This window comes from Corvus kubaryi, unplaced genomic scaffold (assembly GCF_017639235.1).
Source record: "Corvus kubaryi isolate FWS band 111438036 unplaced genomic scaffold, C.kubaryi_AGA036_p1.0 37398, whole genome shotgun sequence".
In the NCBI taxonomy this organism is placed as follows: domain Eukaryota; kingdom Metazoa; phylum Chordata; class Aves; order Passeriformes; family Corvidae; genus Corvus; species Corvus kubaryi.
The window spans coordinates 49497088-49626871 of NW_024581137.1; the positions used below are offsets into that span (position 1 = coordinate 49497088).

The 129784-nt window shown below is 37.9% G+C and overlaps 2 protein-coding genes and 1 long non-coding RNA gene across 6 annotated transcripts; 2 read left to right on the forward strand and 1 right to left on the reverse strand.

The window, feature by feature from the left end:
* Positions 1-576: 576 nt before the first annotated feature.
* Positions 577-29793, reverse strand: DYNC2I1 (dynein 2 intermediate chain 1). Its single transcript, XM_042043561.1, has 24 exons — positions 29523-29793; positions 26859-26912; positions 25594-26023; positions 25015-25067; positions 24081-24407; positions 22393-22451; positions 21082-21139; positions 19467-19544; positions 18078-18273; positions 16352-16454; positions 13473-13602; positions 12822-12933; positions 12358-12452; positions 11909-12035; positions 10858-11030; positions 10145-10307; positions 8697-8810; positions 7568-7629; positions 5569-5620; positions 4366-4426; positions 4019-4115; positions 3680-3811; positions 3161-3384; positions 577-2589 (listed from the first exon to the last, which is right to left on the reverse strand). The coding sequence occupies exons 1-24, from the start codon at positions 29775-29777 to the stop codon at positions 2418-2420; spliced, it is 3327 nt and encodes a 1108-aa protein (XP_041899495.1). The 5' UTR covers positions 29778-29793; the 3' UTR covers positions 577-2417.
* Positions 23786-29514, forward strand: LOC121671591. Of its 2 annotated transcripts, none has more exons than XR_006018550.1 (3): positions 23786-24046; positions 27079-27129; positions 29307-29514. It is a non-coding gene; the product is annotated as an uncharacterized LOC121671591 (long non-coding RNA). The 2 variants fall into 2 exon arrangements; XR_006018551.1 differs by lacking the exon at positions 29307-29514 and adding an exon at positions 27278-28170.
* An 8120-nt stretch (positions 29794-37913) lies between the features above and the next one.
* On the forward strand, positions 37914-120757 carry ESYT2 (extended synaptotagmin 2). Of its 3 annotated transcripts, XM_042042759.1 has the most exons (24): positions 37914-38399; positions 68759-68800; positions 69389-69523; positions 71313-71389; positions 77495-77567; positions 78384-78473; positions 89432-89487; positions 94289-94409; positions 95023-95199; positions 95614-95696; positions 96941-96989; positions 97637-97726; positions 98250-98345; positions 101191-101292; positions 105802-105864; positions 107754-107828; positions 109771-109857; positions 110604-110753; positions 111783-112171; positions 114287-114385; positions 114918-115049; positions 116414-116519; positions 117441-117490; positions 117612-120757. In XM_042042759.1, the coding sequence occupies exons 1-24, from the start codon at positions 38046-38048 to the stop codon at positions 117655-117657; spliced, it is 2742 nt and encodes a 913-aa protein (XP_041898693.1). In that variant the 5' UTR covers positions 37914-38045; the 3' UTR covers positions 117658-120757. The 3 variants fall into 3 exon arrangements, with proteins under 3 accessions (XP_041898693.1, XP_041898694.1, XP_041898696.1); XM_042042760.1 differs by lacking the exon at positions 101191-101292; XM_042042762.1 differs by lacking the exons at positions 101191-101292; positions 105802-105864.
* The last annotated feature ends 9027 nt before the right edge of the window (positions 120758-129784 follow it).

Consider the following 129784-nt stretch of genomic DNA (forward strand, 5'->3'; position numbering starts at 1 on the left):
AATGGTCTCTATTATGTGGATAGTTAATTTCAACTACAGTTCATACTATCATGAAAATGTATTTCAAAATTGCCCACAGGCGGGCAAAAAATATGTTTATTGGGTCTGGTTGAAATGTTTCGTGATGGCAATGTTTATATCCTACATAAAGATCATGCAACAGAATGTGTGTGCATATGAACACATAACACAGGTACCAGTAAAAATTATATGGATATGAAAATACAGCGAACTTTTTTTCATAAGAGTCTCATTCCTAATTAATCATGTTACCTTCTTATGAATAAAATCCAATACCCTTATAGAACTTGACAATCATTAGAAGTAGCTGATGGAAAATTAAACATTTTGTTTGAAACAATTTCTTAAATCTTTATGTATGGAATTGCCTGCAAATACTTACCCCTTTTCTGATATATGCTCCAAAAATGGTCATATCAAAATGTCCAACTGCTAAGACTGCATGGCCTGCACTCTAATGACCTGCATTTACCCATTGAGAGAACATGCACAAAAAGGAGCAACTTCCACACACTTTTTTCTCACATTCTTGTAACAACAACTGTCAGCCCAGGATGCTTTCATTATAACTTATATTTTTACATTAGTTTCCAGTTCAAGAGAGAAAAATCCTTTAGGCAAGAAGCATTGGCCCAATGCAGGAATTGACTCTCCAGGCAGTACAAGCATAAAATAATAGAATATTTGGACATTTGAATTCAAGGATACCTAACAACAGCTGCTCAAAAGTAGTGACAGGTACTTCTGTGCAAAGCCTGACACGATTTTTTCCTTTTTGCATATTGAAAAGGCCCACCACAACTGCACACAGCACAAGGCAGGAAACCCCCAAACATCTCGTTACAGTTGCCATGTACAGAACTGGGTACAGCAGAGAAAATTAAGAATGGGAAGTCCTGAAAGTGATGGAACTATAATAGATTTCTTTCAGAATACTACTATAATCGATCTTCAAGTGTGGGGATGGAGCGGTGGAGTGTGTGGAGTGTGTATCTCTCACTTTGGGATGGAAAGAGTGAGAGACTTGGGGTGGTTTGTTTACTATGGGTGTCAATAGAGATGCTCTGCTACCTTACTGGAAAAAATGCCTTGCCCTTTCTTCTTTATCTGCATTACTAAAGCTATTCTAATTTAACCTGTAGGGTATACGATTGTCAGCAATGAAGATAAGGAGGGTCACTTGTGTTTATGGACATTAAAAAAAGCCCACAGCTAACCAAGGAACTAGGATTGCAAAAATGTTATATGAAATATTATTTTCTCCAACAGTTCTTTGGGCTCTCCTTATTTGTGCAATGGACAACAACAGACTCACTGCTGAAGCGATGGATGTTGTTCTTGTAAGGCACTCATTTTTTACTGCTGTGACTTGGCACCATCATGTGGTCGCTTTGAGTTTTCTCAATTTAAGTAACAATTTAAATAGAAAAACGTTTGCAATTAATTAATTTGAATTTACAAAATATTTTGATCTATTTTAGAAGGAGACAGTACATATATATACATCTGTTCACTAAATACTGAATACATTGTCTTCCAATTGTCCTTGTCTTCACCGAATCAGAGCTTGTTTAATCAATGAGGTTTTATTCATGTTCTTTAAGCCAGGTTTTGTTACGTTACAAAAGACATTTTCAGTGCATCATCTGGGTCCAAACCTTACCAAGAGAGTACAAAAATCAGTACCATATTATAGACAGCTGTCCTCTTCCTCACTACAAGAGCTTTGGAAATTATATGCAGAATTAAACAGGTAAGTATGTTCTGGTTTACATCAGAAATCCCAAAGGATTTAGAATTTCAGTAAATCTCCCAGGCATACTGTTCACATAGTTCGATCCAAACCGGGAGTGTACATGTCAGAACCTGAGTTAGTCAGGTATTCCCTTTGCAGTTTCAGGGTCAAAATCAGAAGATAGAGATGTGTGATGTTAATTTTTGTTTTGATATGTTTGCATAAGGTCTTTAGGTAGACACATGAAAGTTTTACCAAGAATTAATGTTTAAGAGCCCCAAAGGTGGAAACCTCCCCACATCCAGGTTGTACAAAAATACAACTTCATGTTTGTCAAAGAATTGCTGTGATTTCCTTCAGACTGGATTAATGAGAATCAGCAGCGCAATTTATAGGAATGTATTCTCGCTATTTTTAAAAAATATATGTACATCTAGAGTACTTTCAATAATGAAACACAACCATCATATTTTTGAGTACAATAATGGTAAATTTGATTCTGTTATTTTTATGATAAAATATATTGTTTCAATTGAAATATTGTATTGATAGTCTTTAAAATATATACAAGTTATATGCAAATACAAAATTACATTACAAACCTTTTAATTTAAGTCAAAAATAAACTACACATTTTGCAATAAATTGTACAACCCTGTTTCTAAAAAGACTGCAATAAAATAGAATGCAGTTTGTCAGATTCCTCAGGCTGAGGTAATGCCCACTTCTTCTTTACATACTGAATGTCTATCTGTCCAGATTCCTTGGCCAGCACGATGCCTAACAATCCATTTGCTTTTTCTGGCTCTCCCAGCAGAGCCATAGTTACAACCCTGAAATCAGAAGAACAGGGGAGTGTTCTTTAATTGAGGCAAAATAAATAGAAATTGGTGCTTTTTTGTATGTAACCAAACAAACATGTTTGTATCAGGTTACTTATAGTCAACTAAACTATTCTTCTTTTCTGCTCAAGTGCCAGCATGTTTTTTAGCTTTTCACAAGTTGCAAACATTTAATGTAAATATAACATGCAATTCTTCCCCCATTCATTTCATCATCAACTTCTAATCATGGTTGAAAATTATTTCAAGCTTGTAAAAATGAACAATGTTTGATGGCATTTTCCAGTACAGTGTAACAAATTTAAAAATTGTAATACTTTCTCCAAAAGCTAGCAGTGTGTTGCTACAGTTTACAAGGATACAAGGAAAACTTTCAGTTTGAGGGATATTCATCAAGGCTAACTTTTGCCTAGGGAAGACAGCCAAAATTTAGCTCGCTGTAGTTTGTTTCCACACCTTTGGTAGTTCACAAAATAGAAAAGCAAATTCTAATGACCATTTAAAGTCAAGTAAAAAACCCCACACAACAATATTAATATTTTGTTAAAAAGAGAGCACTTACTTCTCTGATGGGATAGTCTGCTTTGCCACAGGCAACAAATCATTTTCCAGAAGATCCCAAATGTAAATATTGGATGATGCATCCAGGGCAAAGAACACAGCAGGTCTTGTCAAAGCCCACTGCAGGGCAATAATTGGCTGGCCCTTTGTGCTGTCATTCCACTGCATGAGGGGGTACTCTGATGTCATCTGGTGTAATCTAATACTTCCATCTGAACAGCCAACCTATGCCATAGTAAAAAAAAAAAATACCTTCAGGAACAAAACAAACTAAGCAAGATATAAAAAGTGGTGTTTAGGTACACGGCTTACTGGTGGACTTGGCAGTGATGGTTTAAGGGTGGGACTTGATGATCTTGGGGGTCTTTTCCTAACCTAAATGATTCTATGATTCTATGATCTTTTTTGTCATCCTTCATTGGCAGATTGGAATCAGTGAGGTAAATCAACTACCACATCTAGTTTAAATACATCAAGCAAGTGCTTAAAAAATGAAACTTCTATTAAAATGTTTTCATACCAAAAAAAGTGGCTTTCCAAAAGGGAAGAAATCAATTGCAGTGATGCTTATTGATCTCAGTCTGCTCTCCTGAGGCCTGAATAGCCTTGGAACAACTTTTAAATCATGTCTTGTACCATGGCCTACCAGACCCTATGAACAATATAAAGAAAATTAATTAAACAAAAGTTGCATTATTGGTATAACAGGAAAAAGTTAAATAATTCACAGAGCTGCTACTTCAAAAGATGCTTACTAGCTAACAAATTTTAATAGCTAACAGATATTAATAATAGGCTCAAATTATAAATTTTAAAAACAAAAATTCAACAACAGGATGAATTCCAGCATGCTACTCACAATGTTTGTTCCAACAATGAAGTGATTGGGATTAGAAGACAGGAATTTAATAGTCAGTGTCTGCAGCATTCTCTGGCTAATATCCTTTGGGAAAAGGCTGAGGAAAATGGCAAAGGCAAAAGATGACACTAACACAGGAAATTGTCTCCTAAAGCTGTGCAAGTTCACACAGAAACTCTTGATCTAAAATGTCTATGTCTAGATCTATGAAGAAACGTGTATTAAAAACCCCCCACAAACAGAAAATAATGTTAAATGTATCTTATGTAACAGCAAATTAGTAAAGTACAGGAAAAATAAGCTTTGTGAGATACATATGTAAAATTGAAATGTCCCAGTTTTCTTACCTGTTATTCAATTCCACAGTAGAGCTATGTACTAACTTCACTTTCCCTCCAGGAACTAAACCTAAAATTATACAAAATTATTATTTGAACTGATTTAAGCACTTTGCATTAAGAAAAGTGCAATAAATAAATCGTAAGGTAATATGCTTCAGAATTCAAATCTGAAGAGCCACAATCTTTGACAGAAATAGAAACATAGTTTCTTTTTTTAAACATGTTTCTTTTTCAGCACTTTGTAAGACCCAATTCTAGCAATGGTTAAAAATGCACATTTATGTTACTTGGATCCTTGACAATGTATTATAGTAATGAGATACTGCAATAATGCACCATAAAGTTGGTCTGTGTTACTTGCTAGTAGAGAACAACATAAATTCAAATCCTTCAAAGACAAGAATTTTTTGAAGAGGAAAAAATATTTTACTGCTGGTTGCAATAGAACTGTATCAACACATGACCATAACTTTAAAATGTACCTCTCCACAGACATAATACCCAGCTTCAACAGCTTAATATAGCCTGACATTGCACGAGCTTACAGAAACTGATCAAAAATTCTAGTTTGCTAGCATTGCTTCATTGTTTATTGATGTATTTTCAAATGTACAAGGATTTTAGTCACAGCCTTTTCCAGTTAGGTAAGCATGTAAGTGTAAATTTGTTTAAAGAACAAAGAATGTAATTTTCTTCATTTGCATAACTCAAAAAGGGTGGAATGGACTTAGTTCTTCCATTTGTTCACAGAAAATTTTTCTCACACTAAATTAAGTATCTCACCTACAAAAGACCTTTCAGGACAATTCTCAGAATGGAGACACAAGCAACAACAAAAGCATTATAACAGGTCTGCTTAAAACTAGAGTACAAAAAGGAGGACCAAAGACATAGAATTCCATATTCTTCGAAAAAAAAGCTGTTGACAACACAAAAAACTGCTTTGACATTATAAGAAATGTGGCTGTCTAGTGGCAATTACCAATACAAAATTAGCAGATGAGATTTAGATAGCGGTGAAAATGATTCTCATTATACCTAAACAACAACCTCAAACATCAGCTATGAACTATTCAGAATTAATCTTTTTCTCAATAATTTTGCCTTCTTCTAAACTACTTCTTGGCATCAGTGACTCTTCCTTTCTCTTTTCACTTCATAGGCTCAAAACTGGAGCATTTTATTCTACCTCTAATGTACAGTACTCACCTAAGTCAGTTTGTGACCCAGCTAGATCCACTTTTTGTAATTCAACAACTACCTGAAAGGTCAATATTTAACACTAATAAGCAATCAATATGCATCAGACTTCGAAGTTTTTTAAGCAGTTGTAATAGTAATTAATATAATAGAAACAGCAATAACTCTAAAGGACTGTTTGGAGAGACAGGTTTAACATTACAGGTAGATTCTCTCTTCCCTGTCAATGTCTGCAATTCTAAAAATAGCTTCACATGCATGCTGGATGTTGCCTGATGGAAAGCAGAATATGGAAAGCTACATTCTACACTTAATTGCTAGTTGGCATCTTGTTGGTCTGGTCAGTCACAAAAAACCTCTCACTAAACAAGGAATTGTAACACATTCCCTGTGCTTTCCACTACACATGAAATAAAAAGGGTAGATCAGTTGGCTTGAATCTGTTACTACTAAAGTGTTGGGGTTTTAGGAGCTCTCTTGGGTTTTTTTTCTGTTAAAGGAATTTTCCCCATTCGTGTTGCTAGGGGAGCAAATGGCTGGGTACTTCAGAAAAACAAAAGAGCTGGCCATGAGGTGGGGCGCATCTGGCTACTCTTGTTTCACGTGGGTGTGTGGGCAGTCGGTCTCAGCATTTGGACAGAGAGAGAGGCTGCTTTCTTTGGCTGCTTTTCCTTCTGCTGGAGAAACCCCAGGATCCCCAGCCCGCCTTCCCTGCCGTGCTCAGAGCCGGGCCGTGGCCATCCTGCCCCGCTGCCGCTTCGAGCCTTCGTTACGCTGTAGCCGTGCTCGCCCTGCCTGCCCAGACCTCCCGGCGGTTCCCTGTTTGGATACACCTCATCTGCCACCCGGGATTTGTGCTCGTCCCTGCCGCTCCAGCCTGCTGTTCCCGAGGGTCCGGCCGGACACCGGGATCGGCTGCCCAGGGGTTTGTGAAGCCTTTGTCCCATCCCTTCCCGGGATCCCAGGGCACCGGTGCCGCGTGCTCCCCGCGCTCGCTCCGGAGCGCCCCCTGCAGCCGCGGGGGAACCATCGCACCTGCCCTGCTCACCGGGAGCCGCCAGCGCCCCTGCCGGCTGCGAGCGGAACTGCACCCGAGGGGAAAGGGCCCGACAGCCGAGAAGGCTGGGACTGGGTTTGTGATTGTTTGCTGTTACTGCCATGGTTATTGCTGTTTGTTTGACTGGTTATACACACATAGATACATAATAGTAAAGAACTGTTATTCCTATTTCCCACATCTTTGCCTAAAAGCCCCTTGATTTCAAAATTATAATAACTAGGAGGGAAGGGGGCTTGCATCTGCCATTCTAAGGGGGGCTCCTGCCTTCCTTAGCAGACACCTGTCTTTCAAACCAAGACATAAAGTTACTAAAGTAATTAAAGTTAAGGCTTTAAGGAACTTGATTACTGGCACAGAGGTGAAATACTTTTATGCCTTATCATTCACAGGTTCAGCAGCTGGGCCAAAGCTGCATCAGGAAAAAAGCCACTGAAAACATGTGACAGAAAAGTTGTCAGGACAGTAATTAAGGGCAGCAGGCCTGGTGCTTTCCTGACCATCATATTTTAGGCAACGAAATTTTATTCTCTGATTTTCACTTTTTATCTCTTGAATATTTGTTTGATATAAATTATGAATTTAATTCCTCCCCTACATTCAGTACAGTCTTTGACACCACTGTGATTCTGAAATAAAGTAGGTGGGTGAAAGAGGACTGAGAACGATTAATCAACTAATAGAAATATGTGAACATATTTTTATGAAGCAAAACTACTGATTGCCTTTTTTCATGAATTCATGTACCTGTTAATACTTTTGCCTAAAGATAACATTAGGGAGTCAGATCAAAACTTTAGAGTAGAATTCCAACAGAATGGTTAGTGTTGCTGTACTTTTCAGGGAGGCAGTTCTCATAAGAAATTCTGAATTTGTTATATTGTTAAATTGTTATATTTGAAGTATTTTATTACACATTATACTCTCTCTTTTCATACATGTATTACTCACCCACATATTGAGGATTCCATTTTCATCCATTGAAGCTATCTGAAATGGAGGGCCTGACATTTCTAAGGAAGGAATGGCAACAATTTATATTCATACACTGACCTTGCTCCTGAACAGTATCAAAGGATTTGAAACATTTCCTACATGAATACACTCTCTGAAACTTCTACAGTCCTCTCAGCTGCATAAAAAGGCAAAGTGCCCTAATTCTACTGAAGGGGAAAAAAGGCATGAAACTTTCTTTATTGACAGCGTGGTCAAGGCTTCCTAGAGAGGTGGACAATGCTCCAAGCCTGTCAGTGTTTAGGAGGTGTTTGGACAATGCCCTTAACAACCTGTTTTAACTTGGTCAGCCCTGAATTGATCAGGCAGTTGGACTGGATGATCCTTGTACATCCCTTCCAACTCAAACAGTCTCTTCTATATCTCTATTTCCAGTATGTGCAGTTTGTCCTACCAGAAAAGCAGATGATCTCTGTCTGCATCTTTTTTAAACGTCTGGGTTCTGCATGGACTTTGGAAGGGAACATAAAGTGAAACAAATGAAATCTTGTAAAACCTGCAATATGCAGCACATTTCTTCAAACCACTGTGGATTTCAAAGTACAAATCTGCAATGGAAGTGATAATGTCTTCCCTAGCACACTGTCTGAGAATTTGAGGATGTGAGGATTAGAGTTTCTTTGCAAAGGTTGGTCATAAGAAAAACCAGGCAAAAGGCACAGGAAAACCACCAGTTTCAAATCACAGCCATACATTTCAAGTGCTTTCAGATATAAGCAAGTTGCTCCACTGACTCAGACAGGGATTTTTTTGGATATTAGAGAAGCACTAAGACTCTTTCAAAGGCAGTTTTTGAGTGATGACTTTTTTTATCATGGAAATATTGCCTGGAAAACAGACATTGTAACAAGCACGCACCCACATCTGACATGATGCTGCACTGAATGCACATTACATAAAAATGAGAGCAGAAAAAAAACATGAATGTTGTATGCAATTGATACTATAAACAACTAAAGATGCCGACTGGGATTATAAACTGGAGTTTGGCTATGATGTATCTGTTTCACTAGATAACTAAAGAAATACTCAGATGTATTGGTTCTTAGAAGAGCAGCTTACATACCTTCCTGATAAGAGAGGCTTGAGAGCCCATAACTGTGGTCACTGCTGACAGAAGTTGAGACAGGTTCCACTGCCAGTATAGGAGAGGTGTGGTTTACTGAGTTCAGAATGCCATCTGTAAATAAGAATAATGAAAGTTAAACATAGTATTTTCCACAAAAAAACAACAACAAAACCTTAATCACTTTTCAGTTTATGGGAGAATGATGATTTCAAAGAAAGAATGGTAAATAATGAACTTTGCACAAGTCTCAAATACAATACTGCAAACTGTTTCCTAAATTAACAAAATACTACTAGATAAATCAGTATTTCAGTATTTCTATTCAATTCTCATTTTCCAAATGACTGATGCACCATTTATGCCACTGTACCAGACATTTCATTAAAATCTGCCACTTCAGGGTTACCATGGAAAGAATTATGATTATTTCAAGCTCCATAAACAACAGGCGTAATCACTGTTTACTATAAAAGAAGACAAAATCGAAGAAAAATTACTCTTAGTAGAAAGTATCCTGAAAAATCCTGAAACAAAGTATTCACCACAAGAAAATATATATTGACCCTTTAATAGCATTTTAAGGCAAATGTGTGTTTAGTGTAATTTCAATGTGCGTTCTTTGTCAGATACTCATGTTTTCTGGACTTGCCCTGTGCACAGAACTTAATCTCACTTAAGACTGAAGGCATTAAAGCTTCCTAAGTGTCCAGCATTAAACCTGCCTGCTTACATAAGAAACTAAATGAAACTGTACACATACATTTGACTTCCAGTGTACAACACAAGACCAAGCATCTTTGATCTATTAAGAAAATAAAAAGTCTTTCTACCACCAATTACTGTTTACTTTTACATGGCTGCTACAATTAGAAACACTTGTGAAGAAAAGAGGATTTTGTGAATGCGTGTAGTGGCGTGTTTCAGAAAAATAATAGTACCACAGCCAAAGTTAAATCAGAAAATCATAGAATGGTTTGAATTGGAAGGAATCTTAAAGATCATCCTGATCCTACTCCCTGCCATGGGCAGGGACACCTTCCACTACGCCAGGTTTCTCAGAGCCCCATCCAGCCTGGCCTTGAACACTTGCAGGGATGGGGCACCCACAGCTTCTCTGGACAACCTGTGCCAGAGCCTCACCACCCTCACAGGAAAAAATGCCTTCCTAATAACTAACCTAAGCCTACCCTCCTTCAGATTATGGTCATTTCCCCTTGTCCTATCACTACATGGACCTGTGAAATCATAGCACCTGCACACATACACAAAAAGGGAAAAACACATAAAGAACGAGTTGTTTTGAAATAATAAAATTCTTTACAAAATTATTGCTATATGTTATTCTCCGCTCTAGGATATCTTGCATGAACATTACAGAAACATCAACACTTAGGTGACAATTTCACTGTGCACAAAATGACTAACCAGGATGCACAGATACTCACCCGTGGAAAATGTGGGAACTCTAAATGCCCATTCAGTTTCACTGATCATCATACAAGGGTGCATTCTCGAGTCCTCTCGAAGATCCCACACCAACAACGAACCGTCTACTGTTCCAGCAAAAACTAATGTTGCTTTACTGGGACTAAAGCAGCAACATATCACCTGTTAAACAGCAAAAACATACAGGGTTGGTATTATGATAAAGGTCAATGATTTGATGAGCCTGAAATAAGTTTGTGAGCATGTAAACCCAGAAAGCAGAGATTACATGTGTTTATGGCAATCTATTTTAAAAGGGAAGGAGGATACAAGACTTTCAGTAGGCCTTCCCTTTTCAAAACAATTGTTGTGTAATCTACATCTGCTGCCACAAAGCTGAAGGGGGGTCACTCAACTGTACGAGAATGATGTGTAGAGAGAAGTCCTAACCACATCTGAACCAGATGTTTTACTTGCATTTACTCTTCAACCATGAAATAGAGTCAAAATTAAACAATCAAAACAACCAATGAAACACCATGATCATCACTACAATCTAGTTCTGGAGCACAAAATAGAATGAGAATAGTGCTTTGTTCACCAGACAATGTGTTTCTCAAAAGATATAAGATGGCATATTTTGCAGGACAAAAAAAGGACCCCAAGTAAAAATAAAATCTTCAAATAAAGTCTTTTAATTGATGGGCAAATATACAATGTTATTAAAACATACCTCTGAATCACATATTAAAACTTTCTGAGGACTGGAGGGCTGCCAGATGTTCCAAACACATATGAGGCTCTTTCTGCTCAGCAAACCAACACCTGCCTTTTCAGGTAATCCATGAACAGAAAGTAGTGCCTGCCTCTGAACTTGAGAGACATATAAGCAGGGTATTTTTCGGTCTAAACCATTAAAAAAAACGTCAAGAAAGAAAAGCAATAAGTGAAAAAGCAAACTCACTGCAGATGGAAAAGCATATTTAGCTGCTATAGCAACAAACAAAGAAACTAAGATGTAATTATGAAGAATATTTCTATTAACACTGTGTTGCTTTTGAAGCTGTACAATAAAAAAGGAGGGACTAAAGAATGCATCCAAAATATTAGAAGTAGAAAGCAAAAAGGAAGAGAGCCAGGAAATTAATAGAATAATTATTCTGGGCATAAGCAAGCCAATCTGATCTGATGTCAGTATATATACTGAAAATTAAACTGAGTCTCAAACAGGAAACAGCACAGGCCAGGCTTTTTTTGTTTCATCTCATGTGTTCATGTTAGATGACATAGGGTTCTGTTATAATGGGCCTTCCTTACATAATTACAGATGCTCTATTTTTCACTTTTCATCTGAACAGCTACTGTTTATATGGAGAAGATACAATTGCTTTTCAAATATATCAGGCTACAGTGTTCCTGTTCAATAACCTGCCTTTATTTGTAACTTTGGCCCTACTGCATAAAGAGCCCAAACAAAATTACACCTGTTGGGATGGCCCTTCAACAATAGGGACAAGAAATTACACACATGATGTTAATTGCTGGCTTTTCTAGTTGGAATAGATGGAATATATTTCTTGTAAGATGCTCTGACGTTCCCTATGTGAAATCAATCTGCACAGAGTTCCAGCAAAATTAGTGCAATTAAAAGAAAAGTGACATTTACATCATCTGTATATCCTGATATGTGCTATTTGCACAGTAATGACAAAGAACATGGTAGTTTGCATAAGAAAGAAGAGTTCACTCTGTACACTAAAAGGTATAGAATAAAGTTCCCTTACCATGGAGGAATGGCTGGTTAGTATTTAACTGGAAACAGCTATCACTAATAGACAGACTGGTTTGTCGAGATCTTAGTTTCCTGGGTTGTGTTGCAACTTGATCTTCCTCTAGCAAAACAGCAATCACCTTTCAAACATAATTACATTTATAGAAATAAAAGGGTCATCTTATCTTTCAGCTTTGCTATTTGTAGCTTTCTAAAGTTATGTGGATTAATTTCATAAACCTTTATCAACTGTCTTCCTAATTTTGTAACTTTGCAAATACAGCTTTACAGACATAAAAGTTGCACAGCTCTGATTCCATTCCTTTGCAGAGAGATTATTCCCTTTGATAATGAGTATTATTTAAGTAATTTATTTAAATCAGTCAGAACAAGAACTGTAAGTGATCTCTATTGTATACTTATGCACATAGCTCATAAGGGATATTAAGGATATAAGTGTACCTGGCAAGCAGACCGGAGAAAATTTGTTAATCTTTGAGAATCAATTTTAGGTGTTGGAGCTCCATTCACTGATGTATCCTGGTTGCTTATGGGACCTGTGAAAAACAGAAACTAAACGTGAAGCTTCAAAAGGGAATCAGTTAAGAAAAGTATAAGGACAATTTAATTTTTAAGCAAGAGGAGAGTGGCAGGAATCAACTTATCTTCAGCAGAAATAACAGCACTGAAGAACAAGATCTGTTGGAGACTCATTTTTGCTGCCAACGGAAACATCAAGCCAGAAGGAAAAACTATTTCTGCCATTTGTTTTTCATAGCCTCCACATGAGGATTCAGAGTGCCTATGTCAGCTTGCTATCAATGCAGCCTGCCACTCTATAGATTCTCACAAGTAATGGATACCAAAGAGAAAGTTTACATGACATGCACTCATCCACAAGTGAATAAGACTAAAATCTTCTTCACCTCCAGACACAAGAGCACTTTCTCCTGGATGCTGTGTCCATTTCTCCGATGTCTCAACTTCCTCAGTCTGAATGTCTCTATCAAGATTGTCCTCGTTACACTGAACATATGCCTAAAGTAGAAAGATAAAAGTGATCATCAGTATATGGGTTACACAACTAAAAATGACAGCACATAACTCAATAGAACTTAGTAATTTTAAAACTGAAATTTGAAGCTCAAACTTTTCTGTTTGTGAATTCAGACCTGAGCAAACTGACACACTGTCACTATTTTGTGCATGTACATTTTACCACATTTCACACCACAGTGCTAAATAAATAATATTGCAAAAATACAGAATGTCTTCCATGATGTGTAAACACCAAACCCAGCATATCTGAGGACAGTGGGCCACAGACAGACAGAAAGCCTTTTGAAAATGGGGAAGGAAAATGAGAGTCCTCTTCTAATACAGAAAGGAAATGGCCTGTCTGGCCAAAAGTTTCGAGATCATTGCTTTATAGTAATTGAGGTTTAGGGATGAATATTATTAATTTATTACTTTATGTCCTGGTAGCTTTAGCAACTTTATTTTTTAAGGAAGATTATTTTCCAGAAGGAGGATCAGCACTTTGAGGATTTAAATGTTACTGTGTATTTGTTACGCACCTGCTTAGTGTTCATTTTACCAAAATTCCTGATATACATGTCGTACTCATTGACAGGGGGCAAATCCAGTAATGAAAAACTAACTGAGAAATCCAGGTCAATTAGTGGCAGAAGTTCTGAACTCCGTTTTCTTTAGGATGAATTACAAGAGAGAAACACAAAAATGGTTAAGACCAAGCATTTGGTATTCCTAAGGAATGACAACCTGATGTTGTATAGTACCAGAGATCTAACAATCCTTTAAAATATGTGAATTGAAGTTGTGCCAACATTAATTAGCAGATAAAAATATATCAATAGAAGTACATACAATACTGTTATGAGGTCTCATTTAATGTTATGCTGAGATAATGATCATATTTGAAAATGCAACACTAATTGCAAATGGCAAACTTAACATGGTTTTTTACAAAAGCCAAACTATCAAAATCTCAGCAGATCATCTTGCCTAAGTATTCCAAAGCTGTTCTGTGAGGTGACAGATGAATGTCTTTTTCTTCTGTAGTTAGGACAGTGGATAATTCTCCTAAATTCATTTTATTAACTCACATCACTCCTATGTGTACATGCTTTATAAAGACCTTCTGTAATGTCCTAGCTTTGTTAGACATATGCAATAGACTGAACTTGTACCTCTTTACATCACTAAGGAAACAAACAACATTAGCAGCAATCCTAAAATATATTTTAAATATATACTTTTAATTAATTTACTGCAGATTCATAACCTGTGGACACGGATGCTGACCTCTTGGCCTAACACGAGGCCTCAAAAAAAAATCATCATTTACTGGACAATTGGACTTGGTCTAAACTGTATGGAAATTAGTACTCTAGATAGAGGAAGATGTGCATTTTTCCACTTGGATTTTTTGTCTGGAGTAAGATTAGCGTATTGTACAGGATTTGAGATAGTTGAGTCTCTTTGTCCTATGAAATGCCAAATCTTTCTAAATTCCCCTGTTGGAATGATAAAACGTGACTCAACTGTCTTATCCCTCTTCCCTCAATTCTTTTATTTTCTGCCTACCTTAATTTTTTTCATTTTTGCTCACAAATAAATCTATATTTTGATTCTTAATTGGAAAACTAGTCTACCTGCATATACTGCATCTTACTTCGTCAACTAAGAAACTGTGATATTACTTATTACCATCAGCTACAAAGAGATTCTTATCATTCCACTTGTATGGATGTGTGGATAATGAAAAGACTGACAGTTTTTGTCACAATTCACACAACTATCTATCTGCTTTAATGCCATAAAGCTGTTAAGATATTTCATTTTAAGAGTGAACTGCTTGAATTACATAGAGATGTCTGCTTACAAGTCAATTCCAGGCTCTTGCTCTAGTGCAGTCTTTGACAATGAGACAATTTTTGCAGTCTCCCTTTCTCTCTCTTGCGCTTGCCGGCTTTTTTAATGGACTTAAAAGTGATATATAAATACAAACCAGATACAATTATGGATCTGTAGCAATTCCACAATAAACAGTCTTGCAGACGCATACCCTAGTTATGGCTTCTTCTCAGAAAGATGGTATTTGAAAAAGGAAAAGACTAGAGCAACAAGAGCTCAAATTTCATCAGTATTTTAAGGTGAATTTTTCTTTATGCATAAGGACAATTTCTGCATCTCCTTTTTGCTACTTGATGAGATCTATTGCATAGTCTTACCCACATTTTATTTTAACTTGTGCTTCCTAATATATCACCTCTTCACAAACACCGGCATAGATTGCTGAGATCTAACTCAAACATATGAAAGTTGCTTACTAGCTACAAACCTTAATGGTGCATGGAGACAGATCCTTAAAATAAACTAATAAGTTTATATTTATAATTTACAACTCCCAAGTCCCACAACTCATTTATGGGATGCTTTCAGTCTATTTACTGGTAGTAATGCATTATCACAGCATTAAATTCCACAACCCCTTTCTCTTTCCATGAAAATACTTGTTATCTTCACAGGCTGTGTATGTTGTTAGCAAGCACACAGAGTTATAAACATAGTCATAATCAGTCATGGTACATAATCAGCAGAGGCTGACAAATATTTCAGAAGGCAATTCTTCAGAGATGCCTTCCTGAGTTTCTTAATGTGTCTCCACTGTCTAGAGGGGAAACCTAGACAATGAACTTGTGTAAAAATTTGAGCATAAAATTTTTAGGCAATGTGAGTTAAATATCTTAGACAGTAAAATCTCCCTTATGTAAAGATTAGCCACTGATGTGCAGCCATGAAACAGTGGAATCTACTATTAACAACAACATTTAATAATCTTGCTTTATGCATCCAGCATTGTAACAAAGAACTGGAGATACATACAGTGCTTCAGACAAATCTGGAGGTTCCACAAAAAGCAGGCATCAATTTATTTCTTTAAAATACCGAGATGTCTTAGGTATCTCAAATCTAGATCAATTTTAGATCAGTAGTAACATATTTTTACAGTAATTGGTGTTATCTCTGAAAGGGAACGTGCTATTTTGGCAACTACATGCACCATATATTCTTGATTATTTCAAAAAAGTCCTGCAGAGACCTGATGGTAACTAAAAGGCTTGCTCTTTAGTACTTTAACTCAATATCTAATTAAGTGACTGAAGCATTATACAAAGAAATTACAATCCTGGCAACTCATTCTGTAATAAAATAATGCACATAAACTGATATATAGATAAATTTCTCTTATAAAATGACATGTAGCAATACCTGTAAATTATATTTACTTAAGAATTAATTACTGCTAGTTACCAAAACATTTGATTCCATAAGGCTCAAGTTTCTAAACTTCACATATTTCAAGTATAATGAAAACTACATCTCACATAGTGAACTGCCATTTTGTGTGGATTATTTAAAATACACTTACTTCTGCTTACTGGCCATACTTCGGCTGCTTTGTCTTTGGCTTGCCATTTGGAAATCCATGAATATTCCACAAAAAGAGCTTCTGACAGAAGAATCTTGCCTTTCTGTGATATTGTAAAACATAGAGTTACAGTTCACACTTAAAAGCACATGAAAATGTTAAGCAGTAAGTCAAAAAAGCAGATTTGTTATAACACAGCTACTAAAAGTTACTGGCTCACATGTTACACAAAACGCCCTATCACCATTTTAATTACAATGAGTTTAACTTCAGTAATGGGCCAGCATATGGCCCTTATAATGGTTCTTTATCAATCAATCAACTCAAAATGACTGATGATTGTAATTTTTACTTTAGAAGACTATGATGCACTAAGTGCCTCTTTCTTTCTCTTGCCATCAGCAGGTCACTTGTCCCCCTGTGTATAATAAAACGCTCTATGATCAATTCTAAAAATTGTATTAAAGTCACACAGACTTCACCATGTGCACACTACACCTCTGAGTAAGAACTCATCTCTACAGGTAGTGGAGAACCTCATCAACACAGGCTTAACTAATGTCCTTGGATGAAGAAGGAAAGCATTGAAAACTGTTCCTTAAAAAGCCACAGTTAAGAGACCAATTACAACAACTGATGTCACGTCTATCTTACCCCTTTTCTGGCTAGGCTGTAGCTAATTGACCTTAAGAACCAACTTCCAGTCAGGACTAATGGTGCTCCACTTCCTCAAAGGATAACTGCCTTTTTAGACAATACTTGTAAAATGCTTTTAAACTTATAAAAATAATTACCAGACTGATCAACCACCATTTTAGGCACACGAGATCAAAAGTTCATCAAAAAAAGAACACACTGTGTAATTAAGAATAAAGCAACAAGTGCTACAATTTTGAAATTTAAAAATCTTTATTGATTCTGTATTGTTCACTAGAAAAATAATAATTGCATAAACTTCTGCAAAAAGAAATTTACATTACAGTATACTGGTTCTGACTGCAATGACCATTAAGTGAAAATCTATTAACTGAATCAGAGACTCTTCTACGCTAGAAAAGATCTTTAAGAGATGCTGTAAAGACTTACTGAAATTCCACGCTATTCTTCCATGACTGTACTAACTTTATATAAACCAGACTAAAAATATATTAAATATTCTTTTGCACAACGATTCTAGATGGCTGCTCACTTCAGTGCAGGCTGCAAAGAAGAACCACAACTGCAGTTACATAAGTAGCTCTGGCACTCACAGGTATCAGATCAACTGAATGCCAGACAACATTTCAGAAAGAGCCTGCATTTAAAAGTGACTAAGTGCTATATATTTGAGTAGTATTGATATTTCTCTTGCCTTCCCTCCCAGAACAGTTGCTTCAAATTTGCTTAAAAGAAAAAGGTGAATTTAATGCCAGCAGAAGTCCCAAACTGTTCCAGCACTCCTCAAGTTTTCAAAATCCAGACTCTCATATGCTCCTCTTACCCAAAATAAGATGTATTAAATGTCAGTCTGTTCATTTTTGTATTTCACATTTTAAATGATTAGTAATGTCTATGAATCATTTAGTAATGTGGACGTTACAGTGCTTACCCACAAACCTACATGACTCATCCAGAGGACCAGATTTTGGCCTTTAGGCAGACTTCTAGAAAAGGTGGACTGCTGACTTGTAAGTTGTATGTGTTATTCACACATTTAATAAAAAACCACTGGTATCTAATCACATACCCATGACTAGTTCCTTTCTTCCATTTTCCAGTTTCTTCGGCAATGGAGTAAAAATTCTATCATTTTCTGCAGTAATTGCTCTTTGAATTTCTTCAATTTCTGATGTTCTGGAAAATGGAATCTCTCTCTGCTTTTCTCCTGCATCTCTTTCTTCACTGCTTTTGTCTTCATCATCTTCAAAATCATCTTCATAGTCCTTTGAAAGTAACAAACTTTCAATACTTAGTAAACAGGGACTATAGATACCTTTTTCAAGAACTTTTACAGAAATTATAAAACAGTGCCAAAGTAAAAACCTCATACAGATGGCTATAAATCCTCTGAATAAAAAGCACTCTAAAATAACTGATGGAGAGAAAATGGCATCTCTTGATTGTGCAGTAATTTTAATCATGAGAAGATAATCTCATTGTTGTTCTACAGTGCCCAAAATAGTTTTTTAATTTAATGTCCTAAAGTAGATACTATATGTTTCGGTGAATTATGTGTTCTTTAAAAAGATAAAATAACAGTGTTCAGTGGCATAAATGCTTCAGGGATGTATAAAGTTGCTTATTTGGCAGTTTTAATTCAAGCTGTCCTTTAATGGCAGGCTCACATTTACTGAACTACCACACTCCCTGTCCATGCCTAAGGGTCAAACTTTAATAAATTCACTAAACTAAGACAATCCATGTCATGATAAAATAATCACCTAACACACATGATATGAATAAGTCTTAAATATGCTTATTTCTCTTCACTGAGTGGCAAAGGGCCACTACAATGACCAGGTCAACAGTGGAAATCATCACTCCTGACATGAGTGGAGATGAATTCTACCCTCACTGAACAAAGATGATTCTAGTTCAGCTCACAATGAAAGCACATCCAATGCACTCTTGTATCCTAATAACTTTAAAGGAGACAAAAGAGAGCTATAAAACAGGGAGTTCAATTAAACAAATTAGTGAAGTGAATGCTGTGTGTCTATACCTTTTTCCTATGATATTTTTGCAATGATAAACAAACAGGCTTTTAAAAGTTTTTTTATCTGAAATTATTAGCTATGATTATTTAATCATTTTTCACAGAAAGTCATTTAAGTAATTGAAATTGAAAGTCATTTAAGTAATTGAAATCCAGAAAGGTAGAGAAAGACTTTTGTGAACACTTCAACTCAAAACCAAAAGTTCCCAACCTCTGATGAAAACTAACTAAATACGTAGCAGAGAGTTTCTACATAACATTTTAATTACTCACTGTCTACTGTTAGACAAGTTAAGGTCACAGTCACCAAAAAAATAAATAAAAACCATGTAACATCCTGTTTATTTCTATGAACAAAGTTATTCTCTATTTTGATGCTTAAGAATTACTTCAGACAGACAACTGTATACTTTCACTTACTTCAAAGTCATCTTCATAATCTGGTGAAAAATCATCAAGTCCTGTGTCTGGATTAGATATGTGTGCATCTTTCATTTCCTAAATGAGAAAAATAAATGAAGCTGTTAAATAATCTTACCAAAAAAATCTCTTACCTGCCAAATCTTAGAATAAAATAGATTTGTTGTTCTCAGCTATTTCTACATTTTCAAGCAAATATACAGCATATAGTTTATACAGGTAAATAAAAATGTATTATCAAGTGATAATTACTGAAACCAATAGTACAGGAAGAAAACCAGAACTCAACCTTATCTTGGGAACACCAACTATTTTTCTACCAGTATTTTTACTGGAAAAGACATAAAACCAGCTGTGTTGCCTATCATTTCAGTGATGGTGTAACAACAAAATAAGACTGCTCTACCCTTTTGAGGACTAGACAAAATTATCCCTAACCTACATTACACTGGGGGACTCAATCTGCTAATAAAATATTGCAAAGGTTGAAACCAAGGAAGTTGTCATAAATAAATGGCATTATTTTAATCAAATTAAAAATTTAGAGAAAGGAAATTTTTTTGAAGTTATTGCTGGGATATCGTAAGTCTTATTCCATGTAAAAAGAGGATTCAATGTTAGCAAAATTATTTACATATAAAAATTATCTTATTATCCTGTTGTATCCACGTCTCTGCTTTCCTGGTTTCAACATTTGTACTATTTTATTAACAGATTGAGTCCCCCAGTATAACTTAGGTTGTGAGAAATTTCTCTAATTTGTTCTGCCTGCAAGGTCGCAGGTACTCAGCAGTGACTAATTCATGTAGTATAATTCACAGAATTTTTTAAAAAATCCTTATTACTATTAGTCAGACACCTTTAGTAATACATTCACAACGATGAGTCGTTATTAGCTATCAGGCTACTTTGGCATCTTTATTACCTTACTATGATCACCTCAGAAAATGCCTACAGAGCTGTCAGCTTTATTAATAACACAAATGTTTACAACCTTGCATCTGTTACACATGCAGTTTTTACACACTAAAAACCTCCACCTGTCAGTAGTTGTGTGGGTTCCTACTTTAAAGAATTTATAGAGAAAATATATATATTGTCAATGCAAAGCAGGATTACGAAGTCATGCTGGAATACCTGGAAGGCATTTGGAGCAACAAATACACCAAAAAAATCAACAGCATAAAATGCAAAACCCTGGAATTTGATTTAATTCTCCCTGTTGAGTCAGGTCTTAAGCAGGGATTTCACCCTCCTAGGTTGCCTCCTACTGCCAATGAAGACAGAGAAGATAATGGAAACAGAAACCAAATATAAAAGGACTGAATTGCCTATTTCTCTCCACAAACTACAAACGAAATTTAGGTCCTCACCACAGACAATTCACACTTAAAGATGAGCTGAATCAAACAGTTGAAAATATCACAAAACTTTTGAAAATTTTTATGGTAGAGTTTGGCCGTATCTGCACAGACTGTTGCAAATAAACCCAAGTCTATACAACTTCAGCATCAGGCTGAAAATTTGGCTCTATCTGCACCTGTCCATTTAAAAACAGAAAAATAACTTAAATAATTTCAAAATTTTAAAATAATTTTCTCTTCCTTAGTTTTACCTCTTGTCTTGTGTCTGTCTCCTCTTTTTCAACGAGTTTTCCTTTATCTTTTACAGTCCTATACAAAAAGAGAACGGTTTTATTGGTTAACTTGTAAAAAAGCAGTTCCGCTTCAGTTTTGTTTTCTGGGGATTTTGTTTTGTTTTAGAAAAAAAAAAACAACCTTTTTTCCTGAAAAGGAAAAAACAGTTGGAAATTTCCAATTAACTGAAATATTTCTACAAGTATTTTTATAGATCTCTATGATACAAAAGGGTAACGAAACAACCAAGTGATTAACCAGCAAAAAATTCAGAAACTTTGTCCAAATTTAACACCTCTAATTGCATCAAAAGTCAAGAAATAGTAGTGAGGAAAAAAAATTATTAAACCCACACATTTATTACTTGTATTAATATCCACAGCAAACCAGAGATCAAGATCAGGTTGGTGCAATATGCTCAAAAGCTATAAATCAAAGACTGATTTCAAACCTGTTTTTTCATTCAGAGGTCTTATTCATGAGGACAATACAATCAGAGTCAGAGAGCAGGAGCAAATGAACAACAAGCTGTGCTCCTTAATAATCTATTTGATTATTTTATAAATAGAAAGTATCAGACCTCAAGAAGAAAATATTTTTACTTCTTAATTGAGTATTTGTATATACTGCCATTGGGACTAATAAACATACGACAAGGCAACAATAAAAATTAAAATTTGGCTGGATCCTGCTGTAACAAATCAAGAATGATTCAACATTAACAGTGCTTGAAGCTGAACCAGGGTTTCAGAACATCCCACTGAACCATACTGCCTTCCCTGCCATTCAGGAATGGCTGAACACTCTTCCCCAGCTATGCACAAACAGTGACTCAGCCACAACCTCAGCAGCAACAGCTTCAAAACATTGCCTGCATATTCAGCACTGCTGACACAGCATAAGAGAGTCCTGTGTAGTTCATCATGTAACTTACATGTGTCCACATGACTGCATAGTGAATTTCCAGGTAGCAAAATACAGCATTTCTGTCTCCCAAACTAAGTGCCCAGATTAATATATATGTAAGTTTACAAGGACTGCAAAATATCTCTTGCTATTAGGTGTAGAAAAATAATTAGTGGAATACAAATATATACATTTTTATCTGAATCACTTTAGAGGCAACACACAGACTTTTTTTTTTAATTGCTATTGTATTGGGCCTATGAAAAAAAAATTATATTAACCCCAGATATGTGAGATTAAGAATTTATGCTTATTGGTTTGGTGGTGACTGAATATTAGTAGACACCATCTAGTACATAATTATTTCAAATCTCTGAATTTACCTTACAAGCTGATGGCTCATTTCTTCTTGAATTCTCTCATTCTTTTTGTATTCACTGTTCTGTAAAAGAAGTCGCAATATTCATGAGTCAGAAATGCAGGGAGGAAATATGTGTATGAACCTGTATTAGTAGTACTGCTATCAAACAGTAAGAAAGATTACTAATGAGTTGTTCAATTACAGACTATTTTTTATTTCAGTCATTGCTTGTAGGATGTTCTGAAAAACTGACAGGGGCTATGGTCTGACCTTGGAAGGCTGTGGCCAGCCTGTTCCAAAGAAAGAGATTTTAACAGTATGTACTGCAACAACTCACACAAACTGGACCCAGGGACAGACAACAGTCTCAGGCATTTTTAATTCCCAAGAGAGGGACTTGACTCTTAAATTCCGTGTTATGATCATTTGCCTAAGTTTGAAAATGTATTCAATAGGTTAAGATAAAGGTATTTGTCTCTATCCATGAACTTCAGAAAACAGGGACAGAAGCATCAGAGTGTGTGTTCTCTACCTGAGTAAATTTCCAAGGAAGTCAAACCTTGAGCAAGCCCTGATAGACTCCTCTTGTCTGCTGCAGAAAGTCAGTTACAGGAATCACTCATGGAGGGCCCCTACACTGAAGATGACTGGTATTTTCACTAGAAAATATAGTTCTGAAATTTTATTTATATTGTACATCTTCACTCTTTAGGCAGCAGAAGAAACTACCCTAGACCATCTCAACTGTTGTGTGTTCCATACCACATTGGATTTCAGAGCTACATATTACTAGATATTCCCTCTCCCATTCTTGTGGAATGAACACTTAGAAAAATCAGTAAAAAATGACAAAGTTTTGATTAAGTCTCTAGAATATAACATCATGCTCCATATTAGAAACATAAGAGATATTTTGTGGGTTCAGAAATAGAGGCAAACCCCACAAATATAAAGGGTCTATATTCACATACCTACTTACGAGCTGGACAGCTGTGTTCCCTTCATAGACAACATAAAAGTAGCTTCTATTAAAATCGTACTTTTTCCTATAAAGGCAGCCAATAAAATTTAATGGACCTCAAGCCTTATGACAAAGTGTTTGTAAAAATTTCAGAAGTCATAGCAAGAAAGAATTTTATGAATAAAAGAGATTTCTAACATTTAGGCAATTTTTTCGTTTAAGTTTTACAGAAGGAATCAATTCTGAATTAGCATACTTAAATGCAGATGTAGTGTTTTCTTCCACCACTTCAGCCTCAAATTTCAGAAAATGTTTCCTCTAAATTCTAGTATTTTTATCATTCCTAGCTTTAGCGGGGGGGTTCCGAGTGCTGGGGAGACCGGCCAGAGCCACGACACGAACACCGATAGGATTTGAGCATCGTGCTCCCTTTATTGTTCACTTACACCAACTTATACCTACTTTACAAAGATTCACGCCCTATTCCCACGGGACAGCCTCTAAGCGGCGGGGGAGCCGACCAGTGTGTAACTTTGCCCAAGGCTGTTCAAGGCTGCCGGCTGCCAGGTGTCTTGGCAAGCCTGTCTGCAGCCTGAGGCCCCTTCAGGGCTTCTTCCGCAGCAGCCCGGGGTTGCCCAGAGTCTCCTGGGAGATCATATGCCCCTGTTCCACAAGGCATCCCTCTACACGTAGCAACAATGTATCAATGATTGAAGTAAGCGATACGGTAATGTTTTAACAAAACTTACCCTTAGATCATGCTTCTTTCTTTCATTTTCGCTACTTTTTAGAATCTTATTAGCTTCTGCGGCTGGCCCTTCTCTGTCTCCATGGGAAGATTTTTCTTTAGACCTCCTTGATTTATGTTTTTCTTCCTCCTCTTTTCCATAATGTTTATGACTTTTCTCTTTAGAAAGCCTCTCTTTTTCTGTCCCAACAGAAAGTTCTTTTTTTTCTCTGTGTCTTCTTTCTCTCTCTTTATCCAACTCTTGATGTTTCTGTAACTTGTGTACACGTTCACCTTCTTCAACTTTGTAGGCTAAAACTTTCTCAGCTTTCTTTCTTACATCACTATCCTGCAAAGAGGAAAATAATATTAAAGGGTTAAAAAGTTCTCCAAGACTGTTTTATCTTCACAAATCGATCAGTTTTTTACCTTTAAAATGATTGAATTGTAAGCACTTAATCTTTCTGTCACATGGATCTTCCAGCCATTTTTTCTTTATTTCCTATGATAACAAGTTTCAAATTATAACTGCACTTGAGATTCTGGTATTTCTTCTGTGATACTGCACACTTTGCTACAGAAAATTCTTTGGATTAGATGTTCTTCACACAAAAATTTAATTCTTGTTTAGTAGGTGGTCTAAAGCAGGATGTACACTATGAACTACCCTTGTAATAAAGGCATAAATAGCAGATGGAAACATTTGATGTAGCTGTACAAAAATGAAGCACTGTTTGCTATGAAAATTTTATTTCATGTTTACTTAAAAAAAAAAAAGAATTAAATATGTCCTGAGATACGTAGCTGAGATACCTTTTTTTTGTGTTTTGAACACTTGTCAGCACCTTACTACCTATGCATCTCTTGGATTTCTTGGGAGTTGCAGTCTGATCCATTATTCTACAATTTTATCTTACTCAGTTATGGAAACACTTCACTAATTTCCTTTCCTTTACCTTCTGTGCTTTATGTCTTCTTTCTCGCTCTTCAGTTCTTGCTTTCTCCTCCTCTAGAAAACAGATGTATAAATTAGGGAACAAATTTTATAGTACTCAAACTCTGTATAATTAATTCTAGCATCTAGAAAACAGTATTTTAGCAGCATATTTTCTCCAACATAAGAGCTTTCTAAAAAGGAATTCTCTTGAAATTCTCTCTCCAAAGCTGGTTACTCCTTCTTCTCTCCTAACGAATCCATCCAGTCTTGTTTGTGTAATGGTAAGAGTAATGACACATGCTACTGAATTCAGTTATCACCCTGCAAGTGAATGGACCACTCAGTAGACAATGTCTAGGCACTGATCAACAAAACCAGTGGCATCCATCCTCTCTTCAGAGGAAGGGAAACAAGCAACAATTTTTTTTAAAGCATCAAAATAAAAGTAGGTTACCACAACATTCCATAACGACACACATGCCAGCAGGTACTCACACCTGCCTGTTTTATCCTCTCTGCACAGATGGGTGTGCTTTCAGAGTATTCCTATCTAAATATCAAATATTTCCAAGTACAGCAACAACCCAAAGTTACTTACCCAAGCGATGCCTGATTTCTCTTCTTCTGTGATGTTCTGTATCTCTTTCTTCAAATGATTTCAGATTATTTTGTGGATCTATTTGCTTTATCTCATATGTCTTGTATTTTTTGTCTCGTTCTCTACCACTCTCCTTGTCTTTATGTTTTAGTACACTGTGTCTCTCCTCCTCCAAATGTGACTCTTGAACCTTATCTTTGTGTCCCTCCCGGTCTCCTCTTTGGTATTCTTTTTCCCTTTCTCTCTCTCTCCTTTTATCCCTGTCCCTTTCACTGGATTTAAACCTCTCTCTCTCTCTTGTTCTTTCCTTGCTCTTCTCTCTGTCTTTGTGTTCATGTCTGTTAGGGTCTGTATCATGAACAGTCCTATCTCTCTGCAGTTTCTTTTCTCTGTGTTTTTGGTCTTCATTTTGACTATCTGCTAGTGATGCCTGAAACAAAATAAAAAAATCTATCATTGTAATTCAGCAATCTATTTTGATAAGAGTATATTCATGTGAAAAAAAATATTGCTGGATTACTAAATGTGTATTTAATTTCCCAAACCCTATTAAAATGCTGATAGGCTTAATTTGTAAATAGTAACATTATGTCTGTGCTTATTGTAAAAAGAATTAATAAATGGAATAGTAAGATACACAATATAAAACAGGTTTTAAAAAATACAACACAAACCTAATATGAATATCAGTTATATAACTGACTGGAGCCTGAATGCCTATTTGACCAGGGGATAATGTAATTAACCAGTTTAAAAACACATGACAAACATGATAGATGATGAAAATAAATAAAATAGGTAATATACATTGTAGGAAAGTGAATAAGTATACATAAAGCATAGCTGTCACTTGTATTTGGGTGGCCAGAAAATCAGACCCCATTCACTGCTGTGTGATTACTGTAGCAATGTATTATTTCCATTTACCGAATTTAGAAATTACTAGAGTAATCTTATATGACTCATGCAGCTGGAAACAGCTGAGTGGACCAGCCTCTGGATAACCTTGGACTGGTGAGATTCCAGAACAGTCAGTTGCGACAAGGAACTCAGCAGCTACACATTAAAGCTCCGTACCATTTGTATTCAATGACGCAGATTTGAAGTGTCTGGTGCACCAGAAAGTGTTAAAGAGCTACTACAGATCCCACAAAGCAGAGTGGCTTGTAGAACAAACAGTCAATTCTTTATGCTTAAACCACCAATAAATTCTAGTGCTGTAAGGTAACTTAACATCAAGACTAGCAGAAATAAAATAAAACCACCTTAAGATGTTTCCTAAGTTCCTCTGCTTTCCAAGTATCTTCTTTGGTTCTTCTCTAGAACACAAAATGCAGAAGAGACTGAGTAACCAATTTGCAGAGAGAAGTAAATCATTTAACAATCAATCATATTTCTAAGGAAAGGATCAAGGTACACATGGCAAGTATCTCTGAAAGAATAATGCAAACAGCAATTTGATTTAGCTCTAACATCTATTTACAGTAAACTTCATCTGACTGGACCTGGAAGAAGCCTGAAGCTCAGAATACATGTGTAAATTGACCGCACGTTAAATATTTGTATGTAACACTGAAGGTAAAAAGCAAAAAGATAATGAAACTAATCAAAGTACACATGATGATTGTTTCACTAAAGTGCTCCCTAGTAAAATAGGTTATATTTCTTCTATTTTCATTTGCAGAGCTCCTGCACTTGGCTGCTTGATTGCTGTTAAAAAGACTAAATAAAAAAAATCCTATTGTTTGAGATCATTAAGGGAAAGGAGGAATTTTAATCCATTAAGTATTTTAACTAGTTCATTGGAGGATGACGACTATATCCAAAGTGATGTGATCAGGCTACCCTTATTTAGACTTGGCAAAAGCTACTAAAGATTAACAAAATAATCACTGGTAAATATTGTAATGATGAGTTGCACTGGTGGAAGAAAATAAACATATGGTGCCCATTTTTTTTTTTGTTGTTAATTATTTATATGGAAGCAGTATTTTAACAGTATATATATATTTTAAACTACTCTACATGAAAAAAGTCTTGTGTTTTCAAACTTCAATTTTTTAGAAGATTATAGTGGGCTGGTAAATTTCATCTAAAGTCAAGGAGAAATCCCAAGAAGGCAGCATTTGTAACAAAAAGAAAGTGCCCTTTAAGTTTTATTTTCTTCTAATACTTTAAAAATGCAAAAAACCAAAGCATGCATATATTTGCTACTGCAGAAAGTCAGATGAGAAAGTAAAAACAAAGCTGATAATTTTCTTAAGTCAAGCTTTAACAAAGCCTAAGAAATTCAACAGAACTTGTGTGAATGTAACCTGGAAGAAAGGATATGGATGGGAAGAGAGCAGAATGCTGTATTATAGTCTCAAACAATAACCTACTTAAAATCCCTAATATATGATCACGTTTTGGTTTTAGACAATATTTATGTATGCATCAGCAAACAAAGAAAGAATGCTAATGATGCTAAGAGCATAAAATCAGCATAACCAACAGAACACCAGATAAGGCAGTTTCAGGTTTATTTCAAAGCTGAGGCAAAAAGCATGCAGTAAACATTCATATGTGATTCTCTGGCACCCCATAATATGAATCTGCCAGTTTTCTGCAGTCTGCAGTTTTTACCTCCCCACCACAACCAGAACCTGTTATTTTGTGTATGATGATTTTCCACTTAAATCTCTGCTTTTTCAGGAGTATAATAAACAAACAGGAGATATTTTATAAAGGTCTTAATAACATTGAGACCACTGTCCCTCTGCAGCTAAATGTTCATATAAAAGTGTTTAAAACAAACTTTAAAAGGATTTATAGAACTTTCTCACCTGTCTGCTAATTTAGACTACTTATATACTCATTTAAATCCAGATTAAGATTAGTTACTTAAATGACACTGGAGTTTAACTTAATTCATCCACCTGAGAGCATTCAGCTCACATGAAATGACACAGAGTTACTGAACCCAAAAAGTGCTATGAAAAACTTTACCATTTAAGAATCTGTCCTTTAATCTAAAGAAAAAGCAGTCAGTGGAACAAATCTTGTTCCTATAGATAAACTTTGAAAGAGATCAGCACGGGCTTCTTCCCTCACAACTAGAAAGATAAGAAGTTTCCAGAACATACTGTTTTTAAGTAACATAAGAATTCAGTTAAATACAATTCTAAAGAAAAAGAAAAAAAAGAACAGTAAGACAAAATTCTGTCCTTAATTTTTAAGCCAGAGCAAAGTACTTTATTTTTTACATGTAAACATTTATCTTTCTTATTTCCAATATGAGTTGCCAATGTGAGAGCCCACCAATAGGTAGGAGCACGACTGATAGAACAGAGGCAGCAAAAGGGGGGTTCCTCAGTGTGGCTGTTCCTGCCACTGCCTCCGGCTCTTTGGCACTCACAGCGTCACACCTGAAAACTTTTAGATCAAAGTTTAACTTTCCCATCACAACTCACTAGCTCACTGATTTGGCACTTCTACTTTTTCAAGTGAAAATATCACACAGTAATTGATGTTAGCATGCGCATGTGGTTTTGCTTCCTTTATCCTGGAGCTCTACAAACGCTCAATAATTTAACACCTTAATGCAAAAGTTACGTGTGTTCCTGAAGAACTAAAGCCCGACAATTAGCGGTTACGGGAGCATCAATTACTAAACACACTTTTATCTAGAACGTGAAGCAACGGGTATTTCCTTAACCACCTATTCCCTTCAGCAGGAGGATGTGCGGCTGGTACAACCTCATCCCTCTGCGAGAGGGGTAAGGATCGCCTTGCTACGGCTGTTGCGGTGGGGGGGATTCGCTGCCGTGCCGACAAAACAAGGCGACCCGACCGGCCCCAGCAGAGCCGCGGGGGTTCTCGGGGCAGCAGAGGAGACACCGGCGCTGTCCCCCCGCCCCTGCCCCGCTCGCCCGGCCGCTGCCCCTCACCTTGTCCCCCTCCATGGGGCCTGGAGGCCGCGTCCGCCGCCGCGGGCCGGGATCGGGCGCTGCGGGCGGGCCCGCCCCGGCAACCAGGGGCAGCAGCCGCTCGCCGAGCGATGGATGCGCCGGCGCCGCCCGGGTGGCGGCAGGGCCGCGGGAGGGTCGCCGTCCGGCGACAGCGGACAAGGACAGGGGGATCCTGGGGTGCCAACAGGTCAGGGAGGTGATCCTGCCCTTCTCCTCAGCCGTGGTGATGCACATCTGGAGTGCTGTGTTCATTTCTGGGCTCCTCAGTACAGGAGGGACAAGGAGCTCCTGTCGCGGGTCCAGCGGAGGGCAACGAAGTTAATGAAGTGACAGGAGCATATTTTACAAGGAACAGCTGAGGGAGCAGGGCCAGTTTGGCCTTAAGAAGAGACAAGTGACAGGCGTCCTCGTTAATGTGTATAAATATCTATGGGAGGATGCCAAGAGGATGGACCAGGTTCTGCTTGGTGATCCTGAGCAATAGGACAAGAGACACCGTGCAGAAACTGCTGCACAGAAGTTCCACCTGAACGTGAGGAAGAACTTCTTTACTGTGCAGGTGACCGTGCACTGAAACAGATTGTGCAGAGACACTGTGGAGTCTCCCTCACTGGAGATATTCCAGAATCATCTGGACACAATCCCGTGCCATGTGCTCTAGGATGACCCTGCTTGAGCAGGGAGGTTGGACCAGATGACCCACTGATCATATTCTAATTTCAATTACTGTAGTACATCAATCACCTCTTTACTGAAACGAGGTGAGTTGGTGAATTGTGACGGGAAGACCAGATGACCCTTCCAGCCTGACCCATTCTGTGATTCGGAGCTGATGCCCAGCTGGGTTTCCACAGGTGAGAGCTCAGACCCTGTGAGTTGGGGATGGGGCACACATCCCCACAGCCCTCAAGTAGTGTTGTTCTCCTCTTCAGCACCGACCTACTCTAGGTTAAGTGTATAATGAAACCATCCCTCATCATGGCTGACTCACTTGTAATAAAGTTGTGCACAATTACTGCAGGGCAAAAATACTGTGAAAGGGTGCTATGCTTAATCTGCCACTTATCCAGATGCTGGGTAGAGGCAGGTATGAAAAACACTTGTACAAATAAATTAAAATGGTAATAATATTCCCCCAGTGACAAGTACCAGAGCTGATTTCTGCAACAAAGTGCAAGTGGCAGCTCACCAAACACACCTGGAATGAGCTCTATGGTTGCCTGAAGGAAAGGTGTGTGCCATTTCACAGCAAATATTTACAACCCATTAACACGTGCAATTTAAAAGACCAAGTGAAAATTCCTCTGGGTTCTTTTAACTTTGTTCCCTATTTTCAGAGTGTAAAAAAAAGTTAATATGTAACTGCTACTGCTAATATTGATGGTTGTAGAAAACTGACTACTGAGGGGGAAAGAAAGCAAAGGAAGACGCATTTTTGCATTTGAGAAACATTCTTGCCATAGTTCAATGGGAGTTTGTGGCTGACTTCAAAGAGATAAAATTTAACTCCTTATACTTGGCCTTAAATAGTCAATTGACAAGTACGTACAGACCCGTGATACCTTGCCTTGTGTTCATATTTCCAGAATAAATTAAAAATGCTGTAAAAGTTTCCACTGTCCAAACCGTGAAATATTTTCCTCTATCATGTAGCAAAAAAGTAAATCATGCATGCAGTTATGAACAAAAACCCCCATCTTAATATTTTATTTAAAAAACCCAAACCACACACACAAACAAACAAAACACACACACAAAAACCCAAGGAAAAAAGAAAAAGCCCAAACACACCATTAATGTAAGTATGACTCTTAAGGGCTAAATTGCATCCACTAAATATAAACATCTATGGATACTAAAATATTTATAAACCTTCTTATGAATTATTTATCTCGTTTTGGCAGAACAATAATAATCTATAAGCATCTCTTATCGACACAGTCTGAGGGATGAACAGATTGAGAACAGCCCTGCCCAGAAGGACTTGGGGGTGCTGGTGGGTGGGAGGCTGGACATGAGCCAGCCATGGGCACTCCCAGCCCAGAAATCCAGACATGTCCTGGGCTGCATCCAAAGTACTGTGGGCAGCAGGGGAGGGAGGGGATTCTTCTCCTCTGCCCCGCTCTGGTGAGATCCCACCTGCAGATCTGCCTCCAGCTCTGGGGTCCCAGCACAGGAAGGACATAAAACTGTGGGAGCGAGTCCACAGGAGGCCACCAAGGTGCTCAGAGGGATGGGGCACCTCTCCTATGAGGAAAGGCTGAGAGAATTGGGATTGTTCAGCCGGGAGAAGAGAAGGCTTTGGGGTGACATCACTGCAGCCTTCCAGTACCTGAAGGGAGCCTGCAAGAAAGAGAGGGACTTTTTGCAAGAGCATGAGCTAACAGGACACTGGAGAATGGACTAAAAGAGAGTAGATTTAGATTGATTATTGGGTAAAAATTCTTTACTGTGAAGGTGGTAAAGAACTGGAACAGGTTGCCCAGAGAAGCCCCATTCCCTGGAAGTGTTCAAGGCCAGGTTGGATGGAGCTCTGAGCAACCTGGGCTAGTGGAAGATGTCCCTGCCCATGGCAAGAGAGGTGGAACTAGATGATCTTAAAGGTCCCTCCCAACTCAAACTTTGCTATGACTCTATGATTTCATACGTTCTTCCCTGAACAAATAAAAGTGGCCATAAAAGTCATCTTGGATTAACTCAAAGAGCTCTTTAGCCACAGTGGAGACAGTGTTATAAACACATGGAACTAGACATCTGCTTAGGAAGGGTCTCTACAGAAATGCTTTCCTATGTATAGAAACTGAAGGACAAAACAACTTTATAACTGAATTTTATTTCTAACAACAATATAGCAAACACATATAACTAAATAAGTAAATGTGACAGTGATACCAAAAATTGGATAGAAGAAGCAGCTTTTTTTTCAAGTTCTGTTTCTCTTGTCTGCTGTTTAGAACAAGCATATGTATTTACTGCAAAAATATTTTTAAATGTCAGTTTTGGCTGCTAATAGCTTTTTTCTTCTTAGCAGTATGATAGTATACTAGTCAGGCATCTCTAAGACAGGAGAAAAATTCCAGATGCGGGAAAGTGCCACTAGAGGGTTTGGAAAGAACTATTCAAATCTTAAACTGGGGGTTCAAACTGAAGTTTAACTCCTGCATGAGAACACAAGGTAGAATAGCACCTTTGGAATAACAATACTAAAATTTGTGCATTCTTAAATGTTTCCACTGTTGCCTTTCTCTGGTCTTAAAATTAAGAGCCAGACATGGTTAAGGGAAAAAGGGGTTTTTACTTTGGTATTTAATTAAGGATCTTTAAGGTGCACCACTTCGCCAAGGTGGAATGCGCCGAAACGCACACACACGGTAGATCGCGTACACAATTTATAGATTTTGCAAATTAGTATATTTATCAAAGATTTTCTAATGAGAGGCCTGAATGATTAGTGTGATATTTCTCCATCCTGAGGAATATTCCCCTGGATGGGTTTATCTTAGTTTACAGGATGTGTTTTAGAGAGGACCTTGGTTTCTCAGGATAGTGTAGGGCTTTTTGGCTTCCAACTGCAAGGCCTCCAGGACATTTGGTTTCTTGGCATGATGGAATATTACGACTATGCTAAGTTATTTGACTTAAGGAATTACAAGTATGCATGTTAAAAGCACTGAGGATACATAAAATTTATATAAAAGGGTATATAAAAGGTATATAAAAGAAAAGGCAAAAAATCATCATGGCATCACCACCATGTATTAAAATAAACTACAGTGTCTCACCAATGAAGTGGAGAAAATTAATACATCAGTGGTTTGACTGCTTCTATAAAATGTGTGTTAGACTCAAGTGAATACAGGCAATAAAATGACACATATCTGTTATGTAAAGTCAGCACAAAAGGATGTCCCAGATTTTCTTTCCAAGAAAAGTGTTGTAAACAAGGGGTTTGTTTAGCCCTGGGAACTTTTTTACAATTTTAGCTTCTACAGGTTTTTCTCTTGTCTGGCTTGGTACATATATCTCCTTCTCCACCTGCACTGTTATCTGAAAAACAGGAATATAAAATAGCACAGCTTTTTATATTCTGTAGTAATAAACTTCTTTTGTTTGTTTGTTTTTATCTTTGGATGTTCCTCTAAGCCTGTGAAACAATATTGCATTTTTCTTCACCTCTGTGGAATGACACATCACAGTACTATACCAAAAAGTTACTGGAAATATTACCCCTCAGAGGGACAACATGACAACTTTCCACTAGGCTTAGAAGTCATGCCTCTTCTATTATTTAAAAAAAACCCCATACTTTTTTCTTTTTTTTTCTTTTTAATGATGAAAGGAATTTGTTAGGATCTAGACTTTGTAGGGGTTCCTCCCCTCCCCCCCCCCCCCCTTTTTTTTATCAGCAGACATACATAAATGATCTCCTGCAAAGTGTCAAAATGCTTCTCTTAGTCCTCCAGGTTCATAAATAGAAATAGCAAAAATGTGTGTCTTTGTAGTAAAGTTTGTGCCTTTAGTTTTGAACTTGTAAGAATCCCATGGGGGTTAAAAAATGAGACTATAATTACTGTGAAAACTTGTTAAGAAACACATTTTAGTGGAAAGTATTTCTGTCTTCAGGAACAATAAATATTTGAGGATCTTGTCATGAGAGTACAATTTATGCATTCAGTGAAACTGAAGCCAGCCTGGGTGATACCAGGGATCAGACATACATAGTTTTTCTCCAAACAACAGAAGCTCAGGTATGTTAGAGTCTTTTGACTCTTCTTTGTGCTATATATTAGATAATGTGAAGCAGGCAGAAAATATTTGTGGTCTACACTAGATAATCTGGAGCAGGTTGAGACAGCTGGATAACATTAAACACAGAACTAGAGAGTATTCCATCATGAGAATCTATTAGGATAAAATTTCATGTAAATTATATTTGCATTAATAATTCAATTTTTTAAGGATAAAGTTCCTCAGCAAAAATTCTCCGATTTCTATTCAATAAAGATTTCTCTTCAATAGCTAAAAACATCTACAGAGAACCATTAGACTGAAATAATGTTGTTGGGTAAACTAAGGTGTAATACCACACTTTGTCCTTCAGGGAAATAAACCGTTACTGAAAATGGTCACGAAGTAACAATTAAAATTGCTTCCAAAACATGTTTTCTTATGTGAAATACAAAGAAGTCAGGAAAACGGAGGTTTTCTTTTTTTCCACATAAACTGAATTTTCCCAATTTTTCTCATCATCAAAAACGATGTACAAACAAGACCTTTTGGGAAGTTATTCTGAAGAGTAGTGCCAGTATTTACCGGAAAAAAAATCATCATGGCAAACTGATGGTGATGCAAGGTAAAGGTAAACATAGAATGACACAACTTTGCTATGAAAGCTATTGCATTCAAAAGAGCAAAAAGGAGAAGCAAACACATATGGCTAAGAATGGGTATAAAGAAATATTGCAAACAAAACATATTAAAATTCTAATAACACAACAGGCCTAAAAAGGCAGGATGTGAAAAGAATAAATGTTATCTAAATAAAATAAATAGAATCAGCTGTGTAGCTGATACAATTGATTATAGGATACTTAAGGAGAAGTCAGAGCAGTCTCTGGGCCATATGTCTTCAAGAGTTCCTGATGCATAGGAGACTGAATTTGTAAATATTAAAGTATATGATCAGAAATATGTGCACTAACATCCAAGATTCTTGAGCAAATTATTAAACTCTTTATCAACACCAAAATATTAGAATGAACAAATAACTAGTGTTTATCCAGAACATTTTATTAAAAAAAATTATAATGGAGTAACTAGCACTAATTTATGCCTTAGCAGCAGACTTTGTATCTTGATTTTAACAAGACTCTCTTGTCTCTATTACAACAGTGGGTATGCTAATTTCATACCACCCAGTTTCTTCATCAAAATATTGTGTGGGTCCAAGTCAGTTATCTACAGAGGTTCTTAGAAGTCAGCGGTAACCTCTTTATCAGAACTGCCTCTTGATGTTACAGATAAACATTATCAAATTCATGCTACAAGATCTTGCTTCTGTTTTCCTATTTGACTGGCACATTATCACCCACTTTTAGTTCTGATTAATCAAACTTCCACATAGATTAATGAATTACTCTGCTCAGAATCAGTGCTAGGCTGCCTGGTCTACACTTATATGTTTGTCATTCTAAATGCTCCTACAAGATTAATTTTTATTTCCTGTTGTGTTTCTCCATTGTATTAAATTTGACTGTATGGGGTACTCCTCTAAATTCTATATTCAGCTGATTTTCAAAATACATGCTGGACATATATGAGAGCAGAATAATATGTACCATATGGTAAAGTGTTACTTGCCAAATATCACATTAATTCAATCACTTTTTTTTTCTTTCATTTTTAATTTTCATTTTAGTTTGTGGTACAGTTGTATTCTGATGCAGATACTGTGAGGCCAGATGGGGAAATAAAATGGACAATGGAGTCCAAGGCTGAGAACAAAAGACTTGAAAAAATGAGAGAATATTAATAGTGTTGGATGTAATGGAGGAAGCCAGCATACAATATGTCCATTTGTAGTAGGTGTTACTGAAACTCAGGAGTGATGAGTCCACATTAAAGTCACATTATAAGCAGAGTAAGTAATAAGAAGAGGAATTCAATAGATGCAAAAAATCACCCAGATTTACTGTAGTTAATTTCACTGGTGTCCAAAGGGGTCACAGCATCATACTTGATATCCTCAGTTTAAGGTCACAGAATTTTCTAGGGTTTCATTCTGCTCTTCAGTTCCCTCATGGTTAGAGCCTGTAGGTGTTTTGAGTTCTCTAGAAGGCCTAAAGTAAATTGTTATTTGAAAGCTTGGATTGCCACCTAGTAGTAAATCACTGATTTTGTTACTTCTTTTTTTATTATTTGGTTCTTCTGAATTTTCATCCTTAGTAACCTAATACACAGATGGGAAACATACACTGTCAATGGTAAAGAGGAAGTACAGAAGAGCAGCATGAGTCTATGGCCAGAAAATGTTTTAGCTTAAAGTGGTCCATTGAGTCTGATGGCAGGCATGGAGGGATTTTGGAAAGAAGAGAAAACAGAACACCACATTCAGTTGTCAAAATACAGATTCTTTTTCCAATTCTGCTGTGCAGCACGAAGCAAACAACTTTCCCTTTGATGCCATTGCCTTTTCAACTTTCTCTGGATAATTGAGATGAGGTTACTTTCACTTCTTAATAAAGTGAAGCTTATACAGCTTTCCTATTTGTCCATTTGTGTGTGTTTTCATAACTTTTCAGACTATGGGCTAAAGTCATTCTCCCCTCATCCCTGCCTGCAAATATTAAGTCTCAAAGTCCTACACATTGTGTGAACATTGGCATTTGAAGAGAGGAGAAAGAACCCTCATTCCCACTAAGTGAAAAGTCAGCTATTTAAAGCCAAAAGAAAAAAACCCCGAACTCGTGGTAAATGCTGAGTTTTATCAGTGAGTGTGTACCAGCAAGCTGATAAGGACAGAGCTAAGGACAAGCAACAGCTGCCTCTTACGAAACTGGTGGCTACATTATTTGAAAAGATAAAGGAATGATAGGAGGAATGATGTGGGAACCAGGTGTTAAAGGGATATAGGACACAAACCTGTTGTAAAATCAGTTTTTTTCAGTTTAACAAATCCCGAAACAGTGGGTGCCATCCTCGGTACTCGTGTGGGTTAACAAGATGACAGAGGAGGCAGCTTTATGTGAGCAAAGCTTCAGGAAGCACCTGTTGTAACTAAGACGCGGAGTGACCAGCGTCTGGTTCCTCTGAGGCATTGATCAGTCTCTCCTTTAATAATACCCATCAACAAGGAACAAAGAGAGACAGGAAGGCTGTTATCGAAGGGCGTGAACAGGTAGAAACCATACAACCGCATACGTGACTGAAGAGAATGGGAGACGGTGTGGTTTGCCCATGAGGAAGTGCACACACGCCTTGGCACGCTCGTCCTGCTCCTGCCACCCACCAAGAGCCCTTTCCTCGCGGTGCCCCCCAGAGCCGCGCTCCTCTTCCCGCATTCCCGGAGGCCGCGCAGTGATGGCCGTGGCCCCGAGCGCAGCCGGGCGGGGGACCCGAGCGGACGCGGGTCCCGGCGGCGGTGCGAACCCGCGCTTGCCGGGCAGGCCTGCGAGGGAGGGATGAGCGAGCAGCGGAGGGGAGGGGAAGAGGCTGCCCGGGGCGGGGGAGGTGGCGGGCAGAGGCGTTCGTGCGGCGGCCGGGCGCCAATAGCGGCGGCCGGGCCGAGCCGCCTCCTCCGGGCGGCAGCGGCGGTCGGAGCTGGGCCGGCCAAGCCCGGAAGCGGCAGCGGGTGGTGCCGGAGCGCGGTGAGCGGGGCCGGGCGCGGGATGCGAGGAGGCGCTGCCGCCACCGCCCTGCCCCCTGCCCGCTCGCCGCCAGCGCCCCAGGAGGAGGAGCAGCGGGAGGAGCGGCAGCAGCAGTAGGAGCCGCCGCTGCGGTAGCATGAGCGGGGTAGGCGCTAAGCAGCCCCCCGGCGCGGGGTCCGCCGCGGATCCCGCTGCGGAGAACGCGGCGGCTGCGGACCCTGTGCCGGAGTCGCCTCCACCGCTGCTGAGCGTGGACGTGACGGGCTTGGTGTCGCAGTTTGCGAGGAGCTTCGTGCTGATCTTCCCCGTGTATGTGCTGGGCTACCTGGGGCTGAGCTTCAGCTGGGTGCTCATCGCCCTGTGCGGGCTCTTCTGGATCCGCAGGCACCGCGGCGGCAAGAGCTCCCGCCTGGGCCGGGCGCTCGCCTTCCTGGAGGACGAGGAGGAGGCGGTGCGGCTCAGCGTCTCCTCCGCGGATCTGCCTGCGTGGGTGAGTGGCCAACACCCTTCGGCGCTGCCGGGAGCACCCGCGCCCGGCGGGCCGGGGCCTGTTACCTCCCCGGGACCTGCGTGACACCCTCCCCCGCGGCGGTGCCCCCCGCCCCGGCACGCGGGGCTGCGCCACAGGCCGGAGGCCGGAGCCCCAGAGCCGGCCTGGCGGGAGGGGTGAGGGCATTGCATCTCCCGCGTCCCATAGCTGCCTGTCCCGGTTCGCCAGCCTCTTCTGAGACGGTGTTCAGCGGCGGGAGCGGGCGGGCAGGGTGTCCCTTGCCTCTCTCTCTCCCTCCGCCGGGGTGGCCTGTCCCTGTCCCCGCCGCCCGCTCTGCTACGCCCGCGGCGCTGGCGGCGGTGACAGCCTGAGCCTGCCGTGGCCAGGGTTTACCCTCGCAGAAATAAACTTTACTGCAGCGTTTGGGTTTCTTTCCCCTCAGGTGCCAGTGACGCGCACGGCTTTGCTCTAGCACGGTCTCTCTACAGAACGCGGATGTCGTGGCTTGGGCCGTTCCTTAAAAAGTTGAGATGAGAGGGAAAAACAATCGGGCTCTTAACGTTGTTAGGGTTTTCAGTGAAGTGTTACCAAATGGGGGTGAAACAGAAGTGAGGTGGTGTTTCTGAGTGGTTCCAGGGCTGTGACATGAGGGCTAAGGTACAGGGGCTGTGGTGGCTTTATTTGTAGATTGATGTGGAGTTTTTAAAATGCTTTCTCCAAATCTTCCTTTGAAAGTTTCAGGCTTTCTAATAAGTCTTCATAACTAACGTTGCTTACTTTTTTTAGCTGAAATCCAGCTTCAAAGTTGAACACCTTTTCTTTGTAATTTCTCCTTAGGAGGATTAATGATGTTTTTGATGCAGCTGCCAGCTGCTAGTGCCAGTACCAGTGTGCATCCAGGCCTCCCTGTGCTCTGCTCTTCCCCTGTGATGGGCTGTGCAGAGCTTGCTGCTCTCTTAGTACCTGTACTTGAAGTCTTGAGGGTTTCTGCTGATTCTTTCCGTGCGATTCCTTTATTGACTACTCTCTGCTCCTGACCTATAGTCACTCACATCTCTCCTAGGGACTCTTTGCAGTGACTGTGCATCCAGCAGTACGGAGATGATAAAGAGTCCATGTAGCCGTTTTCATGTAATCAGATTGCAATACCTGATGTGACCTGTTCTAGCTCTACTAAGGAAATTATAGGAGAGAATAGAGTGGGTAGGTGTGAGACAGGAGTCTTTTACTCCTCTTTTATTCTATCTTTTGCCAAAGTTCTGGTGGAAGATCATAACAAAAATGAGTACAGTGTACAGGAAATATTAAATGGTTTTACCTCTTGAAGCAGAGATGATGCAGTAAATAGCTCTTACAGTACTTGTGTGTTGTGTTTGGTTTGTCCTGTAATCACACAGCAATATAATGGAGGTATTCTGACTTGATGCATTTAAAATGAATTAATTGAAGCGAGATTTGTAGTGGAGAGTTGTATATAGTAACAATCTGCTGGTAACTAAGCCGTAGATATTCAGGCTTAGTGCTATGGGTTTGAAGTTTCAATTTGTTACCTTTGATAAAATGGCCATTAATTTCTGTGTGGAGTTGTCCAAATAACTAAAGATTTAGAAAGGGGCCTTCTGACTGAGGTCAGAAGCAAAAAAATCAAGTGCTGGCTGCAAGTACCTGCATATATCCTACGGCATCGTGAGAAAGCAACTGATCAATATGCAAGGTTTTCCAAAAGTGTGTGTTCTTCTCACACACCAGTTGGCAGATGGATGTAGATTTTTTTGTTATTTTTTTCTCCCTCTTTATCCATATTCTTAAATTTTAGCAGTCTTGGTTCTTTCAGCTGATGTATTTGCTATGTTCTGGAAGCATCATTCTTTCAAATAAAAGTAGCGTCCGGAATAAATGTAATCTGGAAAACAGAAGACTTCTGAAAACTGAAGGCCCACTTAAATCAAAAGTGGTCTTCATTGTCTGCTGTCATAGTCCTTAACGTTTATATGAGTCTTAATACTGCTTCTGTAGTGTGTCTGTTTGAAATAAGAGCTGCTGGATGGAACCTGACTTCTCTAATAGGGATCAGCTTTATCCATCTCAGTGTGAACTCCAAACTGAAGTATTTTCCCTTGGTTTCTGATCATGGAAATAAACTTTAAATTACTTGAGTAGGACAGTGGTGTGTTTTAAATATAGGAAACTTTGTTCTCTTCTGGGACTGAAACTGAGGTGTAATAAACTATTTTTCAACTAAATTATGTGGTATCTCAGAGATTTATATGACGTGGTGTTTTTCTGTGCCCGTGATTGGAGAAGGGCTTTAGCTTTGTGTGTTAGATATGACTCCCTTTCCCCCACACACCTTGGTATCATCTGTTGCTTTAGTGGTTCATATTATGTACTCAGTAATACTGTACTGAGTTATTTATTTTTAAGAAAGCGATTATTTCAGGAGAATGTTTTTCTGCTGGCAGTATTAGATTTGCTTCTTCCATAAGCTGGTGGTTACAGAGCAGGAATATTCTATACTGTGCATGTAAAGTGAATTAATTCAGCATGAATAGAAGTTACGTTACTTAAAATGTAAACACAGAATTAACTGCAAAAAAGTATGCGCTGAAAAATACTGTGTTTACTGTCTTAAAAAAATAAGATCTGTCTTCATAGACTTGTCGACATGTAGTTATAGCTCTGCTGCATATTTGAAAGATGTCATGGATTATATGGGGTGGGATGGAGCAGAGGTTTAAATTATTTTCCAAATAATTTAAAACTAGGCAGCAGAACTTACAATGAGAAAGAACTGGAGATCAAAATGGTCTTTATTTAAAGACATTTTAAGACATGAAAAGGTCTTTAGATAAAGACATTTCCCCTTTATTTGCAGCATTTTTATGCACTAGTTGTATTTTATACTGGAATGAATGTAATTTAGAAACAAAAATATATAAGGAAAGTGGCAGTTTAAGTATCACTACATAGAGGAGCAAAGGTAGGAAACCAGGACTCTTAAGTCTTTAAAGGCCAGGTATCATGTTACCTTTTACTTTAAAAATGGTAATGGAATTTAATAATCTAAGGCGTATAACAAATTTACTTTGTTCTTTCTCAGATAAGCTGAAAAAGTTGATCTAATTTTTCCATTTTAGGGGTGGTTCTTGTTGCTTAGTGCCACTTTCATGACTTGACAACATAGCATGTTCAACATGTTTTTTGATTAGTGAAACTTTGACTCCTGTTTTCCTGAATATACAGATAAAAAGCCATGCTGAATTTGTTTAACCCAGATTAAATGTAAGTTTGGCCTGGTACCAGAAGCTGTATCTGTGTGCAGTCTGTCAACAATCAGCAGGTGACCACAATAGCAAGAAATCTTAGCATTTTTAAAGAATTGATTCTGAAAACAGATTTAGACAATTTTTTGTAAACTTAAGCATGTATTATACAGAAACTGAAATACTGTATGCAATTGTAGTAAAAGTAGTGACATGCTAAAACATTAATTATAAGTCTGCTGTGGCATTTTGGGTCCTACATACTTGCTTAAGTTTCTGCTCTAGTTTGGAGTGTTTTTTATGGTTTTGTTTGTTGTTGTTGGTTTTTTTTTTCCCTCTTGTTTTATTTTCTCATCTACTCAAGAAAAAGGAAAAAAGCCTGCCTAAGTCTAACTAGGTGTCATCATCTTTTTAATTAAACTGATTTGCAGTACTATTGTAAAGAAATCTGGTAGGTCTCCTTTTTCTTGGGAAGCTGTATGAAGTTCTTGCAGATTGTGAGTATTGTGGGTCACCACTGAACTGCTGTACCACTGCTACACCTAGTGGAAGGAGATAATGTCCAATTACATGGTTAGAGCAACAAAGACTTTGGTTTTTACTGGTATTGGAAAGGCAGAGCCAGCATTTGTAATAGAAAAGTGGTTTGGTTGCTCTAACTGCAGGATCACACCTGTACTGAGTGACATTTGCGGAGAAGGTTAAGGTGGTTATGCTCTTATGTGTATTTCATATGAAGATTTCTTAATGATCCAGAATCAAACTTGCTAACTAGATCTTAGATAGAAAGTTCAGGACAGGAATCTCCAAAGAATCCCCTGCTGATGGATGTTATGTACTCAGTAAACTTGATAAACAGGTGGACTTCTGCTATTCAATGCATGTTTTTATTTGCTATAGAAGAAAAAGATGTTCCTCTTAACTTCTCATTATACTTTTGGTTAATGCTGTTATTGCTGCAGCTGTAGGAACTGTAGGAGGATTTTTATATATCTTATGGAATTTGAAGACACTGAGACGCTGTGACACATTCTTCTGATCCTTTCTCCAACTTAGTTGAGCATGTTAGATGGAACTTACCAAGGGGTGATTTGTTAAGAAGAATTACTCCCATATATGGTAACTTAATGTTAAGCAGGATGTAATCAGTTTGGCTAGTGGTTACTGCTCTGGGTAGGTGGCCATTGCTCCGGGCTGCCAGGCTGGAAAGGGTGAAGAGGTGTGAGTAAGAATAGAGTAATAACTTGTGAGTACTTAACAGCTGAACTCTGTGTCCTTCTTCTGCCTGATTATTTTTCATTTTAAACTGCCTTCTGTTCTAGCTGATTCATAGTGTATGAATATGTACGTATGTGTATTGTGGGTTGTGTGTGTTTTTGTGGTTAGGCATTCTTCTTAAAGGAAGAAGTTTAATTTGTTCAGTATTACTTCTTGAAATTTAGGTAACCTGAGTGACATCCTAAGAGTACCCCATAGTTAGAAGAAATGTAAATGATGGGTTTGGAAATGGAGAACCAAAGGAAAAAAAAAAGATATTGGACAATTGATCCTATCTCCCTGTTTCCCAGAGTTTTCAAGGTGAGAGTGTTAAAGCTGTGCTGAGATGATGTCTGTCCCAAAACACCTTCTCTCATGTAGTAATGTGGTGAGCTTCACTATGTGATTCATATATAAAGATCCCTTTCCAAAATATTTATGGTAGAAACCCACATGTTGAGCTGATGTTTATGAACATGGTATCAAACTACTGAAGAAAAACATCAGCCTAAAAGTATTAGTATGCCTCTTGAACTCTATGTAGATGACACAGGCCTTCTAAATATGTGTGTATAATACATTCTTTTTTCATCTAACAAATCATTATTACATAAAAATGATTACTGAGTTTTGGGACTACTGCAGATACGTTCTTTATATATGCAGTTTGTCTGAACTAGGGAAGATGCATACTAGTCTCTTTAGGTTTTTTTTGTTTGCTTGTTTGGTATTTTTAAATTTTGTGTTGTGGTCTGCTAGTATTGTTTCCATGCCTAAGTGCTGTTGCATATAAGGACTAGCCCAGCTTTAACCGTATTTGAAAATGCACAAGTCAGAAAGATCTTGTCTGTACAGACTGAGGTTTTATGGAAGGAAAAATAAATCTAGGATAACAGTCAACCTTTTTTGCCTCTTCAGCAAGATTCTTCTCACTTTAAATTACTACTGCTTTTTGAGATTGTTGGCACATCACAGTTGGTGGGCTATGCATTCTAAGATATTTTTTTTTAACATGAGAGCCCTCTGGGAAATAAAGTTGAATCAGGGTTATTGTCAAAACATTTTCATTGCACTTTTGTAATGAAAACCCATTTTATAAATTCTAAGTAACTAAAACAATTCTTTGGTGTCCTGTTCTTTTTCTTCAAAATGAAAGAAGAGGTGACATTTTGTTTCTGGTCAGATAAAGTTCCTTGACTTAACCTTTGATATAAACGGAATTATTTATCTCCCATTTATCAATTCATCACTAGTTTTCTAGTTGCTGAAATGGTGTAACTTCTTCTGAGCTTGCAACAATTTTATGCTGACCATATACCTGTACTGAATCTGGTTTTTTTTTTTTTTAACTTTAAAATAATACTGAGTTTTAAAAGAACGCTAATTTCTAAATATCCTCTGTAGTGTCTGAAACCAGTTTGTCAGTCTTACAGCAATATATAAGATTCTGATAGCAGAAGTTAATGGTTATGAGATAATCTGTACCACTGATTTAGTATGTTTTGATATGTACATAAAAGGAAATCAATAAAAGGATATGATTCTTCTGGATGTACTAGAGAAATAATACATTTGGTATGAGATATTGCTAGTTTAGATACAGAGTTGTTTGACCTGTGATAGCTTTCTTTTTGCTTTTCTCTACTCTTGGACAATATAAATTAAGTCTGATACTACCTTTCGTAAGGAAGTGGAGAATGGACACCCCACCAGCAGCTTCAGAGCTTTCCTGTGGCCTAGCAGGGGCCAGCTTCTAAGGGTTATGTACCAAGCTTGAAAGGGCAGCCGAATTTCAAAGGCAGTATGTGTAGAGCCATTTCTGCACATTCAGGGTAAATACTGCGCCACTTCAAAGAAGAAAATTAAATCCTTATCTTTGGCTGCTGTTTGTGAACATTTAACGAAAATAAAGGCTATACTGAGCTGGTGTGTTCCACATAGAATCAAATGTAAATAGAAGTGGAGAAACAGTATTTTGATAAGAATAGGGGGAGAGTGTTTTTTTTTTTTTAAACAACTCTTTGAATTCAGTAAATTCTGAAACTGAACTGTTTAGAGAAGTCTGACACTTTATCATTTGTATAACTTTTAGATCATACGGCATTTTGATTCTGGGTAAGACTTTTCAGTTGAATAAGGAGAGAGTTCTGTGAAGTTTAGAAAGCAAATGTTTGATAAGAAACAAGAGGGAGGAATTAAACCAAGAATTTGCTAAAAGTGTGTGAAATGGTAAAACAACATTTATGTGTTTGACAGACTTGGTAGTTTCCAAGATAGCATGAACTGATCCAGGACCCTTTGGTTCCATCTGCTGTGCACTAAATGCTTTTCTTTTTTTGTAAAATCAAAAGAAAGAAGATCTGCACTTTCATTTCTTAGACAGCCTTAACTTTTTTTGAGGAGGCCTTGACCTCTCACTGGGTAAGAATAAAGTTCTCTTGGGGTGGGTGGGAAAAGATGATAGTGTAATTAAAGATGTGTGTTTATTTTTTGAAAATAGCTAACTTCAATTTGTTGGTGGTTTTTTTTTTTTTCTGGCATATGCCACGTTCTTTCTGTTTCTTAGCTGCCAATAATGGATCGTCAGGCGTGGAAAGAGAGGTTGTACAAACTTGCCCCATCAGCTAGGGAAGTATCTGATAGTAGGCTTCTCCATTGACTAGAATTAGTTCAGATTTAACTTGCTTTGTAGGGTCCTCTCATTACAAAAGCAAGGTTCAAGAATTAGGAATCCTTGCCTTGCTAAATCTGTTCCATTTACCTCAGCTTTTCAAGATACCTTTTGATCCCTAGTTCCTTTATAAAGGCCTGTATAATTTCCATCCTGATATCAGGGTTCAGATGAGAAGCTGTGTCCCATCTCCTCTTGAATGCCATTAATAGAGCGCCTGGGACAGGGAGGAAAAGAGGTGCTCCTCAGCTTTCTTTCTCATAATTTGATCCCCATCCCCAGCCTACTTCTAATGTTTTATTCCCAACAGCTTTAACAAGCTTCATGTACCAGTCTTTCAGTCTTTGTTACATTGGTGGAGTTGTTATTTCCTTTCATTTTAAATGACACAGGTTTTTGTTGGTTGGTTGGTTTGGTTTTGTTCTCTCTGTGTGCTTCCTGTGATACAGTTAAAAGTTGGAGCAGTAGCGAGAATTTTAAAGCTTCTTTCCACTTGGTCCTTGTTTAGGAGTATTTAAATTTTGTTCGTAGGCTCTGCTCTGCACTCCTGTATGCTTGTTGCAGAGAGGATCAGGGGGGTTAGTAAAGGGCCTGATTCTGCAGTTTCAAAATGAAGTAAATGTACACTTCTCACAAAAAGGATGTTCTGCATCCAACTGCACTTTCCCAGTGCCACCTTGTGCCAACATTAGAATTTACTTGGCCAACTAATTGTGAGTTTTCTGCCAAGTTGGGTGTTCAGCTGGATGAGTTTCATGAGTTTACTGTGAGACCACACAAGTGCCAGTGCCTACGAAAGGGGGGTGGCGGAAGCCTGTGCTCAGGTTTAAAGTGAGATGGAGAAATGGCCTGCACAAAGAAGCTTTTCTTAGAAAAAGGGTGGCAAATAATGCTGCTGAGGTATATTTGTGGGGAAACAAAGTTTGAATTTGAGCTGTTTATAATGTCAATTTGCATATCTAACTTCTTTTATAACATTTTAGCAGATGTGTCAACATATCTAATCACTGAGCATATAAACTCTCAGTATTTTGATTCAGCTTTAAAGTTGACCCAGTTTTTAGTGCGTGGTTGGATTGGATGAACTCCACAAGTCACTTCTTACCTGAATTATTCTATAATTTTTATTTTTGTTTTAAGCTGTCATTTAAAATAGCTCAGTCTCCAGTTACGGCTTACAAATTTTAAGAAATCTTTTCTGCATAAAATACAAGTATTTGCTTAAATATTAAGTGTACTAGCAAGAAAAAAAATTTTAAAAGGTTGTCTATAGAGAAGTGTTTTGTGGGAGGCAGTGACACCTTTTAAATCATTTGGATGCCTGTCAACTAAATAGATAGTATTAAAAGTTCTGTGCAGCAAACGTTAAAACACACTATTTTTCAAATGGAACTCCTGTTATATAAATAAGCTTTGTAAGACCAGCGTTCCCATATAATGAGTCATTGCACAAAGTTTTGTCTGCTACACCCTGATGTGACTACGAAATTCTCCTTAAGAGCTGAAAATCTGAAACAGGACTAACGGTTTTCAGCTGAAGCAGTCTGGATTTGTGTACCATGGAGTTGTTACTATACTAGAAATACAAAACTAGTTTTACTTGGCTGAAAATAACTGTCATATGACAGACAAGAATTGCATTGTCATTTGGCTGTCCTTATCATATAGCAGCATGGGTTGAGTTTACATTAGTTCAGTTGCAGCACTTTCACCTGAGAGATTTATATTTGCAATATAAATTGCGTAACTGTTGGCATCAGTTTATGTGAAAACTTCAGTTGAGAGAGTCTGGTACAGACTACACTATTGTTTTCATAACCTTTGTTGGCATTCCTTTAGTTAGATACTGCCTCAGTGAATTATCCAAGCAGACTGAAATAGTTTCCTCTGAGAAAATTTTGAAAGATGGAACGCCAAATGTAAAAATAAACATATTGACAATCCATTGTCTTGTCATTGTCAATCCTTAGTGGGAAGGTGGGAAGAAAGGGAGTGAATGTCTAAGAATTTAGTGTCTTCCTGTTTCATTTTTAAAAGTAAACACAGGATATGCTGAAGCATGACGGTAGCTGTAAAACCTTGATTGCTCTGTTTTGAATTAATTATGCAGTGTTATGATCCACACTTCTGCTCTTAAAGTTTGTAGGTGATCTTTAAAATAGCTTACTGAAAAAAATTGTGTGGAGAAAAACTTTGCAGAAAGAACTGAAATGGAACTTTACAGCTCAGGAAGCTCATAGTTTGCTTTGTATTTTAAGCATTACTGCTGCTTCTTTGTACTATGTCCTTCTTACGCCTTATTTCAGATCTGCAAAGCTTGATAGAAAAAATCCGGTGTCTGTGCTTTGTCAGATGCCCTTCTTGACACAGCATATTCTGTAAACTAGTGAATAAGTTTACAGCTTCATATCCAAAAGCTCAACAAGAACTCTTGTGGCTTTTTTCTGCAGGGAGAATATTAGAAGACATGCTCTGAGCTGTGAGATTTTGTGCAGGCTTACAGGGCAAACTCTCAGGAGCAGTTGGTATTTAGCTTGTTTGAGCTGTCTGCATGTTTCAAGCTGACTGTTAATATAATGAATGTAATGATACTTCTAGGAAATGTTTTCTCTTCATTTGTTAATATTTCCTAATGCAGCAAGCTTGCTGGTCCAGAATTTTGAAAAATTGTAGTTTGTTTTGAGGCAAGTTTTCCCTCCTCCTCCAGGCTGTTGATTCATCTTGCTAATTGTTGAACTAGAATGCTAAATTCTCTCTTGTGTGTGGCTAGGATGTTGTCTTAGTCTAGTAATAAATTTTATGATGCAGACTAAATTTATATCTTAAAAAGCAGTGTTCCTCTCTCAATGACTTTCTCCTAAAATACTTGAACTAGAAAAAGAACGCTTTGCCACCCACCCACCCTCTGCCAGTTAAATATCAAATGACAGCCAGGAAATGATAAGAGAGTGTTTCATGGGGGGAACAGAAAACCAGTGTTCAGTCATCTGACTTGTATGTGTTAAAAGAGATTAATATATTAGTTTAAATTGTTGTAATGTTTTGTTCTCTGTTCATGCTTATATTTTGGTTTATATTTTAGGGAAGATATTTGGGCTTTTGAAAGTGTTTGGGTTTCTTTTTTCTCTTAAGGGTGTGCTAGGTATGAGTACAGTGTTGATGTGAATGTGTCTAAACGGTCCATATTCATTTGGTAAAATCACTTATTTCTGTCATGTTCATGTAAGTCTTTATAATGGGAATTAATTTTCTGCTACATTTGGCTATGTATAAACTTTTTAAAATGCTGCATATATTATGTGCCTGTGTTGTTTTCAGGTCTTAACATAGATGTCTAATAACAGAAAACATATTTGCCAACAATTGTTTTTCAGTTCCTTTGTGATTTGAAAGTTTTGCAGTTATAGTTGACATTTCTTTCCCATGTGTCCTATCTTCTGTGTATTCAAGTGAATAACCAAAATGTTATCAATCTGTTCATTTTGTTACTTTTGATTTACCAAAAGAAAAGCCCTAATGAAGTTTGGTCTTTTTAGTTCATTAAGGTAGTCCATTACACACAGAGCCATAGTGACAGCCTGAAAGTAGATTTAATTTAGAGATTGCTTAGTTTACAAATAAAGTTTTCATACAAGAATGTGTACTTTAATTTTGCTATTTGAGAGATGAGGAACTACAAAATTGTTCTTTTAAACAATATTGCAGTGTTCAGTGGTTTGCTTCCAGTGCACACATGTTGTTACTGGTCTACCTGCTGCCTTTATGCTAATCTCTTTGGTTTTTTGGCACAGCCAGTGAGAAAGTCTCTTGTACTAGTCACTAACAACACTGTGACAGTAAATCTGACAAAGTTCTTAAACCTCTATTGGGTTTGGGGAGAGGGTTTGGACAGTGGTGGTCTGGATATGATGCAGGAGTGGCAGACAATTGTAGGTGGCAGTTCTTGTTTGGTAATAAGTGTAGACAGGACCATTGAGGACTAATGGACAGTTTTAGATGATGTTTAAACAATTACCTGGGAAATGGGCAATAGGAAAACTTGATGGGATACTGGGAGACAGCCTGTATTGGCTCTGGTGGGAGACACCTAAACTTTCATTTTCATTCACTTTGAGTGAGTTTGGTATTTGGGATGTAGAATATTTAGCAGATATTTTGTAAAACATTTTAGTGTAAGAAGTGGAGCTACTTGTGCTTGAAGTGACAAGTAGACACTGCTAAAGGGGTGGAAGTGATTGCTGCTTTAAAGCCTTTATCCTTGACTAAAATAAAATCGATTCACATCGCTCTCCTCAGGGAGCAAGCTGATCAACTGTAGGTTCAATTTTTCGGGAAGCAGTAGAATGTATCCACATGCCAGAGAGAGAAGATTAGTTCATCAGTAGTCCTAAATTTAATGGGTTTTAAGCCCTGACAAATCACTTTGGAATTTCCTTTGCTGTAACGTTCTGATTCTTGATTCCCATGTAACACACAAGATTCTAGTTTAGTTTTAACCTGTAAGAATTTACAAGGTCATTTGCTTTCTTGCTGGAGATTTGCAGTGCTTGGGGAAATGGTTTTTCTTTTTGTCAACCCCAGTTGTCTTGAGTGTTTTCATTTGTTCTAGTTTCTTTTTCCAGCAAAGTTACAAACTCCAGGTCTGCTTTCTGCTACTGTGGTTGTTTGCATTGTCAGCCACATGGAAATAACATTCCTGTCTGTCATATTCCAGTGGAGAAGGCAATGTGTAAGAAAAGCTCTTACATTGTGATCTCCCACTGAGTAAGTAAAATGGAAAAAACTCTTGACTTGAAGCAGTTCCGATTAGTCAATGACAAGAGAGAGAACATTCGGAAATGAGACATTGAAATAGATATCTTAGAAACCCTTTTTTCCCCAACATAGTTTACAAGTTAATTTCAGTTGTTGTGGTTTGACCCTGGCTGGATGCTAAATGCTCACCAAAGTTGTTCTATCACTCCCCTCCTCAGCTGAATGGGGAGAAAAATGCAATGGAAAGTTTGAGAGTTGAGATAAGCACAGGGGGAGAGATAACTGACCGGTTACCAACATGGGCAAAACAGACTCGAATTGGGGAAATTAACTGAGATTTTTACCAATCAAATCAGAGTAGTATAGTGAAAAGTAAAACATATCTTAGAAACACCTTCCCCCTACCTCTCCCTCTTTCCTGAGCTTCAATTTCTTCCTGATTCACTGCCTCCTCCTCCACAGACTGCAGGGGAATCTCAGCTCTGGCATCTGGAGCACCTCCTCCCCTCCTTCGCTGACCTTGGTGTCGGCAGCATTGTTTTTCTCACGTTTTCCCTCTTCTCTTCCCTGGACAGAATTACTTCTGTGCAATAATTTTATTTTTTCTTCTGAAGGAAGTTATCTCAGAGGTGCTGCCAATGTTGCTGATGGGCTCAGCCTTGGCCAACAGCATGTCCATCCTGGAGCTGGCTGGCATTGGCTCTGTTGGGAGGGAAATATGGAAGTAACTCTATAGCAAAAGCTTCTGGCAACTTCTCACAGAAGCTGCCCCTGTGGTCCTAACCCTCTTCCTGCTCCCAAAACCTTGCCACACAAATCCGATACAATCCTAAACTGTTCAGTTAAAGCAGAAGTCCTCAATATATTTTTAAAAAATAGCCACCAAGCTTAGCATTCATGTCCTAATGATGTCTCAAATACATTGAATATTTCAGGACTGTATCAGATGCAGCAAATCATATATGGCAACAAGAACAGTGACTTGACTTCAACATCCCTTGATGGTGAAAAAAAATACAATATTTGGATTTTTTTTCTTCTCAGAGGCTAGTTGTACATGGAAAAGACTTTATCAGGTTCTTGAAAATACTTTTTTGAGCTGGAAAGATATAGTTGCAAATTAACTGCTGTTTATGCAGATCTCTGAAAATAACTGTGGCATTTTACTCAAGGGGGTTGATTTCATTTTAACTGTCATCACTGCATTCTTCTAACTCAAGTGATGTCTTTTGCAAGAAAGTTATTACATGTGATTAAAAGCTGCATACAGATCTTAGGCTGCTGAAAATATCTGGTAGCTATACAGGGCTGGGATTCAGCACAATCACCAGTAAAAGCTGTAAAAGAATCTATTGCCAGTTAGCACACGCAGTCGTGTTTCCTGTAACAAACTGAAATTAAGATATGAGACTTGGGCACCTCATTCCAGAGATGAAGGTCTCTCCCTGCCACCTGCCTTTGGTGAATGGGAAGGGGTGAACATCGCTGTTTGCAGGAGGTCCCTTTTCTCTGTATAATAAGAATGTACAGTAACGAGGTCATAACTCCACTGCTGCTTTTCACATGCTTAAATTTATCAAGGAATAATTTGGGCCACAGCTGTTAGATTTTAATTAATACATGTAGTAAATACTCTGTGGTAGAACTTCTAAAAAAATTACTAGCATCTGTTATAAAATCTGCTGAGAGTTTTAGAGCTGACAGTGACTTGGCAGCGTGTATTATTCACTGCATGGGCACAGACATTAACCTTTCCAAGAGAAATTCAGCCTAAGGAAGGTTCTGCTTAGGAGCAGTCAAATAAATTGGCATTGCCATGGGCAAGATTTCTTAAAGCTAGATTTTAGGCAACTGACTGACTAGGTGGTTGTTGGCAGTTCAGGCAGTTGTCTTAGAATTGACAGAAATTTCTTTTCATGTATAGAATTATTACTAAGCTGTGTTTTAGGCACTAGGCGTTTGGGTTCCCCTTAGAGCTAGAATTTGCTGAACTTAAATTTAAACATACAGGTGCAAATTAGTTGGAGATTATCTTTAAGGTCAGTACACACATCTCCAGAGGACTGTATTTGATTATAAGAAAATTTACAAGATGTCAGATATATCTCTCCAGAAGCCTTTATTTTTCTTCATTTATGATAAAGCAGGTGTAGAGTAACTTGTTTATTCTTGGACATGTAAAAGAAAGAATTTTGCAAAATTAGAGAAAAGTAATTCATCAGTTGCAATTGCCTACTGATTAATAATATTTGAATCTTAAAAACTGAAAATCTTTGAAATTGCTGTGAAACAAAGTTGTATAGGCAAAAAGGGTTGCTGAGACATAGAAAGAATCTTTCCTTTGTCATAAACTAAACCAAGATCTAGTGGGTATGATCTGATTATCACAGTTCCAGCTATGGACTGTACAAATACACAAAGTGGGATAGTAGATGCAGATTAAAATGCAGAAATGGAGAGCTTAAGTATCAGTTATGAACTGCTCAGTTTTAAAAGACTCTTACGTGCTTAATGTTATGGTTAAATTGTAGGCTGTATCTTTATAACGTGACACTGCCCACTGCTGTCATTAATTAAAATGGTATTGATTTATGATGGTTATTTTTGCTGCTAAACGGGGAAGTGAAAGAACATAATGTGTTCGTAATAGTTAAGCTAGGGGTAAAGAATATTCAAGAGATCCCCAAATGCTCGGGTTATCTTCAGCATTGATGATAATAGGAGAGGTGACAGTTCTGTGCTGTATTTATAAGAGGGATGATGTATCCAACTGCTCTTTTTTCACTCTTGCTACCTCTCCATGCTGTCTATCAAACACCCAACAATTCTAACGCTGGAACATTCCTCCTCCAAGACCAAGAAGTTACTGAATCTTAATCACTCAGCTACTTGCTACCCATCATTCGTTTGAAGGGCAGAAGCTGCCTTTATGTAAGGGCTGGTTTCAGGTGTGGGGAAAACATCTTCAAGCAATTGGTCCTGAACATAAGCAGTGGCTGTGTATAGAAGCAAGGTTATGTCATTCAGGTCACCACTGAACACTTGATTGGGCACTCTGGAAGTAAACTGATGGTGTTACTGGAAATCTTTGGCATAAACTCAATACAGTAGTTTGTCCACAGTCTGTGCTTCCACTGAAGGGTTGGTTTTGTAACTGCTTCTGTGAAAACTAGAGTATATTCTCTCAAAAAATACAGGAACGCCTCTCCAAACATATGCAAATAAGTGAATTTACATTAGAAGCAGAGAAATTGAAATAGAATGTCATTTAAGGCATATATGGCCAAATAGTAAACTTCCCAAAACACGGGATAAAAGTGGATTGTTTAGTTTCCAGTATTGTTTTAAAAAAGCTTAATTTAGAAAGGGGATTTATGTTTTTTAGAATTTATGATCCCTTAGTTTGCCTGGGTTTTTTTAAGATGGAAAAGCTCTTTAACAGAGTCTGAAGAATGTTTTGATGCAGAGCATTTCAAGACAGCTATTTCAGAAGACTTGTATCTGTGATGGTTTGCAGTCATAACATGAGAGAAAGTGTCTGTGTCTGCCAGAAGCTGGAATCTCAGGAGATGTTTCCTGGAAACAGGGCCTGGAGGAATTTTGGTGGGATGAAGGGGAGCATTGCAAACTGACTGGACTTTTAATCTCTGTTTAGTATTTTGTATTTTTGTATTTACTGCTGATCCCTTAGAGGACATCAACTTCTTGAAACCTGACCACTGTTTATTTTTTGAGTTTTGTTTGTTTTGGTTTTTCTTTTTTTTCAAAAGATCAAATGTTTGTTTTAAACTCCAGATTTCCTACATATTAGCAGTATTTCTTTTCCCTTGGCTTTGTTGAATTGTAAGAACTTGAGTGACAGGACAAGTGACTGAACAAATGTTGCTGTGTACACAAGTCAGAGGATCGAGGACTGTCAAATATCTGTGTGTGTTTTAACTAAAATATTACAAAATGTAGTAGCATGTTGGAGAAAAGGTACTGTGTACCCTTGGGTACTCGTTTGCTGCAATTCCACTTGAGGGGTTTCATCTTTCTTTTGCTGTGTGTGGACTTCAATTTGTTGCAGACTGATGTGTCTGCTGGGCAGTGTTCATCTGTTTGTGGATGAACATAAATCTCCTTGTGCTGTGAATGTTGTACTTTGGTATAAATTCACTTTCTGATGAAAATTACAGTACAGTTCTAGAGAGACACTGCAAGCCCAGGGCATTTGCAACTTGCTGGATGTTCCACTGGGCAGATGCAGTTATGTGCCAACCCAGTAGCATAAGCACATGATTTCTCCTCAGAGGATGCAGTTTCAGTAGTGTCCTGTCCTTCTGCAGGTTTGATTTAAGTACACTTACCCTGCTTTTTCTAAAATAGCTTCTTGGATAAGAGGTGCTAAGCTCAGTCCTGGGATAGATATTCCAGCTGGAAGATAGGCTGACCAAACACAATTTCTGTGAATACAAGAATTAAAAGCTGCGGGTGCAAATTTAAAAATCTTTTTACATGCTTGTAAAATCTTTTCAATAAATTATGAAAATACCTTTTCTGCTTTAAAACAAAGTGATATTACTGGGTACGGATTTTTGTTGATGTTGAACATTACCTTGTCATTTGTTGAGGACTTTTTTTCCTGTAAAGTACCTTTTGTTAACATATAGAGTCAAAACAGTAGGACTGATATTTAAGGATGAGGATAATAGTTAATTTAGTTGGGGAGGCAGTCTGGGTTTTGATTCCACCTTGTAGTTCAAACATATGATGTAGCATTCCTAAGTTTAGAAACTTAATTTAGCAGAGAGTGCTTTCAGTGTCTTTCCTTAGCAACCCAGCCTACCAAAACACACCAGAGCTGCCCTTCCAGCTCTGTACTGAGGAATGGTAGGAAACTCCATGCTTTTAAGGTGGAGTTTATAAACAAAAATAGGATAATGAGTCTTGCAATTGTAGGGGATTGGAATTGAGTGGTCAGAGTATTTTCCAATTACATATTTCATTGGTCTTGCATTTTCAGTATGATCCTATATAAGGTTAAGGGCTGCCCTAAAACACTAGAGCATCATTTTTGTTTTACGTAAACTTATCTGAAGAGTATTCATAAAATTGAAATGCTTATGGGGTTTTTTTGTTTGGCTTTTTTTTTTGGTAGAGGCTAAGCATTCCTCAAGATAGAAGGGGTGCTGGAGGATGCCAGCAACTACTAAGGGTTACAGCCAGCCTTTGCAGAAGCTGAGAGGGCGTTCAGAGAAGGATAACTCCACAGTACTGTTTTTACTTTTGATTTTTCCTTAGATATCACTTCTGATTGCTGTGTTAGCTGGACCTTTGATCTTGCCTAGTGCAGAAGTTTCTATGTTATGTGTTGCCAGTGAAATGTATGACGTACTTTGCATATCTTTTTCTAACAAATAAAACTGTTCTGTATTTGGTACTGATACACAATCCTTTGAGGGGGACAGAATTGTTCTAGAGTAGAGAGAACAAATCTCATAAACCTTAAAAATTTTAGTGTCTACCTGATTATTAGAAACACTAAGCTTTGTATATGAACCTGGTATAAGTATTTGGTTAAATGCTTGAATGGAAGAACCAGAAGGAAGTTACACATGTAAGCTTGCATCTGATACCTGATGCTGTCAGGTTAACCTGGGCTTTCCTCTCTACCATTTGTCACTACACTGAGACCCAATTTAAACATTGCAGCTCTTCTTGGTTTCACTTTATTAGGGTGCTCTGCTTTCTGTTACTTTGTCAGTGAAGTTTTATAGTTTCAGAGAGAGCTAATCACTGATTATTTACAGGTTCCACAAAACTGCCAGACTGTTGGTCTGTACTCTTTATACTCTCTGGATCTTGCATGGTGAGTTTCTAGCATTTTGGCTAGAAATTATATGGGGATTTAAAAATATCTGTTATATCTTGCATGATTTCTGATTATATTTAAAAATGTTTTAATATTAGGAATAAGCTCTGGCTGGATAGTACTGGATGCAGTGCAGTATGTAGAAAAACACTTTTGCTGGTGTTGGGTCAGAGTCACTCAAAAGAAGTGTGTGCATATATATATATATATAGCATATGTATCTATCTTTTTTATCTATCTTTTTTTTTTTTTTTTTTTGGTAGTGTAAGTACTAAATAATAAGCATGTAAGCTCTAACTACTGAATGTATTCTACACAGTTGTTTGACTTCTTAGGATGCAGGTTAACCCAGCTTGAATTTTTATGTCCTGATACTGCATTTTAGTTTAGATACCACCACAAAAAAAAAACCAAATACCCAAGTTCTCCATTTTGCTCTTTTGTATTTTCAAATACAAATTTGCAGTTTGCTCATTCCCAAACCAATAAGAAGTGAATGATACTTGTCATAGTTCACATAGATTTGTTTCAAATGTATTGTGAATTACAGGTTACATTAAAAAGAATGAAAGGTTGGGCTTCAGTACATGGAGATGTTTCAGGCTAAAGACAGGGAAGAAGATTTAATCTGTCTGAGAAAGAGGAGGCTTGCAGAAGGTGGTCGTTGCTTCTTAACACTTACCTTTCCTGAAAGCTGATGCCTATTTCAGGCCTCACAGAACACCTGCATGGTTCCCTTGGAGATGAACGGTGTAATCGAGTGAGTGCCAGCAGGAATGAGCTCTCCCTGCTGCAGGAACCTCAGTCTCAGTGGATCAGAGCTCCTGACTGCAGGGTTAGGGAAGCGGGCAGTGGGTCAGTGGAGTAAAAGCTGAAGAAACCGTCAGTGTTTTATTGTAAATACCAGCAACAAGGGTGGCTGACAATTTGGGGCAGATCCCAGCAATTCTTTTCATAGCTGTAGACAGTTCAAAGGACAGTAAGTTGTGCTGTGACACTGGTTATATAAGCTGTTTTGAAAGCTAATGTTTAGCAATCCAGAGAGGAAAATTTGTCTTCTGTTGACTGTTGAGAAAATAAAACACTCTGGCATGCACTGGGGTGGGAACATGCCTGGATTCTCAAGGGAACTGAAAAGGAATTTGTTATAGAGACTTGAAAGTACAAAAGTGGTCATGTTTTTGAAATGTGACAAATTCAAAATATTGTGCTAATGCCTTTATAATTTTATGTTAAAACCCAAAAGCTAGAATTTCAAGGTATTAAGACTTTATTTGTAGAAGGAGAACAAGAAATGAAAGTACTCCTGGGAATAAAAGAGTAAAGTCAATAATGTCAAAAAGGAGTACTGTGCAAGCTTTTTAAGTGGTAAAATTTGGTGAGTCCTGAGAGCTATGGTTCATCCTATGCTTTTTAGCAGTTTAAACATTTAAAATCTGGGTCTTTGCTTTCAGTAATTGCAGTGCTTGTGGGAATTTGGAGATGTGCTAATGCAGTCTGTCATTAAATGTTTCATTTTGTAAACCTTGGTTCCACTACTTCTCTGTAACATGGTGTGAGAGCAAGACACAGTCAGTATGAATGCAGTTCTTGGTATTTTGCTTGTATAGAGCCTTATGCTATTAATTTTTTTTTTTTTCCTTGTCCTGGCCCTCTGTTGGACATCAGCATTTAAAATATAATTGTTACTGCTGTGAATGCCTGTTGAAGGTGAGATTGGAAAAGGGCATCCTACTGTCCTAAGAGTTCATAATGAGTTCTGGTCTTCTGAATGAGGTAGTGGTATAAATAAAAACACTATTGTAAATGTGGATAGTAAACAGTCAAAATGTTAAAGCTAAATCCTTATGTTTCCTCACTTTAAGAAGTGCTCAACAGGTGTGTTACATGTGAAAAATGTCTCTTCCTGTGTCAGGATATCAGTCTTTTGTCAGAGGTTCTGGATGTTGAGCCCTCAGAAGTGGAAACCATTAAAAGGTTCCTGCAACCTAATACCCCCATATACCTTCTACTTTTTTATTATGATTTTTACTATCCTGTCTCACTCCAAACTGAGCACTGAAAACTTGCTGTCATTTTTGAGATGGAAAGTGAAAAAGAAATGTGAACATGGTGATCCAGGAAAAATTACAAGATATTAAACTGCAGTGAAAATAAAGCAGTTTGGCTACAGAGTTGACTTCATCTCTGTATTGAAGCCTGAGTTATGATATATATTACTAATATACGAGTACTTGAAGTTAATTCTGAAATTAGGCTGTGCTAGAAGGTGGATCTGCAGTAGTGGACTAAAGGCTTCAAGTTTTCTGTTCAGAAAGAGGTAAGAACTGAGCAAAGCAAACCCATGTGGTTTCCTCTGGCAGACATCCTGTGCTGTGTTTAGGGTAGATTCTGCACCCAGATAACAGAGAGAACCATGCCAATATACTTCCAGATATTTGGAAGGAACCTCTGTAACCTTTACTGGTAGAGAAAGGGATTTTTTTTTTTCATGTTGTTCATCAGGTAATTAAGCTTGGATGCTTCTGGAAGTTAATGATGGTTGGTTTTTAATTTCTAGGCTGAACCTCTATCTTCCAGTTGGGGCTGCAGGGGCTGAGTGTCAGGCTAGAAGTAGGATTTCCCAGTTCCCTTACTAGCAGACTACTGTGCTGTCATTCTTCCAGAGCAGCTGCTTATAATGCCTATCCCGGAGGATTTTGTTATGGCAAGCTGCTGCTAAGTAGGAGGTCTCTGGGTAACTTTCTTTTGTGGCATGCTGGCTCCATCTCTGCAAAAATAGCAGCACTTAAGCAAATTCTATCAGTTTTGGTATTGGTGAGTCAAACTGCTGAAAAGTAATGCAGCTCTTGACACGTCTCACTGCCACTGTGAGTGAAGCGTATTTAATAGCTGTTGAAGTGAAAGCTGTGCATGAGAAAAATGAAACTGCTGTGCTTCGAAATGGCTCAGCATCCTTCACTTTTGAATTGCACCACTTACTTCTGGGCTGCTTTTTCAGTCATATCAGAGCTCTGGAGCCTCTTTTAGGCAGGGTTTATCTTTTGCAAATACATCGTTATTTTGCATTGCCAAAGACATTGTTTGCCATAGAAACTGGGGAGAATATCCAGGTGAAAATATTCTGGTGGTGTTGCAGGGCTGCATAAGGATGGATTCTGAATCCTCAGCTGCCAGAACTATAAGCTGATCAGGCTTTTGCTGGGCTGCTAGCAAAAATTGGCAGATTGCTAATTTTCTAAATACTATTCCAATGAATTCTGCAATGAGAAGGAAAACAGAGGGACAACTCCCTCAATTACAGTCCTGTATATGCATTTAATATATAATACATTTTTAAAAATAATCTTAGTAAAGTAGCATGTTTGTATTTAAATGATAAATGTAGACATAGTTATTGGTAAAATATAAAAAAAGCATTTTGTATTTCGAATAAACTGTATGCTTTAATTTTAGCACAGCAGAAAGGTAGATATGGGATCCCTCTGTGGAGTTTGGGTGTGTGTATGGGCAGTGGTGGCTCTTGGCAGCATTTTAGGAAGGCCTGGTTTATGGTAGTTTAGCCTTTACTTTACAAGACGCAGCCTATGTGCTGCTAGTTGTTTTCCTGGTCTCCCAGATATGGTACCTATGAATATATATTTTAGGAAATAATGTCCTTCAGGCCATACCAGGATGCTGAAATGTCCTGTGTATGTGAATTGCTGTTTATTCCAGGTTTGAACTACTCAGTATGTTAGGCTTTTCTTTAGACCTTTAAGAAAGGGAAGAGGAGCAGAGGTAACAGAAGGTTGCAAGGAACTTAAACTTTCTTTACCTTACAAAGAGCCTTAGTTTTATTACTTGAGGTGTATGAATTCTATTGTAGTAGCTTTCCTGTGTTAGCACTTAACCATGCGGGTGTTGAAAACCTGTTTGTTTCAATTTCTCCAACCACCAGCTTGTTTTGTGTTTAATTGCTGTGTTGGAGAAATTACTTTTCACCCTGATGCTCACAGTGACTGAAGCAGATAGCTCAGGATAGTGGGGAGTACAGAGATCCCCTTGGAAAACACATGCTGAACAGCTGTCTAATTTGTTGTGGCACCGCACAAGACTTGAACTTACAGGGGCAGCTCATGTGGGATGACAGTGTTTGTGCTGGTAGAGTGTTTTGGGAACATCTGGTGGGATACCAAATACGTGTTTCTAGAGCCACTCTTGTCTTATAGGTGCAAATCTGACTCAAAAGGCATGTAACTGTTTCTTTCATAAGGGTTTATGTTGCTTTCCAGTGTCCTGTCCAAACACTTAAATGGCTTATGTTCCGGTTTATAAATAAATACAGCCCTTCACCTTGCTTGGTATTACAGCTGTTTCTTTCGTTTAAGCATGTTTCCACTTTTTCCGATATTTTCGTTTTTCTTTGAGGGTTTATCATGATCATCGAGCCATGGCAAAAACTCTAGGGCCCTTCCCCACCTCCTTTATCTCTGTATCTTACTCTGTGTGTGTGTACTTTGTGTGTCAAGGGGTATAGTTTTATATTTTCCCCTACCCTTAGTTCTCTGATGTTTGATTTTTGAAAAATTTTTTGTTTGTTTGTTCATGGACAATTACTGTCAAACCCTATACTGCTTATTTTGTAACCCTTTTAGATTGGTTGATACTGATTTATATGGGTCTTTCTGAATGTTATTTTGTGAAGTACCCTATGGACATAAATACTGTGTTTCACAAAACTGATTTTCTAAATTCAGTCTGCTTCTGGACCTTCCAGATGTTTCTGTTGAAGGACGTGGCGCATGCAGCTCATCTGTAATGATTCTCAGGGAAACTATTTCAAGAGTCCTGGCTGAATCCTCCTGCTGCAAACACACAGCGTTTGTAGTCCTGAACATGAATTTTGCTGTGCAAAGGCTAATCATTTTAATATATTTAAAATGGAAAACAGAAAATCCATCCCAAGGCATGATAAACAGAAACTGAATCAGATTACCAGAAGTAATGGAAATAGCTGTTTGTTAGTTTAGTAACAAGGGCCTACAGGATTTTTGAGGAACTCTCATTATTAGCATTACCCTTCTCTTTCAGAAATACTGAATCCTGCAGTTCTGCAACAGTAAATATTTTGTGGGATTTTCTTTTATTCAGAAGAGGAGAGAGCCAGGGTATTTCTGGTATTGATAGAGATTAGGAAAATTTCTCGGCTAACCCTGGAGGTGAAATACTGAAATGACAGGAGACAGCCTGGCTGCTCTGCTTTCCCTCACAGCCCCCTTCTTTACCTCCCATCAGAAAGGAGTGGTTGTCTCCCCAGTGCTGTTTGAGAAGCCTCTTCAGATTGTGTCAAGTAGCAGAAGGGTCGTTTCCTCTGTGGGAGGAACAAACAGTTCACCTATTGCTGCTCCTTGTTTCTTCTGAGAGTGAGGGGGGTGATTGCTGGCTGGAATACCATGGGATTAAGCTATTAGCCCTGCTCAGCTGTTTTACCTAAAATGTCCTTAGGCCAGCCTGCTTTTTACCAACTGGAAAACACTGGAGTGAATAGCTGTTAAATTGAGCTTGAATATCACTATATGACACGATTTATTCTATCACGCTGGGCTTCTTCTTTTAGTAACTTTCTCTGGCATTTTGAGTTACAAGTGCAGTGAGTTTAGACAAATTGTCAGCTATAATTCAAAAGATAATTTAATTTTAGTGTGTTTTGGTTTTTTGCCACACCTCCTGGCTTTAGGCTTAATGGTTAAATAACTGCTTATGTTTTACATTCAGAAAGTTTTAGAGCACTAATTTGGGCTTCTGTCCTGAATTTCCTTCTGTGGTATGGTCTCCCTATCCACTGATGATGCATGAGGAGACTATGAAAACTTACTCTGATTCCTTTACACATTTTTACATTTAAACTAGACAAATGTACTTTTGATAGAGAGGAGGATTTTAGTATGTAATTTTAGCTTTCCAAAATAAGCAGAAGGGATTGGCATCTAATAGAAAAGGTATTTGTGAAATAGCTGGAAAACTGCTCAAGAATACTTTGCTGCATTGTAACTATATTGAGAAACTTGATTATATTGTGTGGCCTTAAAGTGACTGGTATATTTTCTTTAAGATTTACATCTGGAGCAACAAATAATCAGTGCAAATGGAAGGAACTAAGCATAAATTAAGTGATGCTGAGTCAGTTAAGTATCTGTTAAACATAGCTATGATAATACATTATTTTTAATGTAAAGTATGCTGAGTTGGAAGTGACTCATCAGGATTGTTGAGTCCAATTCCTGGCCCTATGCAGGACACCCCAAGAATCACACCATGTGCCTGAGAGCGTTGGGATTCTTGTCTTTTAATCCTTGAATGTTAAAAGGAAGAAACCCAACATTTTGGGGGGTTTCGGGGCTTTTTATGTGTTGTTGTTCTTTGTTTTTTCTTTTTCTTTGAATCTAATCTGCTTTTATTGCTTCCTTTTCTTGCATTGCTGTAATATACAATTCGGGAGAAAGTGGTTGGTTTGTAGCAAATACAGTTTTCAGGTTTTGGAATGCTCTGGTCAATACCTGTAGTTTTGTACTTTCCATACAGTTGCTGGGGGGTTTTTATCTGAGTTCATGTGAATAATACTTAGGACCTATGTGTTAATCATAATCATCAAATAGATGTTAAATTTAACAAGGGTTGTCTGATAAATACCTTTAAGGATGGAGAAAGCTTTCAAAGATAATTTTTAAAAGAAAAATGTTTTACAGTGAGGGGATCAGTGAATAGCAACAGCTATTATGCAATTTATATTTAAAAGTAGATTATTAGTACCTGTAATTTGTGGTGAGAGCAATTCACCATTACTTAAAGAAGGGTGCTGTCTTTCCTTCTGAATTTCTTTTCAATGCTTGGTTTTAGTGACATTTATGTAGATAAGTGAAACTTCCTTTATGTGAATGAAGAATTGTATTTAAGGCATTAGTTATTATTTGCACTTTGAAGCTTGTTTCATATTATTTGCTGATTGCTATTTGACTTTTCAAAATTTCCCACCAATCCTTAGTCCATGGCATTTGAGTGTAATAGTCATTATTCTGTGTCTAGCCTTGTTTCCTTAGAAATATGCAGGTGATAATCTTGCTAGAAAACTGAGTCACTAATTTAGCCAGTATGAAGAGTGTATGTAGAGAGTTTGAAAAATAAAATAATTGTGGGTAAGAAGCATTTCTACTGTTGTTACTGTTGTTTTATTGTTAGTGATTTTCTTTGTCCCTTTTTTCTATTGTCTTCTAGGACAGAACAAAAAACTGCATTCCTTGGGCTCTTTCTGGTATTTTATTGATCATTACAAAAAACACTGTGTTCTGAATTGAGTTTTTGAAAGTGCAGGATCTGAGCATATCAGAAATAGGAAGTAAATCTGAAAGTTGTTTAGAGCTAAGTACAAGCAGTTGTGTGAGAAAGCCAAATCATGTCTTTTTAATGTGCAGAAACACATCTTTTGAGCACTTCCAAGTATTTTGCAAGGTAATGTTTAATAATAACACATTCCTGGAACATGTAATATTATGATGTTTTTGGTGTTGAACATGGTTGTTAGAGCATTTCTTGCAACAGTTCTCTCTTGTTATACTTTGCTTTAAATAATAAATTACTACACTGATGGTTGCAATGACGGTACTTGCCAAACCTGCATGAGCAATTTACTAACAGAAGCCAAGAGGAAAACGCTTTTAGTCTTTAACTGTCTTAGCTGAAATCTTGACTTCTGTTTCTTTCTGTCGTGCTTGTCAATAGATTTTTATACAAGAATTAACAGATTTTGCACATCAGTTAGTCTGATTGTTGCTTCTGGCCATAAAATGTTTGTGCAGTTGCTTCAATGCTGTTGTGTCAGTCCTGACTGATCCAGCGTACCAACTTCCATCCCTCAGGCTTTCTTCTGTTGTCTATGCATAAGATTGTGTTTGAAGTCAAAAACTCTTAAAGCAAAATATAACTTTGCCACTAATATTGTGGTCTCATATAGCAGGCTAAAAATATATGGGATTAGTAGATTGATAAATATTTTGTTCTTTGTTTTCAGACAACCTGGGTTTGTAGCATCTAAAGATTAAGTAAAACTCAGCTTTTGATTCAAGGTTGACTTAACTGAAAATTTCACAGTCTTGAAAATGTAAGGTTCTCTGCTCTTTTTTGAGTGTCAGAATAGACACCAAACCGAATTGTATTAAAAGTGGAATGAGCTAGCAGAAAAGCAAGAATGGAAAAGGGATGAGAATTGGCAGTGGAAGATACTGTATTATTTGTTGCCTATTATCACATGCAACTGCAGGAGTAAACTAGGCTTATATAATTGGCTTAGTGCCAACTTGTTGTAGTCGCTAGGTTTAGTTTAGCAAGCTGCAGCTTTCCTGAGAGCTCAGTGGAGCTGCTTAGGGCAGTGCGACCCTGTCGCTATCCCGTAGTCCATTTCAGACGTCCCTGCGGTTTTGCTCTGGCAGCTATCAGCTTTACAACACAGTGATGGCAAAGGAGGCGAGAAGGGTCTCTCTATAAGGTTTTAAGAGGATCTTTGAATAGTTACATCTTGTCCCAGCGATCCCCAGAGGCAGAGAGACCTCCTGATCCAAGCACTGGAGGTTTTCTCGGGGGCTCAGGGGTGGTACATGGGCCCAGCTGGGGTACAGGAACCACTAGGGAGGACCTGAGGGAGTGTCCAGGGCTAGGGGCAGGGGAACATGGCAGGGGGAACAATGTGAAAGGCATTTAATAAGTGAATCAGTGGGAAATACAACACTACACCAACTCATGTAACTGTAGGAGCATGATAGGTGTGGCACACTAAAGGACAAGTAATTATTAAATCTGTGGAAAAATTAAGAACCATGTCCTGTTAAGCAAGGTCTTAATAAAGACTATAGAGTAGATAAAATCAAAAATGAATAAATTAGCATACATGGCTAGATATTAGTATCTGTGGCCTCTTGGTTGTTTCCCAACCTATTTCAAATGTTTCTGCATAATTTGGGACTGAATGTGAAGAGTGCTTGATAGGTGCAAGAGAGATGCTACCTCTTTTCCTCATTCCACAGCGGTGTACTGCATGTCAGCTGTGTGCGTGGTACAGGAAACGTGGCCTGCGCCTTAGGAAGTTTATACTCTGAATCTGGGAAGTTGGATCACCCTGTGGAGGAAGGTGAATTTTATCTGGGCTGAGGTTATATTTAGAACGGGAAGCCTCTCTCAGTCTAGTGTGTCTCTTCTGTTGAATGTCAACTGGATACTTGTACAGAAGACTAAAAATGAGTGGTGAACATGACAACTGTTATATCTTGCATTACTCACAGCAGACAGGTTTGCTTTTGGTATTTCCGTGAATTTTCTTTCCCTTTCCTCATCTGTGTGTTTAATTGGTTGTTTCTATTTATTTTAGTTGGTTGCTGTTCATTGCAATGGCTGTAGAACCATAGAATTTAGGAAAAGACCTCCAAGATCGACTCCAACTATTAATCTGACACTGCTAGATCCACCACTAAACTGTCCCTAAATGCCATAACTGCAAGACTTTTTTAATACATCCAGTAATGGTGACTCTGCCACTTGCCATGGCAGTCTGTTCCAATGCTTGACAACCCTTTCCATGAAAAAATTTTTCTTATATCCGTTCTAAACCTCCCTGATGCAACTCGAGGCTGTTTCCTCTTACCGTCTGTCTTTTTTACGTGGGAGAAGAGAGCGACTCTCACCTGGCTACAACCTCCTTTCAGGAAGTTGTAAGGAGCAATAAGGTCTCCTCTGAGTTTCCTTTTCTCCAGGATAAACAACCCCAGCTGCTGTTTACCAGCACCTCCAGGTCCATTCCAGCAGGGCCAATTTCCAGCCACTCTGTCCCTAGCCTCTAGCACTACCTGGGATTGTTGTGACCTAAATGCAGGACCTGGCATTTGGCCTTGTGGAACCTCATACCATTGGCCTTGGCAATGTGTTCAGCCTGACCAGATCTCTCTGCAAACCCTTCCTGCCCTCCAGCAGATCAACACTCCCACACAACTTGGTGTCACCTGCAAACTGACCAAGGGCTCAATCGATCCCTTCATTCAGATCATTGATACCAACAGTAGTGTCCCCAGTACTGAGCCCTGTGGAACATGCTTGTGACCAGCCAGAGTTACAGCCATGGATGTAACTCTGTTCACCACTCTATGGGCCTGGCCATCCAGCCAGTTTTTTACCCAGCTAATTGTACACCAGTCCAAACCATGAGCAGCCAGTTTCTCCAGGAGGATGCTGTGGGAAAACATGTCAAAGGCTTCACGAAAGTCAGGGTCGACACATCCACAGCTGGTTCACGCTGTCATACCAGTAGATCAGCAGCATGATCTTTCCTGGCACCAAGGTCAGAGTGACAGGCCTGTAATTCCCCAGGCCACTGTGGATGGGGTTACATTTGCTGACTTCCAGTCACTTGGGACCTCCCCAGTTAGCCAGAACTGCTGGTAAATGTTGGGGAAGTGGCTCTGTGAGCACTTCTGCCAGCTGCCCCAGTACCCTTTGGTGGATCCCTTCCAGCCACAGAGACCTGTGCTTGTCTCAGTGGTGTAGCAGGTTGCTGACTATTTCCTCTTGGATTACGGTGGTCTCCACTATGTGGAACAGCTCTGCAGTTCTCACCCTGTGAAACTGAACATCACTGATAGCTCTAGCTCTCCTAAGCAAATCAGAATGAACTCTGTTGATCCAACATCATGCACAAGTCATTACTGAGAATCGGCACCTTTTCTGTTTGCAGATTCAGAAGACAAATATTTTAGACAAAGATCAAAATGTTATTTATTAGCACAGGGGTTAACAGTATTCATGCTTTCTGTTCCTTTAACGTTTTGACCATTGAGAGCAACTTGAGAACCCTGCAAGACAAAAACTGAGTGTAAGCTCTGTTCAGCTGTAATTTTGCTGGTGTTGCAAATGTTGAAAAAAAAAAATTCAGTATTTTTTGTTTGCAAAAAGCAGACACCACCCCCAGCCCTCTAAGTACAGAGCTCTGACATTCTACCCACCATAATTTTATAGGAAATTAATTATAAATAAATAAAATAACATGGTTCCCAAATCATTCCATCTGTTATTAATAATTCTATTTTTTAAAACTTATTTAGTAAAATAAACCACGTTTAATGTTTTTTCTTACAGCTAAACTGGTGCAAAAATGATTTTGCACCACTTGTAATAGTTTTGAGAGATACCTGATATACTTGAAAAACATAATTTGAAAAAGATGCTGAGAACTTCTCTTGGCAGTGGAAGATAGCAGCATTTGTAATTCTTCAAGAATCTGTAGAAGCATAGGACTTACCTTTGTTATGGACCTGGGGATGTTGAAAAAGGAACAGACTGGAGAGATAACTGTGACTTTATTGATTATGCTGCAGGGGCCAATCCTCTAGCATAGCAAAAACGTGGAGGTTTAGATGAAAGTAAAGACTGCTCTGAGGGTAGATTGAGTATATGAAGAATATGTTAGTGCTGATTGTGAATTCAAGAACTGAATAAAAACTGAAAAAAATTGTTAGTGGGGCTTGCTATCAAATTCATCTTGTTGAAAATACAGTTTAAAGAGTACGTCTGTCACTGACTGTTCTCATCTGGGATATGCATAATAAAAATAGCTGCTTTTGGAGCCAGTGGTACAATCTGTTATGCTATGAAGAGATTAAGACTTCGCAATTCAGTTAAGTAGAGACAGTGCTTCACGAAAGTCACTATATGTAGGTCATGGTTTTTTAGTCTGTTCAAAGGCTCTTTGTGCTTGGGAGGTGTGATCTGCATCTTGTCCTACAGCCTGTGAGTCTCTAAAGAAATGCTTGTTAGCTCTGCTTCTTCAGGGCTTTATTTTTGTTCGGTGGTGATTTTTGGTTGGGTTTTTTGTGTATGTGTGTGTGTGTAAAATGTACAGCTACTAACTGTGCTCTCCTTCTATGTCTGGAAAACTGTGTCTGTTCTTCCAGCATTTAATTGATGTTTTCATATTGCCTTGGGTGTTTTCTGCCCCGTGTATGAACTGTCATACTGTCTCTGACTAGTTTCTGTAGTTGTTTAAGAAAAGAAGTCACTAGAAATGTCTTTCGAAGGGCTTTTGGCCAAACTTAAATCCATATTCCTGAGCTTCAACTTCACTGAATAAATATTTATAGCCATGGTTTATTGATATTGAAAAAGATTTGGCATGAATGAAAGGAAGTAGAAGTGCAGGCAGTTAGGACTCTGTCATGTGTGTTGTGTTAATATTGGTTGACACAAGATGTCTTGGCTGTGCTTGTTTTTTAGTTTGTTTATGGTGTTACAGCAACACTTCACTCCAGATGCTACTGTTAGAAACCAGTCCAAGCATATATTTATATAGTTCAGAAATGAGTTCATATTTTTATCTGCTTGTATGCTGATTCTCTTGTCAAGAATGTTAACTGTTCAATATGTTGTCCACTGTCTAGGGAGATCCCTAAGCTTTCCGGTATTATAAATGACTGGACACAGTTGACTAAAATTATTTCGTATTTGAATTAATTTTTTGTTTTGTGTTTTGTTTTGATTTTTTTAGGTACATTTTCCAGACACAGAGAGAGCAGAATGGCTCAACAAGGTAAGGAGAAACATTGATCCCAAATGGGAAGGAGCAGGAGGGAAAGCTGAGATTAAAATAAAAGGTGAGGCAAGAGCCTGAGAACAGAGTAGTTTTAACATTATGCTTTATACACTTGAAGTCTCTGGTTGTTGATCCAGTTAGTCACAAGAAAGATTAAATTTAGTTTCATGGTCCTGAAGTTGTGAGTTTTGTAAATGATTTTAAGTGGCACTACAGTAATGACAGCTGTAATTGTGTGGAAGTCATAGCAGCTGTAAACACAGTCTTTAATTTTCTACTTGTCTGGGATACTTTCCAGTTACTGTAGGTTCCTGACCTATAATCTAAAAATAAATGAAATTTATGGTTTTGATTTGTGTGTGTGATAATTTAAGATATAAATCTACGTAGCTTGCTTTTTAAAAAATATCTTTCATCAAAGAGCATAGAAGAACATGAGTTAATTAGAAAATAGTAAGAAAAAAGCGATATAGAATCTTCAGATAGAAAATTCAGATGCAGTGAAGTTCTGACTTTTTTACATTTATAACTTATGCATGTATTCAAGAACTGTACTTCCATGTAGATTTTTTTTTTCCTCCTTAGACTGTAAAACAGATGTGGCCTTTTATTTGTCAATTCATTGAGAAACTCTTCCGAGAGACCATAGAACCAGCAGTAAGAGGCGCAAACAACCACCTCAGTACCTTCAGTTTTACAAAGATTGATATTGGTCATCAGGTCAGTGTCCAATGAAGTTTTTTTAAGAGATCCTGTTTTACATACCATTTTCATGTAGTCTGTTCAAATCTACACAGAAATATTTCTCAGTGACACTTGCTCATAAGCCTGATTCTGGTTTCTGTTGTAACAATAAACTAAAAATGTGTGGGTTTTTTAGCAGAGGCTTTACTATGTTTTGTGGGATCTATGCTTCAGAAACTTGACTGAGAATTTGGAGAGGACTCAAAGTGTAGTAATGCCTTGTCACATGAAGAGTTCACAGCAATGTGATTTTAATATTGTTCATGTAATGCTTTATAGCCATGTTAAGTGAGCAGGGACCATTATCCTTTTCCCAGATGATCCAAGTGCAGTTTTCTTGTAACAGATGCACTTCTAATCATGTTATGTGTGGATTCAATGGCAAGGCTGCTGGCTTGGCTTTCCAAAGGACTGCATATAGCACAGCATTAAGGAGCATACAGATGTTTGTCTTCTGTTTCATCCCATGGAAGAAGGGGTTGCACATGCTTGCAGAAGAGCCTGTTTGACCAATGCAAGCTCAGTTCCCTCTGCTTGCAATGAGTTCAGCGCTACTTAATCTTCTCTGCAGCAACCAGAACTTTACTGCTTTGAGATGCAGTTGAACAGCTTTTGTTTGAAGTTGCCTTTCGTGTTCCTATTGTGTGTGTCATAAATAGAATTTCAAGTAAGGATTTAAAAATCAACACCTCCACACACCCCCAAATGTTAGGAAACCTGAAATTAATTTCAGGCGTGATAGAGGGGAATTGTTTTTCTCTCTTTGTGACTCTGTTTCATGTAGGTTACAATTCATTATGCTTTACTGGACCTTTTGTGTGTTGGATTTATTATTTTTTTAAATTGTAAATCCTTTTACACAAGGCCTCTGTCCTGCCCTAGATGTAGTTGTATTACAGACTGTAGCATTCCTTTTAAGCCATACTAATTTTAAGTAGGTTTTAGATTAGCACCCAGACCTCTGTATGGTTCTGAAGTTGGATTGAGTAATCTTTGACATGACAAACAGCTATTCTTACTTTATACTGCAGCCTTGATTGAGTGGATTGAGCTGCACAGCCCCAAGACAGCAGTGAGATTTTGGTTTTACGTAAATTATCAAAAAGGTGTAAAAAGAAATACGACAATTTTTCCAGAAAGGAAAAACTCAAAAGTGAGGTTGTTGGTCATCCTCTCCTGCCTAGTGTTTGATGAATGTTTGAGGCTTCAGAGTGTGTGCTTGATACGTGTTAGTTCTGTATGAGGAAGGGAGAGAGGCGAGTGTCAACACAATGATTTAGAGAGAGAGAGCACAGAGTGGTTGACATAACTTTTTTTGGGAGTTATGGATTCTTTTCCATCTATCGTCACTAAATTCTACTTGAGGCAACTACCTTTTTGTGAATTAAATTTAACTTGTTGTTGTAGTTGCACAGAAAAGAATGCTTTAGGAGTGTTAGACATACACCTGTACAGAAAAATCGGATATTTATGCAGGGGAGAGGGAAAGCTTGATTTTTAAATATTTTATAAATCTTGAAGTTTAGTGGTCTATACCCAGGGTAATTGCCAGAAGGATTGTGGTTAAGTGGATCCCAGCAAGGTAATTTTTACTCTTGAAATAAGAATTCAAACGAAATTGATAGCCTTACTTCACACCTTTTAATGTTTATAGTAGATTCTTAACTTCAGGCCTGAATGTGCCTCTCTTCGCCTTTATTTCAAACTTAAGAGTTTAATATGCTTCTGTAGAAGAATCCAACTTTTACTTGCTTCATTGTTCCAGCCTCTGAGGATAAATGGTGTAAAAGTGTACACTGAAAATGTGGACAAAAGGCAGATCATTTTGGATCTTCAAATCAGGTAAACTTTATTACCATATTTCAGTGGGGTCTATGCTTTATAATATGCACATTGTTTGATTTGCCAGTTATGTTGGCCTGAAAGGAGAATTGCTTCATTATGCAAATGTAGTTAGTTCTAATTGTGTATGAATGCAGGAAGAAACTGCATGCTGTAAATAGCATTTATCTGAGGGAAATGGAATATCAACTCTGTTTGGTTTCATTATTAAAGTAATGTTTGTTAATAAAGAAATACTTTCCAAAGATAAAGCACTATCTTCGATTTTTTTTCCTGATGTATTAATACTTTGCCATTAAATTTAGTCTGAAATCTAAGATGTAAGATTTTTTGGGTTTTTTACTTTTCTCAGTTACTTAGATTCTTTTTATAAACATAGTATTAGAAAAAATTAGTGATAGCAACAGAAGTATTTGTGCTTACTTTACCCAGAGTACTGTAAAATGTCAGAATGATTGTGCTTCATCGCTTCACGTTTCTTTGCCATTTCATCCTAGCCCCTTTTATATAGGTTTTTCAGTAGGTCTACCCTACATTTAACCAAGTCATTCTCAACACAATCTGCAGTTGCAGTTTTTTGGAAGTTCAGTCAGTGAACCCAGAAATGTTTTTATAATTGACCATCATAGGTCTGTGTTACAGTGAGTATTTTTGCCTGGTCATGGGTTATGGAGAGGCCAAATTTGTCAGTCATTGGCAGTTGAGCAAAGAGCAGCCTTCTGTGTTCCTCACTGCTTCCCTGGCAGTAGCCAGAAGGGTCACTGGGCATCTCAGCTTCAGAGTTACTTCCAAAATTTGAATGTGGTTATTCTTAATTTTGAATTATTTTTTTAAAGCTCTGCTATGCTGAAGCCTCTGCTGCTTTGGCAGAGCTGGGCAGGCCCCAAAATGATGAGAGAAAATGCTGCTGTCTCCTTCCCTGGGTTCCAGAGCAAGTGGGGGCTACATCTGTGAGCAGAGCCCAGTCTTTAGTTAACTGAATCACTTTATTTCTCTAGGAAAAAGACAGCTATCCAAACCAGGGATTGGTGTTCCTGGACAAAATACAACAGGATTAACTCTTGAGAGCTTATTTCACTGGATGAATGTGTTAGCCCTAATGGAGAAATTTCCTTCAGTTTTCTTTGTTGGCACTTTTGACAGCAGCTGTGAGAGCAGCCTCACCTCTGCAGATATAAGCCCTCAGGAAAACAATTTTGTCTGACCACAAACAGACCATGGAAATTGTTTTTGAGAAGCTGTTTCTGTTCCAAGACCACTTCTTTCCTTTAAAGCAGAACTATTCACAGGAAGACAAGAGTAAATCTAGTATTTTTTGGTTTTTTTATTTCTGCTCATCCTCATGAAGTAGGTAAAAGTAAAAAGGCCAGTAGGTTTGTACAAAAATTTCAGGAATAATGTCCTGTTATGTAGACCTGAAGGAAATCTCTACCCATATGTCTCACTTGCGGCCTACTTAGAGAAGTGGTAGACTGTAGATACAAAAATGCTGCTAGCAAGGATTTTCTTGCTATTTTCTAAGTCCGTGAGAGACTTTTCTCTCTCACAGAAGCGGTAGCAGAGTTATGTAAACAATCAAACCACCTGCAACCTTGAAAAGTCTTGTTTATGGTACAGTAGAAAAATATTTTGACAATGGATGTTTTAGGATTTTAGCCAATCACCCCAAGGGGTGGCTGATCCTTTGTCCAATTAGACTATGAAGAAAAAAGTCTATAAAAGAGTTTGTAAAATAATTAAATAAATCAGTCTTGCTGCACAATTCCTGCCTGCTGGATCTTCTCTCCTCCTCCTCCCTATGGCTGCGGGATGCGGTGATATACCCTAGGGCCCAGGCCTGCGGTAACAGTAGACAGCTGCAATAGAATCCAATCTAAAAGGCTGAAAGAAATTCCTTGAAGTGGTTTAAATAACAATAATAGTGCTGGGTCAGCTGGGTGCTTGTTGAGCCCAACAGCCTGTCCCTACTGCCAGTGGCATAGGCTTCCAGGAAGAAAATGGAAACGAGAGCTGTGGAGTGACTATCACAGCTTCTAGGAATTAAGGCTTAGACAAAACCATCATCAAAGGAAGTCCTATTTCATATTTAAGACTTGTCCTTGGCACCTCATTTGGAAAGGGCTCTTTTTCAAAAGCTTTTAGTATGCAAGTTTAAGACAGAGCCCCCCTGGCCCCCAATATCAGTTGTTACTGTTTGGTGTTGTTATTTGCTTTTTAACAGTTTCATTTATAGGTCCTCTGAGGGTCTTATCACTGGGATTGTCTCAGTAGTAACAGGAAGAATAAGTGTCTCTCGGTACATTTAAATATGGAGTCAAGTACAGATACCAACCCTAAATTGTCTTACATTGCAGTTTTGCAAGATTATAAAGAACAGTCTCGCTGCTGGAGAAAAGTCCATCCTTTGGAATATTTACCCCTGTAGATTTTAATCTCCAGTTAAATTAGTTCATTATAATTTTAATTTATTTCTAAGTTTAAAGTTAGGAGCTTTCTATAAACCCTTCATTCCCTAAATACAGTTGAGAAGGAAAACAACCTCTTCCAACATTCATAAGAATAGTTGTAGGAAGCCAAGCCCTGTGGGGTGTGTGGTGAGGGAAGGAAGGAAAGATTTTATTTTATTTATATTTTTTTTCTGTTTAAAGTACATTAATTCTTTTAAGAATCCCCTTTTATCCTGCAGTTTCACTATTGTGGCTTCTTTTAGCCTTTCTACTGTCAGTTGTTTGTGGTGGGGTGTGTGCATTTGCTTTTGGACCTTCCACAGTACATTTAAGTAGTTTCAATGTGTCTCTGAAACTCTAGAGTATTTTTTTGCATCATCCTTGAGGGTTTTTTTTTTTTGTCTGCTTTTAATTTTAATTGCAAAAGGAGTGTGTTTTGGTTTAGTTTCTGTTGTTTCTGCAAGGATACTGAGTGCATTATGATCATTGCTTCAGACTATTTTTCAGAACCCTTCGGGACAGGTTTTGTGCATCTCTCAGGATCCAATTAAGAACTTCACTCTAAGTAGCTTGAATAGCTAATCCACAAAGCACTCACTGGAGACTGTATTTAAAGGTTCCGTTTGAGGACCGTATTTGTGAAGGGAGTGCTTTACCTTTCTCTTACTGTGGAGTTTATGTTAAATTATCAAAAGTCATGTTACAGTTTAAAAGTCTAGTTCTTGATGACAAATACGGGCAAGGGAAAAATTTCATCTATTTGAGCAAATGAAGATAAAAATCTAAATAAATTGTTAATAAAAAGGAGTCTTACAGTTGCTAAAGTGCATGAATGTAGTAGATACTTGGTGGAAGTTAAAGGTTATGGATCAACAGAAAACAAGATAAACTCAGTTTAAATGGGAACTGTAGCAAAGAAAGCAAAAAAGATTGAGAGACTGAAGAAGTAATTACTAGTAACCTGAGTTTTTTCAGCTTCTTATGATACAAAAAAATTGATGCACTGAAAGAGTTTTGGGCTGCAGATTGAAACACATGGCAGATTTTTTCAGATGTGGAGTACTTGAATGGGGAAACTCACTACATTGTACTGCCAGAAGACAGTTGAAAAATAGGGTCTAAAGACCTTCTACAAACAATTAAGATAGTCCAGTGTACAGAACCACATATCTCTGTTATATAGGAAATATTTTTGTCCTAACCTTTTATTTTCTCTTCTTCTGGATATCTTTCATGGGCTACAATGACCACATGCAGTACATTGCACTTTTCTTCTGATTCAGTACAGCTGCTGTTAATATTCTTACAAGAGTGTCCTCATTAAACTGTAATCTATCTCAGTGTTCCGTACCTTAAAGGGATCATAAATATTTCTGGGATATTATGATCTGAATGTACAGAATTTGCTTACAAAATGAACTTTCAAGTTGTATGGTATATTACAGTGGAATTGCATAGGCATCGACTGTTAATGGACTCAGCCAAATATCTTAGGAGATAACACCATATTTAGCTTTATTATGAAGTTAAATTTTGTTGACTTAGTCCCCTCAAATGCAGTTTGTTACTATTTTTACTGCAGTTTGTCATCATGTTGTTATGGATTTTCAAACAAGTATATTGCTTCCCGGTCTTCATAACTCAAATAGTTCTGATGCTGCAGAGTGTTGAGATTGAGGTTTCAGTTGCAGGTTTTAATTGACCTTGCTTCTCTGTGTCATGTTGTTATGCAACTATATATAAATATGTGGGAGTGTATTTATATATATCCCTACTATGTCTATATATAGTTAGATGGCTTAAAAATAGAAATTACATCGTTTTAAATTGTGTATTAGAAGTTATGCACCTATTTTTAAACTGTACAGTCACACTACATTCTTTCCAAGGAAAGCAACTGTCACCTTCCTTTGACATAGACCCCATCATGTTGTTGTCTTCCAGTTCCCCAAACTGGCCATTGAACAAAAAGGATTCTGCATAGTGTTATCTTTTCAATAGTCAAAAATAAATTCCAGTGATGGATGTTTACAGGAAAGTCTTGGTGCTATTGTTTATTTCTGTTTAAGGGATTGATAAGATTTGCATTTGTTGAATTCCGAAAGACAGCACTGCCACACACAGAGTAGAGGAGGTTACAGATGATTTGGATAGTGGATATGCGGAATGCAGCAGCTCTTGTCTTTGTTTTCTTTTGCTAGTACCTTGTGGCCATCAGATTCAGGGGGAGGAACAGCAATCCTGCTGTTCTGCTCTTATTGTGAGAGTAATTTATTTTATATTGACTTGAGCCTAGAATGGCCGATGAAGAGAAGAATTCCATTTTGTTCACAATTCCCCAAACATTTTTGTAATAACATCCCTTCATACTCCCAAACACAGCTAACAGTGTTTCACTGTACAGGCCCGGTCTGAGGAACTAATGTGCAGAAAACTGGGCTCTGCTGCAGAGTCTGGAACAGGATGCCCTGCAGAGGAAACATTTTCTCTCTCCTTCCAGCAGTGTCTGGCTTTAATCTGCCTCATCTCCATCCCACTTGGTTCCTTCTTCCATTTTCTTTACCTAGGCAGTCTGTTCAGAAAGCTCTTCAGATTTCATTTGTTCTTCTGTTACAGCCTCTATCTACTTAGCCAGTGTCCTCATCCAGCTCACCTCTCCCTACCTGGAGCATGGTATTCAACCTGCTGGGTTTTGCTTTTAGCTCTCATTCTGTACAATCATTGACCAATTCCTTACTAAATCAGAGTCTCAAGCTTTCTTCCTGAACTCCTTGTTGAGTCTCAAAATCTGTTGGTTTTCAGAACCAGTGTGTCTCACAGCAGTACCAGCTCTTGGAAAAAAGCTCAGCTCTGCTTGAACTGCATGAAACTTCAAGGAGGGTAGCTAAAAATCCAAGCCTCAGTTGTGTGTGAATAATCTTGTAGCCTTGTAGCATGGGCAAAATAGATGGGACTTCTTTTTACCGTCTTTGTCAAATCTAAAATACAGGGCAGCATCTGGGAAATTCCAATCACTTGACCTTGCATCCCCAAAAACGGAATACAAGAACTGTTCAGGGAAAAATTTGCATAGTTTTTAATATATTCTCTAATTTGCTTCCTGCCTTCTCTCCCTTCAGAATGGGCTCAACTGTTTTTGGCATAAAACTTGCTTAGAGGATCATTCAGCTCAGCATGCCCTGCTTATTGAAATTCTAAGTACGACTGGCTTTGCAAGTCTATGAATATTTCAGACAAGTTTCATTTTTAGCATAACACGCATTTCTGTCTAGTGCTTCTCATGATTATGTTAGATGAGAATGAATTTGGGTAGATTTACTATCAATGAGATCTGTGTAGAGCTTTCGTGAAATGGAGTATGAGTTCTGTGTCCATTACTTCCCAAAAGTTGGGCCTCTTGCTTGTTTTCTGTTATGCATCCCTCTGGAGATGATAGCAAACCTAGGTATTAATTTGAGTGATTTTGATGACAGTGGTGATGTTTTGAAGGGGATGTTTTAGCAGACTGACATTGTTTTATGTTCTGATATTTCAACGTGCATTTTTTGTGCATACACTGAGATACAAAATACATTGTCATGACAGTGCAAAACAGAACCAACAGTTTATTGCAATTTAGTCCATAAAAGTGAAATGTATACTTCCTTTTTTGGTTTAGTTTCGTTGGAAACTGTGAAATTGATTTGGAGATCAAGAGGTACTTCTGCAGAGCTGGTGTGAAAAGTATACAGGTGAAATTAAAGTTTTTTCTTTTGATTTTCATATCAGTCATTATTTTCTGATGAAATAATCTATAAGAAAGAAACTGTAGTTTTCTAGCTTACTATTTTTTTTTCTCATTTAAATAGTGTTGATATTGCATGGTAATTTCAGTAACATGACTTAAAAGATCAAATTCCTTTAAGATGTAGAACTATTTCAAATATATAATATTTATATAGGAAAAGCTGGAGATAATTTCACGTCAAGACAATGTGATGTGTCATGTGTTCAAGTGTTGCTCAGTTTATGAAGGCACCACAGACCTTAAAATTTTGTTTCATTTAATATCTCACTGTCAGACAGAATTACTGGTTTAGATGCAATTACTATTAGTAGTCTTTCCATTTGATATTGTTTCTGAGGTTTCCTTAACTTCCTGATAACAGATCTCTCCCTGAGGAAGATCTTTTGCATGTGTGTCTTGACACACCTATAAGCATTTACCTGCTTTTGCTCTAGTACCTGTGGATGCTGCTGTGCTTCTTGTGTCAAATTTGTTTACGTTGAGCTGTAGAAATAATCTACTTCACACTTTTAGGAAATTACCACCAACATGACACTGCATGATACAGATGAATGTAATGAATTTTTAAGCCCAGCTGTTGAATGCTTGTGTGAATTTTTTTGGGTTTGGGTGACATGTAAAGTAAGAAAGAATTTTTATATATATCTTCCATAAGCAAGAATTTAATGAATTAGAAGTGTGAGCATTGGCAGCAAATAAATTTTATTTAAAACTTGAACTAAGGTCAATTTTATTGTCTTTTTTTCTTCCCTTTCCACAGATCCATGGCACCATGAGGGTTATCCTGGAGCCACTAATTGGAGACATGCCCCTAATTGGAGCACTATCCCTTTTTTTCCTTAGGAAACCTGTAAGCACTTTTCTCTCCCTTTCTACATTTTTTGACAGTGCTGATGATGGTAGTTAGAAAATAATGGAGCAAGAATTAAGCAGCAAAAGGAAAGAATTTGGAAAATCACTACTGTTTGGTTGAGCTTTCACAGATAAGCAGTGGACAAATTTTATGAATGCTATCAGGAACCAAGATGGATAATAACTACCTTGGAATTTAGAAGTGTGTTTTGTCAAAGCTGTCAAACTTTTATTACAAGCCTTCTGAATAAGGCAAGATCAAAAGATACCATCTAGATTGCTTGTAAAAAGCTTCTGTTGGTGTTCTCATGACATTCTGTAGGTACATGATCTAACTTAAAATTTCACAGAAGTGGAAAGGAGAGAGAAGGTAACAGAATTTAGCTGGAAAGTGTGCTAGGCCCAAGTGCACGTTTGGGCAGGAATAATAGTAAAACACAGTTGAGCCCACAAGGTCTTGCTGGTAGGAAAATGATACAGCCCGACTAGCGTGTGTGAACAAGAGGACAGCCCTCAAATGCTTTCAGTTTTAGGCACAGCACTTCAGCAAATCTTGTTTTATAAAAATATAAAGGGTGACATAGTACACATTGCACACTGACTGGCTGGTGGACAATTCTTTGATGTTGTGTATGTGTGTGTGAGGCAGTTTCAGCAATTTGAAGTTCAGTACTGTATCAGGAAGAGAGCTTAATAGAAAATGTGAACAATGTGGAAATTCTTATGCTACACAGACTTCTTTAAAGAAATTAATTGTTTCCATCTCTTACTTGGAAGTATATTTGCCATTGGAAGCTTTTCTTCAATATATTGTAATTAAACATAAAACTTACGGTGTCAAGGTTTAACAGTTTCTGACTGGCAGGTCACAAATTACAAGTGTATGGGTTTAGACACTTTGAAGCATCTCAAATTGATCATCTTGGTTTCATCAGCAGTCTGGAGCTCTGAGAAGTTGGTCTGGTTTAAAAGGCTTGGGGGGCGAGAGTGAATTCTTCAACTTTAGAAAGCATGTTATTTTCTTCAAAGAAATCACATTCTTGTAATAAGTTCTTAAGAACAAATGTTCTATGATAAATTTTTTGCTACCTTGTTGAAAAGATAGGTTTGGTTCTGGGTGTTTATGTATGGCCTAGAAACAACTTGCATCATTTATGTTATTTATTTGGATCGTTTCATCTGTCTAGAGAAACCATGTGTGCTTGGGTAGAATGAATGGAGACTTTAATCTTAGTAAAATATGCAAGGATTTGGAAATATTTTGAGACTGATTAAGTCAGTGTTTTTGTAAAAGTGAATTAGTTCATGCAAAACTGATAAAACATCATTGCTCTTATTTGGAAATAGTTGAGGAAGTACATTTGATGATGTACTAGGGATGAACTAAATTTGGATTTCCACAGATTTCTTTGAAGTGAGCCTATACACGAGGAGATGTCTGCTTAAGTTTCACCTCATTTTTACCCTCTGGCTGAGCAGTGAGTGTAGGACATCTGTTAATCTTCATGTTTATAGTAACAAAGTAAGCATGGCCCTGACAAGGATTGAATGCTGTCTTATGCTGGTTTGCACTATATTATTGTTAGCATACTCTCTGATATTATTTTGCTATTTAGTCCTCTCCTAAACAATTTCCATACTCAGTACAGTCCCCAGCTCATTCCAGGGACCATCCAATAAAGAAGTTAAATGCAAACATTCTGGTTTAGAGGAGCAGGGAGAAAAGTGTAGCTGTGTGAATGGATGCGTTGCCTTTTTTTTTTCCCCCTACAGGAATAACCTTTCTCCATGTTCTAGCTGTTGTTTGTGTTGTCTCTCTCAGTTCTGCTTTGTACAGTCCTTCTGCAGAAGCCATTCTGACACACTCTGTGCTGGAGCCATGACCTGACCCAGTATGTCTGGATTGCTTCCCTGGGGTACCTCCTGCAGATGCTTCTGTTTGGTGCCTTCTGGGGGAGAGGTAGGAAAGCTGGCCGTGGTAGGGAGGGAGAGATCAGCAGCAGGCATCCCTATGAGCAGTTCCTGGCACTGCTCTGCTTCCCAGCATCCTGCTCTGGTAGGAGGTATCCAAACTTTCCACTTCTGGTACTCCCAGAGCCCTCTCCAGTAGATTTTCAATCTGGTACTTGTGCCCAGTCCTTTCTGTCCCTGATCCACTCTAAGGGTGATGCCTCTGCAAAGTGCGTAACTAGGACAGATTGCATGTGAGAGAAGAAGCTGAAAACATACCAAGTGAAACACCTGTCATTTGGGGTCAGTTTCTGAACTTTGGGAAATACTTTGCCCACAGTAATTTTGTCTTGCTCCTATCCCCATGACACTTTATTAGGGATTCGGTTGACTTGGGACAAAAAAAAAGGATGGGAAGTAGAGTGGAGTATCAGCTTGGACTATTAAAAAGTTAAGTTCTCCCCAAAAGTATTCAGTTACAAAAATGTTAAAAGTATTTTTCATGCTCCTTTCATTTAAAAACTAAGGTAGTGGTCAAGGTCTGAGCAAACCTAAGGGTGAATGGTTCAACAAATAATCTAAGGTAGCCCATAATTTTGACAGTTATCCATGGCTGTTCAGCTTTTTCCAAGCAGACTTCTCCCCACTGCATTGTGTTTTCTCAGTGTTTATTTTTCTGACTTCGGTAGAAAAATGTAAAATAATGCTTATTATAGCAAGAACCAAATTCTGTTCTCTTACTAGAGAGCAAGTGGCTGCAGCCAAAGAAAGCTTTTCTTAAATATTTTTGTTAGAAGAGAAGAGGAATTAGTTGGCAGCTAGCATTAGATTTTGTTCTCATATTTTCCAGTCTAAAGTAACTGGCAACAATTCCTCTTGCTCTGTATCATCTGTTTGCTGGACTTAATGACTATATAAGGCAACATGGCCTATGAGTTTACCAGTCTCATATTTCTGAGTAATACATGAAATTTTTGATCTTTCAAGAGTTCTTACATCTTATGAAACCTTTTTATATACTGTATTTTGTTGTTATTGTGAAGAAGGTGCTAAAAGTTTCATCAGCTTATAAAATGTCCAAATATGTAGGAGATTTTAAGGGAGGGAAATATGTGCATGCTAATGTTTGAAGCAATCTTTTAAATCTGAGTGTCAATGCTAGAGAGAAGGTAGCACTGGATTAACAGTCAGGATTTGTGAGGTTCTTTGCATACTTCTCATAATGTTAACATTATATATATTTACCAGATACTCAGTTCCCAAAGTTTTAGTTATGATTTTACTTTTAGCACAAGTCACTACATAGTTATTTTGATTTGTGGTTCAGTTATAGAAGTTTAGGTGGCTTATAGTTGTACTATAAATGGGTAATTTTCAAAAGCTTATTCAGTGGTGCACTCAGAATTGAGGGTGTGTCCTAACCCAATCATTTTCTCTTAATAAAAGCCAAGACCCTCCCAATAAGACAAACACATAAAAATACTATTGTTCTAAAAAGAACAATGGCTGGAAAACAGGATGTCTTCCAGGAAAATTGGGCAGCTCTTCCAAAGCTCTCAGTTTCAGATTCACAGTTTTGCTTTCTACTTTCTGACTTGAGTATTACTCTCCCTCTACTCACTTTACAGATTGGTTCTGTCCTGTAGTTTTGATTTATTTTTATATAGATTTAGTTTCATTTAATATTGTCTGCCTTTGGAAAACTGGCTGGATGGACTTCCAAAATTATAAGTATGATGAAAATTAGACTCAAAAGGAGTGCTTGCAGCAAGAATGAGTCCCAGTGAAATGGCTGGAAATAAACATAAAGTGGTTATGTAGAATGCATAGATTGCCTCTAGAACATATGAGACTGTCAGGTTTGTGGAACACCTGTATAAATGCTGATGCACAGCTACTGTTAGAATAATATTTGTTAAGAATTAGTCTTGTTGCTTATGAAGTGAATGATTTGCCCTGCTACTCAGCATACTTACAATTTGCTATAACTTATCTTTTTCTCAGTGATTTTAGATTTTGGTAGTTTATGGGATGTTTTAAGGGCCATCACAGTTGGTGTTTCCACAGCACCATATTCTTTTTTCCCTGTGCCCTCCCATTCAGTGTAGTTGTCTCTCCTACACCAGTGTTGAAACTTATGCTGCTAGAGGAAGCTGGCTAAGGGAGATGAGCTGGCAGGATATTGAACATCACAAGAAGTGCCCAGTTTCCTGTCCTTCGGATGTATTTTAGCAGCCTGAGCCGGCTCACTAAAGTCAGGAGAGTGTCAAGACTGGTGTGAGGCTGTGAACCAAAATGCAGACTGGTAGAAGGGTAGGAAGGAGTAGAGAGAGTGGAGAGAATTGGCTTGAATGAAGCTGTGAGTAGCTGGCACTGTGGAGAACAGCAGGTGCACTGGATTTGTGTAAAGTCAACTGCGATCCTGCTTCTGGTCACTTAACTCACTTGCCTGCTTTGTCTTCTGCCCCCTCGACTATACATCTTACCTCTCAAGCAGTTGTCTCACTTAAATCTTCAGAGAGTTACGAAACTTTTGAACACGATTTCTGTGCAGAGATACTCCGTGTTTCCTATAGCAACCAGTGGGACTACTGTAGCAACTACTCTCTGTAGTATTTTTTGAGCGGCTGAGTTTCCTGGGAGATACACTGGATAATGTTACATATTAAATTATTACAACAATGCCAGCACTTCAGCATTGTAGGTGGTGATGGGCTTTGCTCTGCTAACAGACAAATTGTACCATGTCTCTGTATGACCATTCACAAGCAACAGAAGAGGGCATCTTAGTCCCCTCCTTGTAATGCATTTCTGAGAAGAAACACAGCTTATCCCATGGAACTGTCTCCTCGTGGCTTAAGTTTTTCCTGCAGAAGTCTTAACGCTTCCATAACTTGTTTAGCAGGAAGTTTTTAATCAGCATTTGAAAATACTGTGTGGCTTCCCTTCTGAGAATTAGTGGTGCTTATGGCAGCCAAATCAAGCCAGAAGGTTGGCAGTGTTTAGAGGCTGCCTTTTGTGCGTCTGTGAACTTTGTTTATGGCCTTGTGTATTCTATACTCCACTACGTATTTTTCCCTTTGTAAAGGTTTCTAGGGTCTTGAGAACACCCAATGTCATATAGAGATATATGTTGTATAGAGATACTCATGAGGTTTTAGACTGCCTTTTCTTATAGGCTGCAGGGGTTTATTTTTAAATTTTATTTTTTAACCTCTTCTAATGTATGTGTTGCATTAGTTCTCAGTACAGAGCTTTGGTAAGACATTAATTTCTTGGTTTTCAGGGAGATAACAAAATTTGTTTTCACTTCTCTGAGCAGAGGAAGAATTGTAAGAGGTTTGAGTAACAAGACACACAGACTACTTCATTGGAAAGTGTAACTGGTGTCTGGAATCCTGCCTTTGTCCAGTAAGCTGGCTGGTAGAGGCACATCAGTGAGCTCTGTAAGGCACATCACCTCTCAGTTTCAGTGTGTTGTGGAAAAACGCCATCGTTTCTGGCTTCTGGCAGAATTTCACTTAGTGACAAATCCTGCACACAGTTTTTCCAGTGCCCTGTTAGTTCTGCTGCAGAGAACCAGCTGGCATTCTCTGAATTTAGCTAAACTAAGGGAATTATGCATTGCTTAAAGCAGTGACAGAGAAGGAAATTATATTGTTAAGCGATTTTTTAAATATGGAAATTTTTTATATTTGGTGCTTCATAAAAGATTCATCAGCTGGCAGTCCTTTGCTTGCTCCCTTTTTCTCCATAGCACTCTTCAGTTAGTTAGGATGGCAACGTTCCTGTAACTTATGTCAGAACCACAAGTTAGGGGGTCATCTTCTTTTCCAGCAAGTCATGGCATGGCAGTCCCCAAAATGTAGAATAAAATCCCTTGGTATGTGGCTGGACTGTGACTGGGGGGCTCCCTTCTGCCTATTAAGAAGTTCTTTGCCTCATTTCTTCTCAGTCTGCTGTGTGTTTGTCTGCTGTCAGTGCTATTTCTATACCTCTGCAGGTGTAAGGATGTTTTTTGTCTGAACTGGTGTTGCCTTTTGGAAAACTCTTCTTAGTTGCAAACGGTGTATCTATTGCTGGTCTGATTTCCTTTGGAAGCCAGGAGAAGACCTGAAACATCTTTATTGAATGGAATGTTGAGGTGATGGCAGGGGCAGATAGAACACTAAAAAAAGTATAAGTAAAGAAAACAAAAAAAGCATTTCTCCCTAATACCTGCAGACTAAAATTAGAGTCTGTGTTACTGCTGGGTGCTTCTGGTAGAACTGGAAAGGAAGCTCTGTGATGGGCAAATGCAACAAATTTTATCTGCAAGGAGAACTTACCTTCAAAGCCCAAACAGTGAAAGCTTGATTATGCCAGGAGTTTGAAGGCTCATATTCCTTCCACAACATTTAATGGCATAAGATTTATTTGCAAAGCTTTTCTAATAATCCTGTAAAGTGCTTAGCCAAAGTAATGTTTTTTAATTTCTGAGCTTCAGCTTCAAATGGAAGAAGATTTGTCTTTAACATTTCTGAAATTGTTCTTTGTCTTTAGTCCTGTACAATAAGTGAAGAGAATTTCTGATATTGTATGTACTAATTGTATTTCTTGTCTAAGTGACCACTCTTAATAGCACTGTTTTCAGGTTATTTGTGTAATTGTTTTTCCATTCTTCATGCTCTAAGGACTGATGATGGAGTGAATGGGTAGCCTTGTTTGTGAGCAGAGGTGTGTACTAATCAAAATACTGACACTGAGGTTGTACCATAGGCACTGTTTGTGTTTCATATGCTGTGTTGCAGCCTTTTGAAATGCTTTTAGTCACATCTATGAAAAGTATCAGTTCTCAGTGGCATCTCTTAGGTTGTTCTTGGTTTTCTTTTGGGCTCTGGCAGTTAATACAGAAACTGCTGGAATTAGCGTTTCAGTCCAGTGCAAGAGATGTTTCTCAATGCTGAATTTCAACATGCATTGTGTTGCTCAATGCATTTATTCAGTGAAGTCTGTTTAGGAGACACTACAGGACTTTGCTGTGTTAATTACGGTATGCAAACATGAAAACAAAAGGAAATGCAAATATTTTCTCATTTGCTATTTAGTCTGAAAACATCACTATGTAAAATTGCTAAATACAGGATGCAGGTATGAACACCTTAGGATAGGAACCCCTTTTTGAGGGTATTTATGGTGTGCATTTGCCTTCTATTTTGCCTATCAGTAAAGAAAAAATAAATCATAAATTGGGTTCCTTGTCTTGAAACAGTATAAAGTTACTTCTTCTAGAACCTTGGTAGACTGCATAGATTTTTAAAGTGTCTCATAAAGTACAGTCAAAACTCGTGATTAGAACAAGAGAATCAGTCTGAATACTCAAGTTGTGGTTAGTCTTATCAGCTACTACTGAGCTACTTGTTTGCTATATTACTTAAACATCTGTGGGTCTGCAGGATTGAGGAAGTACTACAAAACTGAAATTATTCACATTATTTAATTCTTAACTTTTTTTTTCCAGATTTAAGATGAAGAGGAGATTTGAGAATATATACTAATAATTTGCGCAATTAATTTTCAAAGAAGAATGTAGTGAAATCATCTTAGTTTTCCTAAATGTAAATGTTCTGTGTTCTAGCACATAGTTTGTTATTTTAGAACTGTACAACTAAAGCTTACATACCAACGTAAAAGAACCCATTTTATAACAAATTATTTTCAACAAGGGTTTTTTTAAATTTGGAAATTAAAAACCTCATACCTTTAAATTGATAATAATGTAGAAAAAATATAGCACCTCAAAAAAAAAAGGAAAAAGACTGTTCAGTTACTGTATGAGTTTTAGCTAAGAACTTACTCTCCTCTGAAAGGTATTACTGCCATTTAGACTTGCTTGTATTCTATAAGCAGATGTGCATTAGCCTTTTCTCACAAAAATAATCCTGCTAGTATTCTATTAGAAAGTGAGCAAAACTAGTTGTAAATGAGGTGCTTTAAAAAAGACATTGAATACAAAGTGGTACTGCAGCCGGTGGTAGCTTTGTGCTTTCACCTGAAGAAGGATGAAAGTCAGCAATCTCTGTAGAACTGCTGAAGAATTTTTACTTGAGATTCTGACAGTCTGCTTTCATATATAAGAAATGTATGTCAGGTAGATGGCTTAGTCTGAAATTAGTTTCCCTTACATAGGCATCTAGCGTGATTCTCTGTAGAGAGGGAACATGTGAAACAGGATCTCTGACTTTCTGGAGAAGCTACTGGGTGGAATTTTTCCATGATAGGGAAAGATGGAAATTTTCTGCCACAAGGAAGATGACTTCCATCCCATCTGCAGATTTGCAGTGTGGAACAGATTTGGGGCAAGTGTAGCAGAGAGGGCCTGGGAGCATCTGAGCCAGCAGAGCCTGAATGCACTGAAGCATCAGGAGAAAGGGGAAAGTGGTCACTACTGAGAGACTCCTGGCCCCATGTGCCAGCCTGACCTGTTTCCTCATGAGGTTTCTGTTTGCCTGGACCTCAGATTCAGGATGTTGCAACTGTTAAAGCTTGTCTGCCCCTCAGATTATTACCCACTGCTGCTCCTCCTTGTGGGGATCAACAGCACGGGGAGATCTGGAAAGCACGAAACGTGACTGCACGGCTGTGGGGGTGATTCAAGGGCACAGGGGCTCAAGTGGTGATCTTGGTCCTGCTGGTAAGGGAGAAGAGACAAGAAAAGTGATTGGGAGTAGGCAGTTGGGAGTCATGAATGGGAACTCATGGTTAACCAAGCCAATAGCCCTCTGTGATCAGAAGGCTGGCTTGGTGGATGAGGGAAGAACTATGGATACAGAGTATCTTGACTTCAGCAAAGCTTTTGACGTTGTCTTCTGCCACATCCTCATAGGTAAACTGCTGAGTACAGACTAGATAAATGGACAGTGAGTTTGGTTTATAAGTGGCTAAACCCTTCAGGCTCAGTGAGTTGTGGTCAGCAACATGAAGTTTAGCTGGAGGACAGTCAGTAGTGGTTTACCCAGGAGAAAATACTGGAGCCAGCACAAATTCATGGCTGTCCTGGATGGTGGGACAGAGTGTGCTCTCAGCAAGTTTGCTTGCTTAAAACTGGAAGGAGTGCTTGATACACCTGATAGTTGTGCTCCTCTTTAGAGGGACCTTGACAAGCTGGAGAAATGTGCCAGCAGGAATCCCATGGAGTTCAACAAATGGAAATGTGAAGTCTTGTGCCTAGAAAGGAATAACCCTGTCCCCCAGGGCAGGTTGGGGGCTGACTGGCTGGAAAGCTTTGCTGGAAAAGATATGGGCTATTCAGTTGGACAGAAAGGGGGACTGGAGTCAGAAATGTGCAGTTGTGGCAAAGAAGGCCAGCAGCATCCTGGGCTGCATTAGGGAGAAGCACTGTCAGCTGGTTGAGAGAGATTTTTCCTTTCACCACAGCACTGGTGTACTCCGCAGTACAAGAGAGACAGGGACATGCTGGAACAAGTCCAGTGAAGGGCCACAAAAGTAATTAAGGTACTGGGCATCTCTCATGACATCGTGTTCCAGTCCCTTATTGTCTTCATGAAGCCCAGGATAGCCTTAGCCCTGTTTCTGGCAAGGGCATGGAGCTGGCTTGTGTAGGTTCTTGCAGTGTGTCCCATGATATGTCTTGCCTTTTGTTCTGGAATATCTGGTTATTACATCTTTCTTTTTTCATTGAAAGGATAATGATTGTCTTTTTTTTCCTGCGTGTTTGTTGCACATAGGCTTGGTAATATTGTTCATTTAAATATTTTGCTACTATTACAAAAGTATATTAAGTAACAGTGTTCCTTATATGAGTAAATGCATTATGTGTTATCTTTACTGGAAGTATTCGCAAACGAAATCACTAATTAAGCTATTAATAGATCCTTTGTAAAAAAATGTTATGTGCTATTTTTAGAAAAGAATATGAAGGCAGGGTGATGATTCTTGTCTGTGAAAATATGCAACATTTGTTCTTGTAGAGATTTGTTGTTTTGTTTTAGCTTTTAGCTGAACCACTACCTTTAGTTTCTTAACTGAGGAATATCAATATCCTTTTCTCATACAGTTATGCTTAGATTGGGTGAGTTGGATTTGGAAAAGTGGTAACTGGGTGAGTTGGGTTTTGTTTGTTGTTTAAATATTCTGTTAACTTCTGTGAAGTTAATAGAAATCATTCAATGAAGAGAGAACTGGAGGAACTCGGGTCTGTTGGTTTTGCAGTCTAGAATTAGAATATTATGGGATCAAAAAGGATGTTTTGATTTAGTTGTTAGTGCCAGCAATCCTGAAACAGAATAGGTACCTTTATACAGCATAATACTCTGCAAAGATTTTCAGTGAAGAAAGTATGTGTGATCTAGCAATTAGTTATCCCTTTTAATTATTTCAGAGTCTTTTTCTCACTTTGATATTTAATCCTGTTAATACCTTTCTTCTTTATCAGTGATAGAATGAACTTGTGCCTTGAAAACAGCCTCCTCTTATATTTGCAAGCTGTTACCCCATCTTCTTTCCACCTTCTTAATCCGAATTTTTCATTCTTTCTGTTGGTTATGTCTTCTAGATCTCTTATTTTCCTGGTCTCACGTGGGATTCTTTGTCAGTTTATTATAATTTGCAAATTCATGTTCATCTATAACAGGTCTATGGTGACTCTAAAAATATTTCTCCAGAAAATAGGACCACATTCCATTATTCTGTATTGGTTGTATGGAGTAGATCCTGTGTACTTGTGTATATAGTGGGGTGTGTGTATTTATGTGCACGGTGGAAGAGTGGATAAGAGAATGGTGAAACTTTTTATAACTTTTAAAAAATGTGTCTAAAAATTCTTAAGAATGGAAGAGGGTTGTTTTGTTTGTTTGTTTAAGAAAATCCTGGAAACTGCTTAATTCTCCACTGATCAGATTTTATAACAATTGGGTTTATTTCTTCAGTGTTATGAATTCTAAGTTGATTTTCTTTTTTTTCCTTCCTTTTTTTTTCCCCCCTCCTTTTTTTCTCTGTAATTCACAGCTTTTGGAAATTAACTGGACTGGGCTGACCAATCTTCTGGATGTCCCAGGACTGAAGTGAGTATACCTAAAGTAGTGTTTGCTATATCTGCACCCCAGTAAAGCCTAGAAAATCCGAAGACCATCAATTGAATCATTTTCAGGTTAGATGACTCTGAGCAGTTCTCTCTTAAAGTGGAATTATATGAAATTGCTCAATTTGCAGAAGATAGTGATTTCACTACAAGTCAAAGTACGCCAAAAGTATATCTAGGAGGTCTTGTGAAAAGTACTTTGAAATATAATTTTTAATATACTTCTCTTAGTGTTCTCAGCCTTTCCAGATTTCCAGAATCTTGTGAATTTCCTATCTGCCAACTCCTAGGACAGCAGAAAGGCACAGAGCCTTCCTTTCATGCCAGTGGGTTCATGACATCTTGGCTCTTGGCTTTGTATGCCAATCCATCTCTATTTGCTTGTGTAAAGGTAGTTAGAAATACCTTAAGACTATTCAAATTAAATAAAGTTTGTAATATCTTCAAGTGCTTACTTTTAAAGCTTTCAGTGTATTATGTGAAGGTCAACTGGAGTAGCAAAAATATTGACCATATATAGCTATAAAAATGCTTAGCTTATTCAGAGCTTTTCCTAAAACCACAGGATAAAATCCCAGATTAAAAAGCATCAATAGAGGTGCAAATCAAGCTGCTTTGAATCATTGCAATCCTGATAAAGTTAAATCCATGAATATATTCATAATTACCAGCTTTTAATAGTTACCCAGGGGCTTTTTTAATATGGAGACAATGGCAAAGGAGATAGTGGTGGATCTGATACACGCTTGGATTTTGTGACTACCCCTTTTATTAGATCCCATACTCTCAAGAGTTGGCTGACTCCAGAATTAATTTTTTGTTGTTTCAAAACAGGAGTTTGAATGTAGGTATTAAATTAATCCCAGAGTAATCAATTGCACGACTGAAGTGGATTTTGCTTTCCTTAGACACGTGAAGCCATTGCATGCAATCCCAGCTGAACAGTTCGAAATTAGAACTTGCAGTAAGTAGGTTAATGGCTGCAAGAATTGCTCACGTTTCAAGCCTGCTTAAGGCCGTCTCTGAGGAAAGAGGTTTTCTTGATCAGTGAGAGAAAATGGCTTCCAAAATACAGCTCCTGAGTAATAATTCGCTCTTTTGATATGACTAAATTTACATTTAGTACTTAAGTTTACTAGGCTCCTGAGATCCACATCCTGCTACGTATTTGCCCGATTGCAAACACAAAACCTCAGATGTAAACAAAGTCTCGCTAAATATCTCAAGTTTATGGTTTCCAGAGCAACCAAACTTGGCTACACATGCACAGACTGGTGCCATCTAGACGTGGTATAGTTTCTATAGTAACTGTAACTGAGGTGACTCATGCTCTGCCTTGCCAAGAGGTTTCTTTAGTGCTGTATTTGTTTTTCTTATCTGTATAGGTAAGTTGTATATTTTGGTATGATGACTTGACATACTGTAGTTGTTATAAAAAATGATGAACAAGAGATTGCTGGCACCACCGGTACCTTTTTAGTCTTATGGCTGTTGGCTACACACTAAACTGCTTATTTGTACTCTGCAAATGTCTTCTACTAATTGAATTTCTGTGTTAGCTGCTGGATGCTTCCCTGTCAGCTGTTAGCAACTTTCATTGCTCTTCCTATATGACTCCACAATGAGAAGGACATACAAGTAATTCATACTCCATCATTAGTACAGCTTGTGGAGAAGTGGAATTAACATCTCTGTGTGAGGAGGAGCCAGGCTGTGAGAATACTCAAGTGCTGTCAGGAGGAGTTGTAGATGATGATGGGAAGATGTTGGGGTTGCTTGAGATAAAGTGAAAACACTCTATGCAGTCAGAGATGTGCTGTTTCTGCAGTATGAATAAAGACAGCACAGGAAAAATACACAGCTGATAAAAATTAAGTTAAGTAGGGAGCAATAAAAAAGAGTGGGCAGCTAACAATTATTTTTCTGCAGTGAAATTGAGCTTTTGAAGACAGTCTAATAAACTATATCTAACAAACTATATGAAACACTGCATACTTCTTTTCTTTTTATGAACTGAAAAAGTAATTTTACAAAGAACCATTGACTAAAGTTTTATGATCTTAGGAAGCTGTTTTTTAATGATGCATCAGCATAAGGGTTTATATTGATGCATCTTTCTCTGTTGTTTGGTCAGTGTTTGTCTGTGTTTTCCATAGGTCAGACCACTTACTTTAAGTAACAAAAATTGCAAAAGATTGTCATTTTTGCCTTGTATTCATGAAGAATACTTTGCATCTGAGAGCACCCCAGCTGGATAATACTAGATGAGATTTAAACAGCTTGAAAGTATAATGTTGTTTTAGAATTCATTTAATTCATTAGTAGGTTACGTACAATCTCGAGTGTTCTTTTTCAGCTCCCTATATTTAAAGTTAAGAGATCTGCTACCTTCTAGGAGCTCAGTTTCTCTGCGTATAACTTGGTGAAACTTCATTAATGCTGGCTCATTTTTCTCAGGTGTTTTAGTGAAATTCAAGTGTTAATGTTGGGAAAAAATTATGAGAATAAACTCTGGAGTCAGAGTTGGGGTTTGATGCTGGCATAAAGGATTGTGAGTCCTTCCAGTGCTTGGGCTGTGTTGTGTTACTGTTTCTTTCTCTTATTTAAGGGAGTCTCTTATTGCTGTAGTTCTATTTGAACGTTAGTCAGTCTCTGAACCTTATGCTAGTCTAGAGTAGGTTTATTTATGCCTGTGGCTTATTTCATAAAGTCTGTCATCTTAAGGAAATACTAGAGGAGAACACAGCAGCCTTTCTTTCAAGGCAGCTTTGGTACCTTTGCTTTCCTTGCACTGGTCCTTTGCTTTCTGCAGCCTAGGTCAGTTGGTTTTCTCCATTAGTCATCTGTTCTTCATGGACTGAGCATAAAGGCAGAGCTTTCTCGCCAAGTAGGGACACTAACAAAAGCAGAAACAAAAAAGTTTACCTGATCTCTATACTGGAGTTTTGTCATTAGACTTGTATTTTGAAAAGTGTGATTGTTGCTTCTGTAGTTACCATCACCTCAGCTTGGGTTTGTTTATTTTTTTCCTTTTAATGTTAAGACTGGTTGAGATGCTTATCTTCAGTTTTTTGTCAACTGTTAAGAAAATAATGAATTCTATTTTCTTGGCTCATTTCAGAGAATTTAGCATACATAAATTGAAAACTAGATGTTTGACAAAATGAAACTTAAAAGTTTGAAAAGCACAGTGTTAAAATGATGGCTAAATGAAGCTTCTCTTCAGATAACAGGATTATCTTGCAGTATTTGTCTTAAGAATTACTGAAACTGAATTTCTAGAGTTCACATAGAATGAAAATCTCTGTAAATGTGATTGGCTAAGCTCTACATGCAGGGAAGGGGAATGAAGACTCTTTAGGGCAGATGTGAATTATCCCACAGAAGCGGAGAGGAAACTTTTTTCCTCTGAGCAGTATCGTAACATTATCCACTGTTTCTTCTTTCTAACCAGAGGCCTGCACAGACCTGTCCATTGATTTTGATGCAGCCTTGAGCTCCTTCTGTTCCTGTTGTTCTGAGTACCATTAAAAAGTCAGCCATGTTCCATCACGTATTGTAGTTATCTGGGTTTGCAGTGGAAGTGGGCAGCCAAGGGGATGCAGGCTGTACAGGTTGCAAACCTCTGGCATGAAAATCAGTGTGCATTTCTAATGGGCCAGATTGTATTTAATGGGTTCATTCTGTTGCCCATCTCTAGCATAATGGTAATTGCTCACCACAACATTTTCTTTCCAAATGAAACTGTAATATGTATCACATTTCACTGCAGCTTTTGTGTTTTTATAGGCTAGCTTCTGAGTTAGAGCTACTCCCAGCTTCAGATTCAGTCTTAGAAAAACTTCACAAGGTGCTTACATGCAAGTGCTTCATCCAGCAAATTATTATCTGCATCTTGATTTCACAAAGACTGTAAAAAGGGAATCATGGAGTGTATTTAGGAGGAGAAATCGCAGCTCCACCAACTTTAGTGAGAATGCACCTCTGCAGTTCAGAGTATTCTTGTAATTACCTCTTTGAACCTTTGGACATACTCCTGAGATCTTCCTGGGTACTTGTGTTCTCCCCTTTGCCCGTGTAGGCAATGTGTGTAACCAGTGCTGTTGGTCTGACAATGAACTGATCTGTTGTCAGTTCAGACCTGAGCTGGGTGAACTTGTAGCTTAGGAAATTGTTCTCATTTCTGTGTTTGTGGAGGGGTGTGGGGTTGAGTTTTCTGTGATTCATTGCCAGTGTGGTTGCACTGCCACTCCCTTTTCACTGAACAAAACCTGTTTTGCTTCCCTAGGCTACATTTTGCTCAGCCGTGAGCTTGTGTTCTGTGTGTCTGTGGTTTAAATGATGGTCCTCCCAGCTCAAGAGGACAGCTGGTTTCATAACAATGCAGGAATGGGTAGCCAAACTTCCAAGAAGAGTTAAATAAATCATTATTGAAATATGAAAGTAAATAAACAGTTACCATCTGCTTGGTTGTATGCAATGCAGACAAGAGAACTTACGCAATAGCCTTTTACCCGGGCTGGTTTTAAAAGGCGAGGGTGAGGGGGAAATTTGGCTGTGGCAGGGAAATGGGAACTTTAAATCCATCCCTGTGGTTTTTGCTATTCAGTGTCAGCTGCTTCCACCTGGTGGCCGTTTGGGCAAGAATCCTTTATTTTAAGTTTACAAACCAGATGTGTCTTCTACTCCCCCAGAAAGGCAAATATTTTTTCCATTTAGGTTGTTAAGCAGCAAAAGGAGGTTTTTTTTTTTTTTAAGTAACTGAGGATTCTTTTCTCCAACAGTGGCTTATCAGATACAATAATACTGGATATTATATCCAACTACTTGGTCCTTCCAAATAGAATTACAGTCCCCCTTGTCAGTGAAGTGCAGATTGCTCAGCTGCGGTTTCCTATACCAAAGGTAAGCATGTTTCTGTTAACACTAATAACTGGGCATTTTGTTTTTTCTGTAGTAACTGTTCAAGACAATCTGTGTGAATTTCTAAGTAGTTACTGCAGTGATACAAGTTACTATGAATCCAGTCACTGATAATAATTGATTTAATTAATGATTTCTGGGAAGTCAATATTTCAAAAGAACACCAAGAAAGATGTATTTATTTATTTATTTATTCTGTTTTGCTGGAATCTTAAACATATTACTTGCTGCAATATAGTTCAACTGTATAGATTAAAAATTAAGTACCATATGTTTTATATTATCATGGAAAATTACTATTAGTTTGCTTCACTAAGAAGTTGTTGCTATTTTTTGCTACTCTCAGAAACCTGGTATTTCTTGATGTAACTGGCATGTTTCTGATGGTTGATGACAGTTCTTCTTTTTAGGAATCTCTTGAGTGCTAGGTCTGTTGTGTGTGTGGATCATCACTGATATTTTTTGCTTACAGTATGTCCAAAATAAGTTTCATATTAAGGAAATGGCAATGGCAATGATAAAACATCCATTGTGTAAGTTGTGATGACATGGAAGCTTTCAGATTACTACACAAACTCATCTTTTCCTTTTTCAGGGTGTTCTAAGAATACACTTTATTGAAGCTCAGGACCTGGAGGGGAAAGATACTTACTTAAAAGGGATTGTCAAAGGAAAGTCAGATCCTTATGGAATCATCCGTGTGGGCAACCAAATTTTCCAAAGCAAGGTCATCAAAGAAAATCTCAATCCAAAATGGAATGAAGTTTATGAGGTATAACCAATAAAAATACCTTGTATGTTCTGTAAAGAGTTATCTTCTAAAGATTCTTTTGTTAAAGAGGATATTTTGGGGTTGTCCTCAAGGAGCTTCTTGATGTTTCCCTCTAGAAGCCCAAAGTTCTGTAACAAAACAGAAATTCTCCTTTGGTTTTATATACTCTTTGTTTTTTTTGTCTAGACTGAGCATCAGTAATTTTGAAAAAGTAATTTGGTCTCTTAGAGCCAATGTTAACAAATTTAATCTGAAAAGCTCTTAAAATTGCTCTACTCATTAAACTGCAATTTTTTAAAGCATTTGCTTACTGATGTATTTTATTACACGGAGGTACTGCAGGTTATTATGTTACTATGCTATTTAACCAAGCTGGTCAGTTGTACTGACAGTGCCCTCTCACTGAACTTCCAGGCCTTAGTGTATGAACATCCAGGACAGGAGCTAGAGATTGAGCTCTTTGATGAAGATCCAGATAAAGATGACTTCCTGGGAAGGTAAATGTTATGGAGAATATGTTTTTAGGTATTGGAAAGAGACAAAATCTTGTAATTTTTCTTTAATTAGTATTTTTATTTTATTGCAGTTGCTCTGCTATCTAATTGTATTTATAAATCAATTATCTTGATAGTAATTCCCTAACTACTTCATTTTTGTTATATGAAAAAGTGCTTGGGTGTTTATATACACATCTATATGTTTACATCTTCTATTAAAAAACAAGGTAAGTATTGTGGGTACCCAGAATTGTGCCCTAGCTGATTTAATGTTTGTAAGCTAGCACTAAGTCTTAATTCTTTCTTCAGGCAAAGTTAATATAGCTTTATAACTGTTTATCATCTTCATCTCCATAGCTTCTAAATGAGTGTCTGAAGTTTGTTTTTCTCTTAAGAGCTGATCTTAACTATTTGATTAAAGAAAAAAGTTTGCTGTAATGCTTTTGCAAACATGACTCACTCTTTGACTCCATAGGCCAGAGGTGTTTACCCATAAACATTTCAGGGTTTTAGTCAGCTGCTTTCTCCAGTAATTTGTCACCTTTATTTCTTGCAGAGTTTTGGAACCTCCCATTGTTGCTTTCCATTCAGAGTAGAACTCCCTTACCTTTCCAGCTCCTTTTCTCTTAACAGGAGCAACAGTACCTACTTCTCATTAAAATAAAGAAGTAGGTAGTACAAAGGCTTCTTTTTCTTTGCACTTTCCTAATCTTACACTGAAGTGATGGTGGGGGGAAGTGAGATAATGTGTACATCAGTACTAATAAAATAAAAAGCCAGACAAATGTTCATGTGCTGGCATGCAGTTGTCTGCTCTGTTAAATTTTTAGCAGATTCATTGCCTGCTACATTTTTAGCTTGTGAGAACTAGAACTCTCCCAGACACTGCCAAGGCATGAATTTGGTCATAGCATATGTCCAGGTGCTATTTCCAGTGGGTAGTTTTGATGTGGTCTCTGTTTTGAGAGTTGGGTCACATATATGTGAGTCATACTGTGCCAGCTGCCCTTGTGGCTACAAAATGGGCTCTAGTGTAGGCTTATTTTCTGTTCTCCTGCACTCATCTTCGTTGTGCCATTTCATTCCCTCCTTCTTCTTTTCTTAGGGGCTAAAATAATAGTATGCTGCTCTTTTGATCTCAGTGGAAGCCTGGATACTCAGCGAGCACAGGGTGGTGTTTAAATTCTGTGCTAGATCTTTTGTTTCTTGGCTAAAATACTACTTTTTTCTCTCCGTTTTTCTAGTTTGATGATTGATTTAATTGAAGTTGAAAAGGAGCGTCTCCTAGACGAGGTAAGCAAGTTCAGTAAGTTTTGGTTTACAAAGGCCCGTATGTTGTATATGTAGTTGTTCTTGCATTATTTTTTCCTGGGCATAGTTCCTGTATGTGCAAGAATAACCTTAATGCTGTAGAAATAGATTCCCTGATGATCAGTACAGGGGTTTAAGGGATATCTGAACCAATGAAATCTGAAAAATAATGACATTCTTTGTCGGTCCTATGCAAATGTAAATGTAAAAAATAGTAACTTATATATTTGGTGAGAGGCTTTTTTGCAAGAGAATAGCTAATTGCTGGGTTTAACTATTATTAGGTGCAGCAGACTAATTTTTGTCCTGAGAGAGAATTTTATAGGAACATTGTGTAGGGTTTGTATTCCCAGAACATCTTTACAGAACTTAAAGAATTTTTATGGTATTTTAAATATGCTTTTATCATATAATGTAGAGGTTTGTCTGGCTGTTTTTGTCATTCTGTGTTGTAATATTTTACGTAAAATAGGATATTTTAATGGATCAGATCTTTTCAGATTATGTGGGCTTCAGCTCTGAGAGATTCCTAGTAGACTTTAGAGTTTCCTAAATGCCCTGAAGAAGCAGTTGCAATTATATCTTTGTTTGGTGCCAGATTATTTCACATTACTTTGATTAATTTTCAGTGGTTTACTTTGGATGAAGTGTCCAAAGGAAAGTTGCATTTAAAACTGGAATGGCTCACATTGATGCCAACTGCTGACAATCTAGACAAGGTATTAAAGGAACACATTACTTTCATTCTGATCTTAATTGTTCTGGGGTGATTTTGTTATGGTTTTTTTGTTTATTTGTTAAGTATGTAACCGGTTCTCTAGCTGCTATGAATTTGGAGAAACCTGTAACTTTATTCCAAGCTGTTTGTCTTTAGAAATCTCAAACCAGTCATAAGTGTCAATGGTTTAAATGAGATTTTAAAATGCTTTTGTAGTTCACTTCTTTTCTCTTAATGTTACTGTTTGAGAATATCTGTTAACATTTCCTTAGTCTGGGAGATAAAACTGGATATGATATTACAATCTGTCCAATCTAAAAAAAAATAGTACGAAATGGGGTGCAAATTTCCATGCACATGGTTTTGAAATGTCTGTATGAGTCTTGAAAACTTACTCTTTATGCTTCATGCTGTGAATTTGTGAATGTTTTCTTTCGGGGAGATTTTTTTTTCCCCCCCAGAAATGGGACAGGAAATAATAATACTTGATTTCCAGAAAGGCTTACAGTGTGTTTTTGGTTTAGGTGCTAACAAGCATTAGAGCTGATAAAGACCAAGCTAATGATGGGCTTTCATCTGCATTGCTTATACTGTATTTGGACTCAGCAAGAAATCTGCCTGTAAGTTACATTCTCATGGATACCCTTTTGTCACAGAGGCTCTTGAGTACTCCCAGCATGTCTTGCTTGGTAGTATGACACTGCTTTACTAACACACATTGTGCCATCTTCTCTATAATTTCTCTCCTTTCAAGACGTGTAATGTAAGGTCCACTTTTTAGTAGCAAAGTATTACAGCTATATATTTAATAAAACATTACTCTTTAATCTGTGTGATTTTTCTTTAAAGAATGCTCCTTTCCTGGACTTGAAAGGCTGCATGTTTTTATTACACAATATTTTACATAAATTGTATGGGATTAGCATGAGGAATTTTAAGGAACTAACTGGGAGAAGCCTACTTCCATGAGTTCAGGTAAACTTGCTTGCTTTGGCTTAGGGTATTGCTGGAGATTTGAAGGTACTGAAGTCCTCCTCATGAAATGAATCCTTTGCAGTTGATGTCACAGTGCCAGAATACTTGTATGAGATTTCTATCAGACTGTTGTTTGCAGGATGGTTTATTTGCTTGTGCAAAACATAAAAACAAATCATGTTCTCTCACTCTATGGATTTATCTAATGGGACTGTGAAATAACTTGTTTTGGAGTTTATTTCAGGTTAGTGAAGTACTATTCCTGCTCGAAATTGATAGCAGGAGTAAAGTCAACCCTACCATAAATAGATATATGAAGCTTAACTGAGTTTTGGTGGTTTTCATCATTTCTGTTAGATGAGAGGTTCTGGAAGTGATGACTAAAATACTTATCAGAGGATACAGTTTTCAAGCTTTGGATTTTTTGCAAGTATTTTGCAGATTTGTCTGCTGAAATTTAAGTTAAAATGTTGCATCACAGTGGTAACAAATGAATCCTTAGTAGCCCAAACAATTTACATGACTGACTAGTGATTTCATGTGTGTTCCAGGGTATAGAGAGCAGAGTTTGGAAGTAGTATTTCTAGGCTATTTTAAAAGCTAAAAAGACTCATTTGGAATAGATCCTCACATTATCTTTTCAACCTCACCATATATTGAGTTCAGGCAAACTCTGTAACTTAGCAGAAAAAAAATAGAATTACTACAGTACAGAGTAAGCAGTAACAGAATAGAAGGGAATTGTGGTGTGCTTAGCATCAGTTTCAGAATACTGCAACACACAAAAAGTCTGTCTGCCATCTGTTTTGTGTATTAGATTCAACTGAACCAATTTATGGATCTTCTTGTTCAACTACTGAATTCTACTGAAACAGTTACAAATTCAATATGTTTGGTAAAATACACTACAGCCTCTTATTTAAAATAAAACAGGGTAAAGTTTTCTCGTACACCAGTTCCAATCTTTTCTATACAAGTCTGATTCTCTATATTACATTCTCCAGCAAATACTCTGAGGCTTTGTCATAAATTAAATCTTTTGTTTTAAACAAACATTCTCTAACATTGTCTCCCTCCTTCTGGAAGATTAGGTTGCAAACCTTGAGTTCTACCTATTTTTGCAGACAGTATTTTAATTTCAGTTCATTTAATCAGTAAATCTCTAAACTCCAGGGCAGAGAAACAGGGAGTTCTTTGCACAAAGCTGACCAGTTAGGAAATTTGGGAGCAGCATCCCAAATTTCCTATTGCTGTAGCTGATATTCTGTCTACAGGACAAGAATTGCTTGGGTGGGTTGAGAATGATGGTCATAGTGTGAGACCTGTTTAATCCTCTTACTTGTTTCTTCCTCCACCAGCCCAGAGACACAGTTGCTGCAAATGACTCAGTATTTAACTTCAAGTCATTTTCTTCCCAGTAATGTAAAGAATATAATAGAAAATAACATGGAACAGTTGAAAATTCCATGTGCAAGTTTACAACAATGAAATAATGTGAGACTGTGTTAAATTAAATTTTCCAATACCAGATACAAAAAGACTTCACAGTTAGGTCAAATAGGGGGAAGTACCATGGGAAGACTTTTTTATGCAGGAGGACTGAAAAGGTTTCTGTACATTCTAGAAAGACAATGTCATGGAGCTTCTACATGAACAGCAGTTAACTGTAGTAAATAGAGCTTTTTGTGGCCATAGGATTCTAATATGAGCAACATTCACAAGACTAAACATGGAATTTGCTGGCTTATCATGTTTTGCTCAAGTTCAGTGGTAGGGGTTGTGTAGAGTGATAGAAAATTAATCTCTTGGATTGCTTGTATTTATGGAGAAGAGAATTCAAAGAGAATGAAGGGTTAAAATTACACTGACCCTCATTAATACTTTGGAGGTTTTTGTGCACAATTTTAAGTTTTTTCTACATGAATAATTACTTTTTATTGCCTTGAAAATTGCCTTAAGTTAATGCTTATCACTGGTACACTTTAGATCATGCCTTCAGCCTTGTTTTGAGTCACAGTTTTGAGTTACCCCAACACAGGCCTTTGTTTTTCACAGGTGCATCATAGTTGTGAGTTTCTGGCACACTGGGATGATGTATCTGAAAAAGAAACAGAAATGGTGTAGAAAGCTGGTCTCTAAGCTAGTAAACATTAGTTGGATCTGCCATATAAATCTGAACTACCAAGAGTGAACTTGGAAAGTGGGTTAATATATTTGAATAATTATTAAAAAAAATAAAAAAGCAAAAAAAAATAAAATAAATAAATAAAAAAATAAATAAAAAAATAAAAAGAACTTTCTGTTCTACAGAAAGTCATTTAATGGACGAAAATATTTGTAATGACAAATATTTACTTTTTGTTACCTGCTGTTTTCTCTGGAATCCTTTGACTGTTTTCCTTAACTTTTTTGTGTAGTAAAGCTGCTTATGCATTCATTCTGCCACAATCCCATCACTCTGCTTTCTCCTTCCATTTCCATCTTCCTAAGAGTATCTACGAGGGAAACTTTGGGTGTGGATACTTAAAAGAGAGGAGAGCATCGGGACTAGTCTTTTGTGAAAACACTACCTCACTCTATAGAGCACTATTTGTGAGTTCTCTGGTATTGTTTGTATTGTACCTTTTCTCTGCCAGAGTGTGGATTAGTGCTACTAAAGCCACTCACTCTAGTGGAATGAGAGCATGCAATTTGTTTTCCTGCATGGTTTCAACAAGTGTGCTTTGTTTTTGTGCTATTTTTATTGCATTTTAAAGGCTACTTAAATTTCATTGATCAGCATATCATTGGGTAAGTAATTAACCTTTCATGATAAAAACCCAAGATAAGTTTGTTGTAAAAGCTGTTACACTTAAATTGCTGATTCATTGAGAAATAAAATGCATACTGTCCTAGCACACTGTGTGCTGGTTAATTGTTGGCTTTTATTGAAAAGAAATTAAAATAATAAATACTGCAACCAACATCCCTGTAGTTTCTTTAAAAGGTGACACACTTAATATTTGTAAGAACTTGCAACCTCTCCACACTGGTTCAAGTTGCTTTAAAAATGGGTATAGTTCTTTGTGCTTCCCAAACTATAAATTCCCTTGTAAATTCTATTTCACTCCATGATGCTCCTTGTTTTGCAAATTCCCAAGCTCTTTTTCTTTTTTTCAAATTAGTCTGTAGTTGGGAAAATCCAGGCAAGGGTGAACTACCAAGTAATATTTTTTGCTTGCATTTAATGTTCCAAAATTATTAAAAACTGATGAGCCTCTGAGTATCTTACAGTTAAATCTGGAAGTACAACCTTGGTATCTTCAAAAAGACTGATAATCTGTTCAGAATAAGAATCTTTTTGCCAGAGAGAGGTGGGTTTGTCTTTGGTGATTGTGCAGATAAATATGTTACTGGCTGGCTACATCATAATCCTTGATTTTACAACACCTTTCCAAAGCCCAGCAAAACCCTTTTCTACGGTCCTTTTTGTTAGTTTCTCTGTAGAGATTAATTTTAATGTATCCAAACAGTTATAATCATTCTAAAATCTTGTTAAAAATTAATGAATGAGAAAGGCAATTCATAATCTATAGTTCCATCATCTTGGTGTTAAAACTGTTAAGTAGTTGCTGTTTCTCTTAGTTATACAATTACAGATAAATCTTTAAAGTTTTGGGGGTTTTTTTATAAAAATGCAGGATTAAGGGTGTAGCACTGATTTTTTGTAGATCTTAGGATCTTTGCATTAGGACAGGTTGTCTATATAGAATAGCATTTATTTAGAAATTGGACAAAACTATCCAAATCTCTGAACCAATTTGTGAGTCAGAGTGGAACAGCAACTGTTCTAAGAAAGCCACGTCTGAATTGCCTTCTGCAGCACTGTGAACTGCCTGGGTCTGCAGTTTCCTGGGTGCTGATTTTGCTGCGAGCAAGAGGAGGAGGGTTGTGGCTGGAGTCCAGGAGAGAGGAGAGGTCTCTAAAGTAGCCCAGGAATAACACCAGCTTCAGCAATCCTAGAACTGCACTTGTTCCCAGGGCATCCTTAAACATGGGCTATTACACAGACATTCACACCTGCAAGCTCAGTCTCTAACTAATATGTGACATGAGTTACTGGGGGAGGGAAGTGTTAAAAAGGGCACTCACTTCCTATGAGGAGAGGAAAATCCTGAGTGCTCCCTGTTCCTTGCTAGAGAGTTTATTGACTGCTGCAAATCTAGGTTTGTGACACCAAATTCAGACATTTACCCACCTAAATCTTACTTAGCTGAAGTTAAGGAGTAGGAATAGTGTTAGTTTAATTTCCAAACGTAACACTAGTTTTATGCTAATCAATAGTTCATAACAATTTTGGTGTCTGTATAATATATAAATTATCCATATTTTTAATGAGCTCTTACAGATGGTGACTGTCTTCTGGTTATCAGGTGAGGATGCACTCATAGATATCCCAAGCAACACTTAGTGAGTCAAAGGAAGTAATGAGTCATACTCCAAAACATACTGAATCAGGAGCTGGCTGAATAACAAACCAGTTTGTTAGTTGTATAATTTATGGGTTTGTTATTAGGATTTACTGCAAATGACACTGGTTGTTAGACAATTCCACTGTGTCATTATCAGTATATTTCTTGGCTAACCCATCCTCTTTGCCTATAACTGCAGAGACACTCAGAACCATACCAAGACTACTTTGTCATCCAAAGCAAGACCTTCCCTTTTAATATTGAATACTTCCTTTTCTTCTCTGAGTCTCCTTCCTCCCAGCCTGTCAGCCACCATTCTCGTGGACCTGCAGCTTCTTCCCTTGAAACCTGAAGTCTGGCTTAAACATATTTGCTCCAGTTGATGTCCCTATTGGCCTATCCTTGCTATGATTCCAGAGGAATTGAGATGTGTTCAATATCCAGGACTCTGTGGTTGCCTGCCCTTATGTATGATCACATAGGTTTGGTTTTGACTTTCAAAATTCTTTGAAATAATAATACAGGAGGGAAAAGATATGTATTGAATATGCAGGTACAAATGGGAAGCAAAAATGTCCAGTAAGTTGAGTGGCCATTTAAGATTCAAAATTATCTTGGTAAGTTGCAGATGCCACCTGAAAAAATAATGTACTTCTCTGTAGAGGACAGTCATTGCATCCTTATAAATGTGGGGTGGAAATAGAAAGAAAGAGATTTGAAAAGAGATCTTTCTACAGAAAGAGATTTGTAGTCATGCTGTGTCGTATTGTTATGAAAGAAAATACTGTACTCTATGTAGAACAGAGGAATGCAGCCTGTGAGATGTATGGCCTAATCCTTCTGTTTTACTTAGCCTTTACCAAGGTCCTGATCTTGGCTGTGGCAGTTTAAGGTCTGGAGCCCAGCACTGATGATGAGAGAGAGGCAGTAACCATGGCTAGCAGAAGAAGGGAGTTTAGCCTTAGGAATTAGATCATGGAACCACAGAGAGGTTTGGGTTGGAAGGGATCTTGAAGATCATCTTGTTTTAACCCCTCTGCCATGAGCAGGGACACCTTGCACTAGATCAGGTTGCTCAAGGCCTTGTCCAACATGACCTTCGACACTTCCAGAGATGGGGGAATACACAACTGCTGCAAACAAAGTGACATTTTTATCTTTGTCAGAAAACAGGGAGCAGTGCTTAAACTCCAGCAAAGAACATACCTGTCAGGCATTCAAAAATTTCCTAAAGAACAGTAGTTAAGCATTAGTTTTAATGAGTCTAGAGATAGTGTGCAGTCTCCATATTTGAGTCTTTAAGTACAATATTAAGTTCCTAATGTATCAGATAAATAACTGCAGACAATTCCTTAATTTTATTTAAGAAAAATAATGTTCGAGAAAAATACCCCACAAAAGTAGCCAAACCTTATTTCTGATTCTCTCAAGTTTAAGAGTTGGGCTTGATTTTCCTTGTGGATAACTTCCAACTCAAAATATTCTGTGATTTTTTGCTGGATATTGTATGTTCATTCTGAAATAGAAATTTTCAAGCAGAGTGCCAGGAATCATTGGAATGTATTGGCCAACTTGAGGATATGGCATCCCAAAAGAAACTGCAAAAAAATATTTCTGCATAAAGGTTAAATCTCTCTTCAAATTTTCACTTAATTTTCATTTCAGAAAGCCATTTCTTTTGGCAGAGCATTAATAATATCAGTTCCTGTTCATAAACCAGAATGTTTTAAAAGACCATTATGCAATTTTATTGCCACAATTTACAGCTCCTAAAACAGAATTCTCCCTTGAAACAAAAATGTCCCTAAAGAAAAAGCCAGCCATAAGTACACTAACTTGAAGTCTGTTTTATTTGTAAATCTTACTTCCTGAAATTATTTCTTATGAGTTCAGTGCAAATTTTCTGTGACATTGTTATACATGTGTCACTTAAGAACAGTATATTAGTCTTAAAATAAGAAATCTCCTTATTTAATGAAAAACAGCCAAGGTTTTGTCCTGCTAAGTCAGTTCTAATTCCTACTGTTAGTGTATTTGCATGTCTTCATTCTACTGAAGAAAGTAGTAGACCTTCATTCTAGTTAGCATGCAGTGTTTCCATCATTTTTCTGAAGAGGCTTAAGAACTTTGACTTTTATAATGATCTAAGTCCCTATCAATTAGGTGTTGTAATTTCTCCCATAAAAGGACTCCTTTGCATAATTACTTGACTTATCATCAGAGAAGCTTCTAGGTTGTGAAAATACGCTCAACCAAATTTTAAAAAGGTTCATTCAGAGGGCAGCTCATAAGGCATATTGAAAATATTGTAGTTGTGCTAAAAAATAAAATATTTTGTGAATTATCTTTATTAGGATAAAAAACAATGATCAGAGAAATACAAGCAGACTGAAATTGGGTATATTAGTTTTAAAGCAGAATAAAAATATGCAGAGGAGAAGAGGGGAAAAAAAAGTTTTGTCAGACTTTGTTGTTGTTGTGGTGGTCCTTCATTGTTTTGTTTGAAAGATGTTGGGGGTTTTTTTAGGTTGATTTTTTTTCCCCCCTGCTTTGTCCTATGTTGTCGTGTCATAATTAATTAACCTAGTGAAATTGCTTCATTGCATGTCTTATTAACCCTTCCTATGTTCATTCTCTCCTGACTTAAAAGAATAATCCATTAGAATTTAACCCTGATGGCTTGAAGAAGGCTGCTGTTCAGAAAGCCCTAAAGGTAACATTAATGTAGTTGTCCATTTAAGGTCACAAAAGTAATTGGAAATGCACGAATGCCTGCAACACTCTGCTTCCAACGCTGGGTGGAATTTCTATTGCCGGATACATATTTAGTGTAATCTTGTTTTACTTGAATTTAATTCCAAGAAGCCAATGTCAAGACGTTAAAATACTGTGGTCTATGGTAATCTGAACTCAAGATCAGATTAGGGGAGTACAGGCTGCTTGAGAAGACTGGGGCAAAAGTGCTGAGAACTAATTTTTAGTAGTAACTAAAGAATAAAGCTGACATGAAAGCTAAGACATCTTTTACATACTGAGTGATACCTTATCACTCAACTCTGAATGACTGCTTTGGAATAATCTTCTTTCTGCTAGGTGTTTTTAGAAGGTTTTACATCTTTTATATAACTGCTAAAGAAATTTAGGCCAGCTTTTTGGTAGGCAAACTTCGAAGGGCTAAGCCACACGCTCAGCTGGAGGAACTTGGAGAAGGGACAGTCTGTCAGTAGCTGGTGTTAGAAGTGCATTATACGTGTATACACATTGCTACCTACTTAATGTGAATTAAAATTACTCATATTTACACATCAGCATAAGTGACAGGGCCTTTTGCCAGCTCCTGTAGTTTCATCATTTTATGAAGAAAGTCTCAGGCACCATTTTATGGACAAAGAAAAAATGAAGATATGTCACCTACCATTTTAAAACACTATCAGTTGCAGTTTAATATGGCTTTCTGTTCTGTAAACGTTTGTATTCATTTTTATTTGAGAGCTAGATAATTTTTATCAGAAATCACAAAAAAAGAAATGCGGCGTTCATCCAAGAAAGGAGTGCTTTCTTAACAGCTTTATTTCTAAAGGAAAGTATGGTTCTAAGCAGTATGTCACATTAAAATTGAGCATTATTAGTGGAAGTATGATGTCCAAAATGTAAGTTCAGATAAAAAAATATATCTAAATGATGCACTTTCTTAAGTTAAAAATATAAAGTATTTGAATCACTTGGTTTTAATTGTGACCTTACATGCATTAAGAGGATTTTAACTAACTTTCTGTTGATATACCTGGTTTTCCCACAGGGTAGAACTCAAAAGTAACCATGTATCCTACATTTTCTAGGCTTTTAAAACTGCATTAACACCTGCTTGAGATGATTAACTTTCATGCCTAAATTTTCTTTCTGACTTAAATTGTTAGGTTAAATTGAAATTCATGAAAGAAACATATAGTTGGAATGTTCCTTTGCATATGTAATTTGTTTCTAAACTGATGTTTGTTTTCACAGTTTGATGTAATGCTATACAACTGGTGTGCAAGGCTCAGATATGGCAGATGGTTGATTCTCTAATAAAGAGTATTTGGTAAACTGTAGAAATATCCCTCACATACATTATACTGCATATTCTTTCTCCCCAAACTGAAAAGTAGGGAACATCAGTGTTCTGATACCACATCCAATTTAATAGTTCTACAGCAATGTATATAAAGTTCCTGAGTCTGTGCTTTCTTCATATCTCCCATCTGCATGCAGTATTCATTTTGCAGTTTTAACTATGCTTCATTAGCTTTGGGGATTGTAATGCTCATTAAAAGATAAGAACTTGCATCTTACCAGTTTCATTTAAAGAAAATGGAAAGGAGTCTAAAACTCCTGCTTATTAGTAGCATTTTGCTTCAGCATATTCAGGTTTGGATGCCTTCATGTGTTCACCAGCTACTCGCCAGTCTGCCATTCCAGCCAGCTGAATTAAATACTGAGAATAATAGAGAGGCATGTAGTAGAATGCATATGATTTGTATTTTTAAGATGCAAATATTAAGTTTCAGAGGGGAGAGGTTTTGCTTTATTCTGAAGGCAAAGTTTTTGCTTTTTCTTTACCAGTCAGGAAAGAAAATAAACAGCAATCCCAACCCACTTGTTTTGCTGTCAGTTGGACACAAGGCGCAGGAAAGTAAGGTAAGTTCCTACTCTTTAGACTTGCCTCTGTCTTCACATATTTGGTAGGTCTGTGAGCTTGGTATTTGGCTACCAAACTGTGGAGCATATACACAACGCTAAGTTGCCACCAGAACTGAAATTGGCAGCGAGCAGCCTAGACTTGAAAGGGGGCTTATGCAACTCAAACCACCTGTGAGTAGAGATGGGATTTTTAGTCATTTATAGAAGTCCTTCCACAGTGCTTTCCTAGAAAACATTGGAGTGTAGTTGAAGCTCTCAATTGGAACCCTGTACAGCAGACCTGAGACAGCTCTGAGTTGTCAAAGAGGCATCACCCATGTCTCTCTTCTAATCTGGTGGTCTGTAACAGATGCCAGTCATGAGATTGATCTTGATGATGATCCCTCTGCTTCCGACCCAAAGTATTCAGCATACCTGTCATCCATAACTAACCTCTGTGCACTCAAATAGCTCATTAAAATAAAATAACAACAGTGAAATGATTCCTAGATAGGTAGATATATGCAATATAGGTATGAATTTAAGAAGTGTCAGTGAGCCAAAAGGAGAGAACATCTAATTTGGCTTCTTCATAACCTGTCAAACATTTTCACTAAGCCTAAAGAAGAATTATATACAGTCTTAGTTTTAATAGAGTGTACTAGTTTGAAAAGAAACTAGTGGGAGATTCCAAATCAGAACTACAGTTTAGTAGGAAAATTAAAAATAAAGGCAGAAAACACTGGCTTAAACTGTCAGAGTCAGGATACAGCCTGACACCCTGTTGGTCAGGGTGGTGGTAGCAGTCCAATTAAATGGTGACTGTTCCAAACCTCAGATTATATCCAGGTAGGAATGCTTTGTTCCACCCCCCCCCCCCCGTGGGCGGGGCATCTCACAGTGGGATGATGTAATTCTGTAAGTCATGCAGTGAGACTGGATGGCCCATTAACAGAAGATACTCCCCAGAGGGAGTTATCAGGGATGTGTCATGGAAGAGATAAAGAACACTGCCTCACCTGGTTTTAACAGTTTATGAAGATGGTGATAGAATACATACATTTGGTTACATCCTACATCGTAACCTAAGACATAAAGAATGGAGATAAAAATCCAAGTCCTTTGCTCTTGGTGATAGCTTTTTTAATGAAGACTTGTTTCTCTCTTCCCCTCTGCTTTCCTGTCCCCCCGCTAATGGATTGCTGAAAATTGTGAGATTTGGCAGTGAAATCATCCACGTGGCTAACTGGAGATAAAGAAAACTGTTAGTTTCTAGGAGTTTCATTGAGTTATGAAAGCTCTTTTAGAGCAGTGTGAGAGGAGAGAATGTGCAATCAGTTCATGTTGTCTGTGTAATTTTATATGCGATATTATGTGTGCCATGGGTAGATTGTACTTGGCCATTGTTTAAATACTTCAAGTTTCAGACATAAATTTTCATAGAATCATTACGTTTGGAAGAGACCTTCAAGATCCAACCATCAACCCAGCACTGCTACTGTAACCCCTAGACCACATAACCCAGCACCAGTTCACGTCGTGAACGTGGTGACTCCACCACCTCCCTGGGTGACCTATTCCAATGCCTGACCATGCTAAAAGTGAAAAAATGTTTCTGATACCTAATCTGGATATCCCCTGTCTCAGTTTAAGGCCATTTCTCCTGGTCCTCTCACTGTAATTATGGCAGAAGAGACTGTCCCACACCTCACTCCAGCTTCCTGTCAGGGAGTTGTAGAGAGCAATGAGGTTCCTCCTGAGCTTCCTCTTCTCAAGACTAAACAAACCCAGCTCCCTCAGCTGTTCCTCATCAGACTTGTTTTCTAGACCCTTCCCAAGCCTTGCTGCCCTTCTCTGCACACACCAAATAAAACGCCGACATGAAAAATTCTCTCATCTCTTGACACCAGCTGTATTAAACAAACTGTTTTATAATTCATGTGCTTCCTTTTTACTTCAGATTAGATACAAGACCAATGAACCAGTATGGGAGGAAAACTTTACTTTCTTTGTACACAATCCCAAAAGACAAGATCTTGAAGTTGAGGTATGTGTCTCACTCTCTTTAGATACCTTTCTTTTCTAAGATGTTGCAGTAGTGACATTCAGACATTAAAGGGAGTTATGAAATGAGACTGAATATGTTGTGAACACCATTAAAATTATACTTAAAGTATTTTTTTTTAGACCAGGCAATGAAATGTTTATTTCTGTTTACTACTAAAAGGAAAAAAAGACTATAACCAGGCTCTCACATGAATAACATAGTTAATGGTTGTCTTCTCTAATGTGAAAAAACCCCACAAAAGTAAATTTGGTACACTAGTTTGGAACTAGGAATCTTTCCTCTCTTATACCAAGGAAGTATTTGCTTTATCCAAATACTGTATCCCTTTACACTGTCGACATGCCGTTTACATAGTTCAAAGAGACTAAAGCGTAAATGAGGACTGTCTTAGTCACTCTTCCTCTAATAGCTGTGGGAATTCATTTTCACACAGTTTGGAAACCATGGAGTTATGTTGATAATGGGTCAGGTAGATGTAGATGTGATGGTTAGTTTTCTGTCTTACTTTTTCTGTGGAAGGTAGGGTTGAAGAAACTAGGCATTGAGTATATTTGTTTTTACCTCCTTCAATGTAAAGTAATCTTAAAATCAGGGAAATCTGGTTTAAGAACAAACTACATTCAATATTGTTTGTATTTTTTGTTTTTAAATAAAAATGTAATTTCCTTCTTTGAATTCTTACAAAGCAGATGATACAAAGTGACTAAATTTCTGTGTTCCTGCAGGTGAGGGATGAACAACACCAGTGTTCTTTGGGGAACTTCAAGCTGCCTCTAAGCCAGTTGCTAGAGAGTGAAGATTTAACTATGCATCAGCGGTTCCACCTGAGCAACTCCGGTCCCAACAGCACTATAAACATGAAGATTGCACTCAGGGTATTCTAAAACTTTTCCTATTGTATATATCTGTAAGCATATTTAGGGCTGTTGTGACTCCTGTTCTGCCAGCTTTTTGAAGAAGACAGTACATTTCCTTTGATGTCACCTGCTAAGTGTCCTTGGTTGTGCAGTGCTATCAGTATGCAGAGATAGCTTCTAATTTAAATACGCTCCATTTGAAAACTGTACAGTGCTCAAAATGAAACAGTGGTCACCTGCATTAATTAAAAACAAGGTTCCCTGTGGTTTTACATCTGGAAGTCACATTTGGAGTCTGAATTCCTTCAAATCTCTTTTGAACCCAGTGGGCTACAGATCAGAAATCACCTTTACATAGAAATGGAACTGAGGTTTTGATGGTTTTAAAAAATAAAGTGTATAAGGAAAGGAAGTATCTGCATAGTACTGGAAAAATTCAAACCAGCTTTCAAGCACATTGGAGTTTTGAAAACAAACCTTGCATACCTGAAAGTTGGTTTATCTTTTTTCCCCGTCTAAATTATGTGGTTTAATAAGGCACAATATCTCTTCACAAACACCGTCAAACTTGTTATTTTTTTTTTTCCTAAAGCACTTTGTTGCTTACATGTCATTAATAAATTAAAGTAACCAACAAAAGAGAAAGTAAGTACAATTAATGAGAAAAAAATGTGATGTAAAATTAAATTTTGAAAGAGTAGAAGAAAAAAATTACACAATAGCTTTCCAGATGGCTAGAGCTGCAAAGTAAATAGCACTTGCACCAGAAGTGCATAGAATATGGGAAGGGAATAATGAGGAGAATAATTCTTAATAAATGGAGAATTTCACATTGTTTGATAGTTACTTCAGTTGCCATGAAGAAAGTGATGCATTTTGTCATGCAAAGCATTTCATAGGTAGAGTTAGTAAGTGTGAATGTTTTTGGTCCTGCTTTAGTGTCTTAACTTTACAACTTGTCACCAACCAGTACTCTTGTAGAAACAAATTTGTTCCTGTTTCTTATACTGCAAAATAGTAATATTATGTGTATTTTCCTATATCTAGGTCCTTTCTCTTGAAAAGCAGGCAAGATCTCCAGATCATCAACACTCAGCCCAAGTAAAAAGGCCATCTCTTTCCAAAGATGCAAGAAAATCATCTTTTAAGCCTCAGGTTCCTGTCTCACCAACACCTGATCCAAACAAGCCGGTTCCAGCATCCCCAGTGACTGATAGTGATAAAAAGACTGATACAGCTGATAAGAGTCAGCCTCCCAATGCCAGCCCACAGTGGCCAACAGATCTCAGCCGAAGCTCCTCCAGTCTTCATGCCTCCAACTTCTCCTGCTCTCCAAGCCACCTCTCAGTGAAGGAGCCGACGCCCAGCATCGCCTCAGACATCTCCCTGCCCATCGCCACGCAGGAGCTGCGCCAGAGGCTCCGACAGCTCGAGAAGTATGGCCTGCACTTCTTGCTTTTGCAGCACAGCTAAGCTGATTTACAAAGAATGTCACCAAAGCAGGAGTTCCTAGTTCACATTTCAGTATATTTTTTACTGTTCAGTCACTGGGATTTCTGTTTCCTCCGGGTATCTCAGACAGATGCTGCAGTTAGAAGTTACCTTTACCGTTGTGATCGTCTGCAAGATAAAGTCCCACTTTTTCTTGTAGCTGCACTTCGTAGTTTCATGGCAGTAGTTGCCTGTTTCACCACTGAATCTTATTAGCATTAATTAAGCCAATTAAGCTGGAAATAGCTGGTCTTTCTAAATAACTCAGAGGGATAGTTGACGATAAAGAATGCTAAATGGGTGGTCAGTTACTATGCAGTTAGTGAGGATTGCTGCATCCATGCTTTCTTAAATTCTTGAATTTTTTTTTTACTTGCTTCAGTGGGCAGCTATAATTACCAAGTACAGATAGCTGAGCAGACATCCTGCTCTGAATAGGAGACTGGAAACTATTCATTCTCTATTCATGGAGCTTCTCTGTGAATCTAAGTAGAAAGATTTTATTTTTTTATTTGTAAGGGATTGAACCAGTTCGTCTTTTTCTCTGTCAGAGTTCATAGAATCAATTGAGTAGTAGAGGTTGGACAGAATCTCTGGTTGGTCATCGCTCTGCTCAAAGCAAATTCCTCTTCAAAGTTAGATCAGGTTTCTTGGGCCTTGTCAAAACAACTTTTGATTATCTCCAAGGATAGAGATGCCATAAACCTTTTCAGCAACTCCAGTGCTTAACCACTCCACTGTTAAAATGTTCTTCCTTATTTCTATTGAAATTTATCTTGCTGCAACTTGACTATGGTCTCTTGTTATTTTACTGTGAGGAGTCTGACTTGGTCTTCTCTAAAATACCTGTTTTAAGTAGTGGAAGGGCTGCAATTCAGTCTGCTGTTGGCTGTCTCTTCAATTTGTACAAATACATCACCTGCTTATGTGCTCCAGACCCCCATTTATCTTCATAGTCCTGTGCTAACTTGTCTTCACTTTGTCAATCTCTCTCCTGGCCCAAAACTGAGTTAGACTTTGTTAATTGTGATAAATATTGAAATACTATTCCTCATATAATGCACAAATGTCATACTTTCTCATTTGGTAAGAGTGGTAAAGCTACAGGTAAGGAGGTCTTTTATTGCAAATCCCATGTTTTTAGGTACTTTGATTATTATTTTTTAAAATTTTAACTAAGAAAATACTGAAGTTAAATCTTCATTCATAAAGTGAATAACTTGAGAATTTTAATGGAGCAATCACTTTGTAGTAGGTAGTCACAAAAGAGGCACTCTTCTCCCTTGAAGATAAGATTCTCTTTAGGTGGCTGAGAAATGGCAAATATGGCACATACTGTCCTGTGTTGTATGGGAAATACTCATAGTCAGTTCACACAAACTAAAATGAGCATTTCATGGAGATGAGGGAATTCTGCAAATGTTGGCCATTCTGTTAAACACAAATTCTTAAGCATGGTGCTTGCTTTTTATTTAAACATGACCTGTATTTGTAAGTGTAAATTGATTCTAATCTTATTTTCATTGTGGTATAAGCTATAGAAAAGTAAAGTAGTTATGTTTATAGTGTGATTTGAGCTTTTATGACAGCAAGTGGATTTAAGTTATCACTATTTTAATCCCAAGAATATCTATATTTTTATAAGAGAATTTAGAAAAGAATGAGCTGATCTTCTAATTGGCTCCTGGCCTTAGGTAAGAGTGGCCCATGGCTGAGGTTTTCATTCCAGTTTGCACTATTATTCTTTCCAATTTCCTAGATACTACTTTGATGTTTATTTTAGGGTAAGCAAGTTTTTTACTCATGATAGTTTTCAAAGTACTAAGGAGCAGCTGACCTTCAAACTGACAATAATACCTGGCCTGTTTTGGAGAGCAGAGTTGTTAGACAAGGTACTGAAGTATGAGAATCTGATGAGGATATGCTCACATGCTTACACGTGCTCTCTTCTTTCAGAGAAGTTAAATGGATAATACATGATTTATGGAAGACTGCTCAGTTGAGTCTTTCTTTTAGTATGCATTTTAAAATCTAAGCTAATGTTTTGCTTTTTCCTGCAGTGGAACAACTCTGGGGCAGTCTCCATTAGGACAGATTCAGCTAACAATTCGTCACAGTTCACAAAGAAACAAACTGATTGTGGTAGTGCATTCCTGCAGGTGAGCATACACTACACAATTTCTTATTTGTGCATAATTCTTTATAAAGTTTGTCATATTCTGACTTACTCTTAAGTTGATTGGTTAATCTTTGTTATTTTTAAAACAACATATGTGGAAATACAAAAATATACAGAGCTGTACTCAGAATCAGTAAAAACTTTGTGAAAGATTTTGCTGTGATTTTATATTTGTCTATTATGCCTCTGTCAGATTTTAAATGAAAATGACATGTAAATTTTTATCAGCAGTGTCTGAAAGCTGTCTCTAAGAGACTGAATTTTTCATGGAATGACCAAAACACGTGATTTTTGAAAAGCCATATCTAAACTTCAAATTGGAATGTAGGAAACATTGTATTCTCACCTCTGCTCTCTGCATACCAGTCATCTGGTCTTGTACAAGTCACTGCACATCATACTGTGTGCAGGGGAACTGCTTCGTGTACTAAATTAGGTGATAGTAGCATAGACACATTCAGCAATGTCTCGTTGATTTTCTAAGTGTTTTTTCTTGTTTATCACTTTCACAGAAATCTAATAGCGTTTTCCGAAGAAGGATCTGATCCCTATGTGCGAATGTATTTACTGCCTGATAAGAGACGATCAGGACGAAGAAAAACACATGTATCAAAGAAGACACTAAACCCAGTGTTTGATCAAATGTAGGTTCTAAACTATGGGTAGTAGTTTTGTATCATGTAATTACAAAACTGTCAAATCAAGGTTTATGTGCTTACTGAATGGATGAGCTGTTGAAGTTGCTGGTTGTCACCATTAGACTTGATCATACCTTTCTCTTCTGCTATAGTCTTCTTCCTATGCTTCTATTCCCTGTTCTCACTACAGCCCTTTTTGCTGTTAGCAGCCACTTCTGTCTTTCTTGCCTTATCCTGCACCAGTTCCATGCCCCTCGTGCTGGTAGCTCAGCTGCAGGATTTGCTCTCCTGGCACATGGTGAGAATGTGAGTGCCTTTAGCTGGCCAGTACTGCTGGTCTCCCTTCCTGCCAGGAAGCTTGGCTGGCTGATTGCCTGGCTGATGCTGCCAGCCAGTGGCTGTGCATGGTCACATTGCTCAGTCACTCAGTGGCACTTTTCAGCATCCAGGGGAGTCAGGAAATTTCCTTGTAGATTATATCCTGGCCTATATGTTGGAAGTTGTACCAGCTTGTGCAACATTACATTGCATAAAAATCCTTATCCTCGCACTCATCTTTTGATAGTAGTTTCCCTCACATGTCTGCCCCTTACTCTCCCACCCATCACTTTTCAATAAAGACCTTTCTCTGCAGACAGCAAATGAACTCAGGGAAAACAATGCTTCAGTCCCTTCTGTCCAAGCCAGATCTGTAAATCATTAGTTAGAGGCTCCAGGAGATTTTCTTGGTAGTGCAGCTCTCCCCTGTTTATTCCAGGTAATAGATTCATTTTACCATGCCCTTCCAAGTAAAATGTTTTGCAAAGCAATAAAGCTGTTTAAGAACTGTAGTGACAAATAGATGTAGATTGTGGTATAACCTTGTCCTGACTTTCTCTAAGTTTCAGCTCTAGAGAAGAAAATGCATTCTTCCTTAAAAGTTGATACTTTTCCCTAGCATGCCAGGAAAGAAAAGGAGCTCTGGTTATCAAGTACCAAGGATCAGTAAGACTGACCAATCTTTTCCTTTTGGAGGATACTGATACTGAGCTGTCAGTACAGGAGCATTCCACATTCTTTTTTCTCTGGAGTCAGTGCTTGACCTTTCCCTTGTTTTGTTTTGTTCATGTGTTTGTTTTGTTTTACCAGTGGCCTCTAGAGGCCAAAGGTAACAGAAGTCTCAAACATTTGATGTTGATATTGATCATAGTATTTTTTAAGAAAAATTTTAGGCAAAACACTGGGATTTTTTTCTTCATTTGTCTCAGACCTCATTTTTTAATTTGGGGAGGGAGATGGTTTGGTTTTGATTTGAGTGGCTGTTTAGCTGTAGGAACTGAACTTTTACCTCAGGTACAGAATTCCCTCTAAAGCATCTCTTTGCCTGTCAGGTTTGATTTCAGTGTTTCCCTGCCTGAAGTACAGAGAAGAACACTAGATGTAGCAGTGAAGAACAGTGGTGGATTCTTGTCCAAAGATAAAGGGCTGCTTGGCAAAGTAAGTTGACAATAAGCAAATTCTGTTAATACAGCTTGTTACTATATAAAATAAAAAGCCTCTTGACATATGAGTTAGTGTTGATTGACGCAGTTGATTCGGGTATGAAGCTTTCAAAACTTACAGGTGCCTTAGATGTCAGGCTTCAGTAAGGGAAGGAACAAACTGCAGAGCCAGACTTAGAAAGATGAGGCAGAATCTCTTCTAGAGAGTGGTAAGTTCACAGTAACAAAAGAAATGTGCTTGTCAGACTTACTATCATGCTGTTAGAGAAAGGAAAGAACCAGTAGAAACCAGGCAATATTTCAGAAAATGTTCAGACAAAACTGGAAAGACAAATGAGTACTTAGGGAAATACACAAGTAATTAAATTCCCAGTTTGTAAAATCCATGAGAAAGAGCTGCTACTGGAGACATTCCCAATGCCAACACCAGCTGTTGTGTTTGTAACTTCAGTGTTCTATAGGCACACATGAAGTCACCCAGTTTCCTACACATGTGATTTGGAGTATGAAAAAGGAATAAGAAATTCCTACACCCTTTCAAATTGCCATACTTGAGCTCTGTGAAGAGGATGAGAGATAGAGAATCATGGTCAGTTCACGGTGAACAGTGTCCTTGATTTTCCTGTTTATCCGGAAGGCTGTAAATTGGAACACATCTGCTGATTGCCATTGCCATGCTGTCAGGTGCTCTGGGACTGTACCACTGAAGGGTGTGGATTTTAAGATCAAAAACAGCAACTTGAAACTTCACTACAAGTCAGGCAGATAGCAGAGAGCTATGACAAGGATGTAAAATACATCATTTACTAATGGCATTGCTTACACTGTAGTTTACAGGATTGTCAGCTTTGATCTTTAATAGGTATAGAATGAAAGGCACACACAGTGCATTGATTGGTAATTTAACTTTCCACAGGTATTAATACCTCTGGCATCTGAAGAACTTGCTAAAGGCTGGACCCAGTGGTAAGTATAACATTTCCTTTATTAATAATAATACTACATACTAACAACTACTGTGTTTATAATACTTTTAATAATACATGCTAAACATAAAAAACTAATCCTTTGGTTTTTTCTTTTCCAGGTATGATTTGACAGAAGATGGTACAAGGCCACATGGTGCAAGTTAGGCCCATGGACAGCGGGAATTCCTCATACATTATTTTGCCAACCTTTATATATTTTTAATGCATTGTTTTCACAGATGTACCAATATTATTTTTATAGCTTTACTGATTTAGTTCTTAGACACATCCCCAATAATTTTATAACACTTGGTCATTTTATGTAGACATAGCTTTCCTCATTGTTAAACTTTGTATTTTATTTTGCTAAACAGTTCTATGTGTTACTGTAATGTGCAATAGTACAGTAAATTAACCTTTTGTGTTTAAATTGATCTTTATGACAGCTGTACCTATTAGAAAGTGAAAAGAACATTTTCTGCTGTTTTCCTGCCTTGTTTTATATCTCACCAAGGTATACTGTACCATGTAAATATATACTATTTTTTTATAATTCTTTCATGCTGGTTTGAATTCAGAAGAAAATTAGATAAAGGATATAGATATTTTCTTCTAAATGCATGTTAATTTCTTCAGATGAATCTCTTTTGTCTTTGCAGCACAATGGTCTTAATCATTTTGTGATACTCTGCAAAAAGAAAATGCAGAAAAACATTTTTACTTTATTGTGTTTCTGGCCTAGTGGGGCTAGCTTAAAATGTACAAAACATTAACATTTTAATATTTATATATAAATGTATTATTGGGAAATCATGCTATAGAATATTATAAATAAAAATGAGAATTCTATAAATATTGTATAAATAGAGGATGAGGTCCACAAATCACAGTTTCTAAATCTGAGTTTTCATTTAATGGAGTAAACATAACAAACAGTACAGTTTTATTATACAGGTTCAGTTGGATTTTGTTATTTATTCCTGTACTCTGGAGTACTAGACATGTGATCTTTTGAAGGTATGAGGACACGGATTTTTCTGTATTATAAAGAAGATCTCTAACCACTTTAAACTGTCCTTACCACCATGTTTCACTTATTTATAAGTCGACAAATCAGCTTGCAAGTTAAGTTCATATAGTAGGCATATGTACAAGACATATGTTATTTTTATTACACAATACTGTGCTAAAATAGTATGTTATGAGATACCTTCTGTAATCCTCAGATGAACACCAGTAGGTAAGTGGAAAACTGAGATGAAACTCACTGTCTTTGACAGTTGCTTCATTGCTACTTGGTATGCTTGGTGCATGAACAAAATGCACTTCAGTGGTCCACAAAGATTTTTGAGAAATGCTGTCCTTCTCCTGAATCCTTGCCATGGGCTGGGCAAGAGGCAGCAGGGACACCATTAGCACAAACTGATCCAGGCAGGCAGGATCTGAAGGGAGAGTATCAGCCCCAACAGCTGAGCTCATTAATTTTCTGAATTATGGGAGGTTTTTTTTTGTATTCAGAACTGATTTTTCTTTTTCTGGTAAGTTTTTTTAGACTGTTAGAAAAATGTGCATTAAGAATCCAAGAGAACAGCTTGGCTCTTGCAGAGCCTATGTCCTCATCCTTGGATGAGTATGCAATTAGACAAAGTATATTATTTAGCTAAGATTCTAGAATGATGTCTCAGCCAAGAAAGAATTTTAAAGCAGAATGATAAACTCCTGAGATTAGCTTTATTGTAAGACTACTGACAGAACCTTAACTCTAGATGTAGAATTTGCCTACATTACTAGATGTACCAAAGTGCCTACCATACATGTAGCTTTTTGTCTTTTTCAAGTCTAAAAATTTCAGTTTGTCTAAATTCAATTTAATGTGAACATTTGTCATGGATGTGTGTGACCTGCACCATACACCCCTATACAGTGATGGCCTTCTCATTGCCACATTTTATACAAGACAATTTTATCAAACAGTCTTACATTGTAAATTGTACTGTAACTGCTGTTACTGGGCTGGGCAATAGAGATTCTTTGTAAGAAAACATTTCCATTTGAAGGCTTCACTGTATATTGGAAGGTATGAGTAGCTATATATTCACTCATCTATTCATCTAAAATATGATGAAATTATTTCCTTTGCCAGTTCTCCATTAAGATGTTAAGAATGGAAAGACAGAGAATTGTTCTTAATGCAATGAAAATGCAGAAACCAAATGCTAATCTGAATAAATGAGGTCTGAGAGTAGCAGTTCAACATCATTGTCTTCTGCCTTGGTTCAGTCTGAGGTGGAAGGATTTTTGCTCTACACCTTGGCCAGTGACTGCACAGACTTTGATCTGAAGCCAATAAAAATAGGGTATTAAACTGATTTGGTGTTTCAAGACTTAAGTGAAGTCTGGGGACAGAATACTGCACTTAAACAAAAAAACCCCATTCTGTCTTTTAAAGTTTCAAGGTGGAAAATAATGCCGTGTTCAGGCAAATGTGAAAGCATAGCACAAAGTGAGTAATTGAATAAAGAATATAGGGCAGGTTTCCAAAATAACTCACTACCTAAAAGTGGGGATTGGTTCTTAAGAGATCCTGTTTTCCATTTAGGAATCTGAAATGAAGAGATTTAACTGTCATTGCAATTCAGCAACTATAATTCCCATAGTCTGTAATCAGTTCTGGATGCCAGATCTTCAGAAACATCCTCCTGAGTGAATTTGGATCAGACTGTGAGTGCCTAGATGAGATTGATTCTTTGGATAGTGGATGCAACTTTTGTATTACCAAACTCCAATTGTTCCATTTATTTGGAAGTAGGAAGGACAGTTTTGCCTCTGGGCAAAAATTGCACCTCATTATCAAGTCATTTATTCAATATCAACTGATAGCTTTTCATGTAGTTCTTGTTTATCCTTGTGCCTTAAAATATGAACATATGAAATGGTTAAAAATAAGCTTTGTTACCTGTATGTACCAACACATGTTCTGTACTATTGAAACTGTTTTTAGAATTACTCTGCTTCACTGACAAGAAAACCAGCTTTCTTAACTATAGCAGTGGTAATAACTCAAACTCAAATCAGCATGCATATCACTTGGAGGTGGACTAAAAGAGTTTTAATTTTCTGTCTTGAATCCTTTATCAGAGCTGCAGCAAATGGTGAGAGTTGAAATGAGAACAAAGGGTAATCAATTTTGTACAGATTGCCTTTTTTGCTCATGTAATTCTACATTATGATGCATGTATTTATTCAATAAATGGTTCATATGGAAGTCGGTGTGTTGCTTCCCTCTACACAGCCGCCCTTCTCCTCTCTTTTGCATATCCCTGTTCTAACTGGTAATACAATGAAGTGAATTTTTAAAACAGTCCTCTCTACAGACTCCTGTAATCTCGGGAGCCTTGATGTGAGGTCTGTCGGCAGATTTTTGGGTCTTACATGAGAGAAGGTGGACTGAGAAGTGGAGGATACTTGAGTTCTGTGCTTCTTCTGGAATAGATTCACACACAAGAATTAGTGGGTCCTTTGTTCAGTGTTTAGTATTTTTTTCTCTTAAATTGATCAATAGAACAAATTGTCATCATTCTAGTACTTACTAACCAGTTGTCATTAATTATGCTTTCAAAAGGACTTAGAAATGTATTTGATTGCCTTAGATTTAGAATCAGCAGATTTCTGCCTGTGGCATTCTTTCCTATTCTTTCATGTGCTTGGTAAGGCAGATATTGATGGAAAATATAATTATGTACTGCATAAATAAGAAAAGGGGTGTTGTATCCTCTATCCATTCCAGAAAAATTGCCATAGAAAGTATGCTCTTTGCATTAAACATTAATTTATAATTAGTTATAATTCTATAATTAATTATGATACCTCTTCCCATAAATAGCTACAACTTGACTGAATTCATAATATTCAGTCAGTTTTCATCAGCCATAAATAAAATCTGCAAAAATTCATCACCCAGTCACTATCCCATTTAGCATGGGCCCCACTGGATAATTTTTAATGTTACTAACTACAAAATAAAGTTCTGTTTTGGTTTGGTTTTGTTTTTCTTAGAGGAGATACATCCCTTTTTTAGCAGAATAAAAGGCTGCTTCTAATCAACGGGAAGGCAGCTAAAGCCAAGGAAAAGCATGGCCGTCTCCACAGCTCCGTCATGGCAAGGTGGTTCTGGATTGCACACTACCTGGCAGTACCAGGACTGATCAGGTGTCAGCATATTCCTGACTTGGATCAAAGTCAAACCCTCCATTCAGCCCTGCAAGATAGGTGGTACCAGGATCTGCACTGCCTGTGTATTCACAGATCTTACTAGAGAGCAGAAATAACTGTGCAAGAGACTCCTGCAGATAGCTTTGGTATTGTACTAGTTTGAAAACAAACCAGTGGGAGGCACCAAGTCAGAATAACAATTTAATGGGGAAGTTAAAGAAAAGGAAAGAAAAAACTAAAAGAAAACACTGGTTCAAACTGACAGAGTCAAGATACAACGTGAGTCCCTGTTAGTCAGGGTGGTGGTAGCAGTCTGGTAGAATGGTGGCTGCAGTCCTCTGAAGCGGTGATCCTGTAGAAAGAAAGGGTCTGCTCTTCCTCAGAAGGTCCTGTGGTGACTGTGTAGCTCCTGTCCTCTGGAAATCCAGTGGAAAGGCGTTGTCTCTGGTGTTCAGCCTCAGATTATATCCACAATGGGATGCTTGGTTCCTCCCTCTGGGTGGAGCATCTCACAATGGGGTAATGAGTCATGAGGCCAAGTGTTGATTAGGCTCATTAACAGAAGATAGTCCGGAGGGAGTTATCTCTGAGTCATGAGGCAGGACAATGATGGGCCAATAACAGAAAGATAGTCTGGGGGGAGGAGGCAAGGAAACACTGCCCCACCTGATTTCAACACCTCATGAGGATGGTGATAGAATACACTGCAACCCAGGACAGGTATTAATTTGATGGGCTCACCCCAGCCTAGGATTCTTCTTAGTACTTACTCTACTGTTTAAACTGGTTTTGGGCTTTTAGTTTATCCAGTTTCCATCTAGGAGCAGTGTTTTCCAATAAAGTTACCAATGTTGCTATTTTCAGTATTTTCTCAGCTAAGATCTGAATACAGAATTTGTTTCCTATTAAGTACCTCTTTTAATCAATTTAATTGTTTATATTCTCCTCCAAACTCTGAATGTTGGATGGTACCTTTGGTAGAAAGAACCAAAACTGCAGATGGTGCCAGACCCATTTGTGCTTGTAGCTGGTTGCAGAAGCAGTCAGGGTATTTAATCCCAGATGGTGGTTTTGTGTATCGTAAAGTGTCCAACTGTTGTATGCTTTCCTACTGATTTCTAAGGCAGTCAAGCTTTCAACAAAATTCTCAGGCACCTTCTGAAATACGTTTTATGAGAAATGCAAAAATCCACTTGTATTTCATTCAGTGTTATGCAGTAAATTTAGCAGCCAGAGTAGATGGCAGCTCTGGGAGGAAAGTTCTCTAATCTGTATTCATGTGATAGAGGTGATACTCTCTGTTCTCACTGCAGGGAATATTGCTTGCCAGTCATCTACAGTGGAATAATCCAATTTGAGCAGGCTCCTGCATCTCTGTTTCCTCTGGCACCACCAAAGTGAAGCCAACCTGTCTTTAATGTTAATCTTTGAGTCCTCAGTAGCTGTAAACTTTATAGCAAGGGAATTAAGTCCTAATAGTGATCATTCTTCCCTTTAAGATCCATATAGACACATGTTCAAGGACAGCCCAAAGCTAGGCAAGATTCTAACCTTTCCCACCCAGGCAGTGGTAGGGCTGGTTCCAGCCTGGGGGATTTGTGGCCTGGAGGATACATGGGCCATTCCTGCCAGGACTTGGTAACCCAACCCTCAGAGCTGGGCATGAAGCACCTCAGCTTCCATGAAAGTAAGAAAGCTGTGATATTCCTGCACCCAGCTGTGTCCTGTGAATTCACTCATCAGCTGTGCGGTAAGGATCTAATTGATGATCAATTTTATTTATTAATTATCTAAGCAAAGTAGCTCCTTTCTGCAGGATGTTGTACTAGACCTGGTGAGGTCCCTTCCAGCCTCAATTCTGTGCCTCTCAAATATATATTTTTTAAACATTTAAGGTAAGCACAGTAAATATGCTGGAGCTATGTGCACTCCTGGCCTGTGCTATAGGTTTTCCTGGGCATTTTGCTTCCTAAGCCCAAGCTCTCAGGGACGGGCACGTAGCAACTCCAGCTGGGCAGAAAAAAGGAGTCACACAGCTGGGAGCTGCAAGCTTTGCAAGTCAGGATACAAAGATTTGATAGGAATTAATACTACATTAATCTGTGCATAGAACTTGAGTTGTAATGTAGATAATGCCAATGTAAAATGGTAATTGTCTAAGTACTGAATGAAGGTTAGTAATTCTACTCGATAACTGGGACAAGATCCCTAAAACCAAAAATGGTGCATACATTTAACAGAGGTTGTTTCCAGCATGAAATTTCAAATAAGTTTTTTTATTCTTTTATTCTAGTTGAATTTGCAAGCTAGTGTGTTATTCTACAAACTCTGAGAGCCTGACAACTGGAGCTTACTAAGCATGTCACAATGATTAATAATTTAATACAGAATATTTTGCAAGACAGTTTCACAGACTTCCCATGGGAGAAATACTTCAACTGATAGGCTGAAATCCCTGCCATATTTTGTATGATTGTTGTTACTGTCTCGAGTTAATCTGAAGTTACTGTGTTGCAATGTTTTCCACCTACAACTTAGAGGAAAGTTTATCTGGTTTTGCATGAATCAGGAAATTCTCTGACCTCAAGTAACTGTGATAGCCAGGGAATGGGTGCTCTGTTGTAACTTTCAGCTCAGAGTCCCACTGGCTCTGATTCTACATTTGATGAATCGACAGCAGCCTCCAAATAAAGGACTTGGATTGTCTTTAGACCTGTCATTTATCCAGGGGATGACAGTGAAATAAAGGGTAAAAGTGGGTTGGAAATGGAAAGTGAAAGATGGAAATGGATGTTCATGACTCATGAATGGTATTGGTAGCAATGCTGGTTCTTTGTTTTATTTGGTAAATTGTTAATTTACATGTAAAGTAAGTTGGAATCAGAAGTTTAAAATACTAAGGTGAACCTTCTGAAAAGAGATATCAATCTTCAGAGTTTTAGGCAACCTTGTTCTAGGCCATATTTTTTTATTTAATATGTTTTTTCAAGCTCAGATTATCTGAGTTGTAAAAAATGCTTAATTTCTAATTTTTTTAATAAAAACATTTTTGTTTTGCTTATCTTGTCTCTCACAATGAGACGTTAAAGTTTTTCCATGTATAGTCAGTAGTGCCCAGTGTTTATTTCTGAAGGTACTGTTGCATTCCACTAGATGGTGGTGCAGACCCTATTATCAGAATCCCTTTTTGCTGCCTGTGTGCTTCGTTTCTTGTGCAATAAGGAACTTGTCTGGATGAGAGGCATGTTTGGGAGTGGAGCCTCAAAGTCACCCTGGCTTAAAAGCAGTGAACAACAGGTGTGGTCCTCACTGTGCTCTGCTGTCCCCTTTTCCTCTGAGGCACCGGACAGCCTAAAAGAACTGAGTTTCATAATGGGGGATTCAATTTGCCAAAATGGTTTTGTAGAGGTATTTAATCATGAGACAAAGGGAAATTTAGAAAATGGTCCATGAAGTGAGAAAACATGAAACTTCTGGAAGATTAAGGTTCTCAGTTCACCAGAAATTTAGCATGCCTCTATCAGCAATTCACCATAGGTGTTTCGTGCCTTAGATACCAAATTAGCTCTGATTCTAGAACTCCCTTGAGCTGCTGACACAACTTTTATGAGATTAAGTGCAAAAAGTTGAAATTAATCAGAAGCAGGCAGAAGTGAAATTACAGTTTAGGACATGGAAAAGGGCCTTGATCAGCACATTTGAAACATCACTATGCTTTAAGTATTTACTGTTGATTCAAGCATGTGGCTAGAAACTCAGGATACCTAACAATGAAACCCATTATGCACAATAAACACAAAGGTAAAGGGGGGACAGATCAAATTCTCCTAGAAAAAATAACTTAAGGATCAATTTTCCTTTGTTTAAGGCCATGATCAGAAAGTTTGCCAAAACATAGGCCTTGTGATAATACAACTGATGCCCAAAACAGGAATAAAGGACAAGTATGTCTAAACTTAGTGGATATATAAGCCCTCACAGGTGCCTGACTCCACATATACCCCCAGGCTGATACTACACGACTGTCAGTTTTGCACAGAGGAAGCAGGACAAGCAGCCTGTAAAAAACCCCAATGGGCTTTGGTTAGACTCCTGGTCTGGATCAAGGACATGGGGAACACCCTTGCCAACAAAGCCAACACTGGTGTGAGACAAGTAAATGCTGATACAATGTCCAAGCAACGTAAAGCAGTTTGTTGTGTTTATATATGTATAAACTAATTTAGATGAGCAAATCATGTTCATTCTGATATTTATACAGTATTTTCATGTTTTGTACTAGACAGATGGAACAGAGATGGTGTAATATCTAAATGATGCATGTCTATCACAATGAAACCTTTAAGAGCACTTGTAAAATTAATATTAACAGCGGTTTTGTACCGCTGTACCTTAGAAGCAATCTTTCTCTTAAAGACTAAAATAAAATGAGAGCTGCAAGGAGACAGTGATGCCTTAGGTTTTATGCTTATAAACAGAGAACTCACAAAAAATAAAGCAGTGAGATCTAAAACACTCTATAAAGCAAAAACAGAAACTAGGGGACATAGGATTTAAACCCACAACCCAAGGATTTAAACTGCGGCTGGAATTAATTCCAAGCCTCCAAGCCACTGCACCATGTAACTGGCTCTCAAAAGGTGGTGGCTGGACACAAGCTAGCAACAAACCAACAGAGGGAAAATTAAATTCCCTGGGACTTTCACACGAGTTCCCTGACAAGCTCTCACAAGCTGCCAAGCTAACAAAAAGAGGAAACACCAAATGAAACCCCCCCCGGACTCTTCCAAGTCCCTAAACAAGCTGTAAGAGATCTCTTAACACCCAACACATGTGCCAGCAGAATGCCACCTTTATTCAGTTACTCACGTGCCTCTGTGCTGGATCTGGAGAGTTTTCTGGGCTCTTGGAGCTCCTCTGCCTCCTGGACTGTAGCAACTGCCCCCCCCGGGTGCCAGCAGAGGCGGGAGAAGCTGAGCTGGATCTTTCTGAGTCCCAGAGAATTTTTGGAAGCCTTGTTGTCCCTTCTGGTGGTGCCAAAGAACTGATGCCTTGAGAGGCCTCCTAGAAACAGAGACTAGACAGGAGTAAGGGAATAAGGCAGGTATTTATTTGAAAGGCCTTCAAAGGTGCCCCCTGGGGAGCCAGAGGCCATTGCCAAGATGGACCCCGGGATGGACGACAGGTCACGAGTTCTTCACACTTTCACAGGTTTGGTTCATTTGCACATCAGGGTTAATTCTCCAATTAAAGCTTCAGTTTAATGATGTAATTCCCCTCCACTTGCCCCCCTTAGAGGCTCTTTGGTTTATACTTTTAGGGCCTAGGATGGTCTGGGTGTCCTTGAAGAGCAGGCCCAGAGAAGCTTTGTTATGTCTACCTAGCACAAGAGAGCAGAAATTAACAGGCTACAAGAAACTTCAGAGTTACACACTAAGCAGTACAGGATTTGAAAAATATAAAAGTTAAAACCTCAGGCATCAACAGGACACTTACAAGAGCAGTAAATATCAGACTGTAATTTAATAGGGTTAAAGTAATATAGACATGGCATTTGTAATTGGAGTGTTTTATATCTGAAACAAATTAACTGACAAACTAGTATTATAAATTCACTCAATGATACATAATATTCTGAAAGATGACAATGACTTTATACTAGAAGATGTTTGCTGTAGCTATAATGAAAAATTACACTTTTTTTTACAGTGGGATGGATTCAGCTATGCAAATACTGTTATTGTAATTTCTTTTTGTGAGCATCTTGTAACATTTCAGAAATCTTTCCATATTCATGCTACTTATAGTGAGGAGAGAAAAATTACAGTGATTTGTAACACTGCTTATAAGGAACGAGTGGTAACAGTAAGAGCATAATAATACAGCAAATAATAATTATAGGACCATAGAATGGTCTGGGTTGGAAGAGACCCTAAATATCATCTATTTCCAATCCCCCTGCCATGGGTAGGGACACCTTTGCACTAGACCAGGTTGCTCAAAGCCCCAGCCAACCTGGCCTTGAATACTTCCAGGGATGGGGCACCCACAGCTTCTCTGGACAACCTGTGCCAGTGCCTCACCACCCTTGCAATAAAGAATTTCTTCCCAATATTTAATCTAAACCTGCCCTCTGTCAGTTTAAAGCCATTCCTTCTTGTCCTGTCTCTCCGTGCTCTTACAAAAATTCCCTCTCCTCACTTGTAGCCCATTAGGCACTGAGAGGTGCTCTAAAAGTTTCTCCAGAGCCTTCTGTTCTCCAGGCTGAACACACCCAGCTCTCTTAGGCTGTCTCCATAGGAGAGGTGCTCCAGCCCTGTGATCGACTTCATGCTGTAATAACTAAGTTTGTGTCATAAAGCATCATAACAAAGCAAAGCAAATAAAGTTACTGTGTTTTCACAGCTTAAAGCGAGCTGGGTGTGTATCCCTGCAGTCCCCGGCAGTAGCGGGGAGCTCCCGCGGGGCGGCAGTTCAGGACTTCGGTACCGTCGGCAGCGGCTCCAGGGAGTGGCTCTCCCGAACAGCTTTTGCATTCCCTCTGCGCATTTTATTTCCTTATTTTTGCACGAGTTAACAAGGATAATTTTTTTCTCTTCTGTAGTGATTTTTTTTTTTTTTACTTAATCTCTTAAACTCTAAAATTGATTCATGTTAATATTAATAATTTAAGGGAAATAAGCCTTTTCACGGTCTAATCACACCAGCATTGAGAAGTGACAGTTGCCTCTGAATAAAGGATGGCATGATTGGCAGGATTACCTTCAGGCAAGGGGAGATCTGGAGAAGTGGAATAGTGTGAAACTTCATCTCTCTCCCATGCTGTTCGGATTATTTATCAAAGTATGTGAAGATCAAAAAAAAAAAATCAAGGGAAATGCATGCATGTAAATTATTAACAGCCTGCCTCAGAGGATGAGCAGATTTTGTTCATACTGTATTAACTATAACAAATTTTATTACATATTCGAAGAAAAAGAAATAGGAGGTACAACTCTAACATGGTAGTAGATAATGTGTACAATAACCTCATAAGAAACTATTATCTAGAAAATAACATTGTAAATATAAGAAAATATTGCTAAGAAAGTGTCTGGCGTTCAGGGAACTACTTGTTTATTTTCTATTTATATTGTTGACCCTTATAGGTTAAAATGGAATGCTTGCTCTAGCCCAAACAATGATATTCTGGTATGAGCCATTTGTAACTGAGATCTCTAGTGCAGGCCACCAACAAGAATAAAGACTGGTTCATGAAGCAGTAGCACAAAAGCAAATCTTTATTTGCTGTTGCTCAGCAACCATGTGCGAAAGGCCCATTTTTCATTTTTGCCTTAACTTAACTTGACAGGAAAATGATAATAAATATGAGATTATTATCACAGGGTATAGATTATTTTTGAACAGATGAACAGATATGTCAAAGAGAGGCATGTAATTTGGTACTCTTGAAAGAGAGAAGATTAGAGAAACTGAAAATAGAATTGCAGGTTTATTACTAGCTTGCAGTTCATGCACAGCTCTTGAAAAAACCTAGAAAACATTATTCTGCCTCTCTGGTTTCTCTATGTGGTCCTCTAAAATGAATCACTTGGTGTTATTCAGCCTGTTGTTATCTGTGTCAACTTCTAGTTTCAATACTATGAAAAAAATAATTCTGTGGTTGCTATGCAACAGAAATTAAAAGCTAAAATACGTTTTAGTTTGTTTGCTAAATGGATGAGTGCCCAATGAAATAAACAGTAACCAGGTGACTACTGTAGCATCTAATTAGAAGACTAATCAAGGTATTAATGAAATATTCAGTCTATGAGAGTCATGATAAGTCATCAGTTTGGATCTAAAATGACAAAGATTTTTAATATATGCAGAAATTTTTCAATATAGGCAGACATTAGCACAATGTATAAATGTCAAGTGTTGCACATTTTTATTTGCTTTTACAATTCTACAGGTATGCTGATGTGACTTATTCCAAGCAAACTGTTTCACAGGCTCCTTGCACTTAGCTGAATACCTAACTGGGAAATGAAGTCAGGTCCACAGGATCTGAAACAAGCTGGATTCTTATCTCAAATAA

What these genes read in the sequence shown, in the direction of transcription:
- DYNC2I1 (XM_042043561.1), bottom strand. Translation starts at nt 29,777, where the DNA reads ATGTGCATCACCACGGCTGAGGAGAAGGGCAGGATCACCTCCCTGACC. An exon ending in AGAAATCAGGCATCGCTTGG is followed by an intron (nt 25,068 to 25,593) that starts GTAAGTAACTTT and finishes TCTGTTTTCTAG; the next exon opens with AGGAGGAGAAAGCAAGAACT. An exon ending in TTCTCCGGTCTGCTTGCCAG is followed by an intron (nt 12,036 to 12,357) that starts GTACACTTATAT and finishes TATGTTTGAAAG; the next exon opens with GTGATTGCTGTTTTGCTAGA.
- ESYT2 (XM_042042759.1), top strand. Translation starts at nt 38,046, where the DNA reads ATGAGCGGGGTAGGCGCTAAGCAGCCCCCCGGCGCGGGGTCCGCCGCG. An exon ending in ACAAGGCGCAGGAAAGTAAG is followed by an intron (nt 107,829 to 109,770) that starts GTAAGTTCCTAC and finishes TTTTTACTTCAG; the next exon opens with ATTAGATACAAGACCAATGA. An exon ending in ATAAAGGGCTGCTTGGCAAA is followed by an intron (nt 116,520 to 117,440) that starts GTAAGTTGACAA and finishes AACTTTCCACAG; the next exon opens with GTATTAATACCTCTGGCATC.